At 41.5% G+C, this 102987-nt stretch overlaps 1 protein-coding gene across 3 annotated transcripts; it reads right to left on the minus strand.

Annotated features, from left to right (window-relative positions):
• Window positions 1–212: 212 nt before the first annotated feature.
• DNAJB6 (DnaJ heat shock protein family (Hsp40) member B6) lies at window positions 213–97993 on the minus strand. 3 transcript variants are annotated; one of them, XM_045005092.1, is made up of 10 exons: window positions 97844–97993; window positions 74795–74887; window positions 73095–73204; window positions 63502–63561; window positions 61979–62089; window positions 53766–53897; window positions 52958–53099; window positions 49098–49168; window positions 11012–11212; window positions 213–1861 (listed from the first exon to the last, which is right to left on the minus strand). In XM_045005092.1, exons 2-10 carry the CDS (start codon window positions 74857–74859, stop codon window positions 1779–1781), a joined length of 975 nt encoding a protein of 324 aa, XP_044861027.1. In that variant the 5' UTR covers window positions 74860–74887; window positions 97844–97993; the 3' UTR covers window positions 213–1778. The 3 variants fall into 3 exon arrangements, with proteins under 3 accessions (XP_044861027.1, XP_044861028.1, XP_044861029.1); XM_045005093.1 differs by lacking the exon at window positions 97844–97993 and adding an exon at window positions 97565–97596; XM_045005094.1 differs by lacking the exons at window positions 213–1861; window positions 11012–11212 and having other exon boundaries at window positions 48403–49168; window positions 97844–97992.
• Between the last annotated feature and the right edge of the window lie 4994 nt (window positions 97994–102987).

Consider the following 102987-nt stretch of genomic DNA (forward strand, 5'->3'; position numbering starts at 1 on the left):
AATTAACTTTGTGTTCCCACTGTAGCATGTTTACCATATGTACAAATATACGGTATATTGTTAATCTTTGCTAAAGAAACCATTCCTCATGGGTACTTGACTATCTTGTGAATGTATAGCCTCCATTTTCTTTAGTACACTGAAGCTTAATTTAGACATAGCCAACTGACGTCAGAGCAAGACTATTTTTTATAGTTAAAAATGACAAAGAATAAAGAGAATTGTCTTTATTTTTAAATATTAGTAACACTGCACAAAACAATTAAGTGGTACTTATAAGTGACAAACAAAAACTGTTCTCAATCTTAAATTTCAGATAAACCTAATTTAAGTACCCTAACAATCTGCATACGGTTACATTTTCCTAATGCAAGCATTATATGCTTAACCATCCAAATATTGTAGATTACCAAGATTTCTTATATTTTAACAGTCATTCTAGAGCAGCAGATTTTACTTTTCTGTTTAGCATCTTCCTTACATCATTGTGTACATTGCTACATTTTGTAAATACCAAGGATGAGTGAATTTCTCCAGGAAATTTGGGTTTCCAACAGTGCCAGTTTTAAGTCAGTTACATCACCAACATACTAGCAAAAAGAGCAGAGACAAAAGAACAAAACAAACATGGTTGATAATTACTATTCATAGGTTAAAGAGAAAAGGCAACCTACTGGCAAGGAACATGCAGGGAAGTAGTTAAGACAATAGAAAGATTCTACTTAGTGCTCAATTAAAAGGTTAGGAGAAGCAGTGTGTCATGCACATGAAACAATTATGGGAAGCAAGGAAGTAATCTTGCCAGACTCAACATATTTCTTTTAAAAGTGAAGAAAATGTTTCCAAACTAAAAAGTTTAGTCCTGCAATATAACTAATGTAAATATACTTTCCTAATGTGTGACTGACATTCTAGATAAATATTTCTGCAAAGAATTACTTGGTAGAATCATATGGAACCTGAAAAACACGTTCAGGATCTGAAATCCACTCAGCAGAAATCAAGTGTAAATTTAAAATAACATTTAGATAATTTATCTGGAGAGACTTGGTAGAAATTGAAAATGATGAAAAACACAAGGAATGATTTCACTCAGTGACTCTCCGGGAGTCTACCATGCATAATGAATCAGTATGAATATTTACAGGAGACCAGAATCACACTGGCTTTCTTAAATCACCAGATGTAACCTCACAATGCAACATGTGACAGCATATTTAATCATAACAGAAATAATTTTTCTGCCTAAGTTAGAAAAAAGTTAACGTAAAATGCAATTATGAAGTTTGCATACTTATTACTAGATTGTTTCTTAAAGCTAGTTTCTAAAGGCTTAGTCCTACTCCCACTGAAATCAAAGGGAAGCGGATCAAGGTTTAACTCAGATATGTTAACAGGCCTGAGGATACCAGGAGGAGTAGACATAAAGAGACATTGTTACAACCCCTTATATCCTAGAGGAAAACACTAGGACTACAGTAGATCTAGTTGCTGGGAAGGAAGTAGTAAGTGATTCTGCAAGATTTTCCAAATTTCAAATACAATGCACCTCTAACCAAGATCAGCCTACTTTGAAGTCCCCAATCTGACTGGCAAAAAAGCCACTCTGTGCTGCTAAAGGGTAATATAGTGCAATTTTAGTGTAGTTTTAAATATGAATCAGCTTCCTTACTAACAGTGTATACAATCCAAAAAAAATATACACAAAAAAGTGTGCTCAAATGTAACGATAACATATGGTGTCATTGTAAAGGTACTGAGTATCGGAGGAGTCCGTTTTAGTGATTTCCTTTGGTTGGCTTCTTCTTCTTCTGTTCCTCTCTCTGCTTCTGCCTCCTCCTCTTGCTGCCTTCTTTGTGTCCTGAGGAGATATGGCTTGTAAAACACAGTTCATAATATTCAATTGACTTTTCCTTTATAAATGCACACATGTTTTCTGAATGGTTTAGATATTCTTTCAAGACGACCTGGTCTAATTTGGTTTGTTTCTTTAGTGACCACTAAATCTAATACAAAGCTAGGAAAGAAAAAGCTTCGGTAGCTTTGAAGTTTGGAAAGATGTAAAAACACGCACCAAAGAACTTCAAAGCCATTCAGGAAGAGCCTCAAAAATAAAGATAACTTACAAAATGGACACAAAAATAAATAAGCCTAGAGCATATGCAGACAGTGCTATTGCCTGTTCCCCGCATTTGAAGTTGCCATAGTACTTGCACTATCTTCCTCATTCTAAGGATAGAAAATGATCTTGAGTAAAAACGATATGCAAAATACTAACATTTAGTGACGCCCACTGTGTGTGCCGAACATCAGCCTGCGCATGCTTCATCAGCTAGTTAAACTAAGTGGATTTATATTGTAAGCCTTGTGCAAGAGAACAAGAATTAAATATCAGGACTAAGCTACTTATAAACTCAAGTAACTATCTAGCTTCACTTGAGGGGAGCATATGCAAATGAAGTCTTTGTTTTTGCAGCACCTAATATGCTTTTTCCTTGGTTCTCCATCAGGTCATGTGATCACACTGCAAAAGCGGTCCTAGCCATTATATCAGCCAGGGTAGAAAATTCTTTGGTCACACTTCCACCAGCCAGGAAAAAAAGGGCAGCCAATCAGGGTGGAGCAAAAAGGCCAAGCAGGACAGCACCCCCTAGATGTTAGTCCCTGGGAGGACTGCGCTGCTTGCCTACCCCTAGAACGGCACTGGCACACACTCTCATGCATTTGAGAGAGATGTGAAAACCAGAGTCGTGTATCAGAACCCACCTCTTCTTCTCAAACTCTGGGTAAAATGGAACTGTCCACCCAGGCTTTTGTTGTGTACAACTCACCATAGAAAACAGAACCATCTCCATTCAAGTCTAATTAATTCTAATCTGAAATAAAGCCAATAGATTTAGACTGATGATATCGGTTTACAATTCCTTTAAAGATTTGCTACGCAAAGCTTTAAGAAAAAGAACGCGCTTCTAACTCAGCAATACTGTGTCACTGAGCAGGAGCATGATCCAGTGGACGGGGCAGACACAAAACAGATAAAGTCTCACAACTACTTCTCACATATAGGGCTGTAGAGGGAGAGTGGAGTAAGTAGGATAAAGCACTAGACTGGGAATGTGGAGATCTATTATGATCCTGATTTTGCTAGTTACCTGCTATGTAATCATGAGAACATCACTTCGCTTCTAAATCCACTTCCCTCATCTGTAAAGGGTGGAAAATGATACTTCCCTACCGACGTAAGTACTTTGAGGTCAACTGATTAAAAACACTAGGAAAGAGGTACGTATTAACCATCGTGCTTTACAATCTCTCTGTGGGCTCTACCCTTGAGTCCTCTCATAAGCAGAATGCTTATTTAATCAATGGGAGTTTTGCCCACCTCACAACTGCAGTACTTAAGGGAAACTTTCCCTTCTTCAGGTCAGCAGAACCATATGGTTTTGGGCCAATTTCACTTCAGGAACAAGCAAACAGCTTTTGAATTCACTGGAGTTGAATCTATTTATGCCAATGGTGAATTTCTTCCTTGGCTATTATTTCAGCTCCTATACTGTGTACAGCAGCATTATTTCATAATTTATGCTTAGTAACCATAGGGTTTAAGAAACCGTGATCCTTATTTAATAGTTCAGCCACGCGCTATTAGCCTGGGCAAGTTAAAGAGAAAACCAGTTTTGCTGTTTAAGGATGAGAAAAAGCAGCAGTGTTCTGAGTGTAATTTGTGGAGATGCTGACAAAGCTTTTCCTATTCAAACGCATCATACCACCTTGGTGTCCACAGATGCTGCCATGAGAAAGAGGTTATTGAACATGTGCTTACTACTGAGAACGAAGCACCATCAACACTTTGCGTCATGTATTAAAGTAGTTCACTCTGAAAGTCAAGCCCCTTCAACTGCACTTGACCTACAATTGGAAAAACTCCTTGAGTTGCCTTATATCTGAATCCAACGGACCAGACGGATCTTATCGCACTAGCAACCCCCTTGGAATAGGGAAGAGAAGACAATGCAGAATATAGTGGTCAGGTGAAGAATCTCCTATAAAAAAAGAATCAGTTAGCAATGGGCTGAATTTACAGGATTTTTCCCTTTAGTGAGAAAAGCAATATCAGTAGCATAATCAGCCACTCCAAACCAGTCAGTTTAATGACTATGTTAGCAATGATATTCAGAAAGGAACCATTACAGCCTAATGATTTACGCCCTTATTCTCATTTTCCCTTCACAAAAGACTCTTAGTAACTCTGAAGAGGCTTTTACAGACAGGTGACACTGCTTCTGAAGTTGATATTTCACTAGATGGCTTTAAAAAAAACCCATTCAAAAACATAGAAAGGAACCCTATATCACTTAACCAGGATGCAGATAATATAAGTTAACTTGTTGTATATGGACACAATATGCTTCATTACATAAATAAATGACCAAAACTAATTCTAAAATGTTAGAATAGAGACTAAGGAACTGGGAGACTGACAGCAAGAACTCTGACAGTCTCTGGAATGCTCTCTCATGGGAAACAGAGACACATTTAAAACTAGACAGCCAAAACGCTACAATAAGGACCATTCCTGGAAAGACAGGACTAATGGGTCTTCTCCATTTCTAAGCTTCTGTGATGAAGAAGTCCTTCCTCTCCTGTCCAAGTGGACCAGAATCTCTGCTGGGATAAATCAGCGTAGCTCCACAGATAGTGGTGCTATTGTGATTTACACCGGCAGAGAATCTAACCCAAACAGGTTGAGTAACTCCTAACGAGACAAGGTGCTCAGCCCCTTAACTCTTATATGAATAGTCCCACTGACCTTCACAACTGAAGTGTATCTAATAATCTTCAATAGGATGCAAGATTGTTTTCCATTGACTTTGGGGGCAAAGTTATTTGAATGACCAAGCAGCAGAATTTAACACCAGGCAGGCAGGCAGATTACAAATCGTGGTGAGAATGACACTGCTGCTTCATTAACGCTAATATTTGATTAATTTGAAATACTTGTCTCTGGAGAGTCAGAGACACAGTCAGTGGCCGAGATGAGAAGTCACGATCAAGATTTGGTGAAACTGGCTCAGGGTTTTTACAGTCTCCCTTTAGCCAGTGTTTGTTTAGGGGGGAAGGGGGGGACAGAGGGGGCCAGGGGGAGGAGAGAGAATTCTCACATCCAGAAATGACCATGGTACCTTTCTAAAGGTTAGGTATTGCAACGCAGAGATTACACATGGATAGGGAGGCTGTAAAGAAGGTTTATCAGCGCTTCAGGAAGCCTCAATATGCAGAAAATAGGCCTATTTAAAGACAGATGGCAACCACTAACTTGGAACTTTCCTGCTTTTGTTGACTCCTGTCACAAACAGAGCCAGGTGAAGCAGTCCAGCCAATGTAACCATCTGGAACTGTGACCCATTTCTAGAACCTGAAACCTTGGTTCCATGCCACTACCTCCTCACCTGCCCTTTCTACGTCATGCCCCACCTGACCACCTGCCTTCTCTAAAAGGCTGAACGCAGTTTTATACTTAAAAAGCCCACTGAAGTAAAACTGAAGCTATATGACTTCAAACTCCCCCCACATCAGGGATCAATAAATCTGGCAGCCTCTTCGCTGGGTCCAAGGCTGCCTCTTACTTTAGTTTTTCCAATGCTCTGGGTCCTCCATTTAAGTGGGCTTCAGAGCACACAATGTTTCTGAATCTCCAGAAGGCATGAGACAGATGTATTTAGTCTAGGGCTTCAAAGCACATCACACCCTTGAGAAGCAACAAAGAGGGACGTATGGACAGAGTGTGTACCTAAATATACTAGTGCCCTGCAGAGAGCACTACTACCCAGCTCCTCTGCCGTCCTCTTCATCCTGATAGAACCAGGTCAGGAGAGGCGCAAAAGTGGGAGGTGCTGAACCCTTTGCTCTGCTAGGACAGCAGAACGGTGGGATGGTGAGAGCAGCCCCATTCCCTCTCCCCTTGGCCCAGAGAGAGGAGAATAAGCCAAGTAGATTGGCAGGCAGCAATGAGGAACAATGCACTCAGCAGGCTGGTTTCATTGCCTGTAACTAGCACAAAGTGCATACCCTAGAACAGCTTCTCTACCTCTTCCTGCCCCACAACCCATTGTGGTCAGCAGCAAAGAACACATCCTGACCTTTTAACATTGGCTTTACCAGAGAGAATCTTGGGGAGGCAGGGGACGGATGTGAATCAATCTTTCCTCAGCTCCAGGTTGGCAACATTGCTCCCTGGCTGCTGCTACAGCCTGCTTGAAGTATGGTAGCAGCTGCTCTCCTGTGTGGGCAGAGGGTGGGAAGGTTGGCCAATGATTCAGTCACTGGCTCACTGCCTCTGGTCCCAGAGAGAGATACATTTAAGTACTGCTCTCAGACTCTCATGAGGGTGGAATCCCCCTGCACAAAATCTCCCCATGAAGTGAAACAGCAGTGGCTCAGTTCCGTACATAGGGCTTCCTAGGGTGACCTACAACTATGGGAGAGGCAGAGGAGATTGGCCTATACGTAGAAAGAAAATATCTTCTATTATTTTGCTTCAAAATATATTTGATTACTTTCAATCCAAACACAACAAATGCTAACAAGGTGTGATCTGAAGGTTATTACTTTACATTATTCACACCTTCCTATGAGCCATTACAAAGCCCTCACACCTAATAAGTTATACCGCAAATAACTATTTAGGTATGATTTTATTCAGAGATACATTGTAACACCAGGAGGGTGTTTAACCCCCTGCATAACACAGGCCATAGAATTTCACCCACTAATTCCTGCCCCAAGTCCATAACTTTGTTGAGCTATAGTGTATCATTTAGGAAGACAACAATCTTTATTTAAAAAGACTTCAACTGATAGTGAATACACTTCATGCCTCAGTAAGTTGTTTCAATTGTTCACTACCCTCACTGATGCACCTTATTTGTAACCGGAGTTTATGTAGCTTCATCCTCCAGCCAGCTGAAGTAATTTAGCTTCACTTTTAAGTTAAACAGGCTTTTAAGGAAGGTGGGGGGGGGGGAAGAAACAAACCACTTTAACCACCTATTTAGGCCTTCCCTTTACATTGTAACAAGCTACATGTTACCTACTTGTTTAGTCAGCCAAGCAGAATGCCATGTAAATACAATGACTTAAACAAAGTCAACTTGCCTGCCTTTTGCAATGATACTGCTAATGAAGAAACCCTGAAATTTGTTTTTAAACTCACCCTGGGCAAGCAAAAGCTTGCCAGGCTATGCAGCTTAGGAAGCCCTACACCAAAAGTGACTGACCAACATAGCTCTCTCCACGGGGACAGTTGTGCAGGGGGATGCCACCCTCATGAGAACAGTGCCTGAAAGCAGCGCTCTGAGCCCAGGGCAGGAGGCAGCAAGCCAGTGACTAAATCCACTGGCCAATTTTCCCACCCTCTGAGCACAGAGGAGTGCAGCTGCTACCATATCACATGCAGTCTAGCAGCGGCTAGGGAGTATTTATTCAGCTCTACCCCTGCCTCCCAAAGATTCCTTGGGTTAGGTCTCCATTCCCACCTTCTTCCCCACCCTCCCAAAAAACCCAGCAACTCTGCTCATGCAGCTTGCCAAACATTTTTCCATCCATTGTACAGACGAATCATAATACCTTGGTAAATTAGAGAGTAATAAATTGGGGGTAACCAACATTATTTGGTGATTTTACTACTTAGTAACATAATTCATTATATTTAAAAGAAAGACCGCATTGTGGATACAGTAAATTCTAGTAGCTTAACTTCTCAGCTGAGGAATCCATGCCAGAATTAGTTCAAGATTAGTTAAGCTAGGTTTTTTTTAAATGGGTTCCTTTTCAATAATGCCAGCAGATGAAAATGGGTGTCAAGTAATGAATGGATTAGGGTTTAAGATATAGGTTAATACAGGAAACTATCACTCAAAAGGGAAAACACAAATCTTGACGTATTAATTTACAATTTAAGAACTTTTAATTTATATGTATTATTTTTTAACAATATAACATTTAAACCACTTCACTACGCAACTAAGCTTTTTAAAGTTCAAACTCAGATATACCTGCAGAGTATCTGGACTTCACAAATAGCAAATGAACTTGTTCTACTTATAGAACGGTTTGAGGTAAATGTGGTTTCAACATGGATTTCTGTATTCTAAAAGGCAGCTAAGCCATCTATCCACTAAAAATCATTAGTAATGTGAGATTTAACACATTTCTGTAGGAAGGCAACATGAAGCTGATAAAAATGTGAGTACAGATTTGTTCTATCCCAAAACCTTTCACCCAAATTATGTTCTGTTTGTGTGACAAATTGTCCCACTGAATGGGAAACTCTCACTTAATTTCTCCCAAACACACTTGTCAGGGACTCTTTTTTTTTTTTTTAATTTGCAACAGTCTTGCACGACGGCCACAAATTTAATCCCACTTTTGAAGGGGGCTTGAAATATAGGGCTTCTTCAACAAAAATAGTTAAATTATTTTACCTCACTCTTATCTCAGGTGTTGTGCTGCAGCAGTGGTTCTTGAACTGTGGTCTGTGTCCCACTGGTGGCCCAGGGACATTTGTTGCTGGTCACATTGTGCTAGCTTCTCCTCCTCATTTCAAAGCTGATTGGTGTCAACGATAAAACTCTCATTGACGTCAATGGGCTTTGGATCAGGCTCTAAAAGATGCCGATAGTACATTAGATAGTTGCTCTCACGGAAGAATGTTAAGAAATTGATGCAGCTGCCACAGGGATGTTTGGGATCCCAGTCAGAGTGGAGGTCATCTGCATAATCAAGGCTGTGAGGGGCAGCAGGTGCACATAGAGTCCACTTCCTATTGTAAAGGCTCATTACGCAGAGGTTTATAACCTAGCAGTAAGAAATGCATTCTTGGCTTAAACTTCAATTACAAAAAAAAAGTCTTAATGGAGAAGGGTGGGAGCTTTTTGTATTTTTTGAACTTTGAATCCTATCATGTAAACCTACAAACAGCTTCTTCGGCAATCATGGTCTGCCAGGGGAACAAGCAGTAGCTATAAAATACTTACAGAATGACAGTGAAGTCCTGACCCCACTGAAGTCACTGGCAAAACTTACTTTAATCGGTCAGGATTCCCCTCCCACCCCAAGTCCTTCCATCTGTTGAATGAACATGAAAAAAGTGGCAAGGGATTATATGAGAGATGAGAAGATTCTGTACAGCAGATAGTGACCTATAGCTACATTAGTCATGTTTAGGTATGTGTGCACGTTTACTTCAGACTTACTTTAATTACAGCCTAATGGACATAGGGGTGTAAAAAGATTTGCAACTAAAAACTTTATGTAAATGGTGTTAAGGTTGCAACAAGGAAATTCAAATGTGTCAGAAACTTGGATACTACTTAGAAAGTGTTCAATTCCCATTCCAGTGAGAGGAAATGGAATCTAAATTCCCTCAAAGGTCAGATCTAGGGTTTGGAGGTCACACAGGGACAGCCACACAGTTCAAATCCAGATTCATTTCCAATCTTCAGCTCCAGGGTTTGGTTCAAACTAATCCCTAGAAGAGTTTTTGCTACATCATATATACACATTAAAGGCCCGATTCTGCAGGCAAAACTCCCAGGGACTCCATGATGAGAAAAAGAAGGTTTCTCAAACATTCACTCATTTCTGCTGATTTCCCAATCTAAAGTAATCTGTGTTTGACATCTTGAGCTGTGGTGCAAGAATGTCACAAACAGAGGATCATAGGTGGAGAAACAGCAGGAGCTGAGGAACTTAAAATTGGTGGGTTTTGTCCTTCAGCGTTGACGAGCAAGGAAATAGGGTCGATAAATAGAAATATTCCCGCCAATGTTTTTGGTATTTTTAGGGAGTCATCACCTCCTCTACTAGGCCCTATTCAACTTCATTTGCTCCTTAAGGCAGAACTCCTGTTGAAAGCTACGGCAGTGGGCCTACTTCACCATTGCTGGAAAAAACCCTTCATTTTGGCCACTAAAATCTGCTGTCCTTGGGTATGCAAATCTCCAGCTAACTATAATAGGGGTTTTGCCATATATTGTGTTGAGGACCACAGGACCAAGTTCTATGCATGGCCAAGGACTTGCTATTCAGACAAACTGAAGTAGTCAAATGGATTTTGTTGTCCTAGCTACCAAATGTATTGTAGTCATAAGTATTACAGGAGGCAAGAATACAGTGGGATCTAATCAGATCTAGAATTTGATGGATGACAGGATCACATGGTCAAAATTATGGCAAAAAGTATCCATGGCAATTGTTGGGCTTCCTTATTTACCTCTGGAGGCTCCTCAGCTCTCAGAACTAGAAATCAAGATGCACAATCCATGCAAAGCACCTTTGGTATATCCATGCTACAACTGGAAGCAAGCCTCCCAGCCTGGGTAGACAGACCTGTGCTAGCTTCGTCCATGATAGCATACTAAAAATAGCAGTGTGGATGCTGCGGTGCTGGTGGAGACTCAGGCTAGCCACTCAAGCTCAGACCTAGGGAGCTGGAGAGCCTGAGCCACAATGGTCACACTGCTACTCTTAGCATGCTAGTGCAAGTCTGTCTACCTGGGCTGCACTGTAGACTTCGGCCTCAAGGAATTCCCACTTCCAGAAACAATATTCAGTTGCTGAAGTCTGGACTTATTTCCATTTGGGGAAGGAAAACCAAGCAGTTTATTTAAATAAATATGAAAGCACACTGATTAGTTAAGGACCTCCCTGTCTTTAAAGGCAAAAAGTATGGATATTATTTGAGTGCATTACTTTTTGCTCACGCCTACAGGGTCATACTCACCCCCCTTTGGAGGATGTGCCATATACAGCCAGGGCATTTGTGAATCTAAACTGAATTGCAGAGCACAGCTAGTACAGAATGAAAGCCCACAAGCTGGCATTCGTTACCCGCTGGGGAGCTAGCATTAAGTTAGTATACAGCAATGCTTTCTTTCTTGGGCTTTTGATTCTCTCTTTTGACTAACTGAGTCATTTTCTGTACATTTCTCATTAACCTTTATGTGCACACCTGATGTATATAAAGGGGTCTCCAAGCTGCTTGTAACCCGAGCTCTATCTTGTTCTTCCACCTCATCGTTATGATAGGCATGTTTGGGGAAAGTGGCAGGCTTGTGGGACTTCGGGAGGCGGATATTGGTAGACTGGAAAGGTAGGGCCTGTTGTCCTCTACGGCTGCACTCCTCAGCAAGAGCTTCCTCATCTGCCACACCTGAAAAGCAGACAAGTCAAGAGAAATGAGCTGGAAGCACATCAAGGCTTTAGCTTAACCTGAAACAACTGGAAATCAGGCTGGAAGTCAGAAACACTAAGTTACACCCTGGTACTGACAGACTGTCTGTAGCCATGAGCAAGCCATTTAAACTCTTCATGCCTCAGTTTCTCCATGGTAAAGACAGGGATAACATTACTCTCTACCACTCACTCATGTTACTGTCCTCTGAGCTATTGCATAAAGACTGGGAATGTCCCCCTTTCCCCCCAGAATCTTACCACAGTGGATCCACCCTGCCAGAAGTTACCCTGCCAGATTCTGGTGGAAAATCAAGATGCTCGTGCCCGAGCAGCAGAGCACACAAGCTGAGCCCCGCCATACTGATCAAGGGCTTTTTCCTTGTTTCCCCTGCTGCAGCTGAAAAAGCCATCCCACTACTGCTCTGATTGAGGCCTCCACAGAAGGAGTAAGCACTGCAACAGAGAGAAGCACTGTCTACTGCCAAGAGGGAAAGAGTCCAGTTAGGCTGACTCCAGGGATGAGGGAAGAGGGTGAATTTGGTTCTCAGGAGGGAAGGAAGAGAGTTGAGATTCTGAAACTGAAGGAAGAAAAGTAGGAGAGAGGAAATAGGGTTGAAGAGAAAGAAAGGGGGAGAGAAAGAGCACACACACACACACACACACGAAGAGAAGAAAAGAAACATGATGGAAATAAACTTAAGAGTTCAGGAAACTGTAGAAGAAAAAGTCGTACCACTGTGAGAGTTCAAGTGAATTTGCCTTGCTGCACTAGCTGTGACAACGGCAATACAATAAAGCAGAGAATTCAGCCCCTTCTGCTGGAGCTACCATATCAAAACAACATTAGGAGTAAAAACACTGAAAGGAACACAGTACTGAGGGAGGAAAAAAAAACTTCAAACAGGAACAGAAGGAAAAAGGCACAGAGAAGCTAAAATCTATAATGGGAAAAAAAACTGAAGACCTGAATAACAGTTATACTGAAGGAAAAGAGGGAAGTGAATAGGAGACAAAGGAGCTTTGTTTTTTTTTATTAATCCAATTATTTTATCACTTAATATTTGATGAAATGTGGCGTCATTTTATATGCATCAAAACCGGCATGTCACATTCTGTAAGTTTTTTCCCCACACTATTTCAGCTGCATAGGGATGGGTGTGTTGCATTAGTTAATGTCTGGGAAATGCTTTGAAGATGGAAAAGCACTATGTATGCATTAAGCAATAACAGTAATCCGGGGTCAGTTGTTATCCAGTTACCTAAGCAACTCTTGTGTGCTTTAAAACAGTGCTGGGATACTTACACATGGAAGGATTATTGTTTTCTTTTTAAAGGTCGTTGTATATGGATTATTATATTTTAGGGATCAGGAAAAGGAGATAGGGTATAATTTTTACTTGTTTCACAGGACAATTCATCTCTCAGCCACATGAAGCAATTAAAATCCTACACAAATGGCAGATGTGTTTATTGTACTTGTATTTGAGTGAATTTAGCCTGACAGCAGTTTTGAACATACTCCTGACTATAACCTGGTGTATTATAGAGGTGGCAGAACTGATTGTCTACGCTGTACAATGTTTTGGTTAGGCCTTGGCCTCCTTCATAGATTTAACAGTCAAACCTCCCCCTATTTGAAAGACACAAGCAAGAGGGAGAGATGGAAGAGAAGTTCTGTAAAAAAAGCCAGATATTTCCACATGAAGGTGCAACCTGGCTGTGCTTGTTATATTGACTTTAAGAGAACACAACTGGCGTTCTCCTGTGCGGTCAGTAGGAGATCCCCGGCAGTATGACTTCACCCAACATGCAATGGCCTTGATCCCACGTGGAGCAGAGTACTTTCAGCTGACATTGCTATGGAAAGCAGCTGAGAGTGCTCTGCACTGTGCACAATCAAAGCCAAGGAACAAACATTAGTTTCTCCTGCAGGAAGCTAAAGATTGGAATTAGAGTCCTTGTGAAGGGTTTCACGTCCATGCTATCGTTTGAGATGCTGTCTATGCAGCACTTGGCACAGGTACTTCTTACACATGTATCAATCTCATTACACCAGGTCTGTTAAGAGGAATCCTTTTAAAAAATGGTAAGAACAGAAATCAGACTCAGTGGAAAAGTCCGATGTACCAATTAAAGCTATCATGGCAGATCAAGGGAGTTGATTTCCTAACAAATTACTTTGCAAGCTCGGTAAGAGATTCCTCCCCTCCTACAGGAACACAGGCTGCACAGCTCTCCCTTTGATGTACATCAAAGTTCTCTGGTGCACTTTTATAGTTTATATCTGAAAGCAGATACACATTAGAAATGTGCATTAGCCATTAGTTGTAGGAGTTTTATGTTTGTACCCCTTTCAGGAAAGGCTGCTTTATACCAGCTGAAATGAAAATGGACACTACTGTAAATACTGGGGTAGGTGTTAAATTACCTACCTATATGCTACACAAACATGGACACTCTGAATTCACTGAACTATTCCAACTAGGTCCCTGTCACACCCAGAATTCCACAGTTTTGACTAAAACAACGGAGTCCTTGTGGGACCTTAGAGACTAACAAATGTATTTGGGCATAAGCTTTTGTGGGCTAGAACCTACTTCATCAGATGCCCATGAAAGCTTATGCCCAAATACATTTGTTAGTCTCTAAGGTGCCCCAAGGACTCTTCGTTGTTTTTGCTAATACAGACTAACACGGCTACCACTCTGAAACAGTTTTGACTTTTATTCAGTCAATATGAAGGAAGAGTTTGAAAGACTCAGAATTCAGAGTACTGTAATCTCACAACCCCAGGAGCACACTCCTCAGCACGATTTGGTGCTCAGCCTCTTACACCCTAAACCCCTATCCAGCAGTTACCCTCCCTTCTTTCTGCATCTGGGTGTGTCATACAGATACTCCAGCTCACTCCAGGAACTAGCAACTGCACTAAAAACACTCCTAAGAAAGCAGCAGAAAAGTCCTCTTGGGTCCAGGCTTATAAAATGACAATTTACACATTAAAACTTATTTTAAGTGGACTAAAGTACTCTGAAAGATGCCAAATGCCCTCCACTCCCATTGAATTCAATTACATTCTTAGCAAGAGATAGGCTACAGCTGTCTGGCTTCTATTGAATTTCATGGCAGATGCTCTTCCTGTTAGACCTCAGTTGGACCAAGTGCTGAAGGATGGTCTTTAGTTAAAACTGTAGACTGGGATCCAGGAAATCTGGGTTTAATCCCTGGCTATGCCAGACTGTGTGACCTTCGGCAAGTCCCTTACTTTGTGCCACCAGCCCCCATCTCTAAAATTCTCTTTATCCTTATCATTTAGAGTAAGCAATTTGGGAAGGACCATCTTCAAAGAGAACACTGCCTAGCCCTTGAAGTCTTTGGTTAGTACTTCTAGGTGCTATTCTGTGATAGAGAAATCGCCTAACGTTTTGTGGTACTTATCTGGGCTAGGGAAAACTATATAGCCATGTCTAGGGCACGTGAGTATGCTACTGCAAACTGCCACAGGCCACTGAAGCCAGCTGATTTGTCAGCCATGCTAGCTGCTGTGTACCAAAAGTTGCACCCACAAAGCTTCTTAACACCCGGTCTGCCAAAATCAAGTCACCAACACAAGACCAGTTTCACTCTGTCTGGGGCGTATCTGAGTGATGCAGCTGCACCTGAAGCACAAAAAGGCTTAGCGTGATGTGGAAAAATATGAAATATTTAGGCACTGTCAGCGAAGAGCAAAGCCGGCAAGGGATGTTTCCAAACTAGCTCAAGTCCATCTCTTGCCTAGAAGGGGATAGCAATCCACACTAAAACAGTACGGCTCTGTGATATGGAACACAGCAATACAGCACCTGTTATAAATAAGTTAAAAGTATTTATTTCCGTAAGTCCTGCGTACTATCCTGGAATTAAGGTTTCCTCAAGGAATTTTGATTAGTGTCTCTCCAACGAAGGAACTACACCCCTCTAGAAATTGTAATCTTCAACCTAGTTTCGTGAGCACTTTATTGCAAGAAATTGCATTTCCTTATATACTGCCTTGTGTAACGACGCCTAGGGACACAACATTAAGTAACTGTACACCACAGACATCACATATATACAGCGTTAAAACTGCTAAAGAACAAATACTATTGATGTGAAATATTTACCCTAATTAAAAAAGTAAAACATAGTTAGCGGTCTCTCATTAAGCTATAAACACAACACCTCTTCCCCTCCCCCAACCGTAAAAACGAAGGATCTCCACTAACTTCTATGTCCCCTATTTCCAGTACACAAGGATTTAGCTTATCTTCCTCTGAACCAAATGCACTGCAAATTTCACTTCACTAGACATTGAGGAAAAAACCATTTCCCCCTTCCTAGATTTATGACATCTAGAAGCATTTGAATGTTCCTCACAATTAGCTATATGCAATAATACCAAGTGTACAGTGCACCAAATATTGTATTGATGACTGCATCTGTACTCCAGTTGACTACTTAAATTTTCATATTTGTTTCCATAGTATACTAAAACAGATTAAAGCTTACTTTGCATGTGAATGCTGTATTCTTTACCTACGCTGATTTTGCATCTTTATTTTGTTTGTAAAAATTCAGACAATCGGTGAACACAAGTAATAAAACTACTATAAAAAACAGCCATTGCAAGACATTTTTAAAAATCTATTTGCATACACACACACACACAAGTGTGTTTACACAAACATTTACAAGTTATTTGTCAGCTGCAATGTTTGTACTGAATAAATGAGAGGCACAGTATCTGTGTTTTTGTGAGGAAGGGTAATCTTCTGAAAACTGAAAGCATCTGAAGATTAGTAGACTAAAGATCTAAGATATAAATACTACACAAGAGTAAACATGTATGTGTATTTTTGCCTGTGAAAACAGATTTTTGGGGGTATGTTTACCATTACATGTGAAATACTTAGACCCTTGGAATCAATTATTCATTATTTGCTTCCCCTAGAGAAAATACTTTCATTGTGTAAGGCTATACAGGCTGAGATTTATATTTAGAAGTACAGAACTTCTACAACTAGAACAAGGCTCCTGGTGCTTTGCATATCTGAAAAATCCTAACCACCATAGAATGCATTTACAACTAATTTAATTAGGGCCAAATTCTACCTTCTGTTACAGCCAGTTAAATCAGCTCATTGGGCCGAATATGGTCTTATAATTTGTTAAATCAAGGTCCTTTGATCTAAAGGGAAAAGCCTTAAGTTCATTTAAGCCACCATTAACCAGCAGAGGGCAATATTGCATATCAAAAGAAAAACATCTGTCAAAGTAAGATAGCTGTCAAGCCTTTCATTTAATAAAAAGTATTTGCATCCTGTAGGTATTACACACCTAAAACAAAATAGATTCTTTCACTAAACAAGCACTTTCAATGGGGATGCCACCCAGGTACAAGCTTCATTTGCTCCTGGAAAAACACCTCTTCCCTTGTAACTTTCTTAAAGTGAGAGAAAAAGTACTTGGTAACTAGCAGTTGTCTATGGTAGGTAATATTTTATGCAGGTGGGGCACAGTGCATTAGCAATTCTGTCCCTTCACAAAAAAACAAATTCATAAAAGCTAGAAAATGGTTTTTGGAGAGCAAGAATAAAAGTTTTCCTGAGTACTTCACTAAAAAGTGAGTGATTATTGCAATTTAGTCTCTTCTGCATTCAGGGGTTATTTTAACACACCTTCATTTAGAAGACAAGGGTAGAATAATTTTGGTTAAGGCACAGGACTGGGAGGCAGGAAACCTGGGCTTGGCTCTGCCACAGATTTCCCCATGTCATTCTGGACAAGTTGTTTAATCTGTGCCTCAGTTTCCCCATTTGTAAAAGCGGGATAGTGATACTTGCTTACCTCGTGCATATTGTGAAATTAAGTTTATCTTCACAATGTACACTGAAGTCCTTGAACAGAAGGGGATACGGAAGTGGCATTTATTTTATTTAAATTATCTTTGCCCTGTGGATTGCAGTTTAGAAGTAGCCCTCATTTAGCAGCCATATCTAAACAGAGAACAACTATATATTATGACCACAGATAAATTACACAGGATTATATATTCTCATTTCCTAACAGAGAGCTCTCCAGCTCCAATGAACATCTGAATGTTCATACAACATACATAAGCCTTTTAAAGGGAAGGTTAAATTCTCCTCTACATAGCTACATTTTAAGAAGTCAATATTAGTATGGCTAAGCGTGACTGGACTTGAAATCCCTATTACGAAGCAGCACACCTTACTGGTACAGTGATGTAAACATGCAACACCTGCACTGGTGGGAAAACCTTGAAGACATTGCATCATTTATTTCCTTTTCAGTAGGAAATAATGACAGTAAAATTATCTAAGTTGAAAGAGGAGTTTGTTCCAGTAAGGAAAGGTTAGAACATGCTTTTTATTTTTTTACATTACCAGTAATATAATGTCCCGTTTTGCGCAACAATAGTACAAACTGGCCTATGCACAGCCCAATGGAAGAATTTTTTTTTTTTGGGAGTATGTGAAAGTACATACCCTTATTGTGAATACTGTCAGGAATAGGTGCACATGATGACACAGAGACATAATGCACTAATTCACAACTAAAGTTATGCTGAGCCTCAGAAATGTCATAAAAGCACCTTAAAATAAATTATTAATTTTTCCCTCTCCACCTTACCTAGGTTCCTCTAGGGGTGCCCAGAATATCTAAGCATCTTTAACATATATTAATGTTCCTCAAGAGCTGCGATACAACATGACATTTAAAAAACACAACAAAACAAAACAAACCCACACACCTCAGTGTGGAAACAATTCTGCTTCTATTTGTTTGTAGAAATGGGGTCAAAACTGGAACTATTTATTCAAGCATTGCCCCTGGAGACTTCACTTTTACCACTGGGGATGAATGACCAATAAGACTTTGTAAAAGACCACCACCCAGTTTTGCTCGTCTAGTTATGTCTGTTTCTTAACAGCACTACAGCGGCACAGCTGCAGTACAGACATACCCCACTCGTGAGTACCTCTGCTCCTGATGAGGAGATCAAGAGTCCGTGACAACAGTGGCTGCTGTGAAGATTAGGGCTAAAAATGAAAGAGCAGATAAACTCCTTAAGGAATAAAGCTTATTTTGCAAACAAAATTTAAAACAATCTGAATATAAAGCTTTCCAAGGTGCTGTCTGCAGATCTTTATAGTCAGTTAACAGTGGGATTTTTTGCAGCAATTAACATCTTCTAGGAAGAGGGATAGCTCAGTGGTTTGAGCATTGGCCTACTAAACCCGGGGTTGTGAGTTCAATCCTTGAGGGGGCCACTTAGGGATCTGAGGCAAAAATTGGTCCTGCTAGTAAAGGCAGGGGGCTGGACTCGATGACCTTTCAAGGTCCCTTCCAGCTCTAGGAGACTGGTATATCTCCAATTTTTTTTCCATTAAATAGCTTAAAACTTGCTTTGGTTAATAAGTGTCAACAGAATGGCAGAATCTCTTAAGTCAACCAATCAAAAATAATTAGGAATACACAAGATGTAATTTGGTGGAGCCCTGAGCCCTGACTGACTCGAGTCACTAAGCACAAGATCATAGAAACATAGACTTTAAGGTCAGAAGGGACCATTATGATCTTCTAGTCTGACCACCTGCACAATGCAGGCCACAGAATCTCACCCACCCATTCCTGTAACAAACCCCTAACATATCTGAGCTACTGAAGTCCTCAAATCGTGGTTTAAAGACTTCAAGGTGCAGAGAATCCTCCAGCAAGTGACCTGTGTCCCACGCTGCAGAGGAAGACGAAAAACCTCCAGGGCCTCTGCCAATCTGCCCTGGAGGAAAATTCCTTCCTGACCCCAAATAAGACGATCAGCTAAACCCTGATCATGTGGGCAAGACTCATCAGCCGGACACCCAGGAAAGAATTCTCTGTAGTAAGTCAGACCCCACCCCCATCTAACATCCCATCACAGACCGTTGGGCATATTTACCACTAATAGGCAAAGACTAATTTTGGCAAATAATTGATCTCTCTCATCATACCATCCCCTCCATAAACTTATCAAGCTTAGTCTTGAAGCCAGATATGTCTTTTGCCCCCATTGCTTCCAGAACGTCACTCCTCTGATGGTTAGAAACCTTTGTCTAATTTCAAGTCTAAACTTCCCGATGGCCAGCTTATATCCACTTGTTCTTGTGTCCACATTGGTACTGAGCTTAAATAATTCTTCTCCCTCCCTGGTATTTATTCCTCTGATATATTTATTTCATATCTCCCCTCAGCCTTCTTTTGGTTAGGCTAAACAAGCCAAGCTCCTTGAGTCTCCTTTCATAAGACAGCTTTTCCATTCCTTGGATCATCCTAGTAGCCCTTCTCTGTACCTGTTCCAGTTTGAATTCGTCCTTCTTAAACATGGGAGACCAGAACTGCACACAGTATTCCAGATGAGGTCTCACCAGTGCCTTGTATAACGGTACTGACACTTGCTTATCTCTACTGGAAATACCTCACCTGATACATCCCAAGACCACATTAGCTTTTTTCACAGCCATATCACACTGGTGGCTCATAGTCATCCTGTGATTAACCAATACTCCAACGTCCTTCTCCTCCTCTGCTACTTCCAACTGATGTATCCCCATCTTAACACAAAAATTATTGTTATTAATCCCTAAATGCATGACCTCGTATTTTTCACTATTAAATTTCATCCTATTACTCCAATTTACAAGGTCATCCAGATCTTCCTGTATGATATCCCGGTCCTCCCAGCTTTGTGTCATCCGCAAACTTTATTAGCACATTTCCACTTTTTGTGCCAAGGTCAGTAATAAAAAAGATAAGACTGGTCCCAAAACCGATCCCCGAGGAACTCCTCTAGTAACCTCCCTCCAGCCTGACAGTTCACCTTTCAAGTACAACTGTTGTCATCTCCCCTTTAACCAGTTCTTATCCACCTTTCTATTTTCACATTGATTCCCATCTTTTCCAATTTAGCTAATAATTCCTCATGTGGAACCGTATCAAATGCCTTACTGAAATTGAGGTAAATTAGATCCACTGTGTTTCCTCTGTCTAAAAAATCTGTTTTCTCAAAGATCAGGTTGGTTTAGGCACGATCTACTTTTTGTAAAACCACCCAAGTTGCCACCCAGTGACAGCTGTTCTAGGAATCAATAAGCTCAATTAAACATTATGGGGCTTAGTGTTGCCCTAGAAATGCAAGTTTTCATTCACCTCTTCCTAAGGATAAAAATTGTACTTTCAGGATATTACCATGAATGAGGAGGTACACAATGACACAAGTACAGCTTCTTCTCTTAGACAGGACAGAGCTTTAGCGGTATAATACCCTTGGATGTGCTAAGATTTATTTGCTCAAAACTCTTCGCACCCAATCTGAAATCAGCACATGTAAAAAAAGTTAAAATATTTCAAATAAATATGATCTATTAGAACAGCCCATTAGAGCAGACAACTTATTCAATTAAACAGTTACCAGAGTAGTCCTAGATTACTGTATACAGACAAACCCAAGTGGATAAATTGGTTCTCCTGTTCTGCTCTTGAAAGCCATATTTTATTTTTATATTTATAGATCTCTCAATCGAGAAAGAGAGAGACAGACAGACACACCCCCACACACCAGATGAGGGCACAAACAGAAAGCAGACCATGTAAAGAGTAGAGATATCCTGAAACCTAGAGACATAAAAAACAGTACCAAGGCTAACTTTTTAAATTTCTGATTTTGGGTGCTGAATTCGGACCAAATTTTCAGAGTTGCTGCACACCGACAGATTCCATCAACTTCAACTGGAGTTACAGATCCTCAAAGTTTTGAAAAAAGAACAGACCCAAGCTTTTTCTAAAATTTGGAACTCACGAAGCGAAACCCCCCCAAAAATTCAGAGGCCACTTTCTAAGTTTTGAGCATAACATTTCAAATAGCAAAACAGAAAAGTCTGCGCTCAGGGTATGCTACTGCAAACTACATTGTACAAATTCTTTTGATTAGTAATTGCTGTTTGTTTTTTAAATTCCAGGAAATACTAATACTGCAGCAAAGCTCAACAAGATGAGAGTTATAAAATCCACTTAAGTACGTGCTCTGCAGATTTTTGCCATGCTCAACAGAAGCTAAGTTTTCATTAAATCTTTTTAGAAAAATGTAGCTCTGTGTTAGGCAGGCAATGAACATGTTTTAAAAAAGATGCTTATATTTGATATGTTCATATGAAACAAACAGCCATTTTAAAATCTACTGATAAAAATGCAGTTATAACCTCTTAGCCAAAAGAGCCTGAAATCATTCAGAAGCTATCCATGGAATGTTAGAGCAGCTGCTAAGTGTGCACCATTATTTCTCATGGCAGCATTTCCACAAACTGTAAAGGGCGTAGCTTCAATATAGTTTCTCTGATAAACTATAATGAAAGTATGAACTTTGACTGGTCTCGGATAAACTGGTCATTTTGACCACTATTCACTAATATGGATTTTCCTTTGGGCATAGGTAACTCCATTTTAGTGCATGTATTCACTATCGTATTCAAGAACGCAGAGAACCCAAAAATAATGGTTTGCCTCCAAGAGCAATGTAATAAGTCTTCCCATCTCCATGGAGCTATCGTTCACCCTCTTTGCTCAGTGGAAAACCCTTCACACACAAATCTCTACAAGTGCACAATTTAATCCATTTCCAGGCATTTCTCTGATGCTCAACTGTTACTGGTGTGGTAGATTTCAGAGTAGCAGCCGTGTTAGTCTGTATCTGCAAAAAGAACAGGAATACTTGTGGCACCTTAGAGATTAACAAATTTATTTGAGCATAAGCTTTCGTGGGCTACAGCTCACTTCATCGGATGCATGTAGGGGAAAATACAGTAGGAAGAGAGATACACACACACACTATGAAACAATGGGTGTTACCATACACAAGGCCTTATGGTTTCTTGATCAATGATCTATTCAGAAACTTGCCCCCATCCCATCTCAGTCCATCCCTTCCACCAACAGAAGTTGATCCAATAAAAGGTATTATGTCACCCACCCTGTATCTCTCCACCTCTTTTGGAATTACCACCCTGCTTTCAGCCCACACAACACTGCCATAGGAACCTATTCCTATCAAGGCCACTCTAAATCCAGTTTTGACTTCAGAGAGTGGTTAAAGTTGCTCTCCCAAGGTTACCACCTTCTGAGATTCTGACATGGGGACCCCAGGCAAGGAGTCACACCACATTAAATCCTCACCTATAAAGTAGGAATGCTGCTCAGAAAAATTCCCACCTCCAACAATCTTGCTGCATGTGCAACTGATGGTGTAGGTTGGGGATTTCCCATTAGAGGCATAATAATGGAACCTTAGTAGCATGGGGATTCCAACAGTAATGTATACACTGGGGACTTCGACAACCACTTATAAGTCAAAGGGGTGACGGAAATGGCTAGAGAAAAATGTAGGAATGTTACTTATAACAGGACAGGGAATGGAGAGATCGGTGGTTGTGTGAAGAAAACAGTAAGTCAAGAGGCGAATAGCAGGCAATCTGGGACAACGAAAAGGAATGGAGAGTGATGAAGTAAGCACTACTGTTCTATTTCTGTCATGGAAAGGCCATTGCTTCAGCATGCTTCAATCGCTGGGAAAGGGCAGGGCTGTTTCTTGCTTAACAGAAACAAGGCAATCCTCTTCCCTTCTGGCTCTGAGAGCTGGCAATGGACTCTGTCCTTTTATCTCTGACTTCATATCCAGCTACTCCCATGCCAGCTCATGCTGTTCCTACAGTCTTGACTTTCTTTAATGGGATGGCGGGGCAGGGGAATTCCCCTTCTTTCCCCTTTGCTGCCCCTCTCCCCTAACTGAGCAACTTCCTCTGGTTAACTTTGCAGTAAACCTACCCCGTTCTTCACCTTATTTGACACCATAGAAAAAGAGATAGATAATGCCATAGATTCAAAAGCACTGAGATAGTTTGTTCACCTTAACACAGGCAGCATTTTCCAGCCAGCCAAACAAATGCTCCTTAATGACTAGAATATGCACTGTAGTTAAACATGTGTTAACATGCACGCAACTTTCAGAATGAGAAACTTTAGAAAAAAGAGAACAGATACTGAAGAACATTAAAACAAATTTCCTATTGCTTTATATTAAAGTTAATCAGTATGCTGGATATGAACTGTGCAAACAAAAATCAGCAAACTTAACATGGTACAGTACTATAAATACAGTAAAAGTCATTAAGGCTCTGCTCCTGTAATGTTCTCACAGTGAGCAGGTATTAGCAGGATAAGATACAAGCTGCCTATTTGGTTTGCCTCCAGTGTGTGTTATGCTACTGCTCATGGTTTTTCCATCTGACAGCATCCGATAACATTGAAATAGTGCAGCCTACGGCATGGAAATGCCAGCTGATGAGTGGCAAATAATTCTGAATTTACTCTTCCATTGCCAAAGTTTACTATCAGTGGCAGCATTTAAGCTTTCACACAGGAAGAGTATTTGGGTCCGACACCCTCAAGCAGCTCTTTTAAGTTTACTGTGAGCACAAAAAGGAACTAAAACTTCCATTATGAAATGTAGTGACATGATTTTACTAGGTCTTGGAGAACCACATCCAATTGTCACTCTTGTGGAAGCAGTCATAATAGGCCCCATACAGGCTATTTTTGCTGTCCTTGTACAGAAGGAAGGTCTCCGAGATGGGGCATTGAGAGGGAGACAGAATATCAATCCTCATGTCTCCAGTAAGCAAGAACAGAGACCATTCTATCGACGGGCCACTGCTTGAGTTTAAGTACATGAAACTGAAGCAAATTTTTTCATTAGACACTGTTCCTTTTGGAAACAAGCTGACTGATTTCCCCCCCTCCCTCCCTCGGTTTAAAGTGTGCTTAGATGCATATCCCGGACTTTCTCTTTGCAGCAAATTTGGTATCTGAGTGCCTGGCTGCAGATACCATTTCTTGGTGTGTCTGGGGTGGTTTCTGTGGAGGTAATCGTGGTGATCCATGGGTTTCTTGTATATAGTTGTTTGCAAAGCTCCACTGCTGAGGATGATTGTGGTGTCCAGGAAGTTTATGCTGGTGTGGGAGCAATCCAGGTGGAATTTGATGGAGTTTAGGTTGACAGTGCAGAAGATGAAAATATTATCAATGTATCGCAGAGAAAGTCTGTAATACATGCCTATACACACTTAAAACTGCCTTCACTAAACAAGACCACTCCACTGGAGAAACAGATTGCATCATGGAACAGACCACTCAAATATCCTGAGAGCCCCTGATTCAATACAGGAAAAAAAAAAAATACACCACGGACCACACACACTTTTGTCACCTACTACCCTCTACTAAAACCTATACAGGATATCAAACAATTACAACCCATTCTTGAGGAGGAACCATATCCTGAAAGACCTCTCTCCTGCGAACAACCCCCCAACTTCAGCAAGATCATCAGAAGCAAGCTCCCCACAGACCAGGACACCACTCAAAGCAGACCCTCTCAGAACATATTCAAAATCATGCAGACATATCTCCACTGCTATGATGATTAATACCCTCTACAACACACTTTAAGATCCATGGGTCCTACACATCCCTAACACAGCGTGTGGTGTATCTCATCCAGTGGATCAACTGCCCCAATAACCACATGGATGATATCAGTCATTATACTCTAGAATGAAAGTAATAAATGACAAAAAAACATCATGTGGGAGAACATGTCACAAAGTGATAATTTCATATCTGAACTCTCAGTCCTTGTCCTCAAAGGAAACCTGCACAACACCCTCAGATGAGCCTAGGAACTTAAATTCATAACTCTGCGGGACACTAAAAAACCATGGACTTATGAGACCCTGGTTTTGTGGTTGATTTCAACAATTTGTAACATTTTACTGCCTGCTCACCCTTAATTGCCCACTTCATTTTAAATTGTCTCCTACAGCATGTGTGAACCCCTTATTCTTAATCCATCCCACCTTGTATTTAGCTTGGACACCCTAGTTACCTTCTCCAAACGTGAAAAAACTCAGAAGCCTGAAAACCTTCCACCAGCAGAAGTTGGTTCAATCAAAAATCTCATCTACCTTGCATCTCATATCCTGGGACCAACGCAGCTATAACACTGCAAGCTCTACAAAAAATCCTTTAGGACATTTTTAGTAGAGTTTTTTCTGCTCTTCTACGGCTGTTTAACAGGAGAGAGTGAACCAGCCCAACAGCAAACACCAAACACGGGAGGCCCTCCCTCCATTTTGCTTTATAATTTAATGGCAAGTATATTTCAGGTCACAGTTCTGAGTCTTTATTTTCTGTCTCTTACAACTCAGTGGATAAGATCTACTATTCGAGTAATTCATGCGGCTGTTGATCAGCTCCCTTGTGTCCAATTTGCAGCTAATACTGGTTTCTGTAACACTCAGCATTTAACAGATGTGTTGGATAAACAGGAACTTTGAGTTAACATGAGTAGAACAGAGGTCCTCTAACTCAGTACAGTGCCTCACCTTTGTTCCCACTTCCTTCATGGCAGGCTTTGATTCACCACTCCTATACAAGTTAGGGGTCAGACTGGAAATGGTGGTACTCTCCCAGGCTCTGTCTACAAATCATGCTCCATCCATGTGACACTAAAATGCCATGCCACTCAGGAGAGGTGCAGATTTATATATTAACGAGCTGTTCTTGCATGCTTTCTCCCCCAGCAGTGAAACAGCTGACACTAACATTTAAATAGTTATTAGGCTTCAGAATCGACACCCTGTTGATACCCACAGAGGCAGTTCACACCTCTCAGCTATTTTAGACAGCCTGCTGGCCTGCAGACTCAGGCATACACCTCTACAACCACGAAGGCTGAAGAATTTTCTTAAAATGAAATCTTAGGTTTGGGAGCACAAGGGCCCCCTGCGGAAGAGTATCGTCTCACCAATTCCACCCCTGCTATCAGTGGAGAGGAACTGAGGATCTATAAGAATTCAAAACCATTAAATCTTGCCAGACACACACTCTACACATCCTCTACAAACTTTTCAAAACAATACCTTCTCACACAATACTCCATAATCCACACGACTCATGCATCACTAGTTACATCATACTTTGCACTCTAAGGGTCAACCAACATCCTGTTACTGACTCAATAGCTCCAAGACAAATGACAGTCTCCTAATTTCATGAGCCAACTGCTGTACATTTCATTCACATCGAGATTCGCTCTGGGTCACGTTCCTTTCATTTATTTGTACTGTCAAAAGAGCGCTTGCACAGATACATTGCAAGATTAAAATAAAGAACTTCAGGAGAGGCAGATAAAGAGACTATACATAAACGTAAAATATTCCTTAGCTGTCCTAGAGAAGAGCTCCTTGTTTCACCTCCCACTCCCCCCCCAAAGAGAGGGCTAGATCAAGGGTTTTCAGATCTAGACTAAAGCCTGTTGACTTCAAATTAGTTATAAAATCCCCTTCACTCAGGAGATAAAACTACAATGCATATATTTATACCAGCCTGGCCATTTTTAAAGTTAAAATGTAGAGAAAGCGTCTTACTTAAAAAACTGGTCTTGGAGACAGAAAATGACCATTGCACTTGGTAAAGCCACCAACATAAAGTGACAGCCTGTGATCTACAGATTTACTTTTGAACTGATAGCAACAAAGGAAATTTCAGTCTTACAAGAGATGCACAATTATTTTCAGATTCTTAAGAGGTAGTGAAATAAACTGATTAAAAACAAAAAGCATTCAATGATAGCTTTAACTTATATAAGGACTTTATGATTAGCTTCACAAAAAAGTGTGATGAATACTGGGTTTTAGAGTAATCTGTTTTGCCAACACTAGCACACTAAGTTGGCAAATGCCTTAATTTATTTCAGCAAATTGGCTCTTAAATCAGCTGACACCATAAGGAAAGCTTGGAGAAGCAAAGAATTATGGTTGCATGTTTTCAAATTCTGTATTGTATTGACCCTGCTTAGTTTACAATAACAGTCTTCCAAGTTCAATAACTATTGTCATTTCAGCTTTCCTCATCTGTATGTTGAACTGTAATCATGATGCTGCACTAACAATTTTACACATTTAAGAACAAAATAAAGCCCAATCTTCACCCATGGTTTATCAGATCTGGTGCAATTTCCCTGAAAGTCACCCAACCCACACACAAAAAAACCATCCACATGCGACCATCCTTTCAGGCAAGTGATTTTACACTTAGGCAAGACTACTGCTACCACCAAGGCAAATGAACAAGATTATACCAGTATGATATACAACTTTTGTATATGAAAAGTCTTCCTACAGCCAACTGTAAAGAACTTCTGACCCATAAGTATTTGTATTCTGGTGGACAGTTTCCTTATAATAATTGGAGATATACCAATCTCCTAGAACTGGAAGGGACCTTGAAAGGTCATTGAGTCCAGCCCCCTGCCTTCACTAGCAGGACCAAGGATTGAACTCACAACCCTGGGTTTAGCAGGCCAATGCTCAAACCACTGAGCTATCCCTCCCCTGTAGCTTGCTAGACTCTTCCTCTAATCCAATCCTCTAACTCAGACATCTTGTAGGGTAGAACACATTATTTCCTTTCTTAAAGAAAACTAATTCCACAGCTTGTCATAGGCAACTACTAGGAAGAAAAACATTTTCATCTCACTTAAGAGAAAAATAGTTTGAAGTCTTCGGGGCAATTGCAGAGCAAAGCTGCTAAGATCTGCACAGTGATGAGTGCTACAAGGTCAAAGCTACATTTAAAAATCTAAACTTGACAGACTTGGGAATAACCTGTGTAGCAAAACTTGAATCATCACACAAAACAAGAAGTGAACCTAGTAGCCAGGAAAAGAAGCGTATAGCAGGAACTCATTCTGAGGTCAGCTAAAAATAAAGGTTGATAGAAATAAAATGCTCTGGGGCAGTTAAAGCAAGATTAACTATAGAAGCCACATGTCATAACCATGTCTCCATTGATTCTGCTTGTACTCTGTCTTCAGTGATGGAGAGTAAGGATCAGGAAACCAAGAGGACATTGATCTCAATGTTTGCACGTGTCATTCACTCATTTCAAACCACTGTAAAGTCAGAATGGTACTGCACATACACTGGGTGTTTTTGCCAGAGTAGGTATATTGGTATAAAAATTCCAAGTGCAGACAAGCCCACAGGTAAAATAGTTTTAGATAAAAGTGCCTCAGGATCCTCTTTCAATTTTAGAGGTTTTCTGATTATATTTTCTTTAATTATGAAAATGTCTCTTCCCTGTTTCTCTGCAAGACTCCTCTCTCACCCTACACACAAGGAGAAACTGACTAAACAAAGAAATGGTCCAGAAATGTTGTCTACCACAGAAAAATGGAAATGTCTTTAATGTATCCATTTGTTATTTGCTACAGAAGTTTAGCTGCTAGTGTGTGATTTTCAAATGGATGGTCTCTCTTTAAGAGGGTGACCAGCAAAAGGGGTTTACCGCAAAGCCAGCAATCCATGAAAATATTTGTCCTAAGATCTTTTCAGAACATTTTTCTTATACAGAAGTGGAAGTAGCAGCATTATATAGTTAAATTCTTAAGTCAAACACTAATGTTAGTGAAGTGCATCAAAGATTACACTGATGTTCTTTAAGCAGGTGTGTTTAGTGTACAGATTTTTTATGCATAGTTGTGTCCATAATGTTATACTCCATTATGATGGTCATTTGTAGTAAAGTATATTTGCAAAGCACTAAAAAAGCAGCAGTTGTCCTCAGGCTTAGTTACTTATGGAAACTCTAATTTTAACCAGATTCTGGAGTATCGCCTGTAGAGAGAGATTCACACCTGGGGATCTCTATAATGGAAAAAAAACCAAAAACCCCTATGCAGGCAATTAACTCAGAACCAGTTCCAAGCAAGGTTTTTTGTTTAAGGTTGTTTTTTTTTTTTTTGACAGATATGATCCAAATTTGATGCGTGTGAACTGAATTGGATGAAGCTAGACAGATTCAGGCCTAATAGGCAGAGCCAAGCAATGTCTATGTATCCCCCCTGATTTATGGGGCTGCAAATTAAAGAATGCCAAGATTCTCCATTAACTCCATCCAAGTTTCTTTCATGAGGATAGCCTCAAAAGCTTAATCTGATCATTGGGTGGAAAGGAACAAACAGATAGCTATAACTAGATTTGTCCAGTCATTCAGGCTGACACTTGATAGTCAAAGACTTTTGAAATGCACCAAGTAAGTTCTAACCAAACACTTTGGAGAATCTTCGGCAGTTTTTGGTTAAGACAGAGCAAAATGGAAAGCAGAGAATATATTTCCTAAAAAGGGAATTTGGAAATATCTTGGAAATAGCAAGTGTTTCATTTGTGGGAAATCTTTCAGCTCTACAATCCTGTGGTCATAGTTTTATATGTTTATTGTGGCTTACAGTAAAAAATTGATAAAAAACTTTGGCATGAGAACCGGTCTCGCTGTCCAGCATCTCAGCTAAAGTGTCGAAAAGGGCACCTGCAATAAAGCTAAGCAATTCTTGAGAGTCTTGTTTGATAATACTGAGACACCAAGGAAAGAGCTGCTAGTGAACTTGCAGATGAACTCCTTCAGGTTGCCACAGTGCCTGATCTCCATTCCATAGGCCTAAAATGACTTGATATTTTAGCTCAGATTGAATAGTCTTGAGTCATAATTTACAGAAACTCCTCAAAGAAAGCCTTTGCAACTGAGCATTGAAAATCTTTTTCTCCTCCATTTCTCAGCCATCTCCATCTTAAGTCGAAAACAAGATTCTCATCCATTTTGGTTGCCCATGGCATTTATCACTATTTTTTGCACGACTGAACTGTTCTGCATGTGCCAATACACTAGTCAAAAGCTCAATCTGGCGATACAAAGAAGGGCTAGGATTTTTCAGATTTGAGTGCTGTAAATAGATAAATTACCATAATATACATACCAGGAAGGCAGTTTTCTTTGTGTGTATGCCTTGAGCGCAAGTCATAACAGGAACAAGTGGGGTTTAGGAACCAGAGCGTTAATTCCCTCAGTTTCCTTCTTTTGTGAAAAGATATTCAATTCTTTCAACTATTATGATCAATGCAAAACAATTTTTACCCATCATTTTCTCTGGCGTGACTACAGAAGAACTGATACTTGCACTCTGGCAGCAAATGCCCGGTCAGGATGAGGCATATATTACCCCGACTTCTCCCAGGGCAATAACTGATAATGCTGCAGTGTGTTAGGTTATACTGTCTATCCTAGACTACATACCTAGCCAGGATATGTACAACTGGTGGAGAATGTGTTGCCAGGCCACAGAAAAGCAGGCAAGAACAAAATGTATTTGTCTATGGAATGGCCGCACTAGTACAGATTGTGTGTTTGAGCAGCATTCAAGGGACTGCACAATTCCTTTCTACCCACCCCTACCCCACCATCCACACTTGCATTATGTCTTATCAGATTGTAAACTGTGGGGGAAGGACTGCTGTAGGCCTGGGATTTAACTCACCCCCACACTAAACTAGCTTTGACTAGTCTTGTGTTGAAGCTCAGGGATCTCACCACTAAAATTAAGAAAAATGCTCTGCTGCTCTTAAGGCACCCCCACCTCAGGAATGCCCCTAACAGGAGTTATAACACCAAGGGCTGTAAAGTAGACACCTATATGCTGGGAAGTTTAAGGAGGATACAAAAAGACCCAACAAACAATAAAATAGATAAGATAAGCTCTGACAAGCGAATTTATGCTGACCATCTGCACAAACAAAAAAGGTCATAAATAAGTAACAATTTGAGCACGAGAGATAAAACATAAAAAAAGATTTGAGCAGGGAGGAGGAAACATAGGTGCCAGTACGTGATTGGTTAGATTTTGTTACCTAGGGGTATTGAATAATGTGATAGGTTTAGTAAATTTGAAGGAGGTTGTTTTTCATTTACATTGTATATAGATAAAACTAAGTTCTTTGGGAACCATCTCCACACTGCAGTTCAACATCAAGCTGCTGGAATTCTGTCCCCTCTGCATGTCACAGTCATGCAGAGACATTGCTGCCCAGATGAGTGGATCCTTACTGGCCATCAGGTGAAGTTTGTATATTGGGAGTAGTGAGCATAAACAGATTTGCTTGGCATATGTATTCTGTGCATGTTGCTAATAAATAGATGTTTAGAGCACAGCTGCGTAAGGCTCTTTCAATGGGAAAAGATCCTGCAGACCTGTAGATTGTTGAGCCCCATGGGAAATGGGGGGGTATTTAAACTGACCAGGTTTTTCCTGGAGCCCTGTGGGTAAAGGTGCTTTACAATCCAAGCCCTCGGTAGGGAAAGGGTGGGGATACCGGATCATGATCAGAGGCTGGGAACTACTAAAATGTAAATATTGCTAGTGTCTAGGCTGAAGTGAAGAAGAAAGGATTGAGAAGGAAAGAGTGAACATTTTACCAAGGACTGTAGATTCACCATCACCGGCAATTTAAATCAAGTGGAGATTCCTTCCTCCCCCCCCCCCCAAAAGATACTCTAGAATTCAGGAAGTCTTATATGGCCTTTGTTATGCAGGTCAGACTAGATCATCACAGTGGTCCTTCTGGCTTTAAAAACTATGAACGGAGTGACAGAGAAACTGGGGGTATGGAGGGAGAAGAAAAGTCCCTAGACAGGACTAAAGAAGGAGCAAGAGGATTGTGCACATACTCAAACTTTTTTGGTGGGAAAGAGGATCTCTCAACCTGGGGGGGGGGAGGGGAGGGAAAAAGAGAGAAAAAAATAGGCTATTTAGTTTATTAATTCCATGGATGGCTCCTGGAATAAGGTTCTTGTGCAGAGAGAAGAAAGCGAACATGGGGCAACATCCTCCCCTTCAGGGTTCTCTCCCTGCATGTTTGTGAGAACACTTTCCTCCACTAGGAGCCCTGAAGCATGATGAGCACATGCCTATTTTGATCCTGCTTCTGCAGTCAACTGGCTGCAGCAGCCTTATGTGGAAGTAGTCTGGGCCTGCTATAAAAGGATGGCAAGAGGTTGGCAGTCTGGTCCTTTCCTCCATTCTCTTGCCTTATACTTTCCTGAGGTTTCCCTGAGGTTCCATATCATTTCTTTGGTCTAGGCCAGACACCAAACAAAAAGGTGACTAGACAAAGCAGCCACATCTCTTAGGTTAAGAGAAAAGAACACACTGGAGAGCTGGCAGGTTGGAGAAGCAGTAAGAAACTGGGAACAATTTCTTCATTTGAATTGAACCATATGCCTGAATGACAGGTGAAAGTGACAGTGGCAGCCACGTGGTGAAGTTATATTAAAATAAACATGGAGCTAAAAAAGCATAAATTATACAGACAGAAATCCATTCTTGAAAATCCTATTTTTAGGCATCTGAAGAAGTGGCCTGATTTTTAAAGGTGCTGAGCACCCGCAGCTCCTATTGAATTCCTGTGTCAATCTAGGCATTGAAATGTACAAGTGTTGTTCTCTGTGTGTTAAGTAACCACAATTGACTAATTTTGTTTAGAATACATCATACAACGGGTTGTGCGCCAATATATTATAGTGGACTTTCTAAACCCTCTTATTCAAACAAATATCAGTTAGAATTAATATGCAATAGGAATCTATGCTTGAAATAAGTTTTGATTGGTCCTATTTCTGGATGAAACTTCATTCACATACAAAAAAGGTCAATTATTGTCAGTCTGGAAACCAGGCACTGAGGAGTAAGAAAATTGATTTAGAATTGATAGACATCTAGAAAGATCTAAAAATTCTACTTCAGAATCCCTCTTAATTGCAGAAACACATGCCAGGGCTTTAAGTATACTGAGAAATGCGAAACGCATCTAATTTACATGATCCATAACTAAAAGTTGTCCTCTAGCTCATTTTAGCACAAGTTACAGAAAAAGGTGTACTAGATTCATGTAGTCAATGTTCTGACCTTAAAGCAGATTCAAAACAATATGAATAGAGAAAACTGACAATACCCGGTATCTTGCATATACCTGTTACTTTTTGCCACATCCTGGAGCCTGTACTCTGAAAGAAGAAAACTAAACTGAGAACATTTAGTAGTTTTTCCCCTATTTAAGTTTACAAAGATTTAGGTGAGAATCTGGGTACTAACATCAGGGTGACATTCCTGAAAGAGAGCCTTGATCAAAACAGACATTGTAAAGACTGGTTATATAGTTGCTGTTAACCATAATCTAAATGTTTAAACAATCTTGTGTTAACATATTATCACAACCAGAGCAGGTGCAAATTCTTACAGCACATACAGCTGTAATTTTATGTATACACCTACCCCAGAGTTCTACCATACCAAAGTCGTCATTAATGAATGTCTCCCTGGGCTTATCTTCTACCCAGAAATGTTAAATACTGTATAATCATTGCAGACCCAAAAATACACACTGAATGAAATTCTCTATGCAGACACACTTATGCACTGGGTAAATTAAAGACTACAGCCCTAGAACAAAGTACTGTTAATAACTGAAACGTCTATCTAAAAAAGTTAAGAGTTTATTTTAGTACCTTTGAAGTTAGGAGACTAGCCAGAATCAAGATAATTAATGTAAAACTGAGGAGGCTATGCCTCACATTGCGTGGGTGTTATATATCCTACATAGAAACTGTATTTCAAATCTCTTAAAATTGGCTGTTTGCCATTAACAGGCCCTTACTTGACACTTAAGACAGTAGCAATTTAGGGAATTTTCTTACCACGCCTAGAAAAAACTAGCCATGAATTTAGAGTCAGATGCTAATCACTTAACAGTTAAAGTTGGCTATTTACTTACATAGCTGAGAGACGCAAGGCAAAACAATACTTCTGAAATGGCCTTTTATAGTAGGAAATTTTTGTCCAGAGGGAAAAAACCACAATGCACTGAAGATTTGAGCACCCAGCCACAGTGATTTAGTGTAATAAAATATTACCACCATCGATGTAATCTTATGTGCTTTGTCCCAGGAAAGTTTATATATGTGGAGACAGTAACTCTTCAAGTAGCAAGCAGAGTGCAATCAAACTTTTTTTTTTTTAAATGGGAAGGCTTAAACGAACGTCCTCATTTAAATATAATCACACTTCCATTTGATTTTTTAAATTTATTGTAATCAACATCTAAGATTACTGTAATCTAGAAAACATTAAATAAACACTTTGCTTAGTCTCATTTTCTTTCACTGCTGTGTAAAAAGAGACATACTTGCAAAAGGAAGGAAATTTAGACAAGAAAATGTGATGGTAAAGACCACAAATTATGCTAAGGGGATTCAGGGACAAACAGCACCTAAGAACTTTTAAGCCTTACTAAAAGGTTGACTGTACTTCATTATATCCTTTTGATTAATACTTTCAAGATGGCTCAAAGTCAATAAGAAACTCAAACCTGCTAGTCTAAACACGCAGTGCTTTGGAAATGTGATCTTAAACAGTCATGTACAGCACTGAACACAGACAGCATTTAAGTAACATTTCAAAAACCTAGGAGTGAGTAACACCTTAACAGAAGCTTAGCTATCTTTAGCTCTCCAGTTCTAAATCTAGTTCAAGCCCCACTACCTATCATTTTCTAGATGAACTGTTGCTTCTTATGCAATCACAGACTGATAGAATATAAATCTGTCACTGTATACTACAGCTGTGCTGAGGATGAAAATTTTTGCCAAGAATTTGGGGATTTCAAGATTTGTTTTCATTCCATTTTGAAATTTCTAAGATCACCATGAAAGAAAACTAAAAAAAAATTTCAGATTGACCAAAATATTTCATTTCAACAAAGTCTATATTCAGCATATTATATAATACAACATTTTAAAAAATATCAAAGAAAAATAGTTTCAAAATTAAGTCAAATTGTTTCATTCCAAAAATGCAAAAAAGGGACATTTCGACATGTTTTTTCCCCACGACAAAATTTCTGTGAAAGATTTCCCAAAGTGTTTCAGTATGGACAGAACTGCATTTTCTGACAAAAAAATATTTCTGTTGAAGTTGTACTGACCATCTAACATGCATTTCAAAAAACCTACAATAAAAATGACCAACTGTCCTTAAAAAGCTGAATCAGCAGTTCTGAATCATTGGGCAGCGTATGCACATTTTGTACTGATAAAAATTATTGAACTCTAAAAACTTAAACACAGTTAAGTAATGCAATTGGTATAGTGTATTCTCTTTCCTGCAATGTAGACACTCTTATACTTGCATAACTGCTTCCATACACGGGGGTTACACTACTTTAACTATAACAGTACAGTTAAGCAGTACAACTTGTGTTTAGACAAGGCCTTATGAACAAATTTAAAGATCTGATTAAAGAAGTGTGGATAATATACTACGTCTGAGGAAATTTATGGTAAACTCCAATGTAGAAAGGCTGTATTAGTGGTCTAGTGTTCCCTGGGTTTTAAAGGTAGTATTTGTTCCAAAAAGGTTGAGGAACCTGCACAGAAATTATTTCTTTAGATTGTATTGCAAAATCCCTGTGGTTTCAAAGGTTTATGGTTAAACACTTTCTGGAAGAAAAAAAATTGAAGTAAATATTTACATGACTGGTTGAGTGATAGTTCTTAGGCCTTGTATACTCACAAGCTTGTACTGGTTTAGCTAAATCAATCTGTTTTTAAAAACAAGCCTTTAAAGTAACACAAAACCCTGTGGTAAAATAGATAGGATCAGAGGCTAAAATATGGAAAGAACAAGTTAAAAAAATACTTAGACAAGTTGGATGTCTTCAAGTCACCAGGGCCTGATGAAATACATCATAGAATACTCAAAGAGCTGACTGAGCCATTAGCAATTATTTTTTGAAAAGTCATGGAAGACGGGAGAGATTTCAGAAGACTGGAAAAGGGCAAATATAGTGCCAGTCTATAAAAAGGGAACTCAGGACAACCCCAGAAATTACAGACCAGTCAGCTTAACTGCTGTACCTGGAAAGATAATAGAGCAAATAATTGAGCAATCAATTTGCAAACATCTAGACGATAATAAGGTGATAACAGTCAGCATGGATTTGTCAAGAACAAATCTTGTCAAACCAACTTGATAGCTTTCCTTGACAAGGTAACAAGCCTTGTGGATAAGGGGGGAAGCAGTAGACGTGGTATATCTTGACTTTAGTAAAGCGTTCGATACTGTCTCGCCTGACCTTCTCAAACAAATGAGGGAAATGCAACCTAGCTGGAGCTACTATAACGTGGGTGCATAACTGGTTGGGAAACCATTCCATGAGAGTAGTTATCAGTGGTTCAGAGTCATGCTGGAAGGGCATAATGAGTGGGGTCCCGCAGGAATCAGTTCTGGGTCCGGTTCTGTTCAATATCTGCATCAATTATTTAGATAATGGCATAGAGAGAGTACACAAAGTTTGCGGACAATACCAACCTGGGAGGAGTTGCAAGTGCTTTGGAGGATAGGATTAAAATTCAAAATGGAGCTGGACAAATGGTCTGAAGTAAATAGGATGAAATTCAATAAGGACAAATGCAAAGTACTCCACTTAGGAATAGGAAGGAACAATCAGTTGCTCACATACAAAATGGGAAATGACTGCCTAGGAAGGAGTACTGTGGAAAGAGATCTGGGAATCATAGTGGACCACAAGCTAAATATGTTTAACACTGTTGCAAAAAAAAAAAAAAAATCATTCTGGGATGTATTAGCAGGAGTATTGTAAGCAGGACACGAGAAGTAATTCTGCCACTCTACTCTACGCTGATTAGGCCTCAACTGGAATATTGTGTGTCCAGTTCTGGGTGCCACATTTCAGGAAGGATGGGGACAAATTGGAGAAAGTCCAGAGAAGAGCAACAAAAATGATTAGAGGTCTAAAAAACGACCTATGAGGGAAAATTGACAAAATTGGGTTTGTTTAGTCTGGAAAAGAGAAGACTAAACAAAAGGGGACATGATAACAGTATTCAAGTACATAAAATGTTGTTACAAAGAGGAGGGAGAAAAATTGTTCTTAACCACTGAGGATACGACAAGAAGCAATGGGCTTAAATTGCAGCAAGGGAGGTTTAGGTTGGACATCAGGAAAAGCTTCCTGTCAGGATGGTTAAGCACTGGAATAAACTGCTTAGGGAGATTGTCGAATCTCCATCATTGGAGATTTTTAAAAGCAGGTTAGCCATAAACCTGTCAAGGATGATCTAGATAATACTTAGTCTTGCCATGAGTGCAGGGAACAGGACAAAATGACCTCTCGAGGTCCCTTCCAGTCCTATGATTCTAAGATAAAAACCAAAATTAAGTGTCTACACAGACGAGTCTCATGTAGACAAATCCTGGGGGGGGGGGGGGGGGGGGGGGGGGGGGGGAGGGAGGAAGAGAGAGAGACATCAGAAAAAGTTATATTTCTGTAATCTTAGACACGTAAAATCCTACCAAAAGATAATTAAAACAATTTGGGACAAGCTATTTGTTTAATTGTAACAGCACAAAATTTAAGGTAAGCTTTCAAAGCTTTACTAGGGCAAGCTTTAAGACGTACACACAATAAGGCAGTATCTAAATTTAAAAAAAAAATAAATTTATAGTGCAACCTGCCAGTCATGATCCTTTTTCTACCACAAAAGTGCCACTTGGCAAGAGATCTCTTCATCTCAGGAGTAGTAATGTGACCTTTTCACCCTCTGTAGCTTCAGGGTGCTTCATTGAAGGGCCAAGATATGAAGAATACAAGGGCACCAGGTTCTATGCAAACTCCTTGCAACAGCCTTCAAGGTCCTAGATATACCTCTGGTCCCTTTTTATCATCATTTAGAGTTTTCTCCACTTCAGCAATACCAATAACCTCAATATTCTGTTTGTTCACTGACAAGAAATGGTTGCTTACCTTATAATAAGCATGGTTCAAGAGGTGGTGTCCACAGATTCCACTTTTGGTGCACATGTGCCTCATACACGCAAGATCAGATTTTTTTTTCCCCGTTGAGGTTGCATTTGTACTGTAGAGGGCCTCTCACCCCTCCCCCCCACATTTTAGGGCGGAGAGGGAGGAGGAGTCCCAATCATCCCTCAATTTCTTCTCACTTACACTTACTCCATAGTAGCAAAAAGGCAGGGGAGGCCATGGAATGCATGTGGACAACACAGCTGAAACAAAATCAGTTGCCATAAAGTAAGTAGCAATTCTGTTCTCTGATAGCTCAGTGGGGAGGAGGGATAGCTCAGTGGTTTGAGCATTGGCCTGCTAAACCCAGGGTTGTGAGCTCAATCCTTGAGGAGGCCACTTAGGGATCTGGGGCAAAAAAATTGGTCCTGCTAGTGAAGGCAGGGGGCTGGGGCTGGACTCGATGACCTTTCAAGGTCCCTTCCAGTTCTAGGAGATTGGTATATCTCCAATTATTACCTTTATTACCTAGAAATTGTCCACATGGATTCCTCTTGGTACATAAGAACGGCCGTACCAGGTCAGACCAAAGGTCAATCTAGCCCAGTATGTGACTACCGACAGTGGCCAATGCCAGGTGCCCCAGAGGGAGTGAACCTAACAGGCAATGATCAACTAACAAACAGTTATGTTTGCTTGGGTTCTAGGAATTATACTTAAAACAGTGACTTCAGGATGGCCCTGCCAGAACAGGCATCTGATCTGGAAGCTTCTTCCAAAGAAAAGTGTCAAGTGTGTGGACCAAACTCCACGGAACTGCCTTACAAATTTTAGAATTAGGGCCTTTAGCTCAGACAGCCTCTGCTGCCTCTCTGAAAATGAAATGACTAGCTAGGTGGATCTAACTTGGTTAACTAATAACATGTTCTTATGCATCTGAAAACACATTCTGATAATTTGTAATATTGCTTGACCTTTTGCTGATAGGGTTACGGCAATGACCCATAAACAAATCTAGTGTCCTCCCTTGAACCATTGTATTTTCTCTACAAAACCATCTACTAGGGGAGAGGGATAGCTCAGTGGTTTGAGCATTGGCCTGCTAAACCAGGGTTGTGAGTTCAATCCTTGAGGGGGCCATTTAGGGAACTGGGGTAAAAATCTGTCTGGGGATTGGTCCTGCTTTGAGCAGGGGGTTGGACTAGATGACCTCCTGAGGTCCCTTCCAACCCTGATATTCTATGAAGAGGTTAAGTGAGTTCCTGATTTGGACCTGTTAAAAGATAGTAAGGGAACTGCCAAACAATTTGAAGTTTAAATTCCCCTGGGGTTGAATGAGGCATGGGGAAGAAAACTGGAAAATAAGTTGGGTCCCTATGGAACACAAACAACTTCAGGAAGAAAATTTAGATGAGGCTGTAGTATAATCTTCATCTAAGAAAACACTGTATAGGGGGACCCATCCCTGAGCACCTCACTCTTCCTTACCCTTTAAGCTAATGTAATGACTACAAAAGGCATCCTTCACTGAGAGATGGTATAAGAAACAGGTTGCTAAGGGCTCAATAAGGAAGATCTATTGAAGTCCCAAGAAGGAGAGGTCTCCCAAGCTAGGGGAAAACAAATATGGCACTTACAGAATCTAGCTAGTGGGGAAAAAATAGTGGGGCCCTGATAGGAAAGTGATGTGCAAATATTGGTGCTAGATGGACCCTTATGAATAGAATGTGAAAATTGTTTCAAGTCTAGTAAATAGCCAGTATTACTTAATTGAATGCTATAAAGGGAGAAAGCGGGTGCTGAGATGCCAAGCTGTAAAGCTAAATAAAAGTTTCTCTAGGTCAGCCTCAACTAGACTTTTTGCTTTGGAGAAAAATATTCTGAACTTCAGCTGAACTGCTTCTCTCTATGGCTATCAGCAAACCAGCACCCAGGTGTAAGATCTGGCTATCATTCTCAGACACTGTCAGGCAAACTAATCAGTACTGTGTTGAGCCACCAGATTCAAACACCTAAACTGCCTAGCCTATGCCAGGGCTACCATTATCATTGATCCAGCATCTTGCCTCAGTTTTCTCAGGACCCTTAATGTCATGAGGACTGGGGGTAGGGAAAGCATACATTAGTCCCAGTGTCCAGGAATGAGAAAAGCATGAGGAACAGCCCTGATTGGAACCCACTTTGCAGTAGAACATGACATTTCTTGTTCTGGTCTGTGGCAATCTCCATTTGCAAAAGTGGTTCTACAACACTGGGCCCTCAGTCAGCACCTGGGGGTTGCCTGGGAACTGTATGGTGAAGTGATCTGCTAATGAGTTCTGAACACCTGTAAGAGGTGGGGCCAGCAGTGTGATCCAGTGACAGATACAGCTAGTCCAGAGCCAAACAGCCTCCTGACAGAGTAGAGATGACCTAGCTCCTCCTTGTCTACTGACATAATGCAAAGCTGCAGTGTTGACTGTCAGCACCTGATCTAAAGGCACCTCTTCAAATGCTCCAAGATGCAGAGAATTAGCTTCTTGCTTCAACGGTATCTCATGCGGGGTCCCTGAAGAGACAGGAACTGTATGCAATACCGGTTGCTGACAATCTCTTGGCCCCACTTGTCCACAGCAATTCTAGCACAGGTCCCCCTCCCCCACCAAAAAAAAAGGCCATAGCTAAATATGCTAAATAGAGTAGAGATACTCCAAATATTATGCCAGGCTCTGAACTGTGGCAAGAAGCCTATCAAATGAGTCATAGCTAAGAAAAAGGTGGTGGGGGGGAGGAGGTTATCTGCACTGGACCTTTGCTTCTCCGTCAGTGGCTCCAATTCCCTCTGTGAGTTGTAAAAGTATGAAGGAGAGGAAAGCTGACTGAAAGAGGTTTGTAGTCTGATGTGCTTTCTCCTTTGGTCTGGTACATGTAAGACCAGAGAATGAAAAATGGCTCTCAAGACCTCTCACAAGTGGAGGGCCTCACCTGTATTTGAACTGATCACAAGTCCTCAAATCCTTCATCGTGGTCTGTATTTCCCTTAGTATTCACCATGATTGGAGCCAGGAGGATCTTCACATCTCCACTGATGTGGCCATGGTGCATGAGGCTGTATCAAATGTATCCCAAGCAGCCAGCAAGGAATCCCCAGCTATAAGATGCCCTTCCAGCATGATGGATTTTAATTCTTCCATGCTCCTGCATGAGTCGTTCCATAAATGAACAACGTGTCCCAGAGGAGAGAGTTATTTTGCCAGAAGCACCTGAAAGCTAGCAATGTTCCTCCTGAGACCGGCAGAGTAGACTTTCCTGCCAAACATTAGTAGTTTTATTTAATATTAAAATGTTGTTCTTGTATTTTAATTCCAATTTCCACCCAAATGCACTTCAAAACAAATCCTCATCTTAAAAAAAAAAAATCTAGTAAATAAGTATTCACTATTTTCACAATAAAAAAGATAAAAATTAAGAATCTCAAGAAGTGTAAGCTATATAATTAAATGTATATTGATCATACTCTGAACCAGAAAGATTATGCTAAATTTAGCGTAAAGACAATAAATGGTGGCAAAACACCATGTTCTAATTATATCAGCCAGTGAGAATCAACCTCTTTAGGAAAACAAAGTACAAATGCAAAACAAGACTAAAACCAGTTCTTTAAATTCAGGTTTCCTGCTAGCTGACTTAAATCATGATCTAAATCACTAATTTAAAAACCAACTCACCCTGCTGCAAAGCCACTATTCTCATTTAAATCCCATATGAAACCCACCTTTCCCCTTCAACATCCATAACTAAAGGGATGTCCACACTTAAAAGGCTGCAGCGATGCAGCTGCTGTGCTTCAGGCCTGGTCTACACTGCAACCTTAGGTCAACGCCCTAGCGGTGGATGTGTCACGACTTAGGCCTGGTCTACACTAAGGAAGTAAGTCAATCTAAGTAACGCTAGTTAAATTACGGAAGTTACATAACTTAGTCGAGGTTGTTTAGACAGACTTCCAGTACTGTCTACACCACACTATGTCGGTGGGAGACGCTCGCCCATCGACTTGTCTTCACCAGACCCACTAAAAAAAAAATTGATGCTTGCTGCATCGATTGCAGTAGTACCAATTTAGCACGTACTGAAAAAAAGCCCCCAAATTTGACTCCTGCCAACAAGTGCCCCGCTATACTGACTTAATAACACAACCTTCCTGAGTGGTATGAAGTCAAAGCCAATGCAGTGAGGTCAACACAGTGAGACTGTAGACACTTCATTACTGACATCGATTGTTACTGGCCTCCATGTGCTGTCCTAATGCCCCACACTGACTGCTCTGGTCACTGTTGTGCAGTCTGCTGTCCAGGGGTCAGGTAGACAGGAATCTGCCCTTCCCTTTAAAGCTCCACGAATTTCTGAAATTTCTTTTCCTAGTTGGCAAGCACACATAGCAGGTCTCCATTGTTGAGTGTAACTGCCCAGCTGACCAGACTGGCTACACACTGCAGACATGCTCCTGCCGGGAGGACAGAGGAGATATGGGCACAGGTGTCACTGGGATGCCAACAGCAACCTATGTTACCCTCAGGAGTGAGAGATCAGCTAAAATCATCACTGCCTGTAGAAAACTGTGCCAGTATTCAGTTTCCACAGTGAAATCGCCATTTGCTTCTCAACTGTCAGTGCAACTCATTTTGTTGTCCTTGAGCTGGTGCAAGTTCAGCACACAGATCCAGAAATGTGGCCTTGTGCATCCAAAAGTTCTGCAGCTCCTGCTCATCTCAAACCTGCATGACAATGTGATCCCACCAGTCTGTGCTTGTTTCTTGGGCCCAGAAGCAGTGTTCTACCATCTCTAGCTGCTCCATGAATGCCACCAACAACCTTGAATTGTTTCTATGTACCATAGCAATCTAACCTCCAGTGAAGAATCATGTTCCCCACAGCTCCTCTTGCGGCTCTGCAAATACTGCAAGATGGCGTGCCCTGTGCTTGCAATGCTCATGACAATAGTGTAGAGCTGTGCAGGCTCCATGCTTCTGTCAGATATAGCAGACAGCAAGAAGGGACACAGGTTTGTACAGATTTTGAAAAGGTGCAAAATACTGTGGGATAAGATAAAATTATAGGATGGAGAACACTGTCAACCCCATGCTCCCAGTCACCCCTACATGACTCATGTTGGCCCCATCAGGCATTGCAAAATCTTTCCAAAACACCTTGCACTGGACAGTAGTGATTTGCAGTCAGATACCTATCCACAGTGCACTGCATATCGATACAAGCACTCCTGGTGAGGACACGCACCACCAACAAGGAGCAAAAAGTGTGCACATGCACAAGCAACGTACTAACTGCAATGGCTATGCTGACATAACTTTGTAGTCAAGACACTAGCTATGCTGAAAGGAGGGCTTCTCACATTGGCATTGGTAATCCACTTCCCCGAGAGGTGGTAGCTAGGGCAAAGGGAGAAGCCCTCCTGTCAGTGCTGTCTATGCCGGAAGTTCGACGCAGTTATACTGACCTCTCAGGGGTGTGGATTTTCCACATCCCTGAGTGACATAGTTATACTGACATAAATTGCTGGCGTAGACCAAGCCTAAATCTTCTATTTACCTTCATTCATTTTGTCCATCCTTTGCATGAGCTGTCTCTCCCCACTCCCACCCACCAGCCCTTGCCTTTTTAGACTGGTCCTCAGGAAAGGGACAGTCTTCCTCTCGAGTGAGAAAACCAGTAGCACATTTTGAGCACTACTACACTCTAAGGGAGGGTCTACACTATAGGGAGATGGGGGGGAAGAAGGGGGAAATCAATCTAAGCTACACAACTTCAGCTACATGAACAAAGCTGAAGTCGACGTACTTAAATCTACTTTCTGCGGTGTCTTCACAGCGGTGTGTCAACAGGAGACACTCCCATCGAGTCCCCTTGCACGTCTCATTGAGATGGAGTACTGGAGTAGACGCTAGAGCGATCGGCAGTTGATTTATCGTGTCTATACTAGACACGATAGATCAACCCCCACTGGATCGATCGCTGCCTGTCAATCCAGCTGGTAGTGTAGACAAGCCCTAAATAGAATAAAAATAGCATGGGAGAGAAAAGACAGGAATATTCCCTTTGTATAGTGGAGACAGATAACGGAGCAAAGCATCACTGTAAAAAGGTGCCAAACTCAACAGAAGTGCATTCATTCCATTTTACTATAGAAAGTAGAGTTTTACTTAATCCAAGATCAGAACAAAATAGTAAATCCCATAGTAATTAGAAGCCTGAAGATATAATTTACCCTATGTGGACAACCTCATGTAATACATGCACATTGTACAATAGCCCAAAGTCTAAGATCGTTCTGGGTTTTAGCAGTAAAGCAATACAAGTCCTTATTTGCAAGTAATCTTTAAAAGAAACCCATTTTCTAAGTCTTAATATCTGTTTCAAGTGAACTGAATGAGGGGGTGAAAACCTTTTACTTGTAGTCACTTCAAACCCAGGGATAAAAAGGAAGCCATCTGTATCTAGTTGGTAGCATGGGAAGTGAGTTTTTGGTCACAATTCAGTTCCAAAGTAAACAATTCTTGGACAGAACAGGCAGATTCAACTGTCTTTTCCCTTAAAAAAAGAAACCTTAAAGTCAGAGTTGCAGCTTGCTGGCAGGATAATACTTATTGTGCATCCATATTGTGGAAAATCCTTGGTGGGTTTTCATTAATAATAATAATTATTATTATTATTAAAGACCGTGCTAAGCATTGATGCTAGAGGTGGGTCTTTCCAAGTACTCAATTTGGGTAATTATTCTTCCATTTAAGTGGAAATTTTACCACCAAACTTCAATGGAAGCATAGGTAGGCCAGTGCCAGAATGCTTTTGAAAATCCCATCCTATATTTTCTTAAAATAAACCTTAACTACAAGTGTAATACAACGCTGGTATAACCATTTTACTTTGATTACAGTCTTGAAAGTGGGCATTATGCCCATGTTAATGATGAAGAAACTGAGGCAGAGAAGTGAGTCCACTCACTGACAACAAACAGGACACAGGCAGATTTAGATATTCCGGTCTCCAAACCTCCTCGACCAAAGCTGCTTCCCACAGACAATACCACACACAGAAGTACAACTATACACAAACACAACACTAAGAAGCATCACTTTCACATAAAACCCACTGCGCTTAGCCAGGCAGACACAGACAACAGGAAAGTCGAATACGAGCATGAACACAGACAGGAACGTGTCAAACTATTACTGACCTTTTTGATGGAATTTTAAGAAGTTAAAGTTTCATATCAATAGCTTTGCAAACAGTGAATTTACTGTTACTGCAGGACACTACAAACTGCAGCAGGGACAAGTTTTTCTGAAACATGCTAGACATCAATCCCATGGTAAAATGACATTTCATCTACTGACTAGACATAAACATTTAATTCAGAGTTATAACTATAGCCCACACACCAAGCTATACAACATACGTGTAGAGCTTTGTCATTTTACCATATAGCTCAGTGTGGTTTAGCTTCCTTATGGATTACAAATTAAAACTGAATGCTGCAGTAAACACATTTCAAACATGAATAAGATTAACAAATAGTATGTTGCCACCTAAATACATTCAGTCAAAACCAAAACCATTAGTTTATAAAGCATTTTGTGACTGTGTCCTACTGAAAGGATTGAAAACTGGATAATTCAACCCTCTCCCCCCCATACTATATAGTACAACATACAGTACTTAAAATTACTGTCCTGTAAAGAATTATCCAGATTTTGCACAGAAGGGGCTGAGATGTTTCACCAAGTAAAAGCATTAGAAGAATACTATTGGTAACTGAAAACTAAGTCCAGACCACAGAAAGGATAGTAGTTCTAGAAACCACCTCTACTTTTTCTATATCTGAAGGAAGCTTTATCTTGGCATATGTCCCACCCTGCTTTTTCAAATGTCCAATATTTAGCATTTTATTCCCCATCTGCACAAAATTTCTTACTTTTAGGCAAATCGCTTTAAGAGGACAAGTTTCCATTTAGCCCCATTTTACTCTACATATTTGATAAAGCATTGTACAGATATATGCTGGAACTGAAAAAGTTTACCAGTTACTATATATTTTTCTAGTGGCCATGCAGAAGGGAAAGCTAATGAGGCTTTAAATTTGGTGCCCAAAGTAACCCTTTACTCCTAAGGAGCAGGTCTTGCATGCAAAGAACGTATTAGTAAGAAAAGATGATGCAAAGTTCTTAAATGCAACCTAATAAAAGTCGGTTTTCAACAGAGCAGAAAATAGTCATGCATTTCTGTATTACAATAGTGAGAATTCTAACACAGTAAGGCTACCAGAGACATGCAGTCATAGGGTTTCAGGCACAGAAGCCTAACTCGCACCCTTGTGTTGCAAGTGCACAATGGATCTATAAGGGGGAAGAAGGGTGGAGGTCAGGATTTGATTTTTAGATCCAGAATGAACAGCAAGTGACAATTAAGAGTGAGCAGCAAGTATGAATTTATTCTGAAATAACAGCACTCTGATTGCTGAAACTATGTGGAGCCTTAAAGTCTTTACACCACTGTATGTAGAAGTGGGATTGCCAGTCACGTAATAGAGCTGGGACCAAATCAAAAAATAGTTATTTGGTTCCAGGGTCAACTCCCTCAGATGCCAGTGCGCATTTATTTTTTTTAAATACTGTGCAGGTCTTTTACTGATTGACTAGAGTGAGTGGACCAACTGGCCAGTTTTTTTGTTTTTTTGGGGGGGGCCTGTTCTCTGTTGCCATATTTCAAAACCGCATGGGGCCTACCACTGAAAAATATCAATCATCCAAATCTGAAGGCAGAGAAAGCACCATCCAGACTGGATCTTCAGTGAAGTCACTATGTTAAGCTCTCATTATGCAATTTACAATGCAGCTTATGCCAAACAGCTAAATGAAGAGGTTGAAAAGCCACATGTATTTCATAGGTAGGAGTTGTAACAGAATGAAGACATGCCAGTAGAAGCGGGAGTGCATTGTGGCTAACATTTTCAGACCTAATGACAAATGTATTTCAAACCATTTTAACTTCTTGTTTCTCTGTTTAGTCATCTTCTGGGCAACAAGTGGTGTGCACGAGAGAGGAAAATTGATAAGGAAAAATGTAGAGTTGCTAGATTAAGTTTTGAGCTTCTGTTACAAGGACCTTGGCATATACTTTAAAGGTTGAGAGATCAGAAGGTATGTACATTTTTAAAGTATAACTTTTATATTTTATTCCTTCTCCTACCATCTTTAAATTGTTTGACTATAAAGCTGAACGGGAGAAACATTTAAAATTTTATAACCTCAGTGTTTAACCTCACTGCAGTCACCAGCAATTAACACAATTTGTTAGGTTATTTGTTCTTGGTTTAAATTGGATCAGTTATCCTGAAGAATATACTTTGCCAATTTTTTCCATCCACCTCCTGAACTTTAATTCTTAGACATTCATTAGTGCACCATCACAGACAGCATTCTCTAGAAAGGATTAACTGATCACCTCAAAGTGTATGGTTTGAAGTCTTACATAAAGTTTGTGGATGTTAAACTAGCCTAAACAATTCACTGTAGGCCAGATGTTCAGAGCTAGCTGCATGCATAAAACTGCACATGCATCACTTATACATAAATACTCAGTGCACAAGACACCTGATGAAGGAGCATAAATATCTACTGTATAAAGCAGGCATACAGGAGCCTTGCAAACAATTGCTTTTGCCTGGCTTTGAAAAATCTGACCATGTTATATTATCTAAGAATTAGTACTTGACCTCACTCCCCATTCCACTGAAGTAGGCAGGCACTTTTCTCCATTTTAATGTTGGTTAGTGTGTAAACCAATGGTACTCGAGTCTATGCGGCTGAAGACACCACATTAATAGCAGAGTTTTACAATTACTTCCTTGACCACTCAGGTTTGAAGATGCTGACATTTATGAATCACAATTACTCTTCCTTTTACATCTACCCCAAAACATTAAAAAATACTGCTAATTTAGATATTCTGGGTTTGCTTTTCATTGAATGACAGACATTAATAATTTTGTGGAAGTCCATCGAGAGATGGGCATGTTGCCCCATAAATGAAGAAAAGGACTTTTAATGCAGTGTTTTCAGAGATATTGTATACTCATGTTAAACATCTTAGTTACAAGACAATAATGGTTTGGAAAGGAAACTACAAGCCATGTTTTCAGTCACATTGAAGAAAACATCTGCAAAGAAAAGCCCCTCAGCCTGAAGCTTGAAGGAAGCAGGTGTTGAAAAGCAAAATATGGTTCCCCACTTGCCCAAATCACACACAGACACAAGAAGGCTACAAATGCCATCCATGAAAGAATGCACCACAAACATCAGCATTTATTCATTTGAATTTTTTAGCAATTGACAAAAGACCCATCTCACCAGCTTTACTTTTTGTTGTTTTCCTAAGCTTAAACATTACATATTTAAACATTGTCAGAACTTACTAAGTTGTCGGCATTCATGCACAACTAGAAAACATCCTTAATTTATTTAAACCAGAAATGCATTACCAGTAACGTATTAACATCTTTCACTACTAAATATTAAAAAAAGTTGAAATTATTGAAAAGTTCATCCTTGAAATGTTAACTTCACAGCAGACAAACTACTAGCTGGCTCACATTTCAAACAAAGTGGGAAAAGCAAGATTCATGCTAGTGGTTAGTGTACATATTGCCCTAGCACTACTGAAGGATCACGGCTCACCTTGGATCATGTTTAATAAAAAGCAAAGTGCATACAGAAATTTACAACAATTTAAGGACAAAAAATGGTCCTACTGATGTGGTCCCAACAATTAACTCAAAAGTCTATGACAAATACCATGAGCTCCGATGAGCTGTTTATAAATACTTTAAGTACAGATATTGAAAGAGTTCGTTTGAAATCTTCAAAAAAAAATGTTCCTGTTACTCCTCAAATGATGCTTGTTATAGCTTAAAATTTCTGTTAACACGTGCGTTGAATTACTTGTTATCCAAGCGTAGCAGCTGCTCCTTACCATTTACTGTTAATGACTTTAACTGGCCATCTTCTTCAACTTCCACTCTCTCTTGTCCGTTCTCAACAATTCTATAGGACAAAAATCCATTTAATTATAGTTTTAAAGCATGTTCAATACGATTAAAGTACACCACACGTAGATATTTAGGTAATGAAATGCAGTGCCAAGTCTAGGGTCAAAGCTTGGCTGATGCAACTGCAGTAAGTGATCACATTTAACAGTGGGGAAGCCACAACAATTAGCATCTTCTCTCCCAACCCACTGAAAAGCCTTTCTGGAAGAGACTAACTCCCAGTCCTCCAGCATATTACACTGAAGTGTTGTAGACAGCATTGAAACAGTCACTGCAGCTGGCACTACATTCTCCATAATCACAGTTCTCCTCTTAGGTCGAAGTTTTTTTCCATTTCTCCCCTTTGCTCCCCACCCTCCTATTCAAAAAGCATCATATGCAATTTAGTTTTGAGTTTCAGTTAAAAGTAATAGTTAGGAACTGCAGCAGTTCAACATATTGTGTTTTATGGTGTATATTTTTCCCCACAATATTACACGTATATGTTTAACTAGTTAAGCAGGATGAAACACTACACAGAGCATGTGCAACAGCACCAAAATAGTGCTACACAGCATGTGCTTAACATGGCCTAGTTAAGGTTCAAAAGCAGGATTAACTTTTGCATCTCTTGATTGGTTTTCACCAGGCAATCTTGATGCTTGCATGTAGGGTTTACCCCCCTTGTTACATGTTTAATGTGTGATTTTGGGTTTGCAAAGCAGTCCATTTTATTCTCTTGGTCACTGAATTATAATTGTTTGTTCAAAGCACAAGTGTAGGCCATATTTAGGGCTGGTTTGAATTAAGTAACCTGTGTTTAGAGTATAAAAACATGCAGAAACTTTTCACTTCATAAATCAATTAATAGAATTCTATGTTGATGATCAGACAGGGGCAGGATCTACTCAGTAAAGAATCAGACAATAGTTATTGTGGTTAGGAAAAAGTGTGATGAACAGGCAGATGCTGTATGTTCTCTCCAAAGAAGACTGCCTGCTCTTTCTCAATGTGGATTGATCAAGGGTTGCTTGGCCATTTTTTTTTTAAATTATATAACTACACCCAAATTTTAGAGGAAATAGTAGTAGTGGCCAGGAACTCTTGTGAACTGTGAACAAGCGAGGCTGTCTTCTTTCAAAAGGATATCATTCCGGTCATCATGCAAGCCTCACTCCTTTTCTCAGACTGCTACTTATGTTGAGCACAGTACATCTGTGTTCTGTATGTTGCAATGGCTTCTTATCGGCTTTGGGGAGCAATTCAGTCTGTTATTTTTAACCAGACTTAAAGATAAAGAGATCCTGTCCATCTTACACCTTAACATTTGTAACAAGTTTGTGGCCTGGGTAGTTCTAAGTATGCTTTGTTACATATGGAGAGTACCACTTGGTTAACCATCATGTCAGCTAGCAGTATTTTGCTCTTAGACTGAAACAATTGTCTTCCTATAAGCAGTTAACCACACTTGTTTGCTCTGTGGATAGAATCTCCTAATTATGTCTACATAAAGTAATTAATTTGGCCTGTTCTTCCCAAGTCTATGCAACAGGACATCAAATGATGCACTGCCCTGTCTTCTGAGCTACTGATTCCCTCATGATGTGCTATGAAACGGCTGTGCAGATTTTCCCAGATTCCATGGATACAATGGTGTGACCATATGAAGTAGTTGTGATGACAGAAAAGCTGCTGTGTGGACACGAACTGTACCATCTTACTTTTAACTGGTTGAGATGACTGTGCTTCTTAACTGGTTACAAAAGCCAGGGGTAAAGATGTAATGGATTACAGGCATAGAGACAGCCTCCCTGTCAACAGCAGAGACTTTCTACTTAATAGTCCAGATATGTCAGTTCCTCCCAGCTGATAGAAGGTCCTCTATTCCAGGGGTTCTCAACCTTTTTCTTTCTGAGCCCCCCTTCCCCCCCCACCATGCTATAAAAACTCCACAGCCCATCTGTGCCACAATTGTTTTTCTGCATATAAAAGCCAGGGCCAGCATTAGGAGGTAGCAAGCAGGGCAATTGCCTAGGGGTCCCGCACCAGGGGGAACTGTGAAACTAAGTTGCTCAGGCTTTGGCTTCAGCCCTGGGCAGTGGAGCTGAGTGCTCTAGGCTGTAGTCCCGTGCAGCAGGACTTCAGCTTTCTGCACTGGGCCCTGGTGAGTCTAACACTGGCCATGCTTGGTGGACACCCCCTGAAACCTGCTCATGGCCAAGGGCCCAGGACCCCTGGTTGAGAACGACTGCTCTATTCAAGTTCTTCCACGCTAGGTTTGCCAGGGCTTGATTTTGCTAACTTGCAAGGGATGATGCAAGGCAAGATGACCCAGGCCTTGGCTAAGCATCGTTTTGAATGCAAACTGCAGCTAAATGATTGAGGCTGCAGTTTCTGTGTCATGGTATTTGTCCAGTTGACACTGGATAAATACCAAAACACTGGAGATTTTTGGCACTGTCACTAATTCACTTTAATTACAAACATGTGTCAAGAGGTTTGTTCTAAGGGACACCTCTCCAGTTCACTTATACAGTAGAACCTTTTATTTTTGCTAGTTTACAGATGGCATAATTCAAACAGAAACCTAGAGGTCTCGCTCCATTTCTTAAAGATTTAGTACATGGTATGAGGTCTCAGCCCAATGAGCTCTACACTAATAAGTACTAAGAACATTTCAGTTTGACAACTGTCAATTACATTTGTAAGGCATATCCTTAATTTATTGTCTGATCTGACAATAAATTGTAATATATTGTATGGACTGGTGAAAGCTGGTTATAATATTTTTTGGATTTTACAGCCAGCCACAAGTTATCATGACTGAGTAATGTAAATATTAATGGAATAATACAGAAAATTAACAAGTTGTTCCATTTTTCATAGGCTACTCCAAAAGGTAGTGGGAGTGGACGTTCAAATAAGGAAAAAGAGGTGAAAACCTTCCTAAATATACATGAATCCGTGGGCATCAGCGTAACACATTATAAGAGCTGAATCCCAATCTACGTCCTTGGGAGATGCCAGGATGACACCCACTGGTGACAATGACAATGAAGATTAGTATATTGACTGACACTGTGGGGATGCCCTGCAGAAGATGTTAGCGATGCCAGTCACAGAGCTAAACACATTACACTCACTCTATCTGCTGTTGTATTTCAGTGTTTGTGGGGTCATCTATGTGTTTAGTATATTTGCTAATAAAAGGGACTTGTGATAAACTTCAATTATTTGTCCTGTACTCCTTGGGTCTCTCATTCTAACATTGGTAATCTTCCTGATGCTGTAGCTGTTCAAGAAACTGAACCCTTAACTACTGTGAAAGAAAAGAAGTTAATCAATATACCAATCCGTCAATTAGGCTACGCAGTGTACTGCTGTTAAGGATTTTCCCCACTTTTGAATAAACTTTTGGCTACATGGCATTAGGTACTTTTTGCCCAACCCCTGCATGCTTACACATGCTGTAGCAGGGAACCATCCTGTAATGGTAGGAAAAGAAAAGAATCGAATAGGTCTATCATTACAAGTCACACAATTGGATATCTAAGTTATGGGAAACCAAAACAGTAAGGGTAAAGAAAGTTATTTTTCTGATATTGACTAATTCTATTACAATAACTTGCATGGTACCAAGTATCAGAGGGGTAGCCATGTTAGTCTGTATCCACAAAAACGAGGAGTGAAAAAGTGATTTTTACACCCATGAAAGCTTATGCCCAAATAAATCTGTTAGTCTTTAAGGTGCCACTGGACTCCTCATTTTTATTACAACAACATTTATCTTTTTTACATCACTTACCTCTTTGTAGTAATTTTTCTGCCATTAACTATTTTAGTAGACGTTGATACCGATTTGAAGCTACCCATCCCACTGCCACCGAATGACGTAGAGGAGAATGAAGTAAGGCCCCCGTGCCCCAATGAACCAAACGAAGTAAAACCTGAGGGGGAAGACATGGTAGCTATTTGATTAAAGCACTGTAAACATAATTTCATCAGAAACCCTTTAACAACTGTTTTACTTTAGGACGGTCTGCTGGACCATCAAAATTTGGTCTATTAATTCTGGCTCCCCAATTTCAAATACCAAGTTCCTCAATTTCAGAGTTGCTGGGTAACTGCTACTCCCACTGACTTCAAGAGGAGTGGTGAAAACTAGGCCTTCAGCATTCAACTAGGCTCCAATAATTGAGAGCACCTGGAGTCCCTAATCTCATTTAAAAGGCACACACTACTGTAGCCCCTTTTGGAGGCCTCAAACACACTGAACATATCCTCTGGTAAGGCAAGCAACACTTTGATACAGAAACTGATGTACTGAGAGGTTAAGACTTGTCCAGTCTAATGGCGTCAGTAAAAGATCAAGAAGCAGAATAGATCCAATGTCCTTCTAACAGGGCTTACTCTCTTTTCATGAGATTTTAGCTATAACAAATACTCTACAACACTGTGGCTCTATTTAAAACTAGGGGACTCTACAGGGAGATGTGATAGGCCTCAGTGTGGTACATAATTTTCTAAACCACGTTGTACCAATTTACTGTTCCAGAGAAACTCCTTCTCTAGCAATATTAAATTTGGCTTGAAGTTTGCTTTAAAATATTTACCTGTATCAAATGAAGAAAAACCACTCCCAAATGCAGGAAATCCACTAAATGCAGAGAAAAATGGCCCACCACCTCTGTTTCTGTTCCCACGTTGACCTCGTCGGTTTCCAAATAAGTCATCAAAAGGATCTTCTACAAACAAAAAACAGATTTTAATACAGGAGGCTGATGTGATCAGTTTTATTCAGTAGTTGCTATATTTAATAAGTATGAAGACTTCTAGTAGAGAAGGAAGTTTCTTGCACCTTCCTCTGAAGCATCTGGTACTGGCCACTGTCAGACAGAACATCTGAGCACAGATTTGATTCAATATAGCAATTCTGTGTTCCTTTGAGACCTGTAAGAGACCAATATTATCTCTCTCACATACCCAACTCTTCTTGGTCTCCAGAACTTTAGATACTATCATTAAAGTAATGGCATGCTGAGAACAAAGTCCTGCTTCCTTAGTACTGTGCCAGTTTGCCAGTGACTAGTAAACATCAGGGGGAACATGCAGAAATTCAGTTTTTAGCAGAGAAATGTGTTCCACGTGAATTATACTACATAAGCAAACCTTATCACTTATACAATTCCTATGTATGTTCATATATGCGCGCGCACACACACACACACACACACACACACACAATGTTTTATACCAAATTCGTGTAGGTTTGATCGTTCAGATCAGTTAACATTTGGGTAATTAAGAACTTGTCTCCTCCTCACATGGCCATTAACTATAAAAATCACTTTTCTTGACAGCACGATGAAAGCAATGACTACTTTTTTGTTCCGAGAGGCAACAATCTGCTTGCTGTTCAACATGAGAATGTCAAATATCTGAAGTTACTGCAAGAGAAGCCTTTTTCTCTGTTGAATACCTTGTCTGTCAAGCTGAGTTTTGGGGCTTAAACTTAATATTGTTGATGTGATTAAGTTTGATTCAACCCCTAAATATCCAACACTTCTTGTATAACTTCATTCAAGATTTATCTGAGGACCACCACCACCACCAGGACTTTGCTTAAGACAGGCTCAATTAGTGTTCCATTAAGACTGAAATGTAAAGGGTATTGGAGACAGGGAATTAAAATAGTCATAATACAACTTTAAGTGATCTGCAAATGTTTTAGTTTAAGTTAACTAGTTGGAGGGTTAGATGCTTAAGAGGAAATTCAGGTAAGAGCTTTATGGGACGAAAAAAATAAGGGCTGATGGCAATGCTTAATTTGTAATCAAAGAAGTGCTGGGGCTAAAGCATTTCTTTTTTTTTTAAACCTCACGCACTTTTATTAACTGGTGTAACAAGCCCAGAGGTGCTGAGGCTATGAACTACCAAGTCTCAAGTTGCCAGGGCTCAGCCTATGCAAGCACTTGCACAAATTAACTTCAAAATGGCCTTCAGCCAGTGCTTAAGCTCAAAATCCTATTGCTGGATTTAAAAAACTGGAAGGCCATTAGTTCTATTCCCTGGCACAAATATGATTTTCTTTTATGCTTATAAAACACTGGTCAGAGAATAAGTAAATATGGAATACCTATATGGAAGTTATTACTTTATAGAAAGTTATAGAAGAGGTGTCCAGATAAAAGAAATTCCACTAGAATATTACAAGTATAAGAAAACTGAAGTTTGAGTTTTACATCATACTAGCATAACATCAGCATTTTGTAGGACCACGATTTACACAACACCATGTACCATTAAGTTGTAGATCTTTAGTTCTGAACGTAAGCTATTCTGGATTTCAGTACCCATTGCAGCGGAACTTTACAAGACCCTATATTACACAGCACAGGACACTAGTAACATTTACAAAATATTTTACAAATATTATGGGTAATCTACAGAACAACAGTTTTAGGCAGTTAGCCGGACCTGTGATGAAGTGTTGTTGAAAAATGTAATATTGCAAAAAATAGTTTAAAAGTGAACTGTAAGAAGTTATTTTCCAACATATGCGGTCTGTAATAGCATTTATATTTTCTTCAACTATAGAATTTTCCAATTCTAAACCAAATCTCTGATGTTTCAGAGAATGGAAGATACTCCCATGCAGGATAAGAGTTAAGCATATACTTAAGTCCCATTGAAGGCAATATCTTAAGTTAAGCATGTCCTTGCTTTCCTGAATCTGGGCCACTGTCATTTTCAGCCAATTCATAACCACCACCGAACCAATTAGAATTCCAACTTGATTTTAAGTGAAGATCAGAGATCAAGAGCAGGTTCCTGCCCTCTTCCCCCCAATTAAAATCCAGTTCCAACCTAGGCTGGAAGACAGATTACTGAGAGCTAGTGAAATGACAACATTACAAGTAAAAAAAGATGAAGTGAAAGGAAAATGGGATTTTTAGTCACAGTTTAAACCTCTGCTTGGTTTGCTTACACCTTCTTAACATGAATGACAAATTAACAAATTTTGAATAACTGAAACCTTTGTTGAGATCTCCAATACTCACAAACATCTTATACCTCTCACTGGTCCTCCAACAAAACCCGGGAATACAGACCAGACTTTAAATTTGTGAGGTAAAATACAGGTATTGTTTTTCTCCTCCAAAATGCTTTCAGCCCCTCTTTTCCATGAAAAAACCCCAAAGATTTGTATCAACCTCAATGTTTGTTTTTTTTTTAAAATCCTTTGTAGGTCACCTTTAATACTATATGTGCATTAGCAAATCTGAGGCTGAACTCTTGGCACAAAAATATTATTGGAATTTAAATATTTCCAAGTCATTATACACCTGGAGTAGCAATTTCAAAGACTAGCATACAAGAGTCTCTCACTCCAGCGTATTAGCTAGCAAATAAAGCCATTGCAGTTAACAGTGCTATAGCCCAATTTATTCCTGCTAGTTAGAGAATGACTCACTAGTGAGTTATGAAGGTCATTCACTCATGCATACAAGTGATCTATATTATATTACTGCCCACTATTATGCTTTCTATTTATAATCCAGTTTATCTTCAGTTACCTGGCATTAAAATAAAAACAACACACTCATGTCATAGCTATACTATATATTTTTATAATCCACTGCATCACTGGCCACTTACAGGTGACCTGTGCCAGACCCACATCCTCCTTATCCCTGTCACAATAGGAACACAAGCTAGGGGGAGCCTGAAGGGGAGGGACTATGGAAGTCTCCAGGCTCTTGCCATCACCACTCATGATACACGGGCTTACCCTACACTTAAATTACATCAGCCAAGCTGTGGGGGTTGGGGGTGGGGGATGTGAGGGGAAACACTCAGCTGACAGAGCTACACCAGTAAACCCCAAGTGTAGACACAGCTATGTTGACAGAACAATGCTTCAACAGATGTAACTAACACGGACCAGAAAGATGGTGTTTCAACACCAAAAGAAGAAATGCCTTCTGCCAGCATAGGCTGCACCTATACTAGGGGGCTATGCCAACATAGGCTCCATAGGATAGCTGTAGATTTACACTCCAGATGTCCCACCTCCCCCATGTCCATGCCCGCTTCTATCGCTGCAACCCTGAAACTGCCCAGACCTCATTCCTCATCTTTAATGGGTAATCCTCCACTTTCTACCCCATAGATTACTTCATGTACACTTGACCACTGCCCTACTCTCACTCGATTTCAAGTGCCCCCCAAAGACACGTTACATTCCAACACACAGAACAAGCATATATTTATAAAAATGGAATTTGACATGCCTATGATCATGTTGCACATAGTATTGACTTCCCCCCCTCAATCTTAATTAGTTTTCTTAGAATTGCAAGCTTAGAGACTTGTTTCCTTTGCTTTTGTACAGAGCCTATGCATGCTTCCATAACAAATACTGACTGTTGGCTGTAATCAGCATCATGCTACTGAAATTCAACTATTTTTGAATTAAAATACAGTTATTTAATGTATGCATACATAAGTTGCGGACAGATAATTTTATCTTGGTTTCAGACAGTAGTATAGATCAGGGGAGCATCAAGTTATGTACAAGCCCCTCCCCTCATATGTACAATCTAGATTTTATACCAGGGGTCGGCAGCCTTTCAGCAGTGTTGTGCCAAGTCTTCATGTATACATTCTAATTTAAAGCTGCGCGTGCCGGTAATACATTTGAACGTTTTTTAGACGGTCTCTCTACAAGTCTATAATATATAACCAAACTACTGTAAACAAAGGTTTTCAAAATGTTTTAGAAGATTTAAAATTAAATTAAAATGCAGATCTTAGTTTAGTGTGATCCTTGCCTTTGCTTTTCCTTGCTGAGTTTTCCAATGTCTGGTGGCACCTATTTAGATACTTTAAGCTGCATACAGGCTTCTGAGTTACAAGTTGATAACCGGCTGGCAGGAGGTCAGCGGCTGGAACGCCAGATCAGCAGCTGAGGTGAGTGGAGCTGGCGGCTGATAGGGCTGAGCAGAGCTGGAAGCCTGAACCCTGTCTGGCAGGGGGCCTGCGCTGGAACTCCAACTGGAAGCAAGGTGAGTGGGGCTGCGGAGGGGACCCCGGCTGGCAAGGGGACAGCAGCCAGAACCCCAGAGCAGCGGCAGGCTGAGCAGCTCAGCCTGCTGCCATTCTGGAGTTTCCAGCACCGGCTCCTTGCCAGCTGGGGTCTCAGCCCGCTGCCAGCCTGGGGTTCCTACCCCCAGCCCGCCTCGCGTGCCGAGTGGCGGGAACCCCAGCCTGCCCCGCATGCCATCAGAAATCGGCTCGCGTACTACCTTTGGCACGCGTGCCATAGGTTGCCGACTCGTTTTATACTTTTCCTAATAAAATATTTACTGTGATTATATTAGTTATCGTGAAAGTGTCAACTGGCTTTTGTAAGGGGAAATCATGCTTCAATCTATTAGAATTCACTGAGGGAGTCAAGAAGCACATGGACAGCGTAGTCCAGCTGATATAATGTACGTGAAATTTCAGAAAGCCTTTGACAAGATCCTTTACCAAAAGCTCTGAAGCAAAGTAAACTGTCATGGGATAAGAGGGAAAGCTCTCTCATGGAACTGATTAAAAGATATTCCTACTTTTGTTTCCTAAATTATTAGTTTTCACAATGGAAAGTGGTAAATAGATGGATTCCCCAAAAACCTGTGCTGTTCAACCTATTCATAAATGATCTGGAAAAGGGGTTGAACAGTCAGGTGGCAACATCTGCACAATACAGTTACTCAAGATAATTATGGGCACAGCTGACTACAGGGTGTTACTAGACGATCTCACTAACCAGGGTGACTGGGCAACAAAATGGCAGATGAAATTCAATGTTGATAAATGCAAAGTAATGAATATTGGGGGAAAGTCCCAGCTATACATACAAAATGGTGGGGTCTAAATTAGCTGTTGCTGCTCAAGGAAGAAATCAGACTCATTGTAGATGGTTCCGAGGCGGGGAGGAAAATCTACTCAGTATGCAGAGGCAGTCAAAAAAACTAACATTAGGAAAGGGATAGATAGTAAGAAAAAACATACATCGTAATGCTACTATATAAAACCATGGTACACGCAGCCCTTGAATACTATATACAGTTCCAGTCACCTCATTTAAAAAAAATATTAGAATTGGAAAAGAAACAGAGAAGGGCAACAAAAATTAGGAATACACACAGCTTCCATACAAGAAGAGATTAAAAAACAGGAACTACTCAACTTAGAAGAGAGGCCTGGTAGAGGTCTATAAAACCTGCAGAGACCTCCTTGCCATAGGATGTTGTGAAAACCAAAAGCACAAATGGGTTCAGAAAATAAATTAGATATCTTTGTGGAGGATTGCCATTGATGAACCTATTAGCCAAGATGGTCAAGGATGCAACCACCACATTCTGGGTCTCTCTAAACCTCTGACTACCAGAAGCTGGGACCAGATGACAGGAGTGGATCACTTAATCAATTGCCTTGTTTTGGCCATTCCCTCTGAAGCACCTTGTACAGGCCATTGTTAGAAAACAGGCTATTGGACTACACCAAAGTGGGTTGTGACCCCATTTTAATGAGGTCGCCAGGGCTGGTGTTAGACTTGCTGGGGCCCAGGGCTGAGACCGAATCTTATCCTACTCTGACATCCTCCTCCAATATTTCATCTGCCACTGAGTTCTTTCTCCGGCCCCTCCACTAACTCCTCTGCCATTCCTCCACTAGATTCTTCTCCCAGATCATCTGATCCTCCATGAGACTCCTCAGGCAGCCAACTGATGATCACTGAGTAGGAACCTAAAGGAACATGCCCATTGTAATCAGTAAATTAGCTCTTAGCTACTTTGTCACTTACCAGTATATTATGTCAATTAAGTTGCATGTCATCTTTAAAAAAATTTAAGTCACCATACCTATAAACACCTTCCTCCTTTATAAGTTAGCCCCATTATCCGGCCACTTAAACAGAAAAGCAGCAACAATAAATGATTTCTATATGCTAACGAAATGGTTTAATATTTGTATTGAACGGTTATTCAATGCTTTGTTTTAGAAGCTGATCACTAAAATCAAGTGTGTAGGCATTTTTCCTTTATTTTACTATATATTATACTCTCAGACTGTAGGGATGCTTCAGTTTGTCATAGGATTCCTTGCACTCAGTTTATGTTTAAGTACTTGATTTTATATTCACAGCAGTTGAGAAATAACCACACCACTCATCAGTACTCCATTTGAAAGTAACCACTTTTGCTCCTGGGTCATTTTTAATCTAAAGAGCAATTAAAAAAGATAGAGCTAGCTTCTGAATAGGAAACTAAAAATCTTCTGACTCCTTTCCCTTTCCTCATTTCTCCCCCTCCTTCATAAGCCCTTTTTTCTTCCTGCAGGTCAATGGGGCTCATCTCCAAAAGAACTGAAATTTGTTTTTTCCATTATTAACACGAGGAGAATGCAAGCCTCTCTTCCTCTTTAAAAACGAAAGCAAAAGAAATAAGGCCAAAAAAACAAAACAAAAAACCACACACAACCTCCCTCCCCACTTCCTGCCTCTTTAAAGCATTAGAAAACAAGCTCTCCCCTTTCCTAAGATTTCTTCATCTTCTCTCGTTTTGCCTGGTTTTGGTAGACTTGGCAAAATCTCTGGGAAATAAACTGGCCTCTTCTGTCAACCTAGCTTGATCTTTCATATGCTTACATAGTGTTGGCGTATATGTAAATAGATGGGCAAGGGGAGAAGGAAACATGCATGATGATTAAGATTGTGAAAAGATGTTGGTGCGTATGTTACTTTATGGGAAGCTTCACTGCTCTCAAAACAAATTCATGGTACAAATCTCTCCCACTGCACACTCAACCTTAACTGTACATGTGTACAGTGAACATTTAGGAGATAAGCTTTCTCTGACCGACTAATGCATTTTTTCCAGATTCCTATAATAAAAGAATGATATTTGTTCCTTTCCCATTCTGGAGTTAATCAGAAAAGTCACCAACTGTTTGCATTAGTGGTGCATTAATTCCTCTTCAGCTCCATGGAATAGCCAGGAGGCCTTTCTTGTTTCTCATGTCTTGTCTGTAAACAGGCAGAGAATTCTTCTTGCAATCTTCCAGCTGTTACTCCTCTGGTTCCTCTAGGCAGTTCCTGGAGTGAAAGGCTGAACACAGGATGTGTTCCCTTTTTATGGATCAAAAGGGAAAAGCAGCTGCACTGGCAGAGATTGAATAAGATCCCTAGCACTTTTGCTGAGATCTTTTGTATGGCTGTGGGTGCCTTCACAAGCCAACAGTTCATTGGCATGATGCTGGCAAGCAAAGTATTTTTAAACTGTTTTGCTGACAACCTAATTCTTTATTATTTTCTTTAACTCCATGGTAGCCAGAGGCTTCAGAAGCTGGTTTCACTGCACCTATTGCTTATGCTTTTATTTATTTATTTGGGGGGGGGGGGGGCATTTTTTCTGACTGTCATGTGGCACCAGACTTGGGAAGAAAGTGTTTGTACGCCTTACAGAGAGCAATCCACATTTACTAAATCACACAGAGAACAATTCTGCTTTATTAGTTTCTTTTTAGAAAGAGCATAGCAAACTTGATATATTTTTAAACAAATCAGACCTTGAGAGCGCAAAAACTGATCGCAAAACCCTACATGCAACAGCAAAAAGGAAGGAGATAGGAGAGGGGAAAAAAAGACTTAAAACATCCAAGTAATAGGACCATTTCCAGTGAAAGACAGACAAATTACACACATCTGTTATGTAGAGATCAATTTTAGCCACTACTTTGATGCTCCACCACCACTCCCCAAAAGCCGCTGACTTACCAAAGAAGTCAAATGAAAAGGGGTCCCTTCCACCAAAAAACTCCCTAAAGACATCTTCTGGGTTACGGAATGTAAATCCATATTCAAACGGGCTGTCAAAATGACTTCCACCTGCAGAAAAAGAAGTCACATTTCACAACTCTTCACACTACAGAAGCATAAAATATTTGAGTTGTACATATAAGCTGTATGTGTTTCTATATTTTCTAAAATACAGAACTCTAGTTTTTCACAATAGTTCATTCCTCGGTCATTGGATGATTTTCTCGATACATTCTTCAAACCACATTTAATATAGTTAAGTGAGACTTCATGTGAAATTCTCACATTCTGCTAAAAAGCTCTACTGTATCTAGAATTACTGTAATCAGTTTTTCAATAGCAAAGAATGACTGTCCAATTAGTAAAATATGGAAACAAAGAGGTCATCTGTAGTTTATGCTTCTACAAGTTATTTTTATCATTTATGTTCTTCTGCAGGTTTCTAGACATCAAAATTTATTTCTCATTATACTTAAAGGTACACATTTGACTAAAATGAAGTTGTCTTCTTGTCTGATTTTTTTTTTTTTTTTAACTCAAAGCTCTTTGTTGGTGTTGAAGTTTGGTGCATCTTTACTCCCTGAATCAGTACAATCTTGTGATGGTTTATTTGATAGTATCACTTGCCAGCTTTTGATTTAGGTCAGTGATTTTCAACCTTTCTTCATGTGCAGACCCTTCACAAAAAAAAATTGAATGGAGGAGTAGAGCCCTTTGGAAATCTTAGTCTGCAGACCCCCAGGGGCCTAGGGACCACAGGTCGAAAAATCACCAATTTATATTACACAAAATCTCTGACTTACACTTGGCAAATACAAGCTAAAATTAGACACCTCCGTTGTTAAGACTATGCTTATGACTGTAGACTCTCCTAGCAGAATTTGGGAAGAGTTTCTCCTCTGATTTATTATTTGACTACCTGATAATTGTCTTGTTTTTGAAAGAGACTTTTTTTTTAAAATGAACATGACTAAGTAAAAATGAAACTTTCAGATTCTGCTTTGCAGGTGTCACATTTGTTTAAAAAGCACCTGATAACTGGAATACATTTTAGAAAAAATGTAGTCTCGTCTTTTGGTCTTATGCATTGTAAAAAAAAATCTCAAAATTTAAATGTTGGGCCAAGTTAGAGTCTAACTTGTTTTTCTTCTCTTTGACTATACAGACTAATTCTGCTTATATGTTTTAAATGTTTTGGACTAGATAGGCAAATTCACTAGCTGGAACTAGTCCTATCAGAGTCATGTCAAGTTGCTACTCTATGGTATGTGATAACACAACATCTCTAGTGGCTCTGTTTCTACATAATTTAAGAACATAAGAACATAATTTAATTGCATTTTAAAAGAGTTTAGCCTTTATGGCTACAAATGCTTTTCAGAGGATGAACTAATCTGTAACTAAAATAAGTATGCAGAGTGGAACAGTTTGTTAAAATCATTCAGAGGATATGGAAGAAAAAAAATGCCAAGTCTACATACCTCCACCTCCTCCATTTAAGCCTTCTTTTCCATATTTGTCATAGATGTCCCGTTTTTTAGCTACAAAAAAGTTAATCACATCAGTAAACTGCATTTGGAAGCAGCAGAAATGCAATATGTATCACTAACGTACTCCGTTGAATTTTATCACAGCAAGTTTATTTAAGCCATGTTTGTTACAGAAAATGCAGGAGTACAAATATTTTGCTAAAGATAATCAAAGCACCGCAGGTGAAGAAAGAACTCTTTATGTCAATAATTTAGTTCTAGTAGCTACTAATAAAGTGTCAAGTTCACCATACCGTATCACAATTTCCACTGAGAGACGATTTAGTATGCTGAAAGGTAGCTCTTTCTTGTACGGAAGCCTATGGTCTTCATGTTTGTATATTCAGCAAGATAACTAAAGGCATTGCCGCAAAACTGGTAAGAGACTTTGCCACTGATATCAGATTGTGGGAAGGCTTCTTTCAAAGAGGATTACACCATTGCTAGGTAAGAATTCAGGATGGAAAAGAGCACAAGTGAAGGAGGGGCTGTTTAACACACAAAAAGCTGACTGAAATTACTTGCTTGCCATGTTTGGAAGTCCATGGGTATGCAACTTCATTGTTAGTAATCTTTTCCCAGGGCAATTTTTTTTGGAGAGGGGGAGGGAGGAGAGGTAGGAGAGCGACTAAATCAAGTGTGCATTATAAGAGTTCAGTCTGAACTTACTGACAGAGCAGCCTGAAGAGTTCTGCCAGGTGGAACATGGGGCTTGCTCCAGCAGTTGAGACACTATTCTGGAAGTGCAAGCAAGAGACTTGCCAGAGGATTTGACAAAACTAGACACACAGTCTGATCCAACATGCACTGTAGTCTTCTCACTGACTTTAATGGGAGTCTAATCAGGAACTTCAAGACTGTTCAGGGAAAAAGCATGATCACTTAACAGTTAACATTTTGGGACACTAAAGAATTTAGTAAGAACCCCTTATCTAAAGGGATTGTGGCGCCAGCCACCATTCATGATTCAAGTCCAAGGCAAAATTATCTCTTGGATATTGAAGCTTCATGAATTCCTTCTGGCTTCAAGTGCTTCACAAGTTTGTACATTACCTACAATATTACCTTTCAATAAAGTGATTTCCCGAAGAAAAATGAGTATTTTAACAGCCTGTTAAACGAGTGAAAGAGGACCAATGAAACAAGAAGCTGGGCAGCCTAGAAAAAAGCAGCAGTCAAGAAACAGGAAGTCCTGCATGCGGGCTGGCAGAACAGAAAGTTTATTTTGAGAACTTCATGTTCTTGGAACTGCAGGCACAGTGTCTACAAGTCAAATATTCTTTGCATGGATAATCCTTAACAGAGCTACTCTTGCCAAAACCCCATCTCTGTTCAAAATTGTAATGACGACAAAATTATTAATAAAATTATAGGAGAATTGATTGCATCTCCAACCACTGTCCTGGGTTAAATTAGCCACACTGAATCAAAGCTACAGAATCTGACATGTGGATATCAACGGTATGATTTGTACAGGCTGATTATGAAAAATAACCAAGTTTTATAGATGCTACATTACACTAAAATAACCATCTTCGTGCAACATGGGAATAGTTGTACCAGATCAGACCAGATGTCCATTGAGTCCAATATCCTGTCCCTAACAGAGGCAAATGTTTCACAGGAAGATGCAAGAAACCTAGAGGATGACAGTTATAGAATAAGTTGCCCACAGAGGAAGTTTCTGCCTAGCCCTTATAAATTAGACACCAGAAACCAAAACGTGAGGCCGGGTGAACAAGTCTGTAGCCTGCCAAACCAGGCCCTATTTTGAGAGACAGACTAGACAAAGGATGGTGCTGCTCTAGCAGAACTTTTCCATAGTCACTTGTTGCAAGTGAAGTTCACAAGGACATTTCTGGGGAGGAAGTGGTGTTACTCCTCTATTAACCTGAACATTGGCGAAGGAGGATACGTCCATCAATGGCTATTAGCCAGAATGGGCAGGATGATGTCCCTAGCCTCTCTCTGCCAGAAGCTGGGAATGGACAACAGGGGATGAATCACTTGATTACCTGTTCTGTTCTTTACTAGTATTTTTTAAACACTTAAAAAAAAAAAAAGGTTAACAGCTCCAGTAAGTTGTCTGAGGATACAGAATATAAAAGATACACAAACCCTTTAATTTATGGTTCAAATTAGCTGCTGACAATGTTCTGACAAAAGAGATGCTTCCTTATAAGTCAAGAAGTTACACTGAAGGGAAACCAAAGTGACCTCTTGCTTATAGTAGCTCATACTATACAATTTTGATTCTGACCAAATCTAAGTAAATGTTTCCTACAAGAGGTTAATCCGTACAAAATATTAAAACTGATTAGAATTTAAGGCTCCCAACCCCCATAAAAGACGGTTACTCACCTTTGTAACTGTTGTTCTTCGAGATGTGTTGCTCATATTGATTCCAATTAGGCGTGCACGCTCGTCGGAAGATTTTTACCCTAGCAACACTCGGTGGGTCGGCTGGGTCAGATATATACCCCTGCCGACCCAATGGCCCTTCAGTTCCTTCTTGCCGGCTACTCCGACAGAGGGGAAGGAGGGCGGGTTTGGAATGGATATGAGCAACACATCTCGAAGAACAACAGTTACAAAGGTGAGTAACCGTCTTTTCTTCTTCGAGTGCTTCCCAAGCCTTACCTAGGCGGTGGGGTCGGAATGAGACGTTGCAGCAAAACTGCTGAACCAAAGGCTGCATCATCTCTGGACTGTTGAGCCAATGTGTAATGTGAGGCAAAGGTGTGAATCGATGACCAGGTAGCAGCCCGACATATTTCCTGGATGGGGACGTGGGCCAGGAAAGCGGCCGAAGAGGCTTGCGCCCGAGTAGAATGGGCGGTGAGATGGCTAGCCGGAATATGAGCCAATTCATAGCATGTTCGGATGCAGGATGTCACCCAAGATGAGATTTGTTGGGAAGAAACTGGCATGCCTTTCATGCGGTCTGCCACCGCTACAAAGAGCTGAGGCGAATGTCGGAAGAGTTTGGTTCTCTCTGTATAAAAAGAGAGAGCCCTATGGACATCCAAGGTATGTAGTTGTTGTTCCCGATGCGATGAGTGCGGCTTCGGGAAAAAGACTGGGAGGAAGATGTCTTGATTGACATGAAAAGCAGACACCACCTTAGGGAGGAAAGAGGGGTGCGGTTGCAGCTGTACCTTGTCCTTGTGGAATACCGTATACGGGGTATCCGCTGTCAAGGCCCGAAGCTCCAATACTCGTCTCGCCGAGGTGATAGCGACGAGGAAGGCTGTCTTCCAGGAAAGGTACAGCAGCGAGCAGGTGGCCAGAGGCTCAAAGGGGGCCCCCATAAGCTTGGCTAGCACCAGGTTTAGATCCCAGGTAGGGGTTGGGCGTCTGACTTGAGGGTACAAGCATTCCAATCCCTTAAGGAACCTGGAAACTATGGGGTGAGAAAAAATTGAACGGCCACTTTCGCCTGGGTGGAAGGCGGAAATAGCTGCCAGATGTACTTTTATAGAAGAAACCGCCAGGCCCTGCTCTTTCAGGGACCAGAGGTAATCCAGGACAGTAGGGACAGATACCTGTCCGGGGACTAAGTTACTCTGAGCACACCAGTGGGAGAAACGCTTCCACTTGGCGAGATATGTCATCCTAGTGGAAGGCTTCCTACTGCCCAAGAGTACCCGTTATACCGAGGCAGAGCAACACAACTCAGACTGGCTCAACCACGCAGCAGCCATGCTGTGAGATGAAGGGATTGCAGGTCCGGATGGTGAAGCCTGCCCAAGTCCTGTGTTATGAGGTCCGGCCAGAGCGGCAGGGGAATCGGGTTTGCCACTGAGAGGTCAAACAACAGGGTGTATCAATGCTGCCTCGGCCACGCTGGAGCAATGAGGATCAGGTGGGCTCTGTCCCTGCGGAGCTTGAGTAGGACTCTGGACGAGCGGAAACGGTGGGAAGGCATAAAGTAGGTGCCTCTTCCACGGGATCAGGAATGTGTCTGAGAGGGAGCCCAGGGAGCGTCCTGGGAAGGAGCAGAACACCTGGCATTTCCTGTTCTCTCGGGAGGCAAAGAGGTCTATGTGGGGAAGCCCCACCTCCGGAAAACAGAATGGATAACGTTCGGACGGATTGACCACTCATGAGACAGGAAGGACCTGCTGAGGTGATCTGTCAGAATGTTCTGGACTCCTGGGAGAATAGACGCTACCAAATCGATAGAGTGGGCTATGCAGAAGTCCCAGAGGCGGATGGCTTCTTGACAAAGGAGGGAGGAGCGTGCCCCGCCCTGCTTGTTTATGTAAAACATGGCCGTTGTGTTGTCCGTGAACACTGATACACACGGCCTTGGAGATGGCCCCGAAACACCTGGCATGCTAGACGGACTGCTCTCAGCTCCCTCAGGTTGAAGTGCAAGGACAGCTCCTGGGGCAACCAGAGGCTTTGAGTGTGAAGGTTCCCGAGGTGGGCACCCCAACCCAGAGATGATGCATCCGTGGTTAGGGCCACCGAGGGTTGTGGTGGGTGGAAAGGCATCCCTGCGCACTCGAGAGGGGTCTAACCACCAAGTGAGGGAGTCGAGAACCGTCCTGGTGATAGTGAGCACCGAATCCAGACTGTCTCTTTGTGGACGGTATATTGAAGCAAGCCAGGTTTGGAAGGGACGGAGGCGTAGCCTCGCGTACTTGGTCACAAAGGTGCAGGCCATGTGACCTACTAGGTTGAGGCAGGTGCGCACCGACGATGTCAGAAAGGATTGATCACTTCGAATTATTGAAGACATTGCTTGAAAACGCGACTGAGGGAGGCAGGCCCTGGCCAGATTGGAGTCCAGAATAGCTCCAATGAAGTCTATTCTCTGCGTTGATGTCAGAGTAGATTTTTCTGTGTTGATCATGAGGCCTAGGCTCCTGAAGAGGTCTTTGACGATGCACAAGTGCTGCGATACTTGTGACTGGGAAGTCCCTCGAATGAGCCAATTGTCGAGATACGGGTAGACGTGTACTCGACGACGCCGGAGGGAGGCGGCTACTACAGCCATGCATTTGGTGAAGACTCTTGGGGCTTAGAAAGGCCAAAGGGAAGCACCGTGAACTGGAAGTGTTGGTGTTTGACCACAAAACAGAGGTACCGTCTGTGCGGTGGATAAATGGTGATGTGGAAATACACGTCCTTCATATCGAGGGCGGCATACCAGTCTCCCGGATCCAGGGATGGGATGATGGTCCCCAGGGATACCATGCGGAACTTCAGCTTTATCATGAATTTGTTGAGTTCTTGCAGGTCCAGGATCGGTCGGAGACCGCCCTTTGCCTTGGGGATTAAGAAGTAGCGGGAATAGAACCCTTTGCCCCTCATGTCTTTTGGCATCTCCTCTATGGCTCCCAGGTTTAGGAGCACCTGGACCTCTTGTAAGAGGAATTGCTCGTGAGAGGGGTCCCTGAAGAGGGACAGGTAGGGAAGGGGGGGGGTTTGAAACAAACTGGAGATGGTATCCCGCTTCCACTGTGCGGAGGATCCAACGATCCGAGGTCAGCTGGGACCAGGCAGGGAGGAAATGGGAAAGGCAGTTGAAAAAGAAGGGACAAGGAACCGGCAGGGTAACTGGTGGGCTGTCCTCGGACGTCCCATCAAAAGTTTTGTTTGGGCCCCGTTGGTGGTTTAGGAGGCACTTGACTTTGGGTTCCCTGAGGGCCAGACTGTCTCCGCTGATTCCCCCTGCCATGCCTTCTGGTAGCATCCTGATGCGGCCTAGTCTGGTTGTAAGAGCGGTGTAAGCTGGGGCCGGAAGGACCTTCGTTGGGTCACCGGCGTGTGCATACCCCGCGAGCGCATTATGCCCCGATTGTCCTTCAGACTCTGCAACCTGGGGTCGGTTTTGTCTGAGAAAAGGCCCTGGCCCTCAAAGGGTAAATCCTGAATGGTCTGCTGCAATTCAGGGGGAAGGCCTGAAGCCTGTAGCCAGGAGATACGTCTCATCGTCACTCTGGACGCGAGAGTTCTGGCCGCCGAGTCCGCTGCATCCAGAGAGGCCTGGAGAGAGGTTCTTGCCACCTTTTTAATCCTCTTCAAGTAGGGCCATAAACTCTGGACGGGACTCCTGGGGAAGAAGCTCCGTAAACTTCCCCACAGACACCCACGTATTAAAGTAATACCGACTTAGGAGGGCTTGTTGATTTGCCACCCTAAGTTGGAGGCCCCCAGCCGAGTGTATTTTACGGCCTAGGAGGTCCATGCGTCTAGCCTCCTTCGCCTTAGGAGCTGATGCTTGCTGGCCATGACGCTCCTGTTCGTTCACCGATTGGACAACCAGAGAGCAGGGAGGTGGGTGGGTGTAGAGATATTCGTACCCCTTGGAGGGGACCATATATTTCCTCTCTACTCCCCTAGCTGTAGGTGTAATTGAAGCTGGGGATTGCCAAATTGTGTCCGCATTGGCTTGTATAGTGCGGATGAACGGGAGAGCCACTCTAAGAGGTGCATCAGCCGATAAGATGTCCACGACGGGTCCTCTATTTCAGCAACCTCCTCCATCTGCAAGTTCATATTCTGGGCCACCCTCCTCAAGAGGTCTTGATGGGCCCAGAGATCGATTAGGGGAGGGCCTGAGGAGGAAGTTCCTGCTACCGCCTCATCAGGGGAGGAGGAGGAGGAGGAGAGGCCCGGGACCAATGGGTCTTGAGGTGGGTCGTGTACGTGAGGGGCATCATCTGCATCAGGTGGAACCTCGGTGACTGCAGACTAAATTGGAGCCTCGTCCGTGCCCACGGGAGGAGGGTGGCTCACTGTCGCCTCTGGTACCCGGTGTTCTGACGGGGCCGACCGTTGAGCCACTGATGGGGCACCTTGGGCCTGGTGGTATGCCCAAGGTGTCCAAAAGGACCAGTGATGAGGCCCTTGTTCATGGCTGTGTGTCTCTGGATAATGGCTGGGAACATCAGAGTCACGTTCCTGATGGTAGGATGCACTACCAGCCTGAGATGATACTGATGTGTGTCTCGAAGGCCACGGTGGTGCTGAGAGACCCTGGGAGGGCGCCACTGTTCTTGACGCTCGATCCCGGGGCGGTACCGGGGAGCGGTACCGGGCATGGCGGTACCATGAGCGAGACCGGGACCTTCTACCATGCCAGTGCCGGGAGGTCGACCGGGATCTCGAATCCCTGCGCCTGGAGGGACTGCGGGACACACGGTACCGAGATCGGTGCCAAGAGCCGATCAGTGCCAGGAGTATCTGTCCGGTGAACGAGATGCTGAACGTCACCACGAGTGCGACCGGTACCGCGATGGAGAGCGGTGCCAGGAGCGGAAACGGCGTGATCGAGAGCGTCTCCAAGACCGTGATCTGGAATGACGTCTCTCTGGTGGACCGACGGAAGGAGGCCTTATCAGGGCCGGCTTGCCGACGGATTGAACAACCTGCACCGGCGGTGCCGGGGGTTGAGGACGTATCAGCTCTGTCACAGCAATGAGCTCTCTTGCCGTAGAAAAGGTCTCTGGTGTAGAAGGGAGAGCGAGTTCAACCACAGAATGAGCCGGGGAGCTGTCTGGCACTGGACTCAACGGCCCTTGTGGGACCGGAATCGACAGTGCCACGCTAGGTGGAGCTGCCATCTGCGGTGCCGGTGTTGACGGTGCCGCAGCGGATGCCGGTGTCCGACGAACCGTCTTAGACGAGCGCTCCTTCTGCGAGGCTGGGGTCGGAGCACTATGGCGTTTCCCAGTCGGGGAAAGGGAGCGGTGCCAATAGAGGTCAGTGCCGGGACTCCTTCTCGGTACCAGAGTGATCCGGTGCCGAAGGGGCGCTCCTTACCAAGGCAGTCTGTTGGGCACTCGGTACCGGTGCTGCAGGACTAAGTGCCGACTCCATGAGGAGCTGCTTCAATCGAAAGTCCTGCTCCTTCTTCGTCCTTGGTTTGAATTACTTGCAAATGCGGCATTTGTCAGTAACATGGGATTCCCCTAGGCACTTGAGGCAGGAGTCATGGGGATCCCCTATTGCAGGGGTCGGCAACCGGTGGCTCGCGGCTCGCCAGGGTAAGCACCCTGGCGGGCCGGCCCGGTTTGTTTATCTGCCGCGTCGGCAAGTTCGGCCGATGGCGGCTCCCACTGGCCGCGGTTCGCGGTCCCAGGCCAATGCGGGAGGCAGGAAGCGGCGCGAGCCGAGGGATGTTCTGGCCGCGGCTTCCTGCCTCCCGCATTGGCCTGGGACCGCGAACCGCGGCCAGTGGGAGCCGCGATCGGCCGAACTTGCCGACGCAGCAGATAAACAAACCGGGCCGGCCCGCCAGGGTGCTTACCCTGGGAAGCCGCGAGCCACCGGTTGCCGACCCCTGCCCTATTGGCATCAGCTTCTGGCACGCCGAGCACGGTTTGAATCCTGGTGCCTAAGGCATGAGCCCACACCGGGGCAGAGGAAAGGGGTAATCCCCGATCCCTCCTTCAACTATATAGACTAACTATAAATATAAGCACTAAAACTAACTATAACTACAAGAACTCGAACTATAAAACACAGTAAAGAGCAAAGAACTACTAGAAGCTAGGGATGTGGAGATCAGCAAAGCCGCGCACCACAGTTCCAATGACTGTCACGGGCGGTAAGAAGGAACTGAAGGGCCGTTGGGTCGGCAGGGGTATATATCTGGCGCTATAGCGGCGCCACTCCAGGGGGCGACCCACCAAGTGTTGCTACGGTAAAAATCTTCCGAAGAGCGTGCACGCAGCGCGCGCACACCTAATTGGAATCGATATGAGCAAGCACTCGAAGAAGAACAAGTAGTTTCAGACAATTCTAAACATTCTGTAAGCCTTGTCAGCGCTCTTATTATGGAGCCCAAAACAAAACAAGACAACTGTGGAATTTCAGCAACTTCTATACTAAATTTATATAATTAACTTTATAAAGACAAGTTAGACATAAATACACCACCCATACATTCTTTCACACCACAAACCTCTTGCCAGTGAGCCACTCCATGGATTCTTCCACATACATTACCCACCATGCTATGTGGGAAGGCTGCATAATCTGTTTAGGAGATTCCCTCATGACATATCACCTCTCCCACAGAATTTTGAAAGCCACAAAATTCTTAAAAGGGTACTGCCCTTCTGACCATGTATTAGAAATTAAATGTTATATTTAGAGTTACCTTATTGCTGGTTTTGACTACTGAAAGGAGAGGAAGGGAGGCTTTTGGTATTCAGATCCCCCCCCCCCCCACCACACACACACCCATGATCAGTTCCTGCATACAGCTGTAGAGGATTCATTCTTAATCACAGGTCTCTGTAGACTCAGGATTTAACATGTAGGATTAAACTGTTATATCAACTCATTCAAAATATTTCTTGTGTCTCGGAATTTCTCCTCATCTCCCACCCACTCGGCACCAGAATGTACAACTACTTCCACTTCTTTCCAAGAGCACCAAACTAATTGCTCACCACAAAAAAAAGTGCCATTTGTGGACTAATTTAAGAAAACCCCTTTAAAGCACTATGCTTCTTCAGCATTTCCACTACAACATTCCATAACCGAAGATTACCTGCTGCCAAGATCCCTTTTAAGATACTTACCATCTGACAAAACCTCATATGCTTCAGCTACTTGTTTGAATCGCATCTCAGCTTCTTCTTTATTATCTGGATTTTTATCGGGGTGCCACTTTAGAGCTAGTTTGCGGTACCTGAAATGAAAAGGGAAGATACTCTATTTCAGTAAACTGCACTCATAAGCAGACAGACAGATATACACAAGAAATACAGGTGTCAAAATAGGAAATCATGATTCTCAGTTGTTTCTGAAAAAAGTGATTAGAAACTAAGATGTGTCACTCATTCGCTTTAGCATTGCTGCCAGACAGCAATTTTATAGTTGCAAGTAATGCACAAAAGTCTAAATTAAAAGCTGTATCTGATTTCTCTAAAAACTTTCCTAATTTAAATGTGTTCACCTTTTTATAGTAGATGTTCAATCCATTAAGTCAAAGCATGGAAAACAGATCTCATCCGATAAAACTGGAGAGTTAATTTCCAAAGATGCCTCTTTTTTTTTTTTTTTAAATAGAGGACACTTCATCTTGGCTTGAGGCATTCTGAATATTTTGCAAGTTGAAGGAAATGGAGTCAGACTGATAACTTTAGATGATCCACACAGCAGATGTTGCCACTACCTGTGCTGTCTCAAAATCTGAGGCAAGCTTGCAGGGCAGTGTCAGTATTGATTAGGAGGGAGTACTTCTAGGTACCATATGGTTAGGCTGAAGCTGTAAAGTACTCTAACAGCTCAATGTTATTCTTGCCCCATTCAATGCTCTGTGGAAATCTTTAATAGTATTTGAAATCATTACTCCACATTTTGAAGAGGTATGATAATCTGAAGCCAGTTAAAAACCTAGTATAAAGGAAGTTGCATATAGCATGGTAAGCTAGTTCTCAAATGGTGGACCAGGGTATACTTCCTGGAAGTGCTCAGTCTGGAAACAGTGACTATTCCTGAGAATTCTGCAAATTCCAGAACCTTAAGGGTTTCTAGAAGCGTTTTGCCCAATCTAAAAAACAAGCTCCTCTCCACACACATGAATGGCTGCTTTAGGTCTTATTTGTGTTTGTTCCAATCTGATCAAGTTTGCAAGTGGCACCAGATAGTGCATGGATAGTGCATACACAGGAGTGCAGCATCAGAATGCAAAATGACTTGAGGCAGTGGGTGTTTCCAGGAAGTATGAGGAGATTCGGTACTGGTAAACATGCAGTCTACACCAAGGGGAAGAGAAGAAAACTGATGAGAGGCTGAAGCCAAGGAAGCATGAGGGAGCCAAGAAAGGTTCTAACCTGAAATGATCTACAATAAGAGAATTACTTAACTCTGCAGTTTCTAATCTAGTCTAAATGAGACACAAAACTGGCATAAGTACACTAGAATGAACAGCTGATTATGATCTAATCCAGTGCATTTCCTAAAACCTCTATCTGAAAGTGACCAACAAAAAGTATAGAAGTTTACTTTTTTTTTTGAAAAAAGAGCTTGGGATCAATTTTTAGAATGGTTAATGTACTTTTGTATCCTAATAAAGCACCTTATGAAACATTACTCCTGATGTGTGTACATAAAATGAAAGATGGATTTTCTGGAGCACTCACTAATAGTTTTCTGAATTACTAGTATTAATTACCAATACTTTTTATATGAAATTTGATATCTAGAGATCAAGTGTATACATTCATTTATGAGAAGGTGTGCAAGATTTGACTTGAATAAAGAAAAGGGTACTTACGCCTTTTTAATGTCTTCTGGTGAGGCATGCCTATGCACTCCTAGAACGTCATAATAATCCACCATGTTTTAACAGTTGTCTTAACAGCAAGTCCTGCAATTAAAAGAACCTTTTACTAAATGGGTACAGTACTACAACTGAGTAACATGACATCTCTCCCATTACATGATTTACAAACAGTAGTACAAGGAGGACTAGTCCACTCCTATGTTGATGCAATTTGGTTTTATGTTCTCCAATTCTGTCATTTAGGCAGATATCTACATTGGACTAGACAGGAAGTCAAGTCATTTCTCATTCGTGGATATGAAGTATTGACAGTACGTAAGTGGACACTAATTTTCTCGCATGCTAAAATCAGTCAAGATCTATTGCTATTGTGATCACTTTTTACGCCGTACCTCTATAGTCACAGGCCATTATGAAGTCTGGCTACCCTAGATTTCCATAGCACCTTCTTCATACCAGAGTTCTGCTGCCATTGTAAGGCCTTGTTTACACTACCAGGGTAAGTCGAACTAAATTACACCACTCCAGCTATGTGAATAACTTAGCTGAAGTAGACGTAGCTTAGGCTGACTTACTGCAGAGTCCACACTGTGCTGCATCAACGAGAGATGCTCTCCTGTCAACTTGCCTTACTCCTCTGATTCCAGTGGAGTACTGGAGTTGACCGAAGCGCGCAGGAACTAGACAGGTGTAATTTCTAGTAGCTAGTTGTAAGATCCCAAGGAAGCTTCAGAACAGTATTCTTTATTTATTTTATATCTCTATATATCTATATGTGTGTGTGTGTGTGTGCGCGCGCGTCACTTGAGAACCAATTCATAAAGTTAATTATCTTAAGAACGTATATATCCAAACCCAGCCATAAAGTTACTACAGACGTCATTAGTCTATAAAGCATTATTAAATTCAGTTTGCTAGTCATTCATCTCTTTTATTATGAAAATTATAGCCAAGTGAAAAGGACCCACTAGTCTGACTCAAATCTAGAAGATGAATCAGCCACCTTGAAAACAAGATTAAGGTTGGTTATTAAGCATAAAATACCCAAATGGAGTTTATTTTAAGATTAATATTAGATCTTTAAAAAGCCAAATAGTTAGGCATTTTATGTTATGTAATTTTAGTGAACAAATTTTGACTTATTTGGCTTAGAACAAGTCTTGTCCAGTTTAAAAAAAAAAGGCCATGATGTTTTTGGTCACTATTAAGAGACAGAAATACAGTATTAGAGGCAGTTCATCTAACTCCTCATTGAAGCTGAATGGTCTCTGGAGTACATGAGTCTTTCTGGAATCCTACCAGAGACTTCAGCTAGCTTTTACCTCCTTGCTTTATTCTGTAAAAATTTTTCTTCCTTTCAGCATTAAACTACCCCTGCTTATTCCTCCACTAAGATTTCCAGTCATCTCTGAACCCAATTGTTCTAGTTCTGATATTTTTTTCAAGAAAAGTTTTAAATCCTGAGTGACAAATTCAATGGAACATCAAGCCAACATTTAAGAAATCATGAAATACAAAGTCACTCAAGTTAAATGGCAAAACTTCATTAACAGTGTAAAGGTTGCTCAGTGATAGCTCGTGCCCTTCCAGAATGCAGAGTTCAGCAATACTAAAATTTCTGAAAACCAGAAGACAGAATTAAGGTAAACATCCATACAACCATAACTCTGCCCTCTGGAGCTGGCAATAGCCATTGGGTATTATCTGCATGTAACAGTGAATGAAGCTAGAATGCATGTAACTGTACTGAATGGTGGAGGAGTGAGTTGAAGTAGTTTGGGGGGCAACTGTGACAGTGATATGAGGAGATCTGGTTTTGAGTCACCCCTCCCCCCCCCCAACCTGTGTGCGTTACCAAAGGAAAAGAGTGCATATGTACCTTGAGGTTCCAGTCTACATGATTTCAATACAGAATTGTGCAGGTTGTATCAGCAGCAGAGCACTTCGGTCTTCTTGCCATGGGTATTGTCAGTAGTGAAGTGGGATACAAGAGCAGTTTGTGGATTTAACGATAGGTGGGGAAAGTATAACTGTTACCCTGTGCTGAAGTATGAAGGGGTTGTAAGAGGATATGAAGTGGTTGTTAAAATGTAACAGTGCAGAGTTCTGTCATGAAAGCAGGCTCAATGTTTGTATAGGGCAAGCACAGACACTGCCTAATTACAGTAAAGGAGAGAAAGTGTATGTGTGATAAGCATATTGGGGCTTGCTCAAAGAGGACAAAGTTAAGGCTGTGTGGGTGCTTACCTTACCTCTATTTCCCGGTTTTCAGATGTTTTAGTTTAGCTGAACTTTATGTTCTGAAAGGTCATGAGTTATCATCAGGCAACATTAACTGTGTTAATGAAGTTTTTTTTGCCATTTACTTTTCTAATTTTCTTAAAAAAATTAGACAAATATTTGGGGATAGGAGTTAGTGATCATTTAGGTAGTTGTAGTTCTCATTTAGATTTGCAGCTGATATACTTTTGTGGTAATAATAATAGAGACCTAGCTTTTATATAGGGCTTTTCATCAGAAGATCTCAGAGAGCTTTACATCATGCCTCAGTTTCACATCTGTAAAATGGGTATAGAAGTGAAAATGATTCAGGCAAGGTCACCCAGAGGCAGAGCTAAGACTAGTCTCAGTCCAGTGGTCTTTCCACTAAGCCACACAGTGCTATGCAATTCCTCAAGTTACGTCTACACTACATACTTTGCAGTGACACAGCTGAACCATTACATCTGTGCCACGATAAGGTCTCCCATGTAGCTGCTCTTAGCCAGCAGGAGAGAGCTCTCCTGCCAGCTTAATTCAACCACCCCCAACAACTAGCGACAGATATGTTAGCAGAACTGATAGATGATCCTGGTACACAAACAGGGAGTGGAGCTCACATACCGCAAGAAAGGCAAGATACCCCACCCCCAAATCTGACTCACATGAGGGGGAATGGAGGCAGTCAGATGTCCATAAATGAGTAGGGGTCACCAAAATCCTAGCGCCTGGGGGCAGGGTTCAAGACATCCTCAAGGAAGCAAGATCCCCCTTGCCCTCTACTCTGAGCTGGGACCTGGAAAAGGACTCAGACCATAGAGGGGTTTAGATCTAGAACTTGGAATCTTGTGAGCTTGGTGGCACAATCCATTTTTCCCATTGCTGCCTGTCCAGAGCATGATGTTTGACACACATGTAGGTGTGTAAATTTACCCACATGATTAGTTGCACTGAAGTACTGACTTTGAATTACTCATGTGCTTACCATTATGTATGTGCTTAAAATTTTTAGCTGCTAATGCTAGAAATATGTATTTATGAAAAATTTAGTGGCACAGAATGTATCACTGCGCAATAAAATTGTTTCAGTGTTAAGGGGTTAGGTTAGACTTTGACTACATTAAGTTTTATGAATTTTCATACACATGCCAATAATTTTAGACACAGGAGCCTAATGTTTGACTCCTAAATTCATATTTAGTACAGATAAGCTAAACAACCTCTCTAACCACTCAGTGACAAACTTGAAGGTGGCAATTTTGCAACAAAAAAACTTCAAACAGACTCCAAAGAGAGACTGCTAAACTCAAATTAATATGCAAATTAGATACAATTAACTTAGGTTTAAACAGACTGGGAATGGTTGGGTCATTACACTACTTGAATCTATTTCCCTATGTTATAGTTCTCCTCACACCTTCTATGGGTCATCTATTAACACTTCAAAAGGTTTTTTTTTTCTCCTGCTGATAGCTCATCTCAATTGATTGGACTCTTCCAGTTGGTATGCGTACTTCCACCTTTTCATGTTCTCTGTATGTATAAATATTTCCTGTCTGTGTGTTTCATTCTATGCATCCGAAGAAGTGAGCTGTAGCCCACGAAAGCTTATGCTGAAATAAATTTGTTAGGCTCTAAGGTGCCACAAGTACTCCTGTTCTTTTTGCGGATACAGACTAACACGGCTGCTACTCTGAAACTAATATTTTGGAAACCAAAATTGATTTTTTTTCAGTTTCTTGCCAAAAACAAAAAAGACTAGAGTTTTTTGGGTCAAGTCAAAAATGACATTTCATAACAATATGTCAAGACCATTTAGAAAATGAAATAAACTGTTCTGACTTTCTTTGGAAAAAAGAAAAAAAGCTTTTATTTAGCTAAAATGCAAATTTGATCCTAATTTGCAATTAGCTGTTTGCCCCAAAACTGCACTTTTTGGCAAATTTACCAATAGCTGAAAAGACTTTTCTCAGCTCTAATATTTAAGAGCACTTTAGTGACTTCGAATCGCAAGTCTCACTGATTTCGGCCTGCAAAACCTGGTCAAACCTGTCAGTTTTCTTGACTTCTGGAAATTTAAGGTATTGGAAGGTGGTAGTGTTGGCAAATATAGCACAGGCCATTTACTTAACTATTTTGAGTTTAGGTTGTTGCTGTTCTCATAGTAACCAATTAAAGAGGCCTAGGACTTACCTATGCCGAAAAAGAAAAGAATTTTAATGCTGAGCTTAGGATAAGAGTTATACTAACAGGAGTACTTGTGGCACCTTAGAGACTAACAAATTTACAAAACTAATCAAACAAATACAAGACACTTTAGTAGCTTAACATTAAAACATAACAAAAATAAAAAACCTAATAAAGAAAATCATGAATGACTCCAAGACATCTCAACCAGTATGGAAAAAGTGGAGAGGAGAATGTGTACTGGCTTACTCCTGAGGGAAATTCTGCACCACTGTGTGCATGCATAATTAATGAGCCACACATTTTTAATTATTTGCACAGAAAAAAAAAGCTGCTAGAAAGCTGCTGCAGTTCCACCTTTTGCCCAGATGGCACCATGGCACTCGAACAGACTAGCCTCAGCAGAAAATAACTTTGCTGGAAAGTTGCTGCAGTTTTGCCTTTTACCCACCAGAGGACACTGTGACGACAGAACAAAGCAGCAGTTCCCCCATCAGCTAGGGAAGAGAAAGAGCCCACCTTCTTCACAGTGCCAGTCAGGAGATGGGGATTACGGGGAGACAGACAGTGTAGGGCTGCTGGGGGGGGGGGTGTCAGACAGGGGCTCGTAAGGGCTATTGGGGGAGGACAGATTGGGGTAGGGGCTGAATGGGAGTGGAGGTGCAGGGCCACCTGGGGAGGGAGGGATGGCTGAGTGGGGGCACAGAGACAGATGGGGAGTGGGGGAGGAGTGCAGGCCCACATGGAGATGGGGGAGTGGGTGTCTGAGTGGGGTTGGAGGGACACATGGGAACGAGCAGATGTGCCTGACTGAATGGGAGAGACTAGGGGTCACCCAACATCTGCATGGGGGAAGCTCCCTAACAATCCCTCCCCGCACCTGCCAAAAAAAAACAAAACAAAAAACCTTGTTCCATACTTTTCCCACCCATGCCCAACAAGTTCACACCCAGACTCCTTCCCAGCAATTACTTCCCTCTCCCTCAGCTCCTCTGTTATCCCTGACTCCAAGCCTTTGCACTGCTTCTGAGAGGCATGGGAAATACAGGTCTGTATTGTAGTTTAAATGAATTATTACTCAAGAGTTCTGTATTAATATGCATAGTAAGGAATCTATTTGTCAAAAAACATTTCCTGAATCTTTTTTGTTGTCTGTATTGTTAGATTCACTTGCTGATAGGATTTTGAAATAAATGACCAAAAATAATTGAAACTGGTGTGATTATATTGTTTTATTTTGAAAAATAAAATATCCAGAATTTTAAAATAGTGTGCAGAATCCCCCCAGGACTAACCTGTGCCACAATTACTTATGCCCTACATAAGTAAAATATACTTTCAGCCTCCTTTATTATGAACAGTGGCCAAAGGTTACTTGCTTGTAATAGGAGTCCAGATGTGACTATGTCTAACAAGATGTGAAATTACTGGGAAGTCCTTGTTGCTCATAAATCACTAGTATGTTACACAATTTGATTCAAATAGAACCAATGTAGAAAAAGCGTCTTGGCATAGTTCTCTAGTACAGGGGTCCCCAACGCGGTGCCCGCAGGTGCCATGGCGCTCGCAGGGGCATCTAAATGTGCCGGCGTCCTGGCTGGTGGTCAAGCATCCGCTGAAATGCTGCTGAATTTCTGCGGCATTTTGGAGGCGACACCTCTCGATGATGCCACCACGGTCCTTCGTCCGGCACGCGCCAGACAAAAAGGTTGGGGACCACTGCTCTAGTTCAATGTTTCTCAACCTTTTTGATACCAGGAACCAGCTTCATGCCTTCCTAAACTGTATCAGTGAGATCTCCGGGACCAGTGCTGGTCCACGGACCAGGTCATTGAAAAATACTGCTCTAGTACACAGCACTAAAATCATACTGTTCCATGATCATGACAATGCCAGAGTATATACATCAATTGAAAAAAAATCCAGTGATATTCAAGGCAGGAAACTTTTCTATGAGCACAAGTGATTTTCACTGTAACAAAACCTAAATGAGATGAAAGCTAACCCATCAATAACGAGAGCCTGTATGAGGAAGATCTGTTGCGAAATCCACTCTTGGAGCTAAAAGGCATGTGTTACTGAAATAGTCAATTTTTGAACAAGAAAAAAAAAAATCTACCAGTTGAGAAAAATCTGACATCTCCACATCCCTTTTAATGTAGGCTTGCAAAATGGTCATGAAAACTTACCAGCCAAGGCAAAAAGTCAACCTTTGCATTCTACCATGATTTAGACCTACTGATATTTTATTTTTCCTTTAAAACAAAAAGGTTACTTGCCCATGCAGGGCCGGCTTTAGGCCAATTCCCTGGAATCGGGCCCCGCGCCTTTTTAAATTTTAAAAATTTGTTTACTCACCCGGCGGTGGTCCAGGTCTTCGGTGGCACTTCAGCAGCAGGGAGTCCTTCACTTGCTCCGAGACCTCGGTGGCATTTCAGCGGCAAGGGGGTCCTTCAGTGCCATAGAAGACCCGGAGCGAGTGAAGGACACCCCCCCTCCCCACCCACCACCAAAGTGCCACCGAAGACCCGGACCACCGCCGGGTATTCGAATCTGGCCCCGCAGTTCCTAAAGCCAGCCCTGTGCCCATGATAAAGTAGAATTTGCAAGGATGCTTAAGTAATCATTCTAAACACCTGGCATAGTTTCATGTTTGAAATTAGAAAGAGAGTTGTCACAGATCAAGTTACCTTTTGTATGAGATGGCACTGTACAGAATTTGTCCTTGGCTATATTTGCAGTTTAATCATGTTCCACTTCAGTTCAGCTGCACCCAGTCATGAGTTCATTTTCCCAAGGTAAATACTAATATTCAAAACAGACCTGTTGCTAATTCACTATTTCCTCCAAACAAGTAGTTCATGGATTAGGGATGTTCTGCACCCCCACTATGTTGAGCACGTTAAAAATTGCAGGATTAAGCACTCACTCAGTCAAAATATCAGGTTTCAGAGTAGCAGCCGTGTTAGTCTGTATCCGCAAAAAAAACAGGAGTACTTGTGGCACCTTAAAGACTAACAAAATTTATTTTAGCATGAGCTTTCGTGAGCTGCAGCTCACTTCTTCGGATGTATAAATATCCCGTCTGTGTGTTCCATTCTATGCATCCGAAGAAGTGAGCTGCAGCTCACGAAAGCTCATGCTAAAATAAATTTGTTAGTCTTTAAGGTGCCACAAGTACTCCTGTTTTTTTTCAGTCAAAATATGTATTGCTAGGTTTTGACACTTATTGGTTACAATAGCACCCAGATGCTCCGATCAAGATCATGGCATCTTTTTATTAGGTGCTGCAGTGAGTACAAAAGACAGTCTCTGCCCTGAAGAGCTTTCAGTCTTCAGGGCAGACTGAAGCTTTCAGAGCTTTCAGTCTTTTATGCATCTAGCCTCTTGGAGAAATAAAATGTCATAATGCAAATTGCATTATGACATTTTATTTCTCCAAGAGGCTAGATGCATAAAAGTTGTGACTTGGTCTATACTTAAAATCAGATCAACCTAGCTATGTTCCTCAGGGCTGTGAAAAATGTCTCATTCTGAAAAACAGCTGGGTCAACCTAACTCCCCGTGTAATCACAGCTAAGGGCTTGGCTACACTGGAGAGCTGCAGCGCTGGTGGAGGCTTTACAGCGCTGCAACTTAGTAAGTGTCCACACCTGCAAGGCACATCCAGCGCTGCAACTCCCTGGCTGCAGCACTGGCTGTACACCTGGTGATGCAGCGCTGCTCGTCAAGTGTGGCCACACACCAGCGCTGTTATTGGCCTCCAGGGTATTAGGAGATATCCCAGAATGCTTTTAACTAAATTACTCTCTTTGTTTTGTTATGATGCCTCTCTTTGTTTTGTTGTGAACTCGGGGGCTCGGGAGCTGCTTATCTAAAAAACAAACACAGCTCTTGTTTGCTGTGATCAATCTGTAACTGACTGAACCCAATACCTTGCTGTGAATGAGGCAGGCAGGGGGATGAATGTCTACAGCTTAGTGTTTGCTTGAGGAGAGAAACAGCAGGGGGAGGGGAAGAAAGGGAGTCCATTGGAGCAGCTGCTTATCTGGTCTCCAGGCTATTTGCAGTTAAGAGTGAATGAGGGGTCGAGGAAATGTTCAGATTTTGCAAGGCAGGGAGCTGACACACAGTGTTGGCTCCAAAAATCCACTCTCTCTCTCCCCCCCACTCCTAGTCACACTGCACCCCACCCCCCTCTTTTGAAAAGCACGTTGCTGCCACTTGAACGCTGGGATAGCTGCCCATAATGCACCAGTCCCAACAGCGCTGCAAATGTTGTAAATATGGCCACACTGCAGCGCTGGTAGCTGTGAGTGTGGCCACACACCAGCGCTTTCCCTACACAGCTGTAACTCCCAGCACTGCACATCTGCAAGTGTAGCCAAGCCCTAAGTCAATGCAAGGATTCATCTGTCAACCTAGCTACCACCTCTGAGGGCTTGTCTACACTTAAAATGCTAAAGCTCTACAGCTGCACCACCGTAATGCTTCAGAGGCCAGTCAGTGTAGGCATTCCACCTCCCCAACAGGCAGTAGTTGGTCGATGGAAGAATTCTTCCAGTGATCCAGTGCTGTCTACACAGGGATATAGCTCAGCTTAATAATGCCGGTCAGGAGTGTGGATTCTTCCCCACATACCTGAGCAGTGCAATTAAACCAACCTAGTTGGTTTTCTAATGTAGACCAGGCCTCAGAGAGGTGGAATAACTACCTTCCATCAATTCAAACATCTACACTACAGTGGCACAGCTGAAGCAGCATTTGTAGTGTAGACATTCTTAGGTCTGACATAGCCCGTAAGAGTCAGATACATACAGCTTTTAGTGAAAGTTTGCCTGCATATATGGGCCATCTACAGTTAACTTCACTGTTAACGGAATCATCACTTGAACTGCATCGAAGTACTGACTAAAGAGAAGAAAATGGATACTAGACATTAAATTCACACCTTAGAGAACCAAGTATAAATTAAACTGATTCTTTGTGAAATTAAAGAGAACAAAGTTATGTGATATGCATTATATTTTCTATAGCCCTAGATATACATGTGATTACAGTGTAGTTGCACTGCAAATGTTTTATGCACAAGAAAAATCAAAGTTACTATACCAAACTTAATTATGACATTTCCTCTCTTTAGAGTAAAAGCAACGAGGAATACTTGTGGCACTGTAGAGACTAACAAATTTATTTGGGCATAAGCTTTTGTGGGCTAAGACCCACTTCAGAAGATGCATGGAGTGGAAAATACAGTTGGAAGATATATACACACACATAGTACATGAAAAGATGGGAGTGTATGTATGTGTTTGTGTGTGTGTGTATATACACACATACATACACACACACACACAGTACATGAAAAGATGGCAACTCCCATCTTTTCATGTACTATGTATATGTATCTTCATACTGTATTTTCCACTCCATGCATCTGATGAAGTGGATTTTAGCCCACGAAAGCTTATGCCCAAATAAATGTGTTAGTCTCTAAGGTGCCACAAGTACTCCAGACTAACACAGCTACAACTCTGAAACCTCTCTTTAGCATGTTTAGCTGTACAACTAACATTACCTTTGTATGGCATATGTAATTAACTTCTAGGAAAGCCAAACAGGGATTAGGTTTTAAAAGGATTTGCTAGTTTGTACAGTACTATATAAAGTTAAAATGTCTAAGTTACCATATTTTTATTCAAATTTGTTTAGAGCAATGCTATTTAAAATAGCCAAGGTATGAAACCGTATGAGGGGAGTATGTGACAAAACGAATTAAAGAAACTGGACTACATTCTGTTCAGTAGTTAGTCCTTATTTATAGTTTGAAAAAAGTTATCAGAATCACAGAATTTATGAAAGATTTAAAGTGCTAGTGAAATTGCATTTTCAAAATGAAGTCGCCTATTCACATGTTTAGCAAGTATGGAACAGATTTGACTTCAACTTCTCAGTTGTCACAACTGTCAAAAGAAAAAACAGCACAAACTTTCAACCTAAGTACAAAGTTCCAAGCTGATGTGACCCAAAAAAAGCCTTGTGTTCATGGGAACAGGTGAATGAAATAGCGTATTAGAAATGATGATGAACACTATGGAGCATCATTAATGTAAAAATGGGCAGGGTGAAGTGATGTAAATCACCACTTTTAATCTTGTGTTACAATTTACTTTACTCATTTTCCTAGAGGAAAGTTGATTCTCACTGGCTGGCATAATCTGGGTTTTTTCTTCTAATCAGAAGGATGCAGTCTATACACATTTTAGAACTAGAAGATAGACTGAGACTTTAAAAGTCAGAAGGGACCATTATGATCATCTAGTCTGACCTCCTGCACAATGCAGGCCACAGAATCTCACCCACCCACTCCTGTAACAAACCCCTAACCTATGTCTGAGTTACTGAAGTCCTCAAACTGTGGTTTGAAGACCTCAAGCTGCAGAGAATCCTCCAGCAAGTGACCCATGCCCCATGCTGCAGATCTAATCCTTTTACATCTAAATGTTATTCACAGATTGAAGGGGAAAGCAAGCTTTCCTGCTTTTTCAACTCCCTATCAGTCTCTCAACTTTGAATGAGCTATTAGTCACTGAACTGAACTAGCTGAATAAACTAAAAAGAAAGTTCTCTTTACACCTGCAGAAAAGACTATGCTGCAAAAAAACTGGTTTATCACTTCAGAGTAGTTCCAGGTGACTGGCCAGTGACTTCCACTAGTTCAGTGGTGAAATTTAGGCCCTAATACAGGTTGCCATAATTCCCAATGTTTAGAACATGTTTAAGATTTATACCAAAATCCAATTTAAGGGTTTAAGATTTTTTATCCACCCTGACAATGGGTTATGTTATCTAACATATAGAAACTAAAATTGAAAGTACATTTGAGTATTTCTCAGAAATGGTTCATGCGTTTTACTAGATATGCCAGTACATCTAACTAGAGTTCTAAAGTCTTGTAAACATCTTCTTACAGAAGGATATATAGCATAAGTAACAAAAGCAATCCTAACGAATGACTGCTGTGTCCTACAGTAGTCATAACTCCATTCTAAGACTATACAACTTGGAAATAAGCAACTATAGGGAAAACAAGAAAATCAGGTTGATCGTGACACAAGCTAGGTCAAATGATTCTATGACTAACTTACCATACTAGCGGGAATCATGCCTTTCAGAGAACTAATCCTCGTTTTTAAAAACCCAGATTTAACTTAAGTTTCATTTGTCATTGGGTGGTAATGACTATTGAATGTGCCCTCAAGGAGCAACTATGATTTATCAGTAAACTGAACAAGTTCTAGAAGTCAACTACAGCTGAGAAAAATTTCTCCACCTTCATTTCTTTTGTACTGTCTTCAGTCACGTTAGCTCAGTTGACTGATGTAACATGAATAAAAAAAATCCTGTTTAAGATGCCGGCTAACAAAGCTGAAGTTGAGTTACCTGGCTCCTCTCGAGGCTAAAATGCAGCCAGTCAGGTTAAGGTAGTTCAAGTGAGCTAACAACTGAAATGCATCACCTTTCTACTGGTCAAGAAAGGCCCTATGACAGAGGATTACTGAAAGGCCATGAATAGCCTGAAATTGGGGGAACAAGAGTATCAATACCATGCTTAGTACTGCCCTAGATGTTAACCTAAACCTAAAATGCAGCTACAGAGGCCCTGTGTTAAGCACAGCTAGGTCTACAATCTCCCTGAGAACTAGGAAGTCTGTCCTTTTATTAGAACATTTAATGTATGTCTACACTTATGGCAGCATGTAAAGTACAGAAACTGAACACCCAGTTAGCACGGGTATAAATAGCAGTGGAGACAGGGAGTCATGGATTAGGCAAGTAAAATGCCCTACAGTGCCTGAACTCCCTAGAGTGTACATCCTACACAGTGCCTCAGACATGTACACTGCTATTTTTAGGATTGTAGTATCCCACTGCCTTCCCTTGGTGGAGCCTTTCCTTGCTGCATATAGCTACACACCAGCAACAAATGTGGACACGGCCTGCCTTTCACTGCAGTGTATAGCTACATGTGTAGTGCCTGTACTCTGTACATTGCTGTAAATCCTAGGTGGCAAGAAGAGACCTGTGAGGCTTAGTCTTTAACTTAACCTGCTTGTTTTGCAGCACAGACAAATTGTCTTTTGATGCTGAAGGGGAGCAGATGTGTCTGGGGTCTGATGTATAAGAGTGAAAGTTTATAAAAAAATATTTTGTCAGTTGGAAGTGTAGACTAAGCTCCCAAGGCTTCTGGCATTTAACACAGTAAAGCAGGTTTAATTAGATTGCTTGTAAATCCAGAGTAATGGGTAGGGATTATTTTCATTTTTTTTTTAAATGTGGACATGGCCTAAGGGAAAAATTCTTCGGCAGTAACTCTATATCTTTGGAACCAAGACCTACTCAGAAGTGTGCATGAGGTCCTATATCCACTATTTTAACTTCATACATTTGTTTTTTAAAAGACTGCAATTTAAGCTTTTTATTACCACCACCACCCCCAGTTCAGCAAATTTACTCAACCCAGTACTGACAGGAGCTGGGAATAAAGCCTCAATGTGATATATGCCATCATGTGCCAACAATGCCTCTCTGCCATGTACATAGGCTAAACCAGACAGTCTCTACGTAAAAGAATAAATGGACACAAATCATCATCAAGAATTATAACATTCAAAAACCAGTTGGCGAACACTTCAATCTCCCTGGCCACTCGAATACAGACCTAAAAGTCACATTATTACAACAAAAAACTTCAAAAACAGACAGAGAGACTGCTGAATTGGAATTAATTTGCGAATTGGACACCATCAAATTAGGCTTGAATAAAGACTGGCAGTGGATGGGCCATTACACAAAGTAAAACTATTTCTGCATGCTTATCCCTCCCCCACCCCCCCCCACAGTTCCTTACATCTCCCTGTCAATTGCTGGAAATGGGCCATTTTCATTACCACTACAAACAGTTCTTTTTCTTTCCTGCTTAAATCGGGTTTACACTGGGAAAAATAACTGCATCTGTGTCCAGCAAACATAGAACAAATCTTGCCAAACTTTGGCTCCATCCTGTTCCTCAGTTTTGAACAGCTTGGTCAATGCATTAACAGCGGGTCCCAGACTTTACTGCACTGGAATCTATATATCCAGTCCTTTTTGGAATCTTGTTAGAGAGATATTAAAAATATCCAGAATTATCATAGCGCTAAAAAAATTCTGGAAGAGATACTAAACCTTAAATTTTGAATATCAGGACAAGCCCCGTGTGGAAGGCCAATTAACCTACTGCACAGTTCTTGCATCTTCCTCTGATGCATGTGGTACTGGGGACAGCATACTGGACTTCATATGGATCTCAGACCTGATTCAGCACAGATACTCTAGTGTCCCTAACAAGTTGACCAGACAATTTTTTTCTTTTATGTTAAATTGAACTAAATAGCCACGAAAAATGTGGAAATAGGGTTTACATGTTGAAGTCAGCATGGGATATAAGCCTGATGTATTTAAAACAAGCAATTTGAGATAAGATTGCATCAGCCATGGTTAGATAATTGTTTCGAGTCCTATAGCTCAATTACATTGTTGACAAACTTTTTAAGAAAGTTGCTTAGTCTCAGAACTCAATTTTTTCAGACAGAAAGGAGCTTTTTATAAGTATTAAAAGGTACCTGAAACAAGCTGCACAGAGAGGGTAGAGGTAAGTGCACAGATGTCCAAGTCAGACTTAGACACTAGCTTAGAAACCAAAACTGTATCATGATCTGCTACTTCAGATATTTGTGAAATTAGTGCTGCCACTGTAAAGCAACTTCCTATAACGAGCTATCAGTTGGCAAGAAGCCCCTACACAAAGTTCAACTGTACAAGGATTTGCACAGTAAAAATTAATGATCAATGGAAGAAAAACTAGAAGTTTACACGAAGCCAGAATCATCTCACTAAAGGTAAGTCTACTTATGGCAGCATGTAGAGTACGGAAACTAAACAGACTAAGGGTACAAAAAGCAGTGTAGCCAGTGAGGCACTCCTTAGATGAAAAGAGCACAGGCACACCAGAATCTTAGGCTATATTCCCTACATGGCTCTACACATCCACGGAGTGCCTCCCACGTCTGTACGGCAGCACAGTACACCGGTACCTTTACACCAGAGCCTCAAACTGCAGTATGTAGCTACACGTATCCTTCACACCACTGCAAACATAAACAAAGTCTGAGCATTGTGTCACAAATGTAGGGATTACTAGTTTAAAAGAGGGATTAATACAGAATCAATTAAGCCAGCAAAGGCTATGGTTTGTAGCAACCTAAGACCAACTGAGGAAAGTTTAATACTGAGGCCTTGTCTACACTACCAGGGTAAATCGACCTAAGCAACGTAGCTGGAGTCAACATAGCGTAGGTCGACTTACTGCAGTGCCTATACCTCGTTGTGTTGACGGGAGACGCTCTCCTACTGACTTACCTTACTCCTCTCGTTCCAATGGAGTAACTGAGTCATTCAGAGAGCACTCTGTGGTCAATTTAGCAGGTCTTCATTAGATATGCTAAATCGACCCCCAGTGCATCAACCAGAGCAGCATCGATCCACGGTAAGTGTAGACATGGCCCCAGTTTTTCTAAACAGTGACTTAGTTGCAGTAGAATAACAGAAAAGCTTTTATTTAGTTAAAACTATGACGCTAACTCTGTATGTTTTATGGAAAAGTAACTAGAATATGCTTTATGCAAAAGGTCTCTTGTAAGGTATTACAAAGGTTATAACCTACTGAATATATTCATCCTATTTGTATGAATGTATCATTCTTGTATCAAAAACTAGGAATATGAAGTAGAACTCTGAGGTCCTATTGTAATTATGCAAAGTGTGGGCCATTAATGCTGGTTTAGAATCTTGATGGCTCCCATTGACTAGGGCAGTTGGTTGTAAATGGCTTATTTACCTGCAAGCCTTCCTGTACAGGTGTGCGCGCCAGACCTTGATTAATGAAAAATGAGGTCTTACAGTGACATGTGACCATGTCACCTGATACTGGAATCCATTTTAACCCTGGGGCTTTTCCATTTAGAAGGGGGGGCGGGAGAAGAGAATCCAGAGAGACAAAGGATTCCTGCCTTGTGCCAAAACTATAAAAAGGGGGTGGAGCAGGACAAGGGTGGCCCCAGCCCCGAGAAAGCCCCTGCTTTTCATCTAAGATGCCGGCTAGAACTCACAAGAACTGTACCGGGGAAAGGACTGGGTCCAGACTAGGAAGGAGTCTAGTCTGTGAAAGAAGCTTATTGGAACAGCTCTGAGGGTGAGGTTTACTTGTAATCGGTTTCTTAATGTATTAGACTTAGACATGCGTGTTTTGTTGTGTTTTATTTTGCTTGGTAACTTACTTTGTTCTGTCTATAATTACTTGAAACCACTTAAATCCTACTTTTTATATTTAATAAAATCACTTTTGTTTATTGATAAACCCAGAGTAAGTGAATAATAACTGGGAGAGCAAACAGCTGTTCATGTCTCAGTCAGTGTTATAGAGGATGGACAATTTATGAGTTTACCCTGTATAAGCTTTATACAGAGTACAATGGATTTATTTGGGGTTTGGATCCCATTGGGAACTGGATATAAGTGACCTGCTCATGGTTAAAGTCTGCAGCTTCGGGGGCATGACCCAGACCTGGGTCTGTGTTGCAGAAGGCTAGCATGTCTGGCTCAATAGGACGGGGTTCTGGAGTCCCAAGCTGGGAGGGAAAATGGGCTCAGAGGTAATCTCAGCACATTTGGTGACAAGTCCCAAGGGGGTCTGTCACTGAACCCATCACACTAACATACCCTTGTAAGTAAATGGTTTAAGTGATTCAAGTTCCACATTCCTGAAATTAGCTTTCTCAAATTGTTTTAATAAAAAAAAATTGCACACAGTTTAAGTGCCTAACAAATTCAGAGCATGCAGCCTCTATGGCCAGTTTTATGAAGTTCTGGTTTAGTTTATATGAAGCAGACAACATAAAACCTAAATACTAGGGCTGTCGATTAATCACATTTAACTCATGCAATTAACTCAAAAAATTTAATCATGATTAATCACAGTTTTAATCCCACTGTTATATTTAATACACAATAGGATACCAATTGGAATTTTTTTCAATTTTTTCTGCATTTCCAAATATATTGATTTCTATTACAGAAATACAGAATACAAAGTGTATAGTGATCACTTATTTTTTATTACCAATATTTGCACTGTAAAAATTGAAAAATACTCTTGTTTACAATTCATCTCATACAAGTACTTTAGTGCAATCTCTATCGTGAAAGTGCAATTTACAAATGTAGATTTTGTTACAAGTAAACTCAGTCCTATTTCTTGGTTAGCCAACCACTCAGAGAAACAAGTTTGGTTACATTTGCAGGAAATAATGCTGCCTGCTTCTTGTTCACGTCACCTGAAAGTGAGAACAGGTGTTCGCATGGCACTGTTGTAGCCAGCGTCACAAGATATTTACATGCCAGAGGCTCTAAATGTCCCTTCATGCTTCAACCACCATTCCAGAGGATCCAAACCGGTGTGGACTGATGCATCTTCATTTTCATCCTCCGAGTCAGATGCCACCATCAGAAAGTTGATTTTCTTTTTTGGTGGTTCCGCTTCTGTAGTTCCTGCATCAGAGTGTTGCTGTTTTAAAACTTCCGAAAGCATGCTCCACACTTCGTCCCTCACATTTTGGAAGGCACTTCAGATTCTTAAACCTTGGGTTGAGTGCTGAAGCTATCTTTAGAAATTTCACATTGGTATCTTTTGTGTTTTGTCAAATCTGCTGTGAAAGTGTTCTTAAAACAAATGTGCTGAGTCACCATCTGAGACTTCTATAGCATGAAATATATGGCAGAACGCGGGTAAAACAGAGCCGGAGAAATACAACTCTTTCCCCCCTTCCCCCAGGAGTTCAGTCACAAATTTTTTTTATTTATTTTTTTTAAACTGAGTGTCTTCGGCATGGAAGTATGGCCTCTGGATTGGTGGCCGAAGCATGAAGGGGCATATGAATGTTTAGCACATCTAGCATGTAAATACCTTGCAATGCCGGCTACAAAAGTCCAATGTGAAAACCTGTTCTCACTTTCAGGTGACATTGTGAACAAGAAGCGGGCAGCATTATATCTCCTGCAAATTTAACCAAACTTGTTTGTCTGAGCAATTGGCTAAACAAGAAATAGGACTGAGTGGACCTGTAGGCTCTGAAGTTTTACATGGTTTTGTTTTTGAATGCAGGATTTTTTGTACATAATTCTACATTTGTAAATTCAACTTTCATGATAAAGAGATTGCACTACAATACTTGAAAAATACTATTTCTTTTGGTTTTTACAGAGCAAATATTTGTAATTAGAAATATAAAGTGAGCACTGTATACTTTGTATTCTGTACTGTGAAATCTATTTGAAAATGTAGAAAACATCCAAAAATATTTAAATAAATGGTATTCTATTATTGTTTAAAAGTGTGATGGGGAGAGGGGATAGACAATAGATAAAATATTGCATTGGTTAAAAAAGAAGCTGCATAACGTTAATAAGTTTTGTTGTTTGGGGGGTTTCTCTAGTTTGCATCAAAGTAGTTCCCCCCTCCTCCCACCATTTGTGTATTTAGTAGGGCTGTTAAGTGATTAAAATAAACAAACAGGTAAGCCAAACATCCAGGCCAACCACAACCCATCCATCCAGGGAGCAGTTTCTCTGGCAAACTGTAAGACCAGTAGGCAGCAGGGGTTCCTGTACTGGGACAGCTACTACTGCCACTTGTCAGACACCTTCACTTGGACTTATGCTCCTTCAGGCAGGGGGACCATCTTTTTGCTGAGTTTGTACAATGGGGTGCTGGTCCCTGACCAGTGCTCATAAGCACCATAGAAATACCAAGTTAATGTTATTACAATCCTCACTTCCCTTCTCCCTACATTGCCCCATTACTGTTAGGAACTGGGACTTCTTGGGAATTGGGGTGCAGTGTCACATTTCCATCCCATATTCTTCACAATGATATTATGATATGATTATGACATAGTTCTGACGTATTTTATGCAAGTCATGTGATAGGTCATTGGGAATTTTATGATTTGCTGAATGATTATCCTATTTGTATGAATGGATCATTTTTTGCATCTGAAATTATGAATGCCCACTAGGCAAAGGCTCTCAGTCTAGAATGGGTCCTTCCCAGCCAGCCATCAAATTAAGAATAATAGATCTTAGAAGCTTATCTCCCCACCTGGGGAGCCTTCCTGAGGATGCTACAGGCAGCTTCCGAGTCTGCTGTGGTTCACACCTCCTGCACCCCACAAGGGTGCTTGACTTTTCCAAGCCTCGTGAGATGTAGGGAGAACTGCCCTGGACTTGTTAGTGCGGTGCCTTTCCTGGGGTGTGTGTCCAGCATTCACGCTGGCTGCAGCAGCATTAGATCTGGCTCACAACTGCCTATGCCCTGGCCTCCAATGTCAGTTTATTTCAATGGTAAATATATTTTCACCTCCAAAAAAAAAAGTTGCTGTGACACTACAGGGACAGACTGGTTTCAGGTGCTGAAACAATGACTTCCAGAAGTTGTGGTTTGACTGATTTTTTTTTTGATTTTTTTTTATTTAGTTAGTTTAAAGGATTTCAATATGTTAAGTTGGGGGCTTAACAGACTGAATTTCCAATTTGAAATAAAATTTTTAAAAACCCTATATTAAAATTTAAAAAATCCTGAAGTGTTATCCATGATGGAAGACAGCACTGGAAAACAATTAACTTGTGGAAACCGAAAGTAACTGTGAGGCAGAAAAACAGGTTATGCTGAAAAAAGGCAATAACTTGTGTGTAAAGCTGGTTGAAATTGATTTTTTGATGAAAATATCTGAAAACTGCTTGTTTGAAGAAAATGGTTTTGAATTTTTAGGATTTTCCTTCTCTCTTCTGCACTTCATATTTTTACTTCCCTTCCTTCTTTCCCCACTATGAGAAAATAAAACATTTCAAAGGTTAAGATTTTTTTCAGAGATTTAGAAAAATTCTCTCAAATTTTTTTTAAAAGGATTGATTAAATCCTTTTTTGGGAGGTGAAAAAAGTTTGAGAAACTAGACAGGTTTATTTTTAACATATTATAGCGCTCTGAAATTATGCTAATTTATATCTGAAGTTTTGATTTTGCTGGGACTAGTTGTTCAGCTACAGGAAGTCAAAAAACCCTGCTGTTCTCACTTCTAAATTTCAAAGGGAAGTTATTTTCATGTTTTCACTGGACATTAGTGATAATTTTCTTGTGACAAAATATAAACAACTCGAAGGTCCACTAACAAACTGAATTCAGTATAAGAAACTGGAAAGAGGATTTAAACAAAACAAAATTATGTAAACATCTAATAAGAGCTCTATGGTCATAGCCAGAGCTAACACAAGGACTATCTATAGGGCTCAAATGAATGAACTAACTTATAAAAACCAACCTTTATGTAATTTGTTCATTCCCTGTTCTTCACATTTAAAAAAAAATAAAATAAAATAAAATCACAAGTGTCCTGGCAAGCAGATTTGGCCATTGGTTTACACAGACTTCAGCTATTTAGTCAGTCCAGTAAGGTAATATAACTGCTGTTTAACTTAACTGCCAAGTTCCTACACCTCCCCATCTGGAGACAAACACCTTTTCTAACTGGAGTTACACATACCTCATACGCCAAAAACTGAAGAATCCAGACCCGTATGATTATTCACCCTTCAGAAGTACAGTAATAACTGCCAAAGGACCATATAATCAGAGCATGGAACTAACAGAGCCCAAGGCCATTCCCATCACTCAAACTAGGCCAAAACCATGTTTTTTCTCATATTCTATACACGAAACCAGGGTGGATTTGATTTAAGTCAAATTGATATAAATCACTAGTTAGGAAGACTCGATTTACTCATGGATTTGTACATAAAACTGCATTATTTTTGGTTGTTATAGCCTTAATACATATTCTTCACAACTCAGAGACAGATGTAGGTTTCATTTTTAGAAGGTACACACTATACATTTTTTAAAAGTGATTTATTTTTAAAACTTTTCAGAGTAGTTTTACAGCTATATCAGAAAATGAATGATTGTTTGGTTATTTCTGCAGTTAACTCAGTTGTCTTCACCTTCAGTTGCCTGTTTATTCATAATCTGGAAAAGAAAACCAAGCTTTTCTGCTTTTTCAAATCCCAAATGATTTTTCAATTTGGAATGAATTAGTCCAAAGGAAGAAAATATTCTTTCTACACCGGCAGAAGAAGCTACTGCTGTTAAAAGTGAGATTATCACTTCAACAGTCTCTAACCCAAGTGCTTAATTTCCACTACATGCATCCGGAGAAGTGGGTATTCACCCACGAAAGCTCATGCTCCAAAACATCTGTTAGTCTATAAGATGCCACAAGACTCTCTGCTGCTCTTACAGATCCAGACTAACAGGGCTACCCTTCTGATACTTGACACCAAGTGCTTAAGTGATTTCTGCCAGTTCACTGGTGTGTCTGTCTTTAAAACATCAGCAGCAAACATTTGTTGAATGGTTCTTATTCCCAAACTGGGTTTCTTCTATGGCCTGCTGCCATTATAGGTTTTCCTCTTCTAGTGAGAGAATGGTAGATCTCAAATCAATGAAGGCTACTCTCAGAAAGACCTCAAGACATCTGGGGCATAGTGCTCAGAACAGTTTCACTTTTGTTTCTATTGTCTGTCCCTCCCTTCCCACATTTATCTCCAGGCTTCTTCTCCTTGTCCAGATCTATTCTGCCCCCCACAATCTTCTATTCATTGAGCTTTTTGAAACTTTGTACTTTTAGAGAGGTAAAATTTGCTGTGTACACAAATTTGCAGAGGGACAATAGGGTTGAGGTCTGTTATTTCTCACCTCTATTTAAAAACATTTTTGCTGTTAACAAGCATGTTATTTCTGGAGGCACAAATCCACAGTTTGAGAACTGCAAAACTAAGCATCTCTGATGGTATGACTGAGCACCGAGTCCCATTGGGTAGATAGAAAGATTAACCTAAATAATCTATACAGAAGCCCCCGGAACTCCATAAGATTGGGTCCCTAATCCATGAACTATTAGAATTTATTTACAAATTTTTTCTTAAACATTACATGAATATATAGTCTCATATTATAGAATTAGAATGTATAATCCCTATTCCATGATGAGGTATCTTTCAGCTACAATGTATCTTAATTAAAATTACCTTTAGATCCCATTTTTTTGATGAAATGCTTTGAGGAAAAAAAATTTAAATAAAAAAATCCAATTTTGTTTTATTTTTTTCTTAATCATTATTTTTTATCCACCCTGCACAAGACTGACAACTAAATTGCAATGCCAGGTCACAAAAGCTTGACCATATGAATTTAAAACCTTGTTACAAAAGTTTAGCCTCTACAATGTCATCTTGGCCCAGTTAGAACAATACTCTATGCTAAACACACCAATTTCTATCTATTGTTATAAAGTTACTAGTTAAGAGCTTCAATGATCCTAACATCCTGAATAATTTGTTCTGTTCTTCTTGCCTCAAAAGAGGAAACCAGTTTTACAGACAAGTCAACTTCAAATCATATTAGTTGTGATCACACTGAAGCTAGTTTAAAGTTTTATTACCAAGACCAGAGGCTCCACTTGCCCACTCACTGCCATCCCAGTAATCCTGCAAGTAGTGATGACATGAACCATCTGCCTCACCTTCACAGGGACACTGGGCGTGGGAAACTTGGCAACATCAAATACAAAACATCCAACGGCCCCTCGCCTTTCCGAGCACCACACTGGGCTGCTACCATTGCCCTTACTTACTTACTGACTGAAGCAGGAAACTCACAAGGCCATGAAAGTTTTGCTGTAAACAAGTAACGTACAAGAACTCCAGTGGCAGCTCATGTGGTGCCGTGGCTGCTTCCCTCGCTTAAGAAAAAACTAGCACACGGCGCCACCCCCAACACTTGAGGCGGAACCAGAGCGAAGAGGCAGCTGCACACCGGCTCTTGGGAGTCAGCTCTGCGTGACCCGCGAGCGCCCTGGGGTGCTCCGAGCTCTCCCGCCGCCCCACGCGCGAGCAGCCTCAGACCCCTCGGAGGTTTGGCGCGATCTGAGTTTGCCTCCATGCGAGGCACCAACACGGGCCTTTCCCTCGCTCAGAGCTGCGGCGCCTCTGCAGGGCGCCCAGTGCGAGTGACCGAGCCTCAGAGCTGGGAGCCTAGCGCCGCAGCCTCCCCCTTCCCACGGCGGCCGACGCCAGGGTCGCGCTCCGCGCCGGTCCCGCCTCACCCCAGAGCTCGGGTCGAGGCTCGCCGTAGGCCCGACCGCCCCCAGCGAGCATGGCGCCATCCCAGGCGGCCCAGCGCCCCCACAGCGGCTCGGGCGCAGGCGGCAGCCCCCGCTCGCCCCCCTCCCCCGCCGCTCTGCAGCCAGCGGAAGGGGGGGGGGAGGCTCCATCCATCACCAACAACAGTGTTGCTGAGGGCGCGAGCCCGCCTCGCATCCCGCCCACCCCGGGCCCGGCCATCGCGGCGCGGCACAACCCGCCCCCGCGAGCCCCCGGCTCACCCCGCACGGCGGACGCGCTCCCGTCTCTCCGAGCAGCAGCGATTGCAGCAGCAGCAGCAGCTTTGGCCGGGCAGCCACAACCAGAAATTGCGTCGCACTCCGGACCGTCACTTCCGCTAACGCCCCCTATTTCCGGAAGTTTCTGGAACGACCTCGCCCTCGTCCCTCGAGGCGGAAGTGGAAGCCGGCGGGGGGAAGACAGGGAGCGCGAGCTGCGGCGCCACCTGCTGGCCGTAGGCGGCGCGCTGAGCGGCTGTGGTGCGACAGGGGAGGCACGTGCGAGGCCGTCCGTGTCCCCAGCAGCCTGTCATGACCCCCGGGGCCCCGCCCGAGGCCATGAGCCATGGACCGAAGTGACCCTCGGGGCAGGAGGGAAAGGGCGTCCCACGCCCCCTGGGGGCACCCAGCCACAGGGCGGCCACCCCCAAGAGATGGCGCCGGCCCAGTGCCAGGCTGGCCCGGTCCTGGAGTGGAGACCTGGAAGGCGTCTGAGCTGCCCTGGGTCTGGGTGCCCTGTGTCGAGTCCCATGGGGGCGGGGCTCGACTGCAGGGCCCAGAGGCATTGCACCTTGCTGACCTTAGATCCCCAGGGTGGCCTAGGGTGACCAGACAGCAAGTGTGAAAAATTGGGACACGGGTGGGAGGGGGGCAATAGGAGCCTATGTAAAACAAAGCCCCAAATATTGGGACTTTCCCTATAAAATCAGAACATCTGGTCACTGTAGGCTGCCCAGATGTCAATGACTAATAAAACCCAGGTGTCAGGGTATATAATCAGCTGGACGTGACTTCGCAGTGCAAGGCTGTGGCCAATAGAACTCATGCCGTCCTGGGATGCATAATCATGGATAGGAAAAGCCCCCCAAGAATGATTAAAGGATTAGAAAATGTGCCTTACAGTGATAGACCCCAATTTATTTAGTTTTGCAAAGAGACGGTGAAGAGGTGACTTGGTCACAGTCTATAGGTACCTACCTGGGGAACAAATATTGCTAATTATCTCTTCAGTCAAGTAGAGAAAGGCATAACATGATCCAATAGCTGGAAGTTGAACCTGGAGAACTTCAGACTGGAAATAAGATGTACATTTTTAACAGGGAGGGTAATTAACAATTCGCTAAGGGTTGCGGTGGACTCTCCAACTCAGACAATATTTAGGTTGCGAATGAATGTTTTTCTAAAATATACGCTCTAGGAATTATTTTGGAGGAGTTCTAGTATCTCTGTAATCCAGAAGAGCAGACTACATGATCACAGTGGTTGCTTCTGGCCTTGGGAATCTATGAAATCTCTGATTTAAACTGTAAGAGCCTGGTATCTATCTAACTCATGGTTGACATGTCACATAATTTTATTGCAAGTTTCACACTTGTGGCCAGGGAGGTTGAAGTGTTCTCCTACAGGATTGCCATCATATGCCAGCAATGCCCCTCTGCTATGTACATCGGCCAAACTGGACAGTCTCTAAGGAAAAGGATAAATGGACACAAATCAGACATTAGGAATGGCAATATACAAAAACCTGTAGGAGAACACTTCAACCTCCCTGGCCACAAATAGCAGATTTTAAGGTGGCCCTCCTACAGCAAAAAAACTTTAGGACTAGACTTCAAAGAGAAACTGCTGAGCTCCAGTTCATCTGCAAATTTAACACCATCAGCTCAGGACTAAACAAAGACTGTGAATGGCTTGCCAATTACAGAACCAGTTTCTCCTCCCTTGGTTTTCACACCTCAGCTGCTGGAACAGGGCCTCATCCTCCCTGATTGATCTAACCTCGTTACCTCTAGCTTGCTTCTTGCTTGCTTATATATACACCTGCCCCTGGAAATTTCCACTGCTTGCATCCGAAGAAGTGGGTATTCACCCATGAAAGCTCATGCTGCAAAACGTCTGTTAGTCTATAAGGTGCCACAGGATTCTTTGCTGCTTCTACAGAATCAGACTAACACGGCTACCCCTCTGATACTTGACACTTGTTGGTGTTTTTCTTTTTCTTTCTTCTGATGTGATCCCCTGGAATCTCAGTTTTTGTTTAAAAATAAAAGTTGTGAGGAAAAGCATGAAAAGGTGAACCTGAAGTCTCAGAAACTGGAAGGCAAATGAAAAGAACACCAATTTTATTTTATTTTTAAATCTCTTAATTTTTAAACCAGTCAATTTTTTGGAGGCATGATTTATGGTTTTTGAACTACTGTCTATCCCAATTCTTATATGGTCCTTATCACCATCATATCTGAGTGTGTAACTTGTGTTATCAGAACAGTGACAGTATCCTTCTGAGCATAGTTCCTTGTTCACAACATATTAATTCTTTCTAGCCATTGTGCTTGCTGGTTTCAGAGGATTCTGCTCATTGTAAATTCTCTAGGCAAACCCCAGCCCAGCATGGTCTGATCTGAGAACAAGATCAGTTATTTCCCTCTCCAGAAGTTTTCAAAAGGGTCAGAGTTAGGTGCCCAGTATGCAATTAATTTCTCTGGGGACTTAACTCCCTTACTCCTTTTAGAAAATTCCAACCTCAGTAGATCCCAACCTCAGTAGAATTAGTACATTAATTCATTTATTTTCATTGTTATGCCAGATTTTATAGGGGTCCAACGCTTTGACAGCTCTGGAACATGAAGTCCCCTGTTTATTCACCAAATAAGAACAGCACAGGCAGCAGAAAAAAATTCATCTCGGCACTATCCAAGAGGGAACTACTGTAGTCAAAAGCACAGCTCTTTCTATGTCCATTCAGTCCTTGGTGTTTCTATTGAAGCTGCCAACTATACCAACTGTGATAGAGAAACAAGGTGGGTGAGATAATATCTTTTATTGGATCAGCTTCTGTTGGTGAGAGAGATGAGCTTTTGAGTTTACACGGAGTAGTTCTTCAGCTCTAGGAAACTTCCTGAAGGCAGCGACACTTAAAGCACTGCATCTGTGCCTCTCTACCACTTAAGTGAAGACCCTCCTATGCCAATAGGAGAGCTTCTTCTATCAGCGTTAATCCAGCTCCCCGAGAGGCAGTAGGTATGTTGACTGGAGAAACTCTCACATCAACATAGTGCTGTCTACATGGGCAATTAGGTCAATATGACTGTGTTGCTCAGGCATGTGGATTTTTCACATCCCTGAGCAATGTAATTATGCTGATATAGGTCTGTATTGTAGAGCTGGCCTCAATGTCACTGGTGGAACAGATTATTTAGCATAAGTAGTTACTCCTGGGGGAATTCTGCACCAAAAACTTAAAAACTCTGCACCAAAAAACTAAAAATTCTGTGCACAATATTTGAAAATTCTGCATATTTTGTCAAAATAACACAATATAATCGTGCCAGTTTCAATTATTTTGGTAATTTATTTCAAAATATCTCTCAGCAAGTATATCTGTAACAATACAGACAAAAAAAAGATTTAAAAAAATAGATTCCATACTAGGCATATTATTACAGAATTTTGAAATACAGAACTGTATTTCCTGCACCTGTCAGAAGCAGTGCAAAGGCTTGGGAGTGTCAGGGGTAACGGAGGAAGTGAGGGAGAGGGAAGGAGCCTGGAGTCAACCTGGAGGGTTGTTGGGGGTGGGTGGGAGAGGAGCAGTATGGAACAGGTTTCTTTGGTGGGGGAGGGCTGGATTGTTAGGGAGACCCTGGCTGATCCCAAGCCTCTCCCATTCAGTCAGGCAGATCTGCCCTAGTCCGCCACCCTCCTGTCATCCTGATGGGTCCCTGCAGCCTCCTCCCTATGTGGCCATGCACCCCCACTCCCATTCAGCCCCTGGGTCAATGCTGTCACCCCACTAGCTTCTGAGCCCATGCCCCAGTCAGTCCCCCCCACTAACCATTCTGAACCCCAGTCTGTGACTCCCCAGCAGCCCTCTGTGCCCTACTCTGTCCTAACCTGGCTCTGTGGGCAGGGTATTGTGATGAACTCCTGGGGCGATTCTGTGCTACTGCACGCACACAGAATTTTTTTCCCCACAGCAAATACATTCTGACCCATAAATGCAGCAGAGGCCGCTGTGGCACCAGAACAACCTGCTACATCCATGCTGTTGGCTATTCTGGCACCACAGTGGCCTCTGGTGGGCAAAAGGTGGAACTGCAGCACTTCTGGTGCAGAAGTATTTGCGGGGGGAAATTCTGCAGGAGTCATAAATTCTGCACATGCGCAGTGGTGCAGAACTCCTCCAGGAGTAAGTAGTTAACACAGATTTCAAGAGACCATTCAAAGTGAAGTGTCCCATTAACACCACTCCAGGGATGGGAAGAAAGGGGGAAGGTCGCCATTCCACTTTTATTTAGGTGGCACTCCTGAGTACTGTTTCCCAGCCCTGAAGAAGAGCTCTTCGTAAGTTCAAAAGCTTGTCTCCCAAACATAAGTTGCTCCAATAAAAGATATTACCTCACCCACCTTGGCTCTCTAATATCTTGGGACTGACATGGCTACAACACTACTGCATACAAGTGTGAGAATGATTCTTACATTTGTCCACAGGAATTAGTTTTTTTTAATAATTTAATATTCCCTAGCTTCTATATAGTGCTTTTCATCTGTAGATTACTAAGCACTTTACAAAAGTACTAAATATCATTATTTCCCTTTTACATGTGGGGAAACTGAGGCAGAGAGAGGTTCTAGTGGCTTTCCCAAGGTCACCCAGCAGGCCAGTGGCAGAGCCAGTGACAGAATCCAGCTTTCCTAAATCCCAATCTACTGCTTTATCCCTTAGGCCACAAATAGAAAATTCAAACAAATGGGCAAAAGTATAGAAACAAACTAATGAAATAGTAAATTGCTAAAGTGTAGTTTATCCAGGTAGGGTTTGTCATATCGTGGCAACATAGTAACTTTCTTAAGATTCTTGATTAAAAGGTCACCATAAATTTAAAAATCTCATTTCTCTCTGAAGTGAATTTTTACCTATTACTATTACATATGGTACCTGAGATTATGATGATTGAAAGATATTAGAGAAAATAAATTGTTTTTCTCTATTTTTTCCAGTTTATTTACTTTGGGCATTTGACAGCAGTTTGTATACAGTATCCCTGTCAGTTTCATTGTTCTTTGTGCGTCTTTTTCATGCAGTAATAAGAGTGAGAGAAACATAAGGGGGAAAAAAGGGAAAATGTGATTGCCTCATTAACCTC

The sequence above is a fragment of the Mauremys mutica genome, chromosome 2 (genome assembly GCF_020497125.1).
Source record: "Mauremys mutica isolate MM-2020 ecotype Southern chromosome 2, ASM2049712v1, whole genome shotgun sequence".
NCBI lineage: Eukaryota > Metazoa > Chordata > Testudines > Geoemydidae > Mauremys > Mauremys mutica.

Excerpts from the sequence above, each read along its gene's own strand:
- DNAJB6 (XM_045005092.1), bottom strand. The coding sequence starts at position 74,859 with ATGGTGGATTATTATGACGTTCTAGGAGTGCATAGGCATGCCTCACCA. Across the intron at positions 73,205-74,794 it reads CCAGAAGACATTAAAAAGGC|GTACCGCAAACTAGCTCTAA; the intron begins GTAAGTACCCTT and ends TTTTCATTTCAG. Across the intron at positions 53,100-53,765 it reads TTTTTCTTCATTTGATACAG|GTTTTACTTCGTTTGGTTCA; the intron begins GTAAATATTTTA and ends CTTCCCCCTCAG.